Source organism: Psittacula echo, assembly GCF_963264785.1.
Source record: "Psittacula echo genome assembly, chromosome: 6".
NCBI classification, from domain to species: Eukaryota; Metazoa; Chordata; class Aves; order Psittaciformes; family Psittacidae; genus Psittacula; species Psittacula echo.
This window is the reverse complement of record NC_137743.1, coordinates 66,497,773-66,641,951: the sequence shown is the minus strand read 5'-3', so window position 1 is coordinate 66,641,951 and position 144,179 is coordinate 66,497,773. Positions and strand designations below refer to the sequence as shown.

At 42.4% G+C, this 144,179-nt stretch overlaps 3 protein-coding genes across 4 annotated transcripts; 1 reads left to right on the top strand and 2 right to left on the bottom strand.

Moving 5' to 3' along the window:
- Window positions 1–77,975: 77,975 nt before the first annotated feature.
- DLX2 (distal-less homeobox 2) lies at window positions 77,976–79,281 on the top strand (the record flags this gene model as incomplete). Its single annotated transcript, XM_080621805.1, has 3 exons — window positions 77,976–78,297; window positions 78,521–78,708; window positions 78,973–79,281. 3 exons carry the CDS (start codon window positions 77,976–77,978, stop codon window positions 79,279–79,281), a joined length of 819 nt encoding a protein of 272 aa, XP_080477931.1.
- A 7,692-nt stretch (window positions 79,282–86,973) lies between these two features.
- On the bottom strand, window positions 86,974–89,248 carry DLX1 (distal-less homeobox 1; the record flags this gene model as incomplete). Its single annotated transcript, XM_080621691.1, has 3 exons — window positions 86,974–87,856; window positions 88,212–88,411; window positions 88,936–89,248. The coding sequence occupies 3 exons, from the start codon at window positions 89,246–89,248 to the stop codon at window positions 87,602–87,604; spliced, it is 768 nt and encodes a 255-aa protein (XP_080477817.1). The 3' UTR covers window positions 86,974–87,601.
- A 3,943-nt stretch (window positions 89,249–93,191) lies between these two features.
- METAP1D (methionyl aminopeptidase type 1D, mitochondrial) lies at window positions 93,192–142,448 on the bottom strand (the record flags this gene model as incomplete). 2 transcript variants are annotated; one of them, XM_080621391.1, is made up of 10 exons in its annotated part: window positions 93,192–93,270; window positions 93,413–93,491; window positions 94,372–94,419; window positions 95,058–95,155; window positions 103,754–103,917; window positions 107,702–107,744; window positions 108,434–108,582; window positions 112,053–112,202; window positions 114,725–114,891; window positions 142,409–142,448. In XM_080621391.1, the coding sequence occupies 10 exons, from the start codon at window positions 142,446–142,448 to the stop codon at window positions 93,192–93,194; spliced, it is 1,017 nt and encodes a 338-aa protein (XP_080477517.1). The 2 variants fall into 2 exon arrangements, with proteins under 2 accessions (XP_080477517.1, XP_080477516.1); XM_080621390.1 differs by lacking the exon at window positions 142,409–142,448 and adding an exon at window positions 120,139–120,202.
- Between the last annotated feature and the right edge of the window lie 1,731 nt (window positions 142,449–144,179).

Sequence of the window (144,179 nt, the reverse complement as noted above, 5' to 3'; positions counted from 1 at the left end):
TTCCTGGGATCCTGCTCATCTTCCAGCAATGACATCAGTAAAAAGGAGTCAGTTTTCAAGCGACACCAGTTTTCTGAATTCTCCATAGTTTCCATAGCTCAGTTCTACTGCCTTCTCATCTCCTGCTTCATGACGAAAACTTGGGCTACCCCTGTGCACTTACTTGGTTTTGTCTTATTTGGGTAGCACCTCAGAAGAAAAGCACTTCTAAAATATTTCATGAAAAGACATGTATCTCTTCTGTGTTAAAGAAGCTGCACGACTACAGTAAGCCAACACCTAAATATTTGTGTGCCTTGTCTCCACATGCCTTCATTAGAGAGACATAACCTCAGGTGTTATTTGTATGAATGCACATTCAGAGCTATAAAATTCTTGGCTGTTCCATATTATCATACTTATGAACTGTGTAGATGACTGCAGACTCCTGGTTGAGCAATAGCCTTCCAATGGATCAGCCTTTGTCACCACAACAGAAGGGGATTCTCAGCACAAATTGTTAATCTCTACGTAAGTAGACAGGGCTCTATGCTGCTTCTAAGACTAGGCAGCTATTTCCCATGCGCCAGAATGGATGGTACTTAACCACTGAAGTTCCACTGTGTTCTTCTCTAGTCAAGATGCTTCTCATTCTACTCCATAATATCCAATACAGCATCCTCATAATCCATAACATTCAGAAACTGCATCCAACAGAATGAACCTCTACTTTGAGCACCACAGTTCCACTTACTGGCAGCTTACTGCTTTTCCACGTGCTGCATATTTGACCCTTTTTAAACTTTATAATATTCAAAAATACATCATGCAGAATGGGAGTTCATTGTTCAGAGGTATAAAAAATAACTTTATTTTTAAATATGTAGCTCAGAAATTTAGCTTTTAACTGTAGAAAAACTGAGTATTTTCCCCACAAACTACTAGTGGAAATAAATGTGTGTCTAAACCGAGAAGATGCTTATGCTAATGAGGAATAACAAAAAAGATGAGCTGGGACAAAGGCGACAGAAAGTACTTGTAAAAACTTCTCTGTTTTTGTCAATATTGCCTGAAAATAATTTATTTTCCTGAAAATTGCAGTTTTCTAGAGCTTCAAAAAAGAAAAAAATATCCTTTCTTTCTTTCTTTAATGGGAAAATACAACCACCTTGTTTTTCTAAAACCTGGTTCAAGATTTGCATTTGCTGAAGTCAGAAAAGGTACATTTGGAAAGAAACATTAGCAGTGACAGCACTATGGTTATACATTTTTTGATCAGCAGCTAAATTTCCCTCCTTGTCTCTCCCCGCTCCTTTCCTTTTCCTCCTCTATAAAGCAGTAATTGGTATGATTCTTGCTGTAGAACTTAATGTCTTGACTACTTTATTTTTTCTACTCATTCATATTACTCAGATTGAATAATGAGGGAACATCTGGGAAAAGAAGTGAACAATTTAGTGATCAGGGGGGTTGGAACTAGATGATCTTAAGGTCCTTTCCAACCCTAACTATTCTATGATACTATGATTTAAGGCTTATTCTTGAAGAAGCACATATGCTAACTTTATTACATGAGTATTTCCAATACTTGTGAAGGAAGTAATCACTGGAATATAATTAGGCGTATGAATAAATACATGGAAAACAGAGGGCCTAATCAGCTGCTAAATATAGGAATTTATTCACTTTCTTATTTAAAACAAATATGTTCCAAATGATATCTGCAGAGCTCTCAGACAAGGCCCGTGGATGCATAACAATGCCTGACTTCTGGACAACACAGCCCAAAATGCAATTTTCAGAAAAACAGTTTGACAAGCTGAATGATGTGGATGCAAATTCAGCTCCTGCCCAGCATCTGTTTTAGCTTTCGAGCAGGACACACATTAACACAGAAAACATACGGTTGCATCTCCTCTCCCCCCCCTACCCTGCTTTCCTAAAACTCAAGCATCTGGTGGGAAACCATGCAGAGCAGGTGCTCAGAGTCACCACATGTGGACACCTCAGCCAGCACAACACTGCCACTCTGTTGTCTGCTTTTGTGATTCTTGTTGTGTAACTGCCACTCTGCAACTGTGGCACACTGGTGATGAGCAGGAAACCAGGAATTACGGCTTTAAAGCCATTTTCAGTTGGGACTTTGGTTTGTGCCACTATCTTTCTTTCACTCACCCACATATGTATAGTTATCTTTATTTTCTTAATATCCATCATTACTTTTTAGACACAAGTGAAGCTCAGAATGACCTCCTCTGAACAGAGCAGCACACAGGACCTTTGATATTTGAACTATGCAGGCTCTTTTTCCGAGAAGAATGCAGGAACCATATATGCTTATCACCTAAGGAGGAGAGAGGCCCTGGTTCTCCACTGCCCAGTTGCACCTGCATATATTTATGTTTCTGAAAATGTAGTGTAGAAGTTTATTATAGTGACTGCCATTGCAAACATTACAATGAAACTCCCTCAAATGTTCACCTAGTGACGGCACAGTATTTTAGGATTTAAAAAACTTCCTATACATATCCATTATGGAACAAATCCTTGATCAGAATTCAATTCATCCTTCTGCCTAAGTTGATCCTACTTACTTCTGTTGTCTGAGTGTTCTTGGTTTGTTGTTTCCTACCTTTTCTATCCTGGATACACAGAAATACTGTGAACATCTTGAATGCTACTGTAAAATAAGAACCTTTTCAGAAATTACACCTCATCCTTGCTCTTAGTCTGAGGGGCCATGATTTCACCTGCAGCTGGAACTACAGCTGTAACAAATAAAACCTTTTTAGAATTCTGCAAGGCTCAAATTAGAACAAAGTTTTCAAGCGTCATGAAACTGAATTGCAAAGTATAAAGTGGCACACTACTTTGATGCTACGAGTTAGGGCTATATACGATTTCAGCTTTAATATTAGCAAGAGAAATAAGAAATTAGGTTCTTTGTTTCAGGTTTAGAAACATTCAGTTGTAATGAACAATTCCTTAAAAGTGATTTTTGAAGTGATAACATTGTCTTTTTCTAACATATGTTAAAGCTTTATCTTGAAAGCCATTGGCTCTGATCAGCCTGCACATGAGCAATTCCTGCAAAATGTTTAAAATTACATGAAGCTTTTCATCAGAGGTTTGGAAGTCAAAAACTGAGCCTTAGACTGATCTTTCCATATCCTTGAGTTAGCTTTCCATTGAAAGCATGATTTCTCACCTGGAATCCATCCTTGAATCCACGATGAAAGGTCAACCTGTTACACTATTACTTAAAACAAACTCTAACAACCTCTTAAAAATACAAACTTACTAAAATAACTAGAATGTTAATTCAAACTTATTTTAGCCTGTATGACTCAGATCAATATATGACCATTATTTAGCAACGATAAAAATAAGTCTAGTGTTAAGCTATGATAAAATTTTAGTCACACCGGATCAACTTCAATCTGATGCTTGCATATTTCAATGACAAACTGTGGCGGACATTTACCTACACAAATATGTCTCCCCTGCCCACTGCAGGATTGTGTGAGGATATACAGGTTAGGTCAAGAGCTGTGAATGTGTCCATGCAGCATTCTCACTAGCCTAAATACTGTGGAACACCCTGCCCCTCAGCAGGGGTGGTGAGATCGAGACTAGATGGGAACTAAAATAGTTGTACCCAGTGCCCAGTCTAGCACCTCTGATGCAAATGTACCATAACATGCATTAAACACTTAGACACTTCAACTAGGAGATACAGCAGGTAAAAGCTTCTGGGTCACCTTCTTGGTGATGCTGATGGAAACATAGAAGCCATACCCCTCTGCTCCAGCCTTCCTCCAGCAAAGACTGCAACACACTGAGAAAGACTTTTTTGCTTCCCCAAATAACGTGCCCTATCATGAGCTACAGGCACACAACTTAGTCAAAAGAGAAACACAGCCCATTTTGTTTTCTAGCAAGCAGCAGTAGTCTCTTTTTTCTAATGCATTTGACATACAGTGCCTTGTTTATGGCCATATTAAAACTTACAGACAGTTTTGCTTCCACAGTCCTGTCCTTTCTTGAAGGATATGTTTTCTTTTGTATCTTGGCCTCCTTCCCTCTTCACTATTCTGATAACTCAGCTTTTTAGGTGGTAGTTGCAAGTACTTGGCACGTTTTACCATCTTTATGTATAACCTAATATTGCTTTCATCTTCTATTTAACCTTGGACAAGTCTACACAAAAGGATAAAACTAAGGACCCAATTTCAGGGTGATACACACAGCTCTAGTTCTACAATATTTCTGTCTTGTGAGGCTAGCTTTTAGGCACTTCTGTAAGCTTTGAATTTCATATGCAGAGCAGAAACGAATGAACTGTTGTGATGCATCTCATTTCTAAGCCCCATCATGTAATCCATGAGAAGAAGAATAGAAAGAAAGATTTGTTTCAGTATTATTATGAACTCACCCCTATCTCTTTAAAAGAAATAGTGGCAGGTTTTGAATGAAAATATGTGAAGCATGTGCAGTACTCTTGTGATGGATATGGCATCTCAGTGATCTAATTTAGAAAGAAACTGAGTAAATGAAATGTGGAGAAGAGCAAACCTGAAGGAAATTTCACTGAAGCACAATTTGAAAAGGAGAGCTCTACAGTTGACTTGGAAAAGGAATCAATTACGGCACAATTTTCAAACCACTTTCCCTGTAATTTTCAGTTTGAATGAGAAGTTGCTATGCTACAGTATTGTCTGAGAACATACCTATTCTGTGCTAGAAAAGTAAGGAAAAGAAAACTGAAATTAGTTATTGGAGTTTGTCACAGCCCTAAGATCTCAGCAATACACACCAGGAGGTGCCCATGATCCCAGACCCAAAACCCTTTTGTGATTTTCAACAGAACACTTCAGATTTATGTTTAATCACTTATTTCCTGCAATTCCTGGGGCTGAATGGGTGATTTCTTATCTGGCCTCAACAATGGTATGGAGTACACAAAATATTTGGCTGGAAGCATATGACAAAGATCATCACTAGCAAAGAAGCAGGACTGTGCCGTTCCTGAGATAGTACACAGGGACTCTGTTACTGAATGGCTCATGTAGCAGCATGAAGAGGCTTTTTAAAATTGTCCTTAGGACATACAAAGAAAGTCTGGAGTATTTATTTTAATCTTATTCTGCATTCTAATCTCAGCAGTATCCAAGTGGCAGGCCTAGATCCCCTGCTGACAGCACAGGGACTTCCCAGGAAGTTTTAGGTATTTGCTGGCTCAAAATTTTGTTTAAATTATACATCCCCCCACCCTGAGCTAATTTTAATGCACTGGAGCTAATTTCTGTTCTGTTTATTCTTAGACTATGAATATTTAAAACACTGAAAACCACAAATGCAAGTTAAACAAAACACGTCAACAGCCCACCAGTCAGTCTATGAGCAACAAGCAGAGACCACCTCAGACCTTCTCTGGATAAGTATGCTTGAAAAAGGAACACTCTCCAGACTTGGCTAAGAAAGCCTGTGAAATAAATTAAACAGGATGGGTGAAAACACAAGTTATGACACCCACTCAGTGGAGAAGAGAGAGGGGAGATAACTTGCAGCCGCTCCTCCTTTCTGCACTTCTTAGTCAGCATCCATTTACAGCCATCACCCCCTAACTGCAGGCAGTGGGAGGTTCCCACACTGTCTTTTTCTCAGAAGACAACAAGGTTTTCAGTTGTTTTCAACCTCCTATTTACAGCCTCGACCAATCCATGCCTCATCTCACATGGGAAACCTCTTTCCTGCAGATGCTCTTCATCCTCCCACACAAACACCCCTTCCCAAAGGGGACCACCAGCTCTTGCTTTTCCCCTCTTTCACTTTTGTGGTTACTGAGGGGTTTTTCCACTTCTTTCACTAGTGTAATTGAAGATTTCCTCCTTATCTGGGCTTCTCCTGGGTGGCAGACAGGCTGGGGACCCTTCTACAGCTGCTTGACACTTCTTGCCCCTGAGCAGGCTAGACCCTGCAGGGAGGAGAGCAGGGACCAGCTCCACATTGCTGCAGGTACAGAAGTCTCCTGGATAACTGTGCTCCTCAGGTAGCACCACACTTCTCTCAGCACTCACTCCAGCACCATGTACCAAGAGCATGTTGCTGCCCTTTCCCACCTTGTGCCTTTGGGTGAGGGTGCCCAATGCATGCCTTCCCTCCCAAACAAGAGTAATGTGTGTGAAAAACAAAATGCCTGGTGCTCTGCTTTAGTACAGCACAAGACATGGGGCACCTCCAGGGCTGTCAGCACTGTGGCTGTTCACCACATAGCCCTGAGTACTGGAAGGCAGGAGAAGGGCAGTGGGACAGGAACAGGTTCATCATGGCCTATGAAGTCGGGGGTGGGGGAGCAGGGGATAAGGGAAAAGGACAGCAGTGCAGACAAGACTGAACAGCCTTGATGCCTGAAAAATCAAAGCCAATTAAGAGGTGCTGTTTCTCAGTTCTCCCTCCTCATTGCTGGGGCCCTGCCTGTGGCAGTGTCGTCTGAGCAGAGGAACAGCTCCTCTCTGACACATACACTCCCAGCTACACCAGCTGGGAAGGGGAAACCTGCAGGAGTTGGGCGCTACAGACAGTGTCCTGCAGCTGCCACACCAACAGCTGGGAAAGGCATGCAGGCAAACCCTGCCGGCCCTGGGATGCGCAGGCAAACTGCACTGCACAGCACCAGCCAGCTATTAATAAATACAGCAGTCAAACCAAATACCTCTGCTTCAGCTTCTTCAAAAGCCCGCACTCGGCCTCCAAATGTGTCTATTTCTGGCTGCCCATCCAACCCCCAATTCCAGTACCAGGGCTCCCCCATCCAGGTATACAATTCCTGCTGATTTAGCGATGTTACAGCCACAGCAAGACATGGGATTAAGCAGTTTGAGGATTTAACAAAGTGAATTTTGTTGCTGTTCAAGCCATCGTGTAACACATGAAAGGAACTGCACATGTACAGCAGTCCCTTACCCACTAACACACCCCTTACGTTTTTGCATCTCTGTCTGTCCTCCAGTCCTACTCAAAAAGTACAACTTCATATTTGATACTTGCTGATCCCCCTTTCTGCATTATGAAGTCCCTGACCTGTTGACTACAAAGCACAAGACAACAGACCTCCCTGAGTTTGCATGGACCGCCTCCAAGGTTAGGAAAGGTTTGCTGGACATAGCAGTCAGGCTGTGATAACACACACATAACCACAAACATCATATTAGATATGCACTAAACATGCAGCTAAGGCACAAGTCCTTGTAAACCAACAGACAAATAACCAAGCCCCTCAACATCCTAAGGACTTAGGAGAAAAGGCTCTATTGTTTGCAAAACAGAAGAACACCACTCTGGAAGCCAGTGACATTTCCACGTTTTCTGCAGCAGAAGCAGAGTTTCAAGTCTCCTCATGAAACTGCAAAAAAAAAATTCTTTATTATTTTGCCATTTTCTTAGATATGTTGGTGACTGAATTACATGAAATATTCCGCATATTATGTCCTGGTAGCAGATGGGAATTCTATAAAACCCCAGTGCCTTTATAAAAGTCCACTGCAACATGGAGGTAAACTTTCGCAAACCAAATACAATGGTATTACTGGCATGTAGAGGAATCATCATTCCATCTGATACAAGAGAAACTCTTTAAAAGCTTTACAGGGTGAATAATCAGTCTTTGTAGTTGTTTTACTCTTTAGTGGTTTGGAGTAGCCTTGTTTCAAGTGCCCAAAAACTCTACAGGGGAAACAGTTGTTTCCTGCATACCAAAATGCTTTGTCATTTACCCAAAAAAACTGCCTGAAATAGTTGCTAACATTTGTTTTCCTCTCTAAATAAAGATGTAAAGATGAAAAGAAGTTGGTCTATCTTCTCCATCCTCTTATTCACCTCTGACGCAGATTAATCCACTTCTCAGCACTGCCCTGGACAGCAGAAGGGGACATGTCTTGAATTTCCAATTTATATTCCAACTGTGAGGACATTCCCTCCTCCCTCCACTGCGTTTAGCAGGATATGTTTATGAGTCCTCCCAGGACAGCCGCAGAGCCTCTCTAAGGAGAGGCTTAGGCCACAAAGACACAAATGCCACTGGCAGGAAACTTGTGATGCAGGAACCCTGTTGTGGGATCTCCGATGTGGTATCAAGGGGTGACACAATGGGGACATTCAAGAAATGGCCCAGAGAAGTGGGTCAGCTGATCTGTTCTCAGAAACCATTGATCTCCCAGTATGGTGCATTAGCAGATAGGACTGGTTTTGTGGAGATCAAGGATATGATGGAAAATGTCAGTAAAAATTTTCCTTCATTCCCAAAGGCACCTTCTGCACAACCTATCCTCACAGAGGTGAGAGAGGCTGCCTCCCCCCATGGCAGTCCTACACGTTACCACATCTTTATTTTGTCCTTGATACTGGTTTTCACTGTGATACTAGGTGTGCTCACCCCTTCACTCACCTTTGCTACTACCATGTGGCTTGAGGGAAAACCCTGAAGAAACTGCAGCACAAATGGAATAACCTACTGATGTTGTGAAACACCATGAAGCCCCCAGGTGCAGGTCTTCCAGAGACCTGAGATTTCACCTGAAGCGTTCTGCTTTTTATTCCTCTGCTCTCCCTCTATCGTCTCACTGTATGCAATGCTTACCAAGCTGCATCCATCCCTCATGCTAAAATAAAATGAAGAGCCACAGCATCTGACCAGCAGGCAGCCACTTGGCCATGCAAGCATGCAAATCCCTTGGCAGTTCGGATTCAAGCACACAGCTTTAATAGCACAGAAAGGAATTGTAATAATTCTATAAATTGAGATTTTCTAGCAGCTACCAGGAACTGCTGCCTGGCACGTTGGAACAAGGATAAAGACAGCAGCACTTCTTGTGGTAGCCACATACAGCACCATTACGGAGGCTAGGATGACTTCAGCACACTAATACTGGTAATGAGCTTGCGGCAGTGCAGACAGTCACACATGGATGAGCATTCAATTACTCACCCCATGGTTAACAGGCAGTGAAAGCAGACTATAACCATGGAGGCCTCTGAGACTTTCATTTCATCATGCACCATTAAATCTCCATCAAATAATGAGAGCTTTGTCCCACGGGCTGGGGCTGAGCAGGGGGTGGCCCCTCTCCTTTTGCAGAGCCCACAGAAACCCAGATCAGGCCCTTACTAGCTGATGGGGAGCACCACCACCTGCCCCAGGCAGGACCTGAAGTGGTGACTTCAGGATGAAAGTATTCCTACTCCATTTCCTGTCCCAGATAATCTCCCTGCCTTGTCAGCCAGACGCAGTTACTGTAGCTTCCGAAATAACGAAATCCCTCTTCAAGCCCTGAATTATTATTATTATTTTTTTAGAACCTAGTTTGAGGGATTGGGATTTTTACACCTCAGATGTGTAATATTAAGTATAGTTGGCATTGGAAACCTTTTGTAATGGAACAAAAGTATTTGTAGTACTCTTGCCACAACCTGTGAAGCTCCATTTAAAAATCAGTTCAAGGAGACTCACAGTTAAACATATCATCAGCAACAGCTCCACTTCCTTGTGAAGTTGAGTCACTAGAAAAAATGGTATTTTCAAGGATCCTTATGTGTCTAAATAGGCAGATAAGTTCTTTGGAGATTTTCTTTGGGACTGAAATAGGGAAAGAGCTTAATTATCACTGAAAACAAGCTAAACTTAAAATCAATGTTAGATGCCCAAATACTCAGGTAGTTTGTAAAATGCACTTTTTATCTGTCTGCCAATTTAAGCACCTGTATATATGGAATATATTGTAACAGTGTAGAGATATTATAATATACCTGTGGGCTGTATTCTTAAATAAATAAATTCTTACTGTAGCAAAATCATGACTCTGTCCTCACCAAAATGACGATTAATACCAGAAGTTCAAATACTACTAATAAATCATATTAAAAAAATATATTAAAAATAATCTTTTCATTGCTTGAAGAGTAGATTCTTGAAAACAAAACAAAAACAAACCACCAAACAATCCAGAGATAATTCTTCTAGGTCAATTCCTCTTTAGAGTTGGGTGCAAGCCATCCTTTAAGATTCCCTAAGCTTTGGCACTGAAAGTATTTGGGGAGCTAGCAGAAGTATGGCACTCCCAATAACGCTTAACTCCTGGCCTTAACTTCTGCGCCTAAACTGTGCACTAAAATACAAGTGGAAAGAGTTTCTACTCAGTAACTGCAGGTAGGCTGCCCCTGCCCTGCTGTAGAAATGAACCCAGGCACAACCCAGAACTGTGGTTATTTGGAAAGAAACTCTGTCCTTCAGGGCTGTTGCTATTTATAATGCAGAAAAATGCAGTTGTTTATACCAACCCCTGTTTACAACCTTTACAACCAACCATTTCAGCATAGTGTTTGAAAGGGGCAAAAAGGGACATGGCAGAACAAACACACCGCTTCCATCTTGTCTCAGTCACTTCGTTTTACTGCCAGCTCTGCGCAGCTCAGTCCCGGGAACTGTGTGAGGCAAGTGTGGGTGGAGACTTACACTTTGACTCATTAGGGCATCATCTGCATGGGAAAAGATTTTCTAGTGATACACACACAATAGTGACAGACCCTGCTTTCTTTTCCTTCCACTTAAACCCCTTCCCAGATGACAGAAGCTAAATTGATCCTTCTGAAGCTGAGATGCAAGTGCTGACATGCAAGCTCATGTTAAGAGAAGAGTGAAGTCCGGACTGTATTGGGGAAAGGATGTGGATCAGCTGACCTGGGCACTGCCATGCAGAAACTGCCCATGCGTGTCTAAATTGTTAAACTTTAAGATAAAGAGCAAAATGAGCACTGCAACATTAGTTACCTTTGGAGAGTAAGATGGCTGCTATGCTCTGTTTTAGAAACAAGTGATGTAGACCATAAACACAAAATACTGCAACATTTCTAGAGAGCAACTACATGAACTCCAGTTCCCCAGCTGGATCTGGGTACCCTTTTAGAAGCAGGATCTCAGTTTTCTTAGCAATGGAGACAGCATTGTGGTTACTACTATTACAAGAAACAAACCAACAAACAAACAAAAATCTTCCGCTACACAATTAAAATGGGCTCCTCAGGTTTTCCTGGGCTTCTGACTGAGACAATCCCCACATCTGCAGTATCATATGGAAAACCAAAAACAAATGTAAAAGGGACACCAGGAATCATATGCATGACAATCCAAATCAACAGCTTCCCTCCCCCCTCCAAGTTTCAGCATGAAAAGGGAGAAAAAAGAATTAGGCATTTGCATAAATACACTTTGTATTTGCTGATGAATCTTTCAAAGCTTTGCGGATATTTTTAAGTAATAATATTGTCGCAATGGTTGTAGAACAGATTTGTGACTAAACAGATAAAAAACCCTACATGCCTGCAAAGGACCCAGCAGCAACCATTTAGGGAATGGATTCCTTGGAACTCAGCATTCACAATCCAGTGCCTACTGTGCATTCACTCCCTTGAATGGCTATGGTAATTAGGTTGTCTCATGTTATTGTGACCTACAATCTATCTATGGGGACACTCCAGGGGAGCTCTGGGTCCTAAATCTACTAATTTCACATTTAGAAAGACCCGGGCATGACAACAATGCTGAATTGATATGCAGAACATTCAGATAATTTTAAACACTTGAATCATTGTCCGCAGAGTAAAAAGATCAGGGCTTCCTTCAAGCACGCATTGTGCAAATTCACTGGGTGTGTCACGTTACACTGAAAGGATGTTTGCTAAAATGCAACTGGGGCCATGGAAGTAGTAGTTGATTAGGTGGAAAATAAGGAGCCTTGGGCACAATGATCTTTATAAACCATGCACAAAATTTAAACAGATTTATAGCAAACTTTTCTGGTCATTTTTTCTATGCTGATAGAAAATAAGGTAATAAACCAGAGTATATGGTTAGTTTCTTGCATTAGTTACAATCACGTTAGGAAATTTTGCTCAATCATGTCGCTTCTGGCTTTAGCAATATCATATTGCTTGATCCAATCCTAATAAACAGTCCCGACAAAGATACAGTCTACTAATGCCATTATATTAAATAATTCCTCAGTGCCCTAGTATTTGCAGTCCTGGATGACTTAATATAGTCTTACTCTACTCGTACATTATAGCTGCATAGGTAATCATATGCAAACTTTGAGAACAGGTTTCCAGCTTAGGGCAGAGCATCAACATAGATCAGAAAAATAACCTACAGTCTAATTCTGTGTAAGAGATTTTGGGGATCTTCTTAACCATCTCCTTTACTAAAATCTAACCAAATTTCCATTTTTAGAGTCAGATCATTACAAGCAAATAATTCCCTGTGAATGTCTGGACATTGATAAATGAGCTCCAGAGAGCCTTGCAGCAGCTGCTTTTTAGGATGAACATTGCTGACCTGCCTTCCTAGCCCTTCACTGGAAGCTTCAGGCAGCACAGCAGCCTAGGGACTAGAGAAGGGATGCAGAAGTACACATTACCCTTCTGCCCCGCCAGAGAATGGAAGGGAAAAGGAGGGCAGACACCTAGAGAGAGGAATGTCAGACTGTCTCAGCAAGATTTGCCAGATCTTCCAGAGCCCTTATTAATGCAATAAATTAATTTTTGGGAGGGTTAAAAAAAAAATCAAATCACTGCCACAAATGAATGCTTAAAATTACATCCTATGAGTTAGATTGAATACAAAGTATGTACAGGTTCACCACTGAGAAAACTGAATGTATTTATCTTTTTAATTGAATCTAGCCATATAAAATGATCCTGTTAAGTAGATTAGAAATCTTATGTACTGGGCCCCCATGTGGTTTGCCTTTAATATTTGTGCATTCAATTACTGGTTTTGAAAAACAGGAATTACTCATTGCAACCCTAATGCTATATTTATTCAGGATTTAGGGCTATTTTAAGATTAGATCCAACTTAATTGTACCAAACTATCAGCAATGTTGGAGTCAGACTCCTGAAACTCATTATCATATATCTGCCTGATACCTGTGTTCTGCAAATCTGTGAAGAAGAAAAAGAGAATACTTCCTCTTGCTACTGCTGGAATAAAATTAGAGGATGTCTGGGGAGTCTGAAAATCAGTTTTATCCAGATGTTCCAGTAAAATACTTACTTTTGATGGAAAAAAGTTAAAACATGAAAACTGTTCTATAAAAAATATGTATGACAGAGGGAAAAATCTCAGTTATGTCTCCCTACATAATTCACAGGGGAAAATTAACCATAATAGCAAGAAATCATTGCAAGAGTCCACATTATGAACAAGGAGCTCACATCAACTGGTGTGCCCAACATGCATTAGGAAGATGTTCCTCGTCAGTCATGCCTATCTTTTTCTTTGCAAGAGATTCACTAACATCTTGACTATATCTGCAGAAGGAAGGGCTGCACTTCTAGTGCTTAAGGCAGCTCTGCAGAGATCAACCAGACTCTGCCCGTGCCAAGGGCAGAGAACAGCCCTCTCCTCCCACCATGCAACACAGTCCTTGAGCTTCATCAGCAGTTCCTTCCGAACAGCAGTTCTCATCTGAGCTTTTGCAAGACAAAGAGGTAACTTTAAAAGACTAAAGGAAATGTGGTCAAAGGACCTTCAGATTTCTATGACACTATTTTTTGCAGTTATGCTTTACACAAATAAACATCTATCTGCTCTCTTTCTAAATCACTCATTATTAATTTCCTTTGTTTAACAAATAGCTAAGTAAGCATATGTATGGGCACCTACTAACATACTTCCAGCCTGCCTCTTCCTCATTCACATTGCAATTCTTAGGCAGATTCCAATCACAGTCTTCAGAAAAGCCTTCAAAAGCATCATGTTAAATCTCTTGCAGAAATGCTAGCCTTGACCTTGTTCTAGGTGAAAGGTACTGCAGAAGTTCAGCACAGTCGCAAGTGGTTCCAGCTCTGGAGCTTTGTAGGTTGTGTCGTTTGTCTAATGAAGCTGAAGTGTTACTTCAATTTGTCAAAACAGATTAAAGAACAACGACAGCAGCTGCAAGGACGGGAAAAGATACAATTCCTAGGAAAACATTTGCTTTTATCTGTCAGTAAAACAGTGCTGCAAATCTGTGCTATATTTGTCATGGGTGGGGAAAAAAAAGAGTAAGAAGATAGTTACTAAGAGTCTGGTTTTGTTTCCAACATATACAAAATGACCATTACTTTTAAAATCAGTGTTTTGCATAGATAAGAGATGGAAATTAGAAACAGTTGCCATAGTTTGCAATGCAAGGCAATATATGCTTTCATAATACAGAATAAAACCATTTTTCTGAGGAATTGCATAGTGTCCTTGCCCTTCAGTTCTATAAAAGAAACAAGTAGGCATTTTCTCTTTTACAGCATACAGACAGCACTATGCATAGTACCTTAAAAATAAGGCATATAATATATCCTTTTGTCCCTTAATACACAATGCCAAGGAATGTCTCAGTTTAACTACACATATATGGCATTTTTCAGAAAATTTCTGTAATACAGATCAAAGATGCAAATGTTTCTCCTTTTACTTGATTTGAAAAAGAAAAAGAAATAAATCTACTTCAAAGTGTTAATTTCTACCTTACACAGAACAGACGATGCCAAAGAGTGCAGAAACTCTATTACAAGGTGGTTGTTATCAAGAAAGAAGTATCCTAAAAATGTAGAGGTCTCAAATGGTTTGTTTTGATTTTGAAATAGACAATCTGTCCGAAATTCTAGCCAGACACTGAAGTGGAGCTGAAAAAAACCTTGCCTTTAGGATTTATCTTTTATGCAAAAAAATATTTATTATGGAATAGTTCTGTAAGGTATACATGAGTCATTTTTAACCACAGTATTTCCCAGATAAACACAACTGCTGTGTTTATAATGAACATTAATTCAATTATGTAGATTGCTCAGTTCATAAAACATCTGACAGAAGGGAAGAGGTATTTGACAAGCCCTAACTGGTACTTTTTCTCTAATCTTTCAGGTACTCTTTGCTTGTGAAAGGAAAAGCAATGAGAAGTATATGTAGAAAAAGAGTTTGGAAACAAAATCCTTTCCCCAAAAAGTTGGGCGCAGTTGCAGGGATCACTGAGGGAAATCAGGTAGGGAAAACCTGCTTACTCCTGTGATTAAATCACCGTGTAGCTAAGACTGGGCACAGTGGTGCTTACTTTCCTATAAATGACAAACTAATTTTACCCTTGTTTGACAAATTCTTTTTGACACAACAGAGGGTCAAATCACACAGGTGTTCATTTCCAGGTGCTTCTCATATATTGCCATTACCTAATTATTCATTCACCTCATTCAGTGAGGCTCTAGGAGTTGAAGCCAAGCACTCTCATTCTTCTGAGCTTTCTTTAAAACATACCCTGTACTTTCTATGCACAAAGAACAGAATCGCTCGTCTCTGAGAGAACAGTACCTTCTGAGCTTCTCTGTACTCAAAAAGAACACAATGCAGAAACAAGGAAAAGAAACACAATTCGGAATGTGTTCCTATAGTCACTACACTTTAAAAATTAACTGTATTTTTAAGAAGTTTGAAGGAAAAGTGTGTAGCTACAATGTCGATACAAAGCATGGAGCTGCTGCTAATGACCTTGACTGTCTCTTACTGCTTAGTAAGCTAATTATATTAAACAAAACCAGAGCAGGGGAAATTAGAAGGCACATTGATGTTTCTATTCCTTCCAAATCAAAATAGTAGCCAGAATGATGTAGGAAAGCCTCTTTAGAATAAAATACACTGAGAAAGCTATTGTATATAACATTGGAGCAAAGCCAAACAAATGTTCTACATTTATTTGGGGTTTTTTTAATGGCCACATACCTACTGTGGCTGTGCCTTCACACATTACATATGCTCCATAAAGCAGAAATCCACCTTTCATGTCAGACCCCAAAGAATATTATAGCTAAAAAGCAGTTGAAGTGAAGAACAGAAATTAGCCTGGAGTCCAGCATGTTTGATAATCTTGGAACAGGGAATAAAACTCTTCTGCAACACACAATCTTTTAGATGAGTTTTCCAGAAGTCTTTTGAAAAGAGGGATTTTTCTCGCTTTGTATCACACTGGTTAGAAGTAATGGTTTCTGGTAAAAAGTTATTTACAAGTTAATATCCCAAAACTATGACTTCTGGAGCTTTGCAAGAATTATGCAAACTCTGCTGAAACAGTCCTGGGCTTACAAGTACGCCTAAACTGGCAGCTGACATAGCTACTGCTAAACGTTCCCCCAGGGGATAGCGGGGCTCCTGTAAAGCTGGATAGTGTAGCAGGTATAGACAGCACACACCTACCCATCCCTGCTTGTATCCTGGTCCTGTGGTGTGAGCATGGAATCACTCTTCTAACAGGAAAAAAAAAACAACTCCCTCATGGTATTCTAAAGTCTGAGGTAAAAGCTGGAAAATAATCTAGAGAAGACATTAATTTTAAACTAGGAAATATTTAAATTATAAAAGTGTAACCCTTTTGGGATGCAGTAAAAACAGGTGGCCTTTTCAGCCACCAGCTTCATGGCATGATCCCAAACTACTAATCCTAGCTCTTTACTGTACCTCCAGATAAACCTGCATCCTGATGGGGTAAGTATCCTAAAGACCCAGACTCTGCAGTGTGCAGTGACCTGACCAGAGATCCTTATGCATTCAGGGCTATGCCTGCCTGCCACAGCTAATACAATATCATGCTCAATAATTTAATTGCACAAAGACCAGGGAGTTCGGAGAGTGACAGCTCCCATTCTCATGCATAGCGCTTATCTCAGGCACAAAGTGAGCATCAAGGGCTATACGTGCACAAGGAGATTTATTGCTGCAAACCTGTGTATCTGAACATAGCAGTAACACAGCAGCACTCTGTGCTGAACATACAAACACAAACTGCCAGGTATGCAAAACACAATAGAAATATCTCAGTTTCTTGACACAAGCAGAAGAGCAGAGAACAGCATTTCAGCTGCTGTAAATTGCCTTTAGCAGCAGCAACAGGCCAGCTGGAACCTTATCCATGCTTCCAGTTTGCCACACACTGAGACACCCTGTGTCCCATTCCAGGTTTGCTGGACTCTGCAACTGCTTCATGCACTCAAATGAACTTCGGTGCAGCTTGATGAGCAAGCTGTGCAGTACAAAATCCGTGTCCAAGTTTGCCAAAACCAGTGACCCACATTTAAGAGTAAGTAAAAGATCTCAGGAAAAAAAAAAAAGGCTGGGGGGAAGCATGGAATCAAACTTTTTATAATTGTAGGAGATTGATTCTTTCTAACAAATATAGCCCCTGCCAAGTGCTGCACTGCAAGCAGCTGACGTGTAGTAGAAACAAAAACAGTGCAAATGGAGCAGGGACAACACAGATGGGCACACCTAGTTTGCAGGTGTTTTGTTTTATGGTGCTAGTGAAACAGCACTTCAACAAGCAGTTGAAGTTGAAACCATCTGCTGAAACATTGCTGCACTATCTGCTTTGTGAAATGCTGCTCTCCTCCCTTCCCCCATTCCCACAAGCCTTTCTCAGCTCTTGAGGGCTCTATTTGCAATGCTACACAAAAGGATTAGTTGTTTCAACTTTTCTCTTTTCCTATTTCCAAACAGCCTCAATCAAGTCTCTCTTGACTGACCTCAACATTTTACTGGAGAGTCCCCCTGCTTCCTTCCCCAAAAAAAAGTCAACAAGCAATGTGGCTTGACATCAGTACAGAATCAAATCAGAATAGTGGAAATGTGTATTAGTTTTACATGCTGCTTCTGTAGTCCTGCATCTCTGAATGGAACAAGTATTTTCTGCACTCTAACCTTGAGACCCAGCAACAGGAGAATGTGCATTGTGAGCTACGAAACAACAGGTTTTAACCCCATTACTCTTCTTCTAGATTTACCACTGATATATTGTGATCTCAATCAAAGCATTCAGTTCGTACCTCAGCTTTCTTAACTGTAAAACAGGTATAATACATGCTAAAGCACCTTAAAATACCCTAAAAGCTTCAAAATTGAAAAAGACTTTGAAAAGACTGGTTCTAAGTACCAACTGTTATTTTCATAGGACGCAGACTGCACTGTTAAGAGGAAAGATATCTTGGCCATGTAATCACATTTAGGACAGTGGCTTGTATGTGCTAAAGTAGTTTCAAAGGAAATGTCATATTTTTAAACTTCATGTGCTACAACCATATTTAATAGAAAGTTTGCAGATGTCTTTTGGTGCCATGAGTCTTTGTAATAGAAGCATTTGGTTTTGCACAAGGCTATAATGGCTCTGCAAGAGCTGTCAGGATTTATCACATCAAAAATCCATGCACTAAAAAAGGAGTGGTTGGCCAAAGAGGGTTTGGTACTTTAGAGACTTTAGAACCTATTCCGTTAATAACACATATTTGTGCACTTGGCCTTTGTGGCTTAGCTTGATCATATTGCAATATTGCCTGTTCTCCCCAAAATCCTTTTGATGTGGCACTTCAAGAGCAGATCCACAGACAACAACACTAAGTGCTGAGGAGCTGCCAGATGAGAGAGGCTCAGGTGCCAGGAGCTCCATCAAGCCCCAAAGCTGCTGTGACATCCAGCAATGCAGGGATTTACTCATAGCACATCAATGTCTAGATTAATGTTTTGTGTACACCTGATTCAGTAGCAAGTTGAAAGCGTGAAATCATGCAGCACCCCAGGCTGAGAAAAACTGTTAACTGATGACAGGGTTTTCCACTGCGCGGTTGTCTGAGATACTAGCAAAAGACATCTGAGAATTGTTCACTGATCCATGCAGTTCCCACAGATGAGGCCACATGCTAAGGCGTTTGCATCCCAGGAACCAGCAGAGCTTAGTAACTGCTCTTTATGAACACTTATCAGGGCAAGATCTTTCTCCATGACTTTTTAATATCTGGGTTTAATTCTGCACAGCCCTAGTTGAGGAAAAAAAAAAAAAAAAAAAAAATCCTTTAATGTGCTCTATGTGTTTTCTGTAAAATGCCAAGAACCGCAGGATCTTAAGTGACAAACAACTGTCTTGATGAATACTTAAACCATCCTCTACTTCCACCAACTGAAAAACCTCTGTGTGACTGCTTCTGTAAAATAGAAAGCTCTGTTTTACAAAAGGATTTAGGCTTGACAGTCCTTCAGTAGAAGGTTATACTTCAAATAGAAGAAAAACTCAAAACTAAACAAACCACCCAGCAGTTGCAGAGAAGAACAAGATTTCTGCCCTCTGAAGCTATCCAAGAATTGCTAGATACAGCATCATTATGTAAAGAGTTTTATGTAGAACTGTGATCCTATTAATTGCATCAACAGCAAAGACTGTCAACATACTATTCCAAAATATTTCAAAGCAAATTAAGGTGTTGGTAGATCACATTCAACTTGCCACTGTCACATACACACGTGCCTTGAAGTTAGAAACCCAAAACCAAGGAGCTCTACAAGAAAAGTAGTTTGTATAAGAAGGCTAAATGAAGAACGCTTAAGTAACAGCAATGTTCTGAAATAGCAGAAGCACAAATAGCAAAAGACTAAATATGGCTGGCTTTAAGTAGAACACAACAACGTTGAAATCTGTCTAAAGCAGCAAAAGATGGATGGATTTCTGGGGGAGGAACAGAAAGCACATGTTTCTGTTGACGTGCTTCAAACTACACGTGGCATAAATTTTTTTCTAAGCTGTTTGAATCTACAGGACTCTCTGGTATTGCTACCAAGAAGCCATCCTGTCACGTTACAGTATTGGTTTTCTATCCTGTTGTGTATGTTGGCACATACCATTAGCAAGAATTCATAGCAACATCAAACCAAAACCACAGTTTTGTTGAAGACGCACTGTTGCAAGAAACAAGAAGAGGTTTGGTTGTGTGCAGATCTTCCATGTCATGCGTTCCAGGTCATAATATCAAAAGAGGGAGAGAAAGATCGTCTTTCCTTGGTGGTACTCTCAAACAAGAGGCAACATCTTAATGCCCCTGAAAGTCAAGCAAGATTTTTACCATTGATATCAACCAAGTCTCGGTTTCTTACAACTGGTGGTATCTTCTGTGTCCAGAAAAACAATTATACACCTGGTCCTTGCTATATAAAAAGCTGGTTCATACCACTCTGGCCGTGTATACTTCATGCTCACTTACAATGCCACAATCCTGTAATAGTGCATCACCAGAAGAAGAATTAGACCTAAGAGAATGTATTTTTCCAAGAGGGATATCATTTTGACAAAAAATAAAATCTCCTACACTAGAATATTTCAGCTACGCAGCTTTCAGAGTGAACTCTCACTTCTTCGTATGGTAACAAGCTTCTCCTTTTCAGCTAGCTGTGGGTTTTCCTTTCTCATAGGTATCAAATGGTTGTCTCAAAGTTAATTGCCTGCCTCAGATCATCCACAGTCTATTGAAATGCAGGTGTGTTTTGCTGAGTTTGTTTTAAAGCTAACAACCTTTCTAGCACATCTACTTCCCTAAAGCACTAAGGCTGGTGAAAGAAACATCTTTTCCATGGTGGCTTGCAGAAGAAAGGAGAAGTAGGTATCGTATTCAGCTTAGGAAGAATACCACAGACTATATAAACCAGTCTAAAACTATGAGAGGGTCTGGATCCTCAGCTTTGTTGAGCTTTGTGACAGTTCTTAATTATCTGAGTGCTCGGATAATAAAGTCAAACAGCAACAACAGCAAAAACAGTTCCCAAAGTTCAACTAAGTTAATAAAACTTCCCTCAAGGCTTTGGTGCTTTCCCTCTGCCTCTGCCAGTCCTTGGAGAAAAATAAGGAGGGGTGAGAAGGTAGTGTGAAAGAATTTCAAAAGAACTTCAGTCCAAATTTCAGTTCAAGGATTTAGGTCACTGTTTGCTGCTCTCTCAACTGTTCTTTGATTTTAAGTCCTTAGACATTTTAAAATAAGGCCATAAGGCCACTTATCATTTGTGTCTACTGAAAAGATGGGAGTAGCTTGTTCTGCAATTTGTGAAACGGGCTGTGCTGTGAGCAAAGTGCTGCACATCCTGCTATTTATGTCAAGGTTATGCGGAATGCCATCATCAAACACATTACTTGGCCCATGTTTAGTTGAATATTATTTCCCAGTGTGGTACTGAAAGTTTAGTAACAGCACTAGTGGAACAGGGCAAAGGAGAGCCTTAACAGAAGTACTGTACTGTCACCAATTGATGAAATCTGAACTTTTTCCTATGGTATCAATTAATGATACTATATTTTCAATAAAACTAAGGACAAAGCAGCTGCACTGGTTTGGAGGACCAGATCCAGGACAATAATTTCTGGATTTTGTTTGCCTCTCCCCAGCCATGCATTTATTCCTGCATTTGGAGGGGAGGGAGAGTAGACAGGAATGGTGAGAAAATATGTTGCTATCTTTCCACTTGGCTTGGTTTCCAGCTTCAGCGAAGAGAAAATGCCAGCTTTTTGATGTTCATGTAAACATCCAAATAACTTCTAACTCTGAGTGAAATTTCAAATGACAAAATATATGCAAAATGCAATTTCAGAAAAAGAAATTGAGTTTATATCCAAAGCAAGTCCTGGCCCTGCTGAGCCAACAAGTGGCTGGTGAAGAGATTTAGGGGTAGAGCTCTATGTGAGATGAAGCTTGGTAATCAGCCGTGCTGGAAGATGACTCAGCTGAGCAGTGAGTCATCTAAGCAGGAAAAGAGAAAGCTAAAGTACAGATAAAGTTCTTTACCAGAAAAGGCTGGCTGGTGGGAGGTTTTGTCCTTGATTGAAAACCTTGGCAATTTGCTGATCACCAGTTCATAAATACTCTCATGATGATACTTCAGCAAAGGAGAAAAAATTTTGAAGGCAGTTTTTACCTATTGGAAGGGAAAAAGAAAAAATTAACAAGCCAACCCAAAACTTCAGCAACTTCCAAGAAAAACAAAAAAAAACTACATAGAAAAAAGAAAAGTCTTCAGGAAGGTCATAAAATTTGTTTTTTAATACTTTTTATTTTCTATGGGTTTATTTTTACCTCATTTTTAAGTGTGCTTTTGTAGCCAATACCTTGTAACATATAGTATTAGTAACAGAACTTCCTCCAGGTGGTACCAGACAGCACTGGGATGTAGCTTTACTGTTGGTCGACTTTGCTCTCTCCCTTCCCAACTATTCACAAGGTGTCTGCTAATATGATAAATGGTTCGCATTGAATGTGCGCGGTCCAGCCTCCCTGGCCTCAGCTGACAGCCTGTCAGTTTCCCAGACTACTTCTTCACTGTCACTGTACCAAGAAAATGCTTCTGTGAACTTCTGTAAGAAGTCAGAAAAGTGAACTCAGATTACAGTACCTTCATTTATTTCCTTACCTGTGGGTGAGGTCTAACTCAGAGGATGCAGGAGTAGTGGATGTGTATAGAGGCATGATACATAAAGTATGATATAGGCTTAAGCCCAACTGAAGCTGTTCATACAAGTGTACTCAGAGACTTGCGAGCCAGTTGAAACAGATCATCTGTTAGTAAATCCACTGACATCCAGGGCCAGTCAGGCTCTCTGGTATGAATTCCAGGTGAGTGATAATTAAGCAGACAGTGTCCCGATAAAGTGTCTCAGCCATTTAATAAGCATGCTATCACATGCATTTTAGTCTAGCAGTCTCATAGCGCAATTTAAGGGAAGCTTAAACAAGAAAGTAGGTAAGGTTCACAGGCTTGCTTCATGACTCAGATGGTACCCACAGAGAAAAAAAAAAAAAACAAGAATCCAAGTCATAGGAGCAGACTCCGACCTTAGTCCTCAGCTCAAGAGTGCTGACAATACTGAAATAGAGAATTGCACGTGAGTACGGTTTCTTGTAATAACAGATTTTGCAAATGTTTCAAGCTCTGTTCTAAATGCTTCAGCCAACACATATCCCCAGAGGGCTGCATGGTAAGCCAGGACTTCAGAGAGGAAGGGCACAAGGAGGCACAAAGCTAAGGGGGAAAGCGTTGGGCAATCTTGTGACATGCAGCCAGACCATGAAGATCCACTCCAGTCCCATAAGGAATGATGAAGTGGAGCAGGCTCCTTTGAAAGGCTGCTCCTCAAAGATAGGAAAATGGACAAGAGCAGCATTGGGAAGTCTAGGAGCACAGGACAAACCCAGAAATGTACTAATCTAGTATACATCTCTCAAGCTTTATAAGAGCTATGACTGAAAAAATGCCTCTTAAAATGTACAGGCTTTTAAGCCAACCTTGTGATTTGAAAGCCTGAGTCAGGTACTCCATTTGCCAGGAGCTGGCAATGTTTCATGTGTAGGCAACTAAACAAACACAGAAGTCTTGCAGGACTTCTGTACTCTCCAGGTATGAATGATATAAACATCTAAAATAATTAAAAAGGACCTGAGCTGGAGTCTAATTTTCTACAAGCATGTAGAAAAAAACACTGAAATACAATTTGTTTAATGTTACTTACCAGCACGTAATTTCATTTATGTAACACTGATTCATCATTCATTCTTTTTTATGAAGATCAAAGGAAGAAAGAGACTTTGGTCTTACTACCAGAAGCTTCTCCTTGCAAAGATCTATCACTAAGCACCATCCTACAGAATAAGTGATTTTAGTATTTTCAGTTTCATTGCTCCTTGAATGTAAGGAGCAGAATTTAAGAGATTACTCCTTGTTCACAGTGAGCTAAAGCAGAACATACAACATGTTTAGAAATCAAAGTGTGTCCTTTTTCCTTCCTTGAATATACGTATACAAAACTGTGAAGGAAAGAAACACAGAATCATAGAATCATAGAACAGTTACAGTTGAAAAGGACGTTAAGATCATCTATTTCCAACCCCCCTGCCACGGGCAGGAAGGCCTCACCCTAAGCCATGTTGCCCAAGGCTCTGTCCAACCTGGCACTGAACACACATACCTATAGAAAGAACTGTGAAAAAGGATTAATTGTTAACGAGGATAAAATTGAAAAGGCAACACCTGCTCAAAGGGAGTCCTTTGGGAAGACTTACTCCTTCAGAAATATATGATGGGAATAAGTTCAGAGAGACAATGGCTAGTCATGGGATGCATGAAAACCTGATTATATCTTGTTCCCAACCACTGGTTTTCATTACTGACATAAATCAAGGCAAGGCAGCAACTTAGCAAGTCTTGAAAGACAATAAAAACACCCCTAAAAGAAACTGGCAGTTAGAGTTAGCAGAGAATATTGTGTCCAGAAATACCAGATGCCTTTATAAAAATAAGGTATGTTTTGCTAAGCAATGTCTGAAAAGGTTTTGCAGCCAAATGGAGCTTGATCTGTATTTAACAGTTGAGGAACAGAGGTCCTTAGTATTTAATTAAACACTCATTCCAACCAACATTTATTTAAAAAGCCTAAAATGAAGTGATTTTGCTGCAAGGTAAGTAGGTGAATTGGAAAGGGTTTATTCACATAAGGCTAGGAGTCATGAATGAAGCAATGATTTTACCATAAAAAGCATTTGCTGCTAAACAAGGAGTTACTGTGGAGCATGAAGTCCAGACTAGATGGTTTAACAAAATGGCCCTTTGATTTGAAAGCCATTTCTGCACCACACTTATGGAAGGACATTTTGCTCTTGTTTTGATTTGTGGCCACTAGTCCTCACGGCCATGAGGACACCATTCCTCTATCAGGCATAGCACATCTACCGGTAATTCTTAGATAATGGCTGAAAAATAATCTGATCTGATCTGATTTGGTAGGGAAGCCATGGACTTTTCAATTATTCCTTTTATTTATACATTACCCCTCTCTCTATTAAAAATACTGCAACCTCCCCCTTTCCAAACAGTCACGTGCTCTTCATTCAAACACAGAAAACATTTTGCAGATAATGTGACTAAGTAGCTGCCTTTGAAGCCAACAAGCCTATTTCCTCAAGCACAAACACGGTTACTTTTAATGTACAAGCCAAGCCTCAAAATAAGTGCCTCATTTTCTTGAAATCCCTCATGCTGTAGCTGAACCCACCCTCGATCTATACCTCTGAGAGCCAGCCACCTGGCTGGTGCATAAGGAGACAAACCAACTGGGTTAAACTTGTGGAGGGCAAGTAGATGTCTGAAGCAGGTGACTGCAAAGCACCCCTGACACAGGCTAGGGAAGAAGTCTCTATACCTGAGAGACCAGCCTTGCCTACCAGAGCACATGCCAGTGGCTGTGTGCAGCCCTTTCAGCAGGCAGCCATGGCTCCCCTTCAGCTTAGGTGCCCCTTCGATTTCCCACCACACAAACAGGAAGGAGACACCCTCGGGCATTTGCCAGGCAGCAAAGTCCCCTCATCCAGGAGGTCTCCTTGGCCCCATTTCCCCCCAGAGTCTCTGCTGCAGAGCAGGGACACACCAGTCTTTTGGGTGCTCTTGCCCCATGGGGCAGTTGGGCTCTGAACAACCGCAGACATGCAGAAATCAGCACAATTTAATTTGGGCACAAACCAAAGCAAGACTCCATGGATCACCCAAAACAATACCAGATAGAGACTGGTGTGTGTTTTGGAGTCTCTAATGAGCATAATTTCCTTAAGTATGCAAGGCCTCATAAGCACAAGAAGGAAATAACCAGGCATTGCCATAACAGGAAACATAGCAGAGTCCTGCCTAAACTGGAGCTGGCTGGGAAGTAAGCTATTGTCAGAAGCCCAACATTTCGGATGCTCTGACATTGCCAATTACCTTGAGCAAGCATGGCATATTGGTAAAAAGCAAACAAACAAGGAGACTAGTTTGCTTTTTTTCAAGGGAAACAGCTCAGAAGTAGTCTAAATCCTAAACATGCACATCCTACAATATGCTGTTGTTCCACTGGAGAGAAATAGTAACATGTCAAGTTAAAAGATGGCTTCACTTACAAGTATGTATAAACACACAAACACACATCTGTCTCAATGCACCTATTTTCAATCTGACTGGGGACATGCATACCTTGCTGAAGGTATTGTAACTCAATTCACACAGGGTACATCCTTACCTTCATATTTACTTTTTTTATGGCCTTCTGTCAAACAACTACTACATTGCAAAAAGACCACAAATTTACTTTGACATTTGTGGGGAATTTATTTTATTTTATTTTATTTTAGTCTAGAGGATGGAATTGGAGATATCAGTTTGTGTATCAGTTTGGATATCAGTTTGCATACGCATCTACAATTTATGAATGGTTCTGGACTTAGGTTGGTCCTGTCTACAGGTCAAACTAGACTAACTCGTTCTTCATGATTTTCCAAGTGACACTGGTATTTTTCATCTGCCGTGGACATGCTGTGTTCTAAGAAAGCACTTTCCAAAACATTTCCATTCCTGCTAATGTAGTTTCAGTTCCCTGATCCCAGCCATCCTGGAAATTCATGTGTGTCACAGCACGCAGCTCTATCCGGCTTTGATACCTTTGGGCAACCTGCCCACAACAGTCCCTCTTTCCTCTAGCTCCTTGGGAATTGACCTATTTCCTTCACTGGCGTGACATGGCTGAAAGGCTACAGAACTCACAACTGCAACAAATCTGATACCTCCCCGATAGGAAACGTAGATGGCACAGGTAGCATAGCACTAACTAGATACTTGCTCAACCTCCTCTATCATGTACCTTGTAATACCCTGTCCCTGTCTCTTGGCCTTTTTGTTGTATTCTGTATGTTCCTATTCTATGTGTCTTATATTTTGTGTACAGTCCAAGTAAAAAATTGAACACTAATGCACAAACATGCCAGAGCAAATAAAACCATAAAACTATCAATATTTCTCAGTATGAGTCAGTGTGGACATAGGAATTTCTAAGTAGAAACAAAGCAGCAAAAATGAAAACATGCCTCATGAGAGCTGGTATTGCTCACTGGTAGTCAGCAGAAAGGACATCTTTTACCATTTAGAGGTCATGCCGGTTACATCATTTGGATTTGAAAACTTACTGTGCGGACTATTGGACATGCAGGGAAATCCAGATGTAGACAGTTATTTCTTTCATGTTCCCAGTGTGAAATAGCAAGGCTTGGTGTATCAGAGCTGCATACAGAAGGCTTATTATGTAAGTGACAACTATAATATTAAACTGAATAGAATGATAATATAATTCAAGAAATCTAATTGCTACTGTGCAGGAAATTCATTTTCTCACAATACACAGCAAAAGCTGTCTCAATCACTAAACAAAAATCCACCCCCTTATAATTTTCTTTCATTTTCAATTTTATAAAAATGGCCTTAACTCCTCCTACAGACATCAGCACTTAACTAGTCAATCAATCACCAGAATCAATCACACACCTGCTGTCTCCATTGTTATTCCTCAAGTAAAAACAGAAGTGCAGGAAAACATGTACTGACTAGAACCCACAGGAGCACATTAAAAAAAATAAAGTACTCTCGTGACTAAACTTAAATGCCTTTTGAAAACCATCAATGAAAATTAATCTATCAGAGGAGAAAGAAAAGTTGCAAAATTTACAAATAAAACGTGTTAATTCAGTGACAACTAAAAATAATTTGAACGTAATATTTATCTGAAAATAATAACCCAGCCCTCAATAACTCTTTATATTCATTATCATCAAAATGCCTTGCCAAAGAAATCAGTATCATTATTCTTGCATTAGAGATTCTGAAACTGGAAAATCTCAGCAATATCAGAAAGCTGCAGATCAGTAGAAAAGCTGGGAAAGGAACTCATATCACTCATATCCAGTGCAGAGTTTGATTTTAGAACTGACCTTTGAAACAACACAGAACGCATCAAAGACCAATTTCTAAATATTCTATAATAACATCACAAATATTGACTATAGTAGACCTTTATAATCCCAAGTTTAATATATTTTACTATTCTCACCACCTAAAAATCAGACACAGAGAGAAAAATCTTCTAAGACAAAGAGGGGAAATACAGGAGTATTAAATAAATTTTCTACCATGTGCAATTTAGTGCCCTTTTCAGACTCCAACAACATAGGAAAAGAATCATGACAATCATTAATCAGCTGTGCTCCTCTCTTCATCTGTAGGTTTAATATTTCCTATAGATATGTCACCACAGACCAAATTCCACTGAGAAATGTGATAATTAACACACAAATCCCTGACAACACATGGTGGGTTTCTATTTCTTTATGGTAATAAGGCAGAAATCTTCCATGCAGGTGCACCAGCAATTCTCCCAGTGCCACAGAGTTAGGAGTCTGCATCCCATAGCAGCATATCTCCAAATGATCTGAATAGAACATGAAATACAAGTGGAGATGCCCTCCTGTATAGGTGGAATAAAATCTTGCACAGGAAAGAAGGCTGCAGCTCATTTTGGCTTTGCAGGATATGCTTGTCAGACCATATCCAAAACAATCATTGTTTCAGAGCTCACTGTGTGACGTAACTGCATAATTAGTTTTTTGATATGCAATCTTTTACTACAGGGATCTATCCAGCCCTGCAGGAGAGCACACAAAGGCCTGGGTCTCTGTGTCCCAGCAGCAGCACCCAGGGAAGGGGTGTCCCATGCTGCGATAACGTGAGCATTACAGGCTCCCACAGGGACTGTCGTGCAGGTCCCCATGACCTCCCCAGCAGCAGGGACTGATGCAGCCATTATCCAGTAGCATGTGCAACTGAGAATAGCATTTGGCATTTCAACGTCAATGCACTGCACAGCACCTGATAATTATTTCATGGGCATGGCAGAAAACGGTGCAGAGAAACAGCATGCACAGCATTTTTAAAGTCAATGGCACCTCAGTTTCTGAGTCAACACAGATAAAAAAACAGGCTCCTAAACCTGCCCTTTCTTGAAGGAAATCCTGATTGTATAACTACATACAAAATCATCTTTCCAAAACGTAACATGTATTTTTTCCACATCCTGGCAACAAAAAGGGTATTTCCCATCAAAAAATCCAAACTTCCGTATTACAGAATCATGAATGCTTTCCTGCAAGACACAGTCAATGGGATGGAAGAAGAAATGGACAATTCCCCTCCCATGAAAAATGTAGTAAATAAATATCCCAGAAAACATTTCTTCAACCAGCATCAGTTTCATAAGAGCAGCACATATTTCAAATGTGTTCACTTTAGCATTTTAATAATGCAGTAATTTGAGATAAATTTAGCACGTCAGAATTTCTAAATCTTCACTGTATTCACCTCTTTAGGATTTACAGTAGGCAAAAAAATATCCCACTGGTCTGGTGATTTGATACAAGTTATGCAGCATATCTTTTTTAGCCAGAGTCTTGGAAACTGTATTAAACTACTTTATACTTTGCCATAAACATCGCAGCACCAACACTGCAGGTGCTATCTTGAGATATGTTAATGTGAAGGTGTTTAACTCTACACAATTCTTTGGGTCCAGCTACAGTGTGCTATTTCCACCACCAGCTCCATTTCCCCATGACTACTCCATCTCTAATGGTAGCATGTTAGTGCAAAAGATTGCACATAACATTGACTGAAACAGAACAGGTTATGGGAATGCGTCAGTTCCGCTAGAGGATGCACAAAGGCAGTTGTATTTAGACACATTTTCTTTTCATGCCAGTGAAGGCTCTTATTCAAAAGGACACATCCATGTATCACTTCCTGACCTTGCTGCTGGGCAGGGTATCCTGCTACAGGGTGGGGCATTAAATTGTTCTAGAAAAACACTGGCTGGCAGCCAGTGGAAATTTAATGTTTTACGGATCACGCTTCTATTCGATCATGATTCATCACCTTCAGCAGCCACTGGTGATGTGTGTATGTGGCATGTGCCACACGATCTATTTTCTACTACAATAAAATTTGCCGACAAAATATTTTGTCCTTTCTCATGTAGTTAGTCTAGGCTTAGCTAGAGGCAATAGGAGGTTCTAACAGAAGTCTACAGCTATTGCAAAGGCAGTTATGAAGATGATGGAGCTAAATCTTCCCTTAGTAACAAACAGTGTAACATGGAACCTAGGAGAGATTGAATTGTCATCGTCAGAGGTTTTCAGGATGCAGCTAGACAAAACTGGGGCTGGCCTGATGGCAATTGTTATACCTCAAGAGGGATACTGAACTACATGTCCTTTCCATCCAACATCCATGTGACTCCACAATTTTATGTATCCTCAGTCAATGTTTGTGATTACTCTGACTCTCTAGCCTGAATTAGAAAGTAATTCCTGTCTTGGACTGTGTTGAAAATCCAGACAATGCAGGTTTAGACACATCCAAGTGCTACCAAGATACTGCAGTGTGCATCCTCAGAGTACAACGTATTGGTCAATAAATTTAGAATCAGGGTCCCAGGTGTTAATGCGCAAAGTTTCCAAAACCTTGAACCAGATTAATCAAAATAAAGGAGGTGCTGAAATAAAGACGACAGGCAATACTTTGTTCACCTGACATAATGGAAAAAGACACAAGCTTCTACAAGCATCAGCATGGACCTGTGAAATAAATTTCCTTCAACCAACCTTGGAGCCAACCTAGTCATCTTCTGCTCCAGATTAAAAATCGGATTCTGCTTGATTTTCCTAACACACATATGCATTTACAAAGGGAAAAAAATCAACCTCACACTAAAACCTTCCCTTACATGTTCTTCACTGATGAGGAAGCGCAAGAGAAGAAAAAATATGTATGTCACTAGTACAGAGAAGAAGGTATTCTTATACCATAATAATGAACACAACATTAGCACAGGTTTAACACAGGTTCTTTTTTTACTTTCTATTTAAAATTTAGATTATCTCCTCTTTTTTCATGCATTTGTTCATTCTGGGAATGAACAGATTGATGTGGGGTTGGAACCCCAACTAGAGTACACCTAGTTTTGTATTTATGTGCATATGCAACCTCATATTCTTTTCAACCGAGTAATCTTATAACTGTGCCACTGAATGTGCTTTCTACAGCTGAATGAACTTTCTTCTAATGCACAAAGACAGAGAGGTGCTAGCTGCTCTCACTGCAGTTGCCAACTGATTTAATTTGAAGACGGATTAGGACCTCTGTGAAAAGCTGACATATAGAGAACCATGTACTGTAAAAATGTAATCCTTCAGGGGAAAAAAGTAATCTAAAAAATCTTTCAGTGAATAAAGAAAATGCACACTATTGACTTAGGTAATAATTTAACAAGCTTGACAGCTGAAAGTAAATAATTCTTGGACAAAGTTTCTAGGATGAAAGGCTTGACCTGCGCTTGAATCTAAGAGCAGCAAGCTGATTGACCTTATGATACTGTGGTTTCATTTCAGAAGCTGCCCCCCAGCTTTTTTCTGAATTGCATGAATATTTCATGACTAACTGTGCATACCATGGCACACAAAGAGCTAATAGATTAGTAATTTGACCTGCTATTTATTTGAGGTGCCCCAAACATGTAATGAAAGAGACTCTGATTTTTCTTTAGAACAATCATGAAATAGAGCATGGTTGGTTCTAGAAACTTTATCTTTACTTTAGCTGAGCTAATTGCAGTGAGTGAAAGAGGCAAAGTGTATGATAAGAATTCACATCTGGGAATGAGAGGAAATCAGTGAGCAATAGTCAGACATGATACAGCAGTCTATCTTAATCACTGCAGTAAACTTAACTGCATTACCTAGAAACTTTGTTTATACTGCTTCTGCTAAACTTCAGCAAAGGATTAAAAAAACCCAAACCAAACTAAACCACCACACCACAAATGCTGAAAGAATGAGTGATGTCGCATTTATACCATAGCAGTGTAAGAGAGCTCTTCAGCTCCACAATTGTCTTTCCCAGATTATAAATGTCAGTTAAGATTGATGGGGAAACCTCTTAAATCACATGCAGAAGTTGCCTGCAAAGCAGTTCTTGGAAATCATCTCCGAAGATCAAATTATGATCAAGGGATATTGATGGTGAAAAACATGAAGCTGTTAGACAAAGAAAGGCAGGTTTGGATAACTAACTGAGCATAGAATGGAGACATCATTCATCTCATTCTCTCCTGCCCTCAGTACAGGAACCACTAAAGGAAGACTACTGAAATAGTAGACTGGCATAGGAGGAAAACATTTAACTGTGAAGCTATTTTTATGGATTAGAAAGTTACACAAATTCATACGAGTACACTCTGAAACCTGGGTCAGAAGGGAACACTGAACTGAGCCAAAAATTTAAACACAAACCCCAGTGTATTACCCCATTTGTGTAGCTGAAATCCAAGTGTGAAAATTCACTTAGAAGTTCAGACAAGTAGAAATTGACAACAAAAATTGTGGCTGGAAAATGCTGCACTGCAACATTTAGACACCCACTCGTGCATGAGCACAGACCCAGCGCTGATCAGGCACTTTACAGCTTTAGGTACCTATTTTCTGCTCAGAGTGATGTGCTCATTAGGTTATGATAGTTGTACTCCAGCCTGTTAATCGTCCTAACTGCATGCTTTGATTGTTACATTGTAGCATTTCATTTGAGACAGGGATGTGTCAGGCACCCCACATTCAAAATGTATGCAACTGTGGAATGAGTGCATGTACAGATTGAAGTTCTGAATTTGGTGAATCTAGCCCGTACCTACCTTGACAGAATTTATACAATTAATTTTCTGGACATTATTAAAAAAATAGCAATATTTGTCACCTTCATATAATCTTTCTGCAAAAACAGTGATCAGTCTGTGGTATGTATTCTACAGTCCCAGAGAAAATTAAGTTCAGGGCTTGTTCCTCTTTTCCCCTCTCCATCACTTCTGCCCATATTGAGTTTCTTTTGCAAAGGGATATTTACATATTTGCTAAATACACTTTTGGTAACCTGTGCAACACAAGTTCTTTCGTTATCTTCCATTGCTATGGAAGTAATCTCTGAAGTGTCTTTAATCTTAAACCAGAAGCATGGCTTCCTAGATACTGCTGTTGAAGAGGTGAATAGGTTAAGAGTGGGAATGAAATCTAGTGAGAAAGGAAATTGCATTACTAGACTTTGCTCTCAAGCACTTCTGTTAGCCTGCATGAGAAAGCAGCTGAGGGTATTCAGAAGTAGTCATAGCAAGGAACAATCCTGACAGTTTGGCTGGTATTTAAATTGTAGGTAAACAAAGAAAAAAAGGACATGGGAATCCCAAACCACTTTGTTTAGTACAGAATAAAACTTAGCACACAGTCCTGAAACTCTCTTCAAATGTGTATGGGAAAGAAATGGTAAGAGGCAGAGAGAAGAGCTGTCAGAGTGGGAATGTGCTGGCTCTACCATCGATTTCTGAGAATTAAGGAGTTTGTTTTCTGTCTCTTGCCTTACTTATTTCCTGAATGTGGACAAATCATTTCATTTCTCCTTCTCCTCTTCTTTTGTTCTGTAAAACTGGTATTATGCTATCTCTTGTGTATTTCAAAGGCACAGCAGAGTGAAGGAAGGAAGCCAAGGAAAGAAAGAAGTCAGCCTGACCCACTCAGCAGATTTGTAAGATGGGGGAAGGTAAAGCTATTTATTCCTGTGCCAGGCTGGTGTGATCCTGTCACTAGCTGGAGTGGGAGGCGGCCAGCTCACAGGTACTAACATGCTGGATGCCTCACCAAGCCCATCTGAAATTGCAATACCAACATGATTCATGCATATCTCCAACACCATACAAAATAGCTAGGGAAAGTGTAATAAAAAGCAAAATTGAGGAAAAGCCCCATTCTCAAACTGCCACAAAACAAATTTACTACAAAATATATATCTTGGGTGAGAAGGGTGATTTTTCTCCCTTTGAGCTTTAGAGTATTTAGTCAAAACAATACAAGATTTCTTCTGGAGCAAGCTCTCCTGGACATAACAAGATGACAGCGTTGGGGGTCATATTTAGAAAACCTAGAAGATGTCAAGCTCAAAACCAGACCATCCACCCTTTCCCATGGATAAAACCAGCAGCATGATACCCTCAGCAACTCTTGGTGCTCTGTGTGCTATGTGTGGCACAGCTTTCACTGGTGCCATTTCACCTTCGCCCACAAAAGCTACCGTCTTCCACAGTTTCTGTAACGAAATGTGTGACTAAACAGTGAGTTCCTTCTTAGCCCCAAGGTATCTCTCGAGCCTCTCTCTCAAGTTATAACATTTGGCACTTCATCCTTCAAGTGTCTATTTTATACCTGCTGATCTAGTCTGAAGTATAGGAACTCATCATTAAACCAGGCTCATTTTAGCTGTTATAAAAACATGTAAGTGCACGTACATCCAAACTTCCAGAGGACAGTGACCCTCAAAAAAACCCCAGATCAGCTAATCAAACTTAGAGCACATTGCTTCGCTAAGTATTCCTCACTAAAATCCAGGACATCAATGGGTTTGTGCCACAAGAAAGTTTCTACATTGTCTCAATATACCAGCATGTTTAAGCTGCAACTCAAAACTCTATTGACATTGGTATATGTTTAATTATACAAATGAACCTACATCAGATTATAGCCACAACAGTAACACCATGATAAATAGTAATTAATCCAGAAACTTCCACAGTCCTCATCAGCTATCAGCCTCAAAGTATTCTTCAGATGAGAATAATGACCCCTTTCTTTGTAGGGAGGAAAACTGAGGTGCTGCAGCATAATACCATTTGCTCAACAAGGAGCAACTGTAGGTCTTGGACATTTCACTGTTATTCGCTAACTTTCTTATTTTCTCTAATGGGCCATTACTCACTCTACAGACAATTTGGAAGCTGGATGATGCTTCAGTCCTTAGTACCTTCAAAAGCTTCAAAAGATCCGTCATGTACCAAAGAGGCATTCAGTATCTCAGACCTCAGGACTGGCTGAAGCATAACTCCTGCTGATGAGAGGGCTTTAAAGAGGTGTGTAATAAGTCAACCACGTATCAAAGAACAGGCTCTCCTCTTTGGTTCTCAGATGTTGAGCAGTAAATAAAAATTAACGTATAATGGCAAAACACCTTCCGTGGTCATGCTTCCAACTCCTGCTCCAAAGAGCCTGGAAAACTGCTAAGAGCAGCCCAAGTGAAGAGAGTGTCAGGACTACTCCAGCAAAGTGACCCAGCTGTGTGCTTGCCTTTGATCACTCTCAATTCTATTGTTCTAGAAATATGATTGCAGAACAACTTGCCTTTTATCTTCTTCTATTTAATCTGCACTAATGTGTCTGCAACATAGCTGAAGCAAGATCACAGCCTACATGTGGATTCTAGATCACCTTGAAATACTGCTCCCAAAGCATTAGCATTGATTTCCAAAAGCAGATTTTGATAATACAGGCAGGCAGCAATAGATAGACACAGGAGACATTTTCCAAGTGACTAACAAGTTCTGCAGTTCAGTTTCAGTGCAGAGATTTACCAGAAGGCCCCCTAGTACTCATATCCAAGCACTGGTACTACTAATGTTATTAACACCGCATTTAAGTTACTTTCAGGTAAGAGAGTGATGCGTAGAGCAGCACAGCAGAGGAGCAGGGGGAAAACGAACAGTGCTGGAAGTAAAATGAAACACTAAAACTTTTTCTGCAGTTGTAGCAGACACAACCAACAATTCTTTCAGAGCATCTGTACTTCAGGCAGCACCCTTCATCTGTGATAATTCATCTGATTCACATAGGGAAGGGATGGGGCAATGAGGACATACACTAGTGCAAATAAACAAATCCATGAAATTTGTATCAATCTGGAGAGAGGCAGAGCTGCAGTTTGACGCAGACATGCAAAGAAAGTTTTACATTGTTGGGATTTTTCTTTGGGGTTGTAGATCATTGTCAAAATAAACTCAGATTGGGCCACTACCTACTACTCGCCATTGCTCCAGAGCTCAAGAATTCCATAGACAGTTTTGCTCTTCTGGCAAAAGCAACACTACGCAATAGGCTGACTTGGGCAGAAGAAAAAGCTATCTTGAGAATCAGCTGGATTGTGAAATGTCACAAACCACACTGTTTCTTAGATCTTGACCTCTCAGTACAAGTGCATAGCAACATGCACAAGCCTGCCTATACACACAGCTAAAACAATCCCGAATAAATTATTTCATTATACGATTCTCGTTGCAAGAGGACAGTAAGAGCACACAGCAGATATTAGCCATATTATTTCATTTACTTCTGCATGATGAGCAGACACAGCAGTGGTGAACATACATTAAAAGTCTATACAACAGAAGAGAATTTGAGCAAATTATTGTATTTCATAGCACTCAAAATAGCATCCTTTTACACAGATAGCAGTGTTCAACTTCTCCAACAGCTGATCTCCACTTTGATAGTATTAGGAGACAGCATTTTCTTAAGAATCAAAATGTGTATTTTCCACATTCATTATCCACCCAGAGTATATGGTCTGAAAATACCACCCTTTTAAGCAGCACAATGAGATTATTATTTATTTTTTTTAATACATAGAAAAGGCAAAAAGGGACAAGATTGAAATTATATTTCTTGCACATTTATCATATGGTTACATTCACATTGTAGAAATGCTGCCTTAGCATTCAATAGAGGTGCTTAGTATCAAGGAAATGATTATAAAGCTATGTCTGAGCATGTATCACACCCTTGTTCCTTCTAACAAGTCAGAGCATCTTTATGACATCCTTTCAGAAGGGCATCCTCAATTTCCTTCAGTAATTTCCTACCTTACATTTAGAATGTCCATTTCCCGCAAGGACAGTCTGATGCTGAATTTTGAGGACATAATGAAGTCATTATGGTTAGGATATCACTACCTACACTTGCATCAGAAATTCACTGCCTTTCAGATGAATATAATGTCAGTTAAAACTCCACTTCTGTACATGAAAGATGTAGATGAAATATGTACTGATGCTGAAGAACAAAGCACCTCATTAGCTCTCTGAGCACAGTGCACTGCAGTGTGTTATTATCCAATGCATTCCTTGAAAGCCTCTGGGTGGGGAATATGACAATCCTCAAGGCTGCATTGCAGAGAAATATTATCAACATCCAACCAATACCAGAAATAGGGTATTGCTTAAAATTATTTCTCATTGACACCTTCTTCCATATTACAGGTGGAGGGCAAATTGAACAAACAAACAGAAAAGCAGTGGTGAAGTGTAGCAATATTACTTTGGAGTTAATTTATTGATAAAAGCCACTTACGAGCCACCTCTCTGCCTCATCTAGGGCCACAGCCCAATAGATAGCATACTGTAGGATGGATAAATCATGCACCAACATGTTGCAATGTGAATATTTCAATGTTAATACAAAGTTCAAACAAAACAGTAATAGCAAGAGAAAAAAGGTTACTCTTGTAGGTTATAAAGCATTTTAATATGACTTTTGTTCAACTGTGACTGTTCTTGAAGTGGTAAAATTTAATCTGCTGTATAAGAGGGGTTTCTGAAATGAGGTCTATAGAGTCTTTAAGTATGTATGCATATAGCTGCAAAGTGATGTTGATAACTACATCACGGATCAGGACAGTCCTTGATGCTGTGGTAGCAGCAAGATTTCTTGCAGACGAGCTGAGAGTGGATTCAGGAAATGGGCATTCAGGGACTGAAGCTACTAACCTGAGTCCAGAGTCCTGCAGCTGTGTGTGTTGCAGACTCCTCTATTTCTATCTGCTACGGTGAACTGGAATAAATATCCTGTAAAAGGGTTAGTCTAAATGTGCCATGTCACTTCAAAATCTGGAAACTTGCAAAGCTATTCTGCTATATATCAATTGTCTAGGAGCTGGCATATAGAGGAAACCACCAGCACTGCAATAACAGATTAATGCCAGTGCTTTTGCCACAGGAATTCAACAGCTGGACTTCCTAGACAACCTTGAATAATTTACAATTTCCTATCCTTCAGCTGTCATGTGGGATAGCACATCTTCCACTTGTAAGGGTGCCAAGAGGCATTAGTGCTCCTGATACTAAGATACTGACAGCCCCACATGGCCAAGCCCAAATGTCATGGGACAGCACAAATACCACAGAAACACTACAGAATACCCTAGTTCTGCATGACCAACATAGTACTTACTTGTAAACTACCCCTCTCAAATGCTGCTACAATTATTTATCAATCCAGTCTCATCTCTGTCTATTTATTATGCCACTTTATGCTGTGCTCCAGAGGCTTCTATATATAAGCAAGCCAGAAACATGTTTTGCTTTGGTTTAAATTCTGTTTAACAATTGTTTCCTGACTAGCTTTAAACAAAACTAATGTCACATACGCATAGACATGTATACACAAAGAAATCACTGTTAACTCTAACTTTTTTTAAAGGACTGTTCAGTTATTACATATAAGTCAAATCATTGCAAAAGAAACCCAAGCATCACAAGGCACAGAAAAGCAGAAATCATGAGTTTCTGGCACAGAAAATGCCCACCTTTGAACTGTATTTCCTAACAACAGGAGGGTTCAAACAACATCTTTTTCCCTCATGCAGCCTATTTGTGAAATCCTCAGGTGTCTGGAAGCTCTGTAGGTCAAGTGGGAACGACAAGCTAGAGTGAAAGAAGCGTTACACGGTGAGGCAGGCAGGCACAAATAACAACCAAGTCCTGCTTCATGAGAGCCTTGCGCATATACTGTGCCTCGAAGCTGGCAAGGACAGCTCACAGCTCAGCTTGGCAAGAACCGATGCTGAGACCAAGCTGCTTTAGGGCTGGATGCTACTGGTGTCACAGACTGACAGGCAAGCTTGTCAGGGCACAATGCATTCTCCTACATCTTGAACCACTCGCAACACAAAAGGAGGAGGACTGTTTCAGGACACTTCTTTCAAGCATCCCACTGCCACAACAGTTCTTCCCTCTCTGTTTTCTGGGGCTAACAAAATGTCAGTCCCTCTCTTGGGCATTGTAACTAACTCACTCATTGATGGCTGAAGTTAATACCATTTCCATAGACATGTGTGACCCCAAGATTTCTCCCCTTGCTCTTTTGTGACGCTAGGGGCACAGGAAGAGGATTTCCTAACAATGAGTCAGAAAAACAATTACAGACTGAAGCCAAATGGCAAATCAAACTCTGATCTCCTTTCCCCTGCCCATCTTCTGCCTTTTAATTCTTTTTCAATTAGTAAGCACTGCCAAAACAGACCTTTTCCCTGTTTAAATTTTCTTATTTCTTTGTTTCTGACAGAAGAAATACATCCTTCCTGCAGGAGAACCAAGTCCACTCTTCTATAAATAAAATCCATTTGTGTAGATGGAAGTTCCTTTGAAAAGTTTCCTAACACAACTAACTTTAAAAATGAAAGACCAGAAGAGCCAGAAGCAAAACTTTTTTTCTTGCAAAAGTATTGAGGATCAAAGTTTTGGACAAGTTTTCAAAGGAACATTTAGGGAAAATGAAGCCACTACTTCTTTTACCTGGAGCACAGTTGTTGACAAGCATACGGTTAAACCTATTGGCAACTTAGCAAAGAAGAATAAAGATCAATTTGCTAAAGTGCACAGTGAAACACTGTTAACCAAACATTGTTCTTTCCTAAATAAATGCTCACATATAATAACTTATCACCTACTGCTGTGCTATGTAAGCAGGTTTTAATACTGAACAGCCCAGTGATTTACAGATGCCTGGGTTACACAAGAGAAAAAGCACAGATGGCTCTTGTCAGCACTATAGAAGGGCTTGGCAGAAGACTTCAGAAGACAGGGAAACTGCTAAGGATGAGCTAAATATACTGGTAGCCCCTTCATACCATATCTGAGCTGTGAACTACAATTGTGAATTAGTCCAAGTCTATGTAAATTCTTGAATTTTACAGAAAGATTTAGTATCCTACCATTTTAACTTGATCTTAGATTAGTCTTGATTTTAAATTTTGGCTTTGTATTTCATGGCGGGGGGGGGAGAGGGAAAGATAATTGTTAATTTCTGATGATAATTGTTCACAAAAAAGCCCCAACTATATAAATGTCTCTTTCTGCTTTGTATGAAGGATTTGATGTGTGAAATGCAACTGTCCCAAACTCTGATGAGAAAGCACAAACTAGACATCTGCAATCGTACATTACAGAAAGTGAAAAACCCCCCACCAGTGTCGCTCACACGGAATAGTATTCACAGTGAAACAAAAAGAAAATGAATGTCCATCAGTTTATGGACTGATGATAGGTTTGCCATGATTGTTTTTTCCCCCTGGGAGATTATGTCTCTCAGGAGGTGACATCCACTTAAAGGACAATGAACCACTACTTATATAAACGTCCATCAAAGAAACTCTCTAAACAATTGCAAATATTGACCGACATGCAGCAGATTAATTTGGCTTCACTGTCATCAGGATGTATTGTAGACAGCCATTGTGAAATGGCAGATCTTTTACATTCACACTTGACACATCACAGTTGAATGTGGAATTTCCATCAACAACAAAAGAAGCATTTAATAGTCACTTTGCTTCCCTTACAGAGATATATACCTTCCAAATAATGTAAAGACAAGCAGGATTTTTTCTAACAAATGCTAACGGAATTTTTTGTCATAATACTAGACATTACCTATGTAAACAGTACAATCCCATGCTAACAAAAGGTTCCTGCTTTCTCTCCATGAGGAATATCTCCAGCAGATCCCAAAACACAAATCTGTGTTCTGCTACACTTGGTTAAATGTGAAGGGACATCAAGGTCTATAACATACAGAAGCATTTTCTTCAGTTGTAAGAGCTACTTCAATATGGGGTTTGTTTTTATTAATTCAGCAAACCCTTCAATTCAATTGCAAAGCAATTACAACAGTCTCAAAACTAAGTTAAGAAAGTGGCTGATGTCAATCTTTGAAACAGGATAAGACAGCGCTGAGAGCAGCATATTGCATCCCATTGCTGCCTCTGAGCTAAAGATGACAAACTCTTCTCACCTTCACAGCTTTGCATGTGGAACTGTAGCTTTGCAATCCTGGGACACATGGACATTGGTCAGACTCTCTATAAGACATTCATTGCCTTCACACAGGCAGGACAGCAGTATTTGGAATAGGATGCAGCAGAATAACTAACACCTGATTTTCAGGAGCATGAAGTAGGTACAGTTTCTTTGACCTCCATACAGTTTTGGACACTCAACACCTGAAAACAAGACCAAGAAAGGAATTCAGAAAACAAAACCAAATGACCACTTCATCTTGCTCTCACTTAACCACACCTTTTTTGGGTCTAGTAGTTCTAGCATTATGCTCTTAATTGGCATAGTGCTCAAGTTCCCATCTGAGATTTAAAGGAAGAGAGTGTGTATGTGTGTGTACACTAATGTTAAACAGGAGGATGTAGCAGCAGGAAATTGATAATCAAAACATTTCTCTTTCATAATGCATTTTAATTTGTCATCAGGACTTGATTTTGAACAAGTTTGAGATGCAAATCCTTGCTTTATTCTACTTACTGCACCTTTTCAAGCGCTCCAGCAGGGGAGAAGCAAAGTTGTTGTGAAGCAGGATAATTAGGGACTTACACTGTAATTGTTAAGAGCACTGAGCATAAAGGCAATACTAAGACAAGCTGTCTGAAGCTTTTTTGGCCATGGGAAGTGGCGTTACCAAGGTAATCACTTTCAAACTGTCCACAGCAAGACTGCTGGGGAACACTGTATTGAAAGGGATGTGTAAGCCAAAGCGTACTTCCTGAAAAAGAGAACACGGGCATTCACTGATAATTTGTAGGACTTCCATGTTTTGTCTTAAATATGTATTTCTAGCTTGCTGAAAGTTGGAAAGCTGAGCTCATTGTGAACATTTAGATCCTTCCTTATCACATCCTGAATCTTGCAGTGGATTTGAAAATCAGATGGGGATAAAGGAAAGTAACTTCAGAATCACTGAGATGCAAACCAAATTAGACAGAGGCAGGCTGAGTACAGCCTATGTATAAATGATTGAGGGTGAAAGTGCAAGGACCTATACCTCTCCCACACTGCAGATAAATAAATCTGCACTACTTGTGCTTTCCTTTGTTCAACCCCTCCTAGCAGCTCCTTAGGTGTCTGCTATTGTTGTGTGCCTTCAGGAATGCAGCCCATCACTCAGCTGCACTGCCCCTCCATTCGACAAGGAGGTGAGCCTGACAGCTACTGCACTTAACTCTTGAGACTCACACAGAGGCTGTGCTTTTAATTCTGAAGATCCACAGCAAAGCATCTGGTCTCCACCAAGATAGCAGTTGTTACACTGATCTGAGGCCTCACCGTGCTAATTGCTGCACGAACAAGTCACAGTAGACCCAACTCCTGACCCACACTATCTAGCTGTTAGATTATCCCTCTGGGGAAAGTAGATAAAACCACACACATGTCTGCAGATGGAAGGAGGTGACATGAAAGGAAGGGTGACAGCAATAACGAAAGGGCAGATGCAGGTTTCTTGAGCAGTGGCAACAAGTGCTGCAGCAGCCTGATTTTCACACGGTGGCATAGCACAACCCCTGCCTGCTGGAGGACCTGAATCTGAACACTGCAAGGGGGACACCAGAGCCTAGAAGCAAACCTGCTGCACCAGAATCCATATGCCTCAGCTTCCCTGGAAGGAGCAGGAAGGGTTTCAGCACATGGTGTTAATGTGCCTCTTCTTTGCTGAGTTTTCCACTTGCAGATAACCATCACGCTCATTATCCCAAGGTATGATATGAAAACAAAAAAAAACAGCACAGAAAGAAAGAAGATGCAGTCTCATTTCATATGATGCTTAGATTTGTCCATTTTATGTGAATTAAGTCATGTCACAAAATTATCTAGGAGCCAGTTAAAGGGTTTTCAGTTCATTAACAAAAGTTGTCAGAGATTCCATGTGCACAGGGCCTATGGTTACAGTTACATGAAGGTGGAAGGAACTCCAACATTTTTCTTCCTAATGCCCTGTATTCAATGTAGAAGTAACTGTCTTTATGCAAATGCTTTTAACTGTATTTTTACTGTCAGACTGCACAAGACATTTGTCACAGTATGTATTTTCTCAAGCCTATGTATCCTAACCAAATGTGAATGCCCATGAAAGGAGAGAAGCACATTTTAGACCTAAAAAGCCTTTGTTAAGGACATAAGAGTTACCATGACCTGTCTCCTCCTAAATTTATCCAGCTGTGAATTCAGCACCCCAAATTATCTCAGCTGCCACTATATCCAATTCTGCATCAAGGGATACTCCTGCACTTCCAGCATCTTTTTTCCATTTCAGTTCTTTAGAAGCTTACATTTAAAAAACCCTCACTAGAACTGATCAAGTCTTACAGGTATTTAAAAGATGCTTGAATGTCTTCACACATTTAAAAGTCTTCCTTCTTTTGGGGTTTGTTTAGGTTTGGGTTTTTTTGGGGGGAGGGAGGGCATTGTAGGAGTGTGTATTGAATACAGTTCTTTTTCATACTTAAGGGGTCCTCTCTATCAGATTTCAAGCATAGCAGACACAAGACAGGCTGTAAAATTGCAAGCAGTCCTCATTCCTTATTGACATCTTTCTTGAAAAATGGTAATCCTTTAACCTTGCAACATCATTTCTCAGGGGGCTGATTAAATGAGAAGTCTGTTTTGGTCAATGGTAATTATAGCTGCAGACCTCAAGGTAACCTTTAGTGTGTACATTCTGTCTTGCACACAATGCCAATTAAATGGTTGACTGTCATTCTTTAGGTTCATCTAAAATTACATTCTCTTAGAAAATACTGCCGATACAATTTCCAATACATCTCTTCAAACTGTGATACCCAACTAAGATTTATTTCTTCCACATCTAGAAAGGCTGAAAAAAAAATCTAAAATTTAATTTGTAAAATATCTTTAAAATACAGTAAACACAGATTTAAGACATAGGGTGGTTTCAGTTTTTCCCTTCCCTTCATACCGGGGTTGTTTGGGTTAGAGTGGATTTTCTGTCTGTTTGTTGGGGAGGCTGGGTGGGTTTGATTTGGTTTGGTTTTCAGTTTCCTGCTACTTATCTCTCTCTCTCTGTATCTAGCTCTTTCCCTGTTGCTTTTGCTTTAAGCTAAATCTCTCTGCAGTTCAGACAAGCACTGATCTTTCAGATACACAAATAAAGAAAGTCTCAGTATATACAGTCTCCCTCTACCTTGTTATCAATGTTGTTCATATATCAACACTTACAAGAAAAACTAATTCATGAATTTGTGCCAGAGACAAACTCAAGAACTTACCTAATGCAAGGAAGTTGCTGAAGAGTAACCCAGAGTATCAGCTCACAGAGCATCAGTTTACTGACCTCTGACTTCCTACACAGGAAAGCCTAGAAAGATTGTGTCTGTTTTGCTCTTCCCTATTTGTTTTACATCAGTGAAGAAGTGGAGGTTGGTAACACATTTCTTCCAGCTGTTTCTAATAGGAAATGAAAACGAGGCCCACAGTGTTCCTAACAGCTTCACTTGACAGTGATTTGAGTACCAATTTGAAATTTCTCATTGTGTCTGTTCTTTACTATTTAATAACATAATTCTTCAAAGATAAAGCAGACTTTAAGTAGCTTGTAGTTAGTGTTGTTAGGCTCTACTCAATTGTGTGAGTTTTTGAAATCGTTACATTTTTACTCCATTCCCCACTATGCACAAAGAAATACAGTACTTCACAAAAGACAAACTTGTAAGTCAAAATAGGAGTTGGAGCAAAGGCAGCATCATTTCAGAGCACAGCCCTTCTTTCAGTATTTTACCACAAACAAACATATTTGCCAGCCTCATACAATTTTCTGTTGCTTTCAGTCACACTTGCTCCTGCTGTCCTAACATAAAAAAAGTCCTTTCCACATCCCTTTCTAGTAATACCCTTTGCCTAGCTGGTTTTCTGTTACTGTTTCCATTTAGGATAATTACATAGTATGACTTTTGTCAGCCTAAATCAACTTCCATGCAGAATATCTTTATTCATATTCTTTTACCTTCACTTATTGCTATAAACTTATGTTTGAAGAATTTTAAATCCTATTATGTAGCACTATCACATAACCCTGGTTTGGGGGATCATTGCTTAGTGAATGAGAAGTTAATGAAATTTATAGTGATGATCGAAAACAATGGTGTAAAATGTCAAAAAGATTTAAAATGCAAATAGAGAAGATCTAACTGAACAAGACCTTTGGATATTCAACTGTACAATGCTGTTATCCAAATGTCAGCATGATTGTGAACATGAAATCGTCTTTTCTATTGTGGAAAAAAGCAACTGTCAAGGTTATGGCTTCTTCTTAAACCCTATCCCCCAAGCCCCACCGTCAATGCTTCAACACCTTTATTTACCATTAACACAGAAAACAAATGAATCTCCAAAACCTCCTTAAATGCAGAGATGACAACATGCTACACATACTGTTTGTCAACTTTTGTTCATTTGTCTTAGAGAAAGATCAGACACTCACTCATCGTGGATATAAATATAAAGTAGTTCATCATCAAATAATGGGAGGGCACTTTCTGTTCAATTTTACTCTCCTTCAGTCATCAATTTCCATCAATTTCAAGTCTTTGCTAAATGAATTTGAAAATTACAATGTAAAAATTCTGCTAAACAATTCTTTGTTTCACTACATGCTGGTTTTCCCAATAAAGTAATGAGTAAACATAGGCAACTATAGCACTTGTAAAGTCAGATTTTTGGTTTTCATCATATGGCATTTTTCAAACACTCTCAAAGCTCAACTGCGAAAGATACAGCCATATCTATAGAGTGCTACAGGTATCAAAGCTACAGTCTTTCCATTGTAAAAATATTTGAGTCCCATCATTAACAGTATATCCTACTGGTGCCAACATTCTGCAGAAACTGATGGTTTGAATTTTACAATAGTTTGTAGTTTGAAATACATCACTGCATGGCATATGCATGAAAGCAAACCACCTCTCACTCAGGTTAAGTATGTTAATCATCAGTATGTTTAGTCCTGTTCACACATATATATGATAAACATAAAGTGTGTTTTCCAACCTACAACATGACAAGTTATCATAAAATCAACTGCATTTATATTTCATGTAATAAACTTATGCATATTTCAATTGAAATATCATTAATAATCTGCAAGCCAAAGTAAGCTCTTGTTCGCTCCCATACTAGTTTTAAAAGGTATTCAAGGGAGCAATTTCCTGTGTATTTACACAGATATTCCAAAGCGTTTCGTAATAATCTCCTAACTGCCAAGAAAAGCTGACATCAATGGCATCATTTCCTAGATCTCATCTCCGTCATATGACCACAGCAATAAGGATCACCATCAGCTGTGTGATCATTATGAAGCCCCAGGTGAGAGCAGACTAATGAGTACTGTCCCCATAGCAGGGGGCTGCGATGGGGGCAGGAGTCCCCACGGCCTTTGCAGTGAGCATCAGGTTTGTTCTCTCTCTCCAGCACAAGACAGATTCCCAGATTCAACCCACAACAGGAATGGGAACATGCACTACACCAATTTAGGAACAGCACAAACACAGGAACATCACATTGATAATGCATGTTGTCAAAGTGCCACTGAACCAGTGACAGAGGTGCCATTGCTTTGGAAGTCCTCACAGATTCTGGTTCCCTCCCAGTTCTTCAGAGAATTTATAGGTTTATTAGGGGTTCCCCTCCCCCATTCTCTTCATTAAAATAATCTTACCATGACCAATATACTCTTTCATTAAGAAATGTTTACCTGGGTAAACTGAATTACAAAGTGCCACAAAGAGTGGCTACACAGAGAAGTTGTACCAGTGTACTAAAATGCAAAGTGCATTTTCTCAAAAATATGCTGGCCAAAATTTTACACTTTAATTCAAATAAAAATGATATAGCACATATTAAAAGGTACAAAAATGAGATCTTAATAGAAGAACCCACACTCTCAATAAAAAACAAAAAGCAAGTTTGATTGCTAATTTATTGCTAATGGCAATATTTACTGCATTTTCCTCCATTTCACCTTTCCTTTGGCAGCACCTCCACAAAGAGGTGGCAAAAAATTTTAAATATTTCATATCACTTCATGTCTAATAAATCATTTTCTTTTATGAAAAGTGAAATGCACCATGCATAAATCCAGTGATATCACTGCAGCTAGGACACAATGACTGCTCCTCCTCCTTCAAACCACAGCAGGAGCTCCAGCAGTACTTTCAGAGCCTCTCCCATCATGCGGGACTTGACCATGAGGTTCTCAGGATTACACATCTAGAAGCCTTCTAAGCACACATTATTTGGCAAGAGGTAAAATATCACATCTTGATTACTACTAAAGCAACATGTTGTTACATGAGCCACTGGAAATGCGATGCCTGGTTTCCTATAGATGTGTCCTATTTTTCTTAACCCACTCACCCCTGAGCACTCTGTTCAGCCAGACACGTCACATATGGGCCCTGATGTTTTCACAGCTATATGTATGTCATCTGACTGGCCAGTGCAGGATGAGTGTGCTCATTGACCAGCTGGCTGATGCCCAGCAGAGGTGACTGGGAGCCAAGATGCAGCTGCCTTTTCTCAGTGGGGAGCTCTAATCAGGCTGCTCTTCTATGCCCAGCTGCTGATTATTGTTAGATTTGTAGGAACTTAATACATTTGAGACATCTCATCCCGTTAAATTTTGCAGCCAATAGGTTCCAGAGTTACAGTCGACTAAAAGGAAGAAAAGGAGAAATAATCTGATAGACACGCAGTACAAACATGCGTGTTTCTTTGCCATTGCAAACCTGGCTGCATACATACCATGAGGGTTCAACCCCATACCCCTAGCTAATTTTAAGGGGTTTTTTTTCACTTGTACACTTTCTGCTTTCATAAATCAAATGCTACCCATCCTTACTAAATCTTGCCCTGCTATTTTTCCCAGTCTTGAAACTCTCCTTCCTCTGTTTAGAAGCTATGCACAGAGCCAGACTGATGTGGAGTGGATTACCAAAACCATTCTTCACAATACACTTCAAATTCACCAAAATAATACTGGTTTTCACAGGAAGTTTTGTACAACCCTCCCTCCATGACCTGTTGCAGAAACAGAGTGCAGCTGTTTCAGCCTCCAGCTGTAGGTTGTTTGTTTTCTATGATAAAATTGCACACACAGTTTCTTTTAGGCAAAACTGTGAAGCCATATTACACTTGCCAAACCCAGCACATAACTCATATAGATACATACCCCAACCCCAGTGCATAACTTATGTAGATACATGTTTGACAGAAACTCCTCACACTTGTGAGGGAAAAATGTTACCAGACACAGCAGGCAGACCAAAAAAACCCATGAGCCAACAAATCTGTGTCATAAACTCATAAACTGAAATGACTTCAGCCTTGACAACCTATAGAGATCCTTTCAGGAAAGGCAGAGAAGGCCAGGTGCAGTCAGCACTCGCATGGGAGGAGTTCCAACTTTCTGTGCCACCATCTGGGCAAGGCCCACTTCTGCTGCACCACATTCATTACTCACCATGTGATGACTATCACAGCAGCTGTGACGGCTGCACAGCATCCAGGCCAAAAAAGAGGGAGAGGGAGGCGGTAGTACTGCAGTAAGTCATTAGAATTTTATCAACTTTAAAGGATGTATGTGACTCAAAAATGTATCAGCTGTTACACTCCAACTCCTCCTACAATTTACAATGCCTGCTATGCAGCTGGCATCTGTGGAACATAAAATCAAATTTCACCCCGCAACATTTCATCTTCAGAGGACGCAGATTACTTCTGTGTCTTCCTATAACAATTTCAGCTGATGCAGCTTGTAGTCTTCATAGGAAATAAGATCTAGGCTTTGAAATTAGAAGCCAGTTGTTAACATTGCTTTTAGAATACAGGAGGTTATTTGACTCTTATCAAGAATGGTAAGGAAGTTGTTTCCCTACAGGGAAACACAATACTGTAGGGTGTTGGATTTCAGAATCCACTGCAGATAAAGTTCACATTGACTGGGGAGAAATCTAAAAGGTCTTTGTCTTATTTTTAAGATCTCCTGAACCTGCAAAAAAAACATAATTCCTAAAGCGTTTCTAACACCACCAGTTCTGCATGCTAGCTGTAAGATAAGAACCTGCATTTCCCCTTGCTGGTATAGTATCGTTTCATCTTGCAAGGCTGCACTATGGGCACCAACCATGACAAGCTCTAAAGCCCACTGCAGTCATATCTGATTTTGTAGCCCCACAAGACACTGCACTACCTCCTAAATACACTCACAGTATGTTCCAGGACAACTTGTCCATTTGGTCTTGCAATCGTAGGAAGAAATGGTCCCGATCTGCAAAATCCATTTCCTGACAACAGGCTACAACTGAATGGTATAAACTGCTTCATATTAGGGAAATCTAATCCTACCCTCCCTAACTACTAGAACCAAACACTGCTGCTTCTTATGAAGCCAATGCTGCTTCTCCTTGCTTCTGCCCCAACAACCATATAAGGTTGACAAGCCTCAGGTGCTAGGCTGAGGGCAGATACAGCTTGAGCTCGGAGCAACTGAGAGAAGAGACAGAAACAAGCTGTGCTTGTGTGACCATGTCGAAAATGGAAACATAGTGACATGCACTGAGCCCAAAACCTTCAAGTAAGAAAGGACATTTTCATGAGGCTGTACAAAGGGTTTACCTCACATACATTAGCAGTGATCAGAAGAGGACTGATAACGGCTCAGCAACCCTGTGACAATCAACAGCCAATGCTGCCAGAGATCTGTTAGCCATCTGTCCAGAGAGTTAAAGTTTAGGGGTGGCACAGATGTCCTGGATGTTTGCAAGTGCATTAGTGCTGTTTCCACCACCTGTCAATACTGGAAGTGTTCCTGAATTAGCTGCAAGGTTTGAAGAGAGAATTGCATACCCTATGGATGCCATTAACAGGATGTGTACAAGACTCCTATCCCTTCTGTTTCAAGTAGGGCAGTAAGTTCCCTATACAAGCAATGTGAATCACCTCATGTGGAGCTCCCTGCTGCATTTCACTGGATCACGAGATTGCTGGAGAGAAACCTTAGAAGTGGCTTAAAACAATTATTCCAGTCCCCTCCAGTATCTTCCTCAGTTACTTTCTCACATCCACAGAAGTGACATGTGAGGGAGATGGTTTAGCTATTGAGAACTGGGGATCTGACTTCCTCTCTTATTCTACTTACAAACACATGAACTTAAGATTCTCATTAAGAAACTTCTGCTTCTGGCAGTCACAGAAACTGATCCTGCTTATTGCATGCTGCCTTTTGCTAAATCTTGATTTCTTGATGGGAGTCTGACCTTGCTTGTGGGCAGTTTCTTCTGTGTGAGCAGGCACAACTATAGATGACTGCTAGCAATACTTTCTTCTTAATTAAACAACTTTATTAAAAAAATATCTAAAATTTCACATGGATTTAGAACCTACATGTTCACCAAAATCCTGTATTTTGGTGCTCCTATAAAAATATACAGGCTCAGGAAAGGAAAAAGGCAGAAGCAGTGAGCCAGGTACCCATTCCTGCTTCCAGTGCTCAAAGGCTCAGACACCTACCCCAGCCAGTCTGCTGCAGGGAGATCCACCTCTGCAGCAGCAGCATCCTCTACCATCAAGGGCCTCCAAAGTGATGAAGAGAAGTTGCAAAGGTGTAGTATTTTCTGAACTACCATTGTAGTAATAGTACCTAGCTATAAACACAGTATCCGCATTCAGACATTTGGCAGGTGTAAGACAACTCTTTATACCATGCTCAAGGTATAGAAATCAGAACACAATGTTCAAGAATTCCAAGTTCTTATACACTTGATAACTGCATATAAACCACTTATTCTCTCCCATCTATAAGCCAACAGAATATTCCATGTTACACTTCAATGTAAATGCAGTCTTTTAACTATGAATCAATCACCTCCATCGTTTGTTGCAAGTATAACAGCAGTGGGATATACAGAAGTTACTTTCATTATGAAAGTATAATACGAAATCCAGTACAGGACACCTTACTGACAACTACAGATTAATTAATATAACTATGAAAAAGCTCCAGTATGCGTTACCACAAAGAGAGAAATAGAAAATATTTCACTATATCCAAACAATTGTTTCAGGTTTATATACCAGCAAGGACTAATAGTACTGCATAGAACAAAGTGACAATGAAAGCTATTTCTTGTTGGTATTTCTACAGATCCCCAAAAGTGGAACCAGAGAATAATCCTCTATGTTCATTTAGGTTTATTATATCTAATAAAATTACTCAGTTAAAAAAAGTTGATTAGACTGTGGACACAGCCAAAGAAAAGTTACAGTGCAACCTCAGGTAACTCTCTTCGCATCCTGCAAGTCTCTGATTACACTACTGGACCATTGTTTTTCTCCATAATACTTCTTCATTTAGTATTTGAGTGCTCAGTATTTATTTTTGTCCTCTACAGTATATAGCTGATTCCTCTGTCACTCACTCCATGTAAACTACTGAATCCAAGTTACACAGGAAGATTTAAATCTGGTATTTCCTAAACGTTTCACTCTGCATTTAGTGTATGTTCTTTTCAGATGTGTTTTCGTAACTTGTAAACATAACTAAATGAATAAATAGATTCTAGATTCCATTCTGTGTAAGCAACAAAAGCCATATTCAGAAAAACAATTTCCCTAATATTTATGGACTTAACTTTTCACCTTCAGGCACAGATTAAACATAGAAAACATCAGTCCAAAAGGTTAAAATTTGACGAAGTTATAAGCATCTGAAAAGTGATCTTTCGCATAAAAGCACCAGACAACCTTAATTTCAAGCAATACCATCAGCTCTATTATGAACACTTAAGTATAAACACTGCATGTAGTACTTCTGTATTTTGCACACTTTGAAGACTACTACATGAAGTTCTCATGCTTCATGAGCAAAACCAGACACTCAAAAAACCAAAGCATGTGACATAATAAACATCAGTTAACATATGCCTATATCCTATTTGTTGTTAAGAACAAAGTACCTACAAAATTCTTCTGAGAGCTAAAAAGTTCACTTGGTTTTAACCAAGTTTTGACTTAACTTTTAAAAAATAATGCAATTTTCATTTTTTTGTTATTTAAGATTTTTAATTGTTAAGAAATCATGTTATCAGTTTCAAGAAGCGTACCTGCAAACACAAAATTGTGGCTAGTCCACATTTCACAATAGGTCATCTGCCCATAGCAATTTTCATAAGTAGTTTCTGTCATATACTTCATTCTTATAATAATGACATTATAGAAATGTCTAGTGTACAGCTCAAGGCAAACACAAATTCTCTTTGGGCCAATGGAGAGGTAAAAGACATCATTCTCAATCTTCCAAACACGCTAACATTAATAAAACATTAATTAAAATATTTTAAGAATTAAGTCAGCTTAATCGCAAGAAACCTCCCAAAATGTGGGCAGTTTTTCTAAGTTAAACTCTTCTGTTTCAGTTCCACTTCATCCTTCTACATTTAAGCTGAATGTGACACTTTACAAACTCTTAATTATATTGCAACACTTTTCCATTTGCAAGTCTGTCCTTCGCAGAGCCATTGGGTGACATGGTTTAGTGCAAGGTGCCCCTGCCCATGTCAGGGGGATTGGAACTGGATGCCCTTAAAGTCCTTCCCAACCCTAACTATTCTATGATTCTTTGATTCTGATGCAAGGATAACGCCAGCACCGAGATAGCTAATAGTAACATATCACACTAAGGGAAAGAACAAACCACCCTGAGGCTCTGTAGACGCAGCCCAAGAATTTCTATTCATACAGTGAATTGGACCAACAGCAAAATACTGGTTTTCTGAAATGTTGATCTGCATAATCAGTAAAACAATTTAGAATGGATTTGACAGTCTGCGTAATTGATGGGATGAACGTAGAAGGAAAGAGACTAGGAACATGTGTTTGCATGGTGTACCATGACCAAAGAACATTTCTTTTGAGGAACAGCATCTTCTGGGCCTAGGAAGCTGATTCATCATGATGTACGAGAATCAGGTGCCTGTTACAAAGGCATCATGAATCACTCCTGCACTCTGGCTTATATTCAAATTGCACACACAGCACCGGAAAAGCATACTTATGCCATGAGTAAAGCGAGCACTTTCAGCACGCAGCCACTATTACATTTTTATTTTTAAAAAGCCTAAAATAAAAAAAAAAAAATAAAAAAAAAAAAGAGAAGGGAAAATTTCAGACAAGCTCAGCAATTTTGACTCCTTCACATCAAAATAGTGCTAATAATATGATATTTCGCATTAAAAACAGAAGCAGTTTCTCTGCAGGCTGGCTGGTGGTTAGCCAATAACCACTTAACTGTGCTGGCTCAGTGACCCCAGCCTTTGCTCAAATGAGACTACAGTCCCAGCCAAGCAGTGCTATATGGACGCTTTTCGTTATCCAAAAGGCATACCAGAACATTCTCTGTTTCTACAGGACTCATTCAAATATGACAGCATCACTTCCTGGCTACATGAAGGTAAAAGAAATAGGTATTAATATCCTATCAATAAACTATACCACTAAAGTGCAAAACTCAAAGCCATGTATTAAATACTCCCACATTTAATAATGCTCACATCCATCAAGGGGACTCAACATTTTCAATATATTATAGGGGTAGCATTTTCATATATTATATACTATCCTAAGATCCCTACTGTCATATAATTGTTTCATAAAATAAAGCTATTTTCTTTATGCTAACCAGCAAGGAAGGGCAAAGTTCTGGAAGAAATATTGCTAATTCTCCAGATTCAGATGACAAATGCAACAAACAAAACAATATGATCTTCATTAAAAAACAGGTTCTTGTTTCACCCCAGGTGCACTCAAGCTATCTTAAATTTCTACCACATTCACCCAGCATTGCAGCTTTTCAACTTGCACTGCTCTGCCAGCCCAGGTGCCTAACTATGGGATGATACAGAGTCCTGACTCAGAGACAAAAGCCAAAGTGCAGAGGATGTGCTTGTTGACTTCCTGAACATGCCACGGCTAGAAACAGAAAGGAAAAGCACAGCTCTTACATTGCTGCAGAGTAGCAGCCTAGCCCAGCCAAGGACCTTATAACACCCAGAGAAGACGAACTGGCAGGCACAATAGTACTGCTATTCCCAGACTGGGAAGGCTGTTAGTCAAAAAGAGAAAGAAGTCTGACTCAGAAACAAAATAAAACCACAGAGAAATTTGTGGCTGAAGTATAAATCAGAAGAAAAAGCAGCTTAAAGAAAGGATTCCTTAAACTTACTTTGCTGCTGAAAATGTAAGTTTGGCAAGAAATGCAGTTAACAACTACTTGGTGATAGTAGTGTTCTCCCTGAAGAATTATTTTTAAAGTTACATACTAACACCAGATTATGTTATGCCAAACACATCAGATTTCCTTACAGTATGCCTGCTTCTCCTTCAAACCATTCATACTTGGGCTTACCATGCCAGGAGATAGCAGTAGTCATTTCTCTCCTCTGTAGAGATGTTCAAAAGACTTTCTCCTTCGCAGAGCGGAAGAGGTAAGTTGCTAACTAAGAACCTCACAAAATAAATAAGGATGGGCTTCCTCATCTAAATTATTAAGGTGCAAGGTACAGCTTGTAACAAGTCAGGAGTTCTGCATCCCAGCCTGCAGAAAGTGGGTACCAGCAGCTTACTGAGAGTAACAAGCTGTTCAGCGAGTAACCTGCTGCTTTCTTCAAACAAGCGGTATAATTGAGGGATGCAAATTGTTCTGCTTCATGTGAAACAGCCTCCAGAAAAGAAACATTTACAGGGATTCACTTCCATTTTTTATTTTGATTAAGCTGCAAGGGCATATTTCATTCAATGCAGACAGGCTTGTGTCATTTATGAACAATGAGAAAACACTGAAGCAGTTAGCAAGACTTTTCCCCACAAGCTTCCCAATAACTGATGCCATTTCTTCAAAATCCTGTCTTTCCTCCTAAACCAAAACACAGGGCAATGAGACAGTCTGTGCTTTAAGACTTTCTCCCAGAACATGACCACCACTTCCTTCTCTGGACCACACAAGAAGTCCAAGAGCAAATTTTACTTAACCTCAACAAAACTTACTTTTTCTTTAATCTCTTATTAAATAAGAGTGTTGCTCCAGAACTGTTACTAGGGGTTCATGGTATCAAAGCTAAGTCAGGCATTGTATTTTTCAGGAGTAAAAGCAGATGCCTCTGTATCTGAAATATTTTTGTAAATATAGTCCATCCCTGTGCTTATAAGAGTGGATAACTGAAGGAATATTCTGTTTCCATGAGTTTACTGACAAAGAGGCTACAATCATTAAGATGCAAACATTGTGGATCCTTTAGGGTTCTTCACCGTAACAGGTCAAACTATGACTGTCTCATCAGTCCACAACTGTGAAACACAGATAGTAACAGCTGGCATTTTTACGGCTGAGAAAATATAAGGATATATCCTACACACAGGATATGGTGCTATCTCAATAATGCTTACGCTCACCAATAAATAACTGCTTTATAACTGCCTTATGTCAGCCATCCCTTGACCCTTCATCTCTTGCATACAGAAGGCCTTCTGGAGTGAAGTCCAATGGTTGGTACGCTCCAGCAGTTACTTATCATTAATATGTTGTGCACAGAAAGCTAATTTTTTGATCCAGAGTTGAGGCTGTCTTTCCTTAGCCACAGCCATCACTGCCTCTTGTCTTCCAAAGATGACCAAGGGACAAGACAGCAGTCTGTATAAGAGAAGCTGTGTAGGAAATGACTCTTTGGGCTTTCACAAATAGTTTCACTCACCATTGCTGATTCTTATCAGGTAACAGCATTAAAACAAACAAAAAGACTTTTTTCACTTAAAGAATAATTGAATTTCTAAGCTTTTAAGCTTCCATGGTATCCTGTGTCAACAGTACAAAGGCTTTCAAAAAGTGACTAGACATGTTCTTGAAGGGTAAGTCAATCAGTGGCTAGTAAAACTTCGCAGTTCACATGAAACATCTTATCTGGGATCTTTTTCAGCTGCTCAGTGTTTCAGACTGGAGAAAAAAGAAGGGGCAACCTGCAGTTCACCTACTTTATTTTTATATGCATTTCCCAATCTGCCACTAGCAATTGCTGGAGAAAGAAGCTATGTAAGACTTTTCATCCCATGACAATTCCCATGTTAGTCTTCAGCCTTCCTTTCAGTTACTTTTCAGCATCCACAGAAACTTAGAGCTGTTCATGTCTCTATTTCTAGAGGTTACCTAAAGGTCTTCTAAATCTCATAATCCCATATCCACATAGAGTATATGAGAAGTACCCTTTGAGAGCAATTTTAAAAGCCTTCAGTGCCTTTAGCCCAAATAAAACAGACATTAAATTGTTGACTGAGAGAGTATTTCCTTATTAATAGCTGTACCAAGAAATAGGGCCATATTCAGTGCTTGCTCATTCATTTTGCACCCCTGCAATACCGGTACTTCTCCATTCAGATAGTAAGACATGGCATCCCCTGGCCTTCTTCCTCATCAACAGCTAAACACAGCACCTGCACTCTTCAACCACAAAACACTTAATCAGAAACTGCATTGACTGCCTGGGACATGAGTCAATTGGGAATGATGAACCCAAATGCTAATCCAGCCAGTGAGGTGGAGCTGGCTGTGGGTAGCCTGGGCACAATGCATCAGTTGGGACCACCAGACATGCAACACAAAATGAACCAGGAAAAAAGGATCCAAAGATAGCATGTGCAGAAAGAGGTTCTTTTAACCTCTGTAAAGCAGGGTCACACTTTATGGACAGCAGACAGAAGAGAAGAGACATAGAAGATGGGGCTGCCTATAGACATGAGTCTGGCACTTCCCTCAACACTGAACTGGCTGAATCATGAAAACTGCATTAAATATAGAAGGTGAGGAACAAAAGCTGAGCTGCCCAGGAAAAGCAAATTTTTTCCACCAGTCTGGTCCCCAACTTTCTCCTCCAGTCACCATCCCTAATCTGTCTTTTAGATGAAATCAGATTAAGAGGCTGCAAAAATCTGTCACCTTGCACAAGCTGCTTTTTGACCTTAGCATCCACACCAAAATGGTTTCTGATTCGCTCTCATAGCTAAACACTCTCAACTGTACCGGAAAATATGATGATACTCCAACTGACACCAAACTGGACCACCCTCAGCCAAACAGACAAATGGTCTGCATAAGAAAAAGGAAGCCTCCACCACATTTAGCTTTTGGAGATCTGAGGCAAAGAAAAAGGAAGAGGCTTTTTTCTATACTATATACTTGCCTTACTCAGCAGCAAAATGGACAATCACAGTTCATCTACCCAGATCCCACAATGGACTTAGCCACAAAATCATACTACTTATACAATGGAGATTTCTTCCAGTATTCACTGTTCAGTAGGGTGAATCCTATGCTATCACTACTAAATGTAAGTAGGTTAAATATTAGGAACTTCTGCTTATTAGAAGTAAAAACAAACAAAAGCCAGAAAACAAAGAGATGCTTAGCATCATCATAAATCAAAGGTCTTTCAGTTGCACTTCAGAGTGTGGATACTGGGAAATGCAGCTGATGGTCACTGATGGTCAGAACAATGTGCTTGTGTTAGAAACACTTTCATTTTTAAGAAAGCACAAACAAGTAAGAACGCATTACATTAAATGGATTCTGTTAGATATCACAATAAAAAGGTTTGGACAGAGTTCATACCATATAGAGTTTTCTTCCTCTTTCAAAACTTGCTCTGAGTAACCTGATCTAGTTGAGTATGTCCCTGTTTATTGCAGGGAGGTGGGCTGGACTGGATGATTTTTAAAGGTCCCTTCCAACTGAAACTGTTCTATGACTGTTCTGCTCTCTCCTTCTACATCCAAATGTAAATAGACATGAAAACCAAATTTTACTCAACTGGTGGTCTATCACTATTAGTCCTACATTAGTTTCCACCTTAAGCCTGTGCAGCAGCTTTCTTTCAGTCTCAAACTCTGCTTTGTCACTGGTCAGCAATACTGTTCTTTTAATGATTAACTAAATAAATTAGCACCAGTCACAGCTGAACATTATGGAACAAGTCACTATCACAAAGGCTTTATTTTAAACTATAAGAGAAAACAGTTACAGCTTAGGTGAACACTGGTTAAGAGATAAGAGTGCATGCAGTCCTTTTCTTTAAAAAAAATAATAAAAAAGAACAAAACTTAAAAAGCTTTCATCAGCTTTGCTACTTAAAAAGCAGTCTTCCAGGGAAGAGGCAGCAAGAGATTAAAGCATACCTAAAAATAATCCACATTACTCTGAAGGATAATGATCTGCTAATACACACTCCAGCAGCTTCTTAAGGGGAGCTTATTGCTACACACGTCCATCGACATAAATTCTAACCAAGGCCAGCCTGCACCAAAACAAGACCCACCAAACAGCTTTTGAAAACAGAATAAATAGAGCTGGCTGATCAATATGAAACCTCTAATAAACTATTGCTAAAGAAAATAATAAAAATGGTCAATGCAGCTTTGCAAATCTGTTAAAGTAATTGTATTCATCAGTAGCTGTTTATAGATGGCCTGCACCTCCCTGCATCTGCCCAGCACATGACCACAGTCCCTAACTGATTCCTAGGTGTCAGGATAATGCAGGTTTTAAGAATTAAATTATTACAGAGGGAAGCACACTGTCCTTGTTGTGCTCATGCTATGTTTCTGTCTTCGAAACACAAAAAATGAAGCCTTCCTGGAAATACCTGAATTTCATCAGCCAGTTGCTCATAGACAACACAGTAGTTATCTGAGCCTTGTTTCAGCTCATCTCCCATACTGCTGTGTTACACACCACTCTGCTGCTTCTGTTTCTTCTTTTCTAAGTCAGTAAAATGTCAGAGTGTGGATCAAAACTCTAAAACTCTAGACAAGGCAATTCAGCCTTGTTCAACTGGCTGCTAGTTTTGTATGTGTGGAGATGGTACACGTCTGTGCCAATAGCTTGCAGGTTTTTCTGTCTAGGATATGATGAAGACTGTTGAAGAGCAATTTTCCTTCCTACATTTAAGCATGCCCAACCTGCACATCTTGTCTTTCCTTTAATCTTGATGCAGAGCTGGAAGCTGAAGTTCGAAACAAAACTCTGTCACTCATTTCAGGTCTACACACCCCAGGCAGCTTTCAACCACACAGCAAAAGTTACCACTTGGCAGGCATCTCCTGCCTTCACACGCTGGGAGCGCACTATGGCCAGTGCTTCTCATCTCTTTCCCACTCTTCTCATGCTCCAGTCAACCGCTGCTTGGAGTACACAGCCCTGCAGTCACATGCAGCCCAAGTGACACATTTTGGCAGCTAGAGACACTAAACTCTAGTTTAGTGTCCTTTTCGCTCCTCCTAATGAATAGCTCCAAGATGGGGCACTCTCTCTCCTTGCCAATTCTGATGCTGCTGGAGCGAAAAGGTGACAACCTCTCTCCAGACTGATTATCATTGCCTCATACCCAGCTCTGTCATTTGGAATGCTTTACACACTGTCCCCTGATCTGGCAACAGTCCTGAGTACAAGTTAATTTACACCTTCAATATAATGGCTTTTGTGTCTTCTGGTACTCTGGAATGTATTACATGCGACTGAAGCTGAAGTCCAGCAGGCCACTGTCTGCCATCATCTTGTAAAAAGAACAAAAAACAGGGACGAGAAAGAAGATAATTTGAAATTTTACACAGCTGGTTTTGTTTCCAGTCCTTCCTTAGTCCATGACAGTCTCCTTGCTGTTGAATACTTCTTTCCTGCAAGCCTCTGGAAGCAACCCCCAGAAGGGTACAAATACCAGAGCTGCGAGACATGCAGCATTTCAGTTACAGAATACTGCTTCTGAGTATTAGAAAGGTTTTCCTGTTTAGAGTTTGTGCTTGCCTTACTGAAAGCAAAATCCATCCTCAGTTCTGTCACCCCAGAGACACAAAGTGCATGAAGAGTGGGATTTAAAAAGCCTAGTGTTGAAATCCTCAAAAACAACCCTTACAGCTCAATTCTGTGTTCCCAAGTCTCAGGAAAAAGCAGTAGTGGGAAAAAAGCCCAATTCTCCCTTTTTCCCTGCCTCTCCTGCAAAAATTTTGCAACACATTCTCAGATCGAAGTCCTATGCCTCAGGCCTCACAATTGCCTCACTCTGCTTCTTGGACACACCTTGAGGTTTATGTAATCCCATGTGTGCCAACCTCAAACAAAAATGCACGTCTTAAGGGCACCAAGGCTGTTGTTTCACTATTAAGACACAATACTGTATGCAGTTTACCACAAGTACACTTACACCAGCACACGAAGGGGTCATTACAGCAGAGGAGAGAGCAATCGGGGCAGCAGGACCACCTCAGCCAAAATGCCAGTCTCTGCCAGGCTAATGAGACCATGAACCAGTGGTGTCAGTGTGCAAGGACAAACTTGACCAAGAGAGGAATATAAAGCAGCTGGATTATCTAACATCCTCACATGATTTTACTGCCTTTAGGGATTTATTAAAGCTTTCTCAGTATGCCCTGGAGCCCCTAGTACAGCCTTAGGTATCAACAGACTCTCATAGGTCCCAGGGGGAGTTCAGGGTGAAAATAAGACTACAACCAATGTGTGAGAGACCTCAAGTGTCCCAGGGTCTTGCACTTAGCTATACAAGAAGCATGACACAAGGTGGAAATGAGCCATACAAGGCCAGAGGAGCAGATGGGCTAACTGAGGCTGGCTGATACCAAAAAAGTCTGAGCAGCAGTCATGCTGCAAGGGTTTTTGGTCACTACAGACAGCCCAGGCTGAGCACCCAGGCCATGTCCCAGGTCCACCTGCTTTTCCCTACCTCACCCCACCCTGCGCAGGAATGACTCAGAACTGTTCATTACTCATTCAAATGATCAGGATGATTTTATGGTTGGTTGGGCAGGTTTGCCCTTTGTGGCACAAACACAGCACTGCAACGTCTGCAGGATCCCAGCCAGCTTCAGGGTATGCGGAAGTGCCTTTGCACATCTGAGCAGTGGAAAAATAAAAGGGAAGAGGAACACCACCTCCAGTGTCTCCATTGCTCCGACTCCCCACCCACAAAGCAGACTAGCTGGGCTCACTAACGCAAGTTACAGGGCTTTAAGAGCAACAGGCATGCTTCTTCCTGCAAGAGGGAACATTCTGCTGCTCTTGGTTTCCAGGGTCCCTTTTACCGGTTCTGAATGGCACACGCAAGGCATGCAGACTGCAGCTTTTACACACGGAGCTCTAATGAGGAATCTCTGTACCATGACCAGCTTTTAACATTATGCACATGCAAAACCATTCCCAACCAGTAAACACAGCAGATCTTTACTGTACTCAGCCCCATGGGCCTCTTCTATTCCTAAACAAAACTGGCAGTCACTGCAACAGAGCAGCCAGTTTCCACACGATGTTTGATCCCCCTGGGCTGGCTACTTGTTTCCACAAACCCACACAGACCAAACCTAGTGTAGCCAAGGATAATCACGCATAGCTGCACAGCAATGCTGCAGCGAGAAAAGCCAAATTCACAAGTTCCTTACTTTAATAAAGAGCCTTAACTTTTTAATGCCCTGTTGTCAGGCACTGTGATGTGCTGCTTAAGTGATAGTGCTTAAATAACAACAACATCATGAAAAAATAGTTTCACTCCTCAGTCTGAACACAGCAAGATACAGGATGTAAATTAAGTGCTCTGAATGACAGCAGCAAGTTAGTGCTTTGAATTCAAAGATCCAGCTCCTTGAATCCAAAAGGAGGGGTGCCACTAACTGAAAAAAAAAAAAACCAATTACTGAACTTCGTTAGAGGTGTACGACTCCCAGGGCTGTCAGTGACAGCTGGCTCTGGTCAGGGTATCTGTAATATTTAACAAAGATTTTCAGTCATTTCCTGGTAAATACCCTCTGCCTACTGACCATGTAGGAAGATACCAAATCTTAACAGGAAGCCTAGCTGTGCTGTCATACTCCTTTTTTAATAATAGAAAATCACATCATTTCCAAATAGAGAACTCTTTAGCAGCGTGCTCAAAAAAACCCAGAATTTTTATATTCTTTTCTTATTCCTTTAAATGGTGGCATTTTAGACACTATCACCTGATCATAATGTGATTCCCCAACTTCCCTATTGTTATTAATGCCTACACTAGTCCTAGGATTCCTTTTAATTAGTTTACTACACGTTTTGTCTGTTTTATTTGCTAAGTAAGTTGGTAGCTAGGCTGTGTCAGATAGCAATGAAGACAGATGATCTAATGGTTTACTTTGGGTTTTATCCTTACAAACTGGAAAAAAAAAAAAGAGATATAAGGTCACTGAATGAACGGACTGGAACAGATTTCACAACACAGTCCTTCCAGCGCCTGAGACCTTCAAAAGATTTCAGTATTTGGCTCCACAGTTACATCTTTGTTTACAGCACAGACATTCTGGGACTCTCCTCTGTAACCCCATGTGAGTCTGAGTGCTGGTATGTGGGACAAGACAGAGCCTGCTAGTGGTTAAGCCTGAGAGGCAAGAGAGAGCTTGAATGAGGCTGTGCTGGAGTCAGCCCCAACACGCTTGAAGACCCTGCCAGTGCAGCACACACAGCTCCCATTTCCATGACTCAGTGCTTCACTCACTTCTGGGCAGGGTCTCTGAGCAACACAGGGTGGAGGCAACCCATCTAAACTAGATACAGATGAGGACAAAGACAAAGAGGTGCTGCAGCACCAACAAGATGTCTGTGCCAGAGTTGGTAAGCACTAGCACAGCTAACTGGTGGCAAGCAAGAGAGAAACCGCTGTCAGTAGTTTGAAAGCTGTTCTCCTGGGAACTGCTAGTTTACAAGACCCATAGTTCACACCATCAGTGGTGGTGGAGTACAGTAAAAGCAAAACTAAGAAAAACATCAAGCATTTCTGTAGAATTAGGAAGGGGACGACATGTTAGCAAACAGGTAAGAAGCAGCCTCAGGTGATCAGGCAATAGGGGTTTTTGCAAGTCCTTTTTTTTCGTAGCCTAGGGAAAGAGGTTATTACTCTCAGGTTGGCCTTACTCCAGCAACCAGAAAAACCCCAAAGACACTGGGAAAGCCATGGTGTACAATCTGTACATTGTACTCCCAAATCTATAGTGATGTTCCTGAATGGTCAGCGATGCCCCCAAATGGCCAAGAATCTGGCCCATAAAAATCAACCACTAAAGACACAACTACATAACTCACCCATATACCAAGGGAATACTAAAATGTTTCCTAAAAATTAAACATGGGAACCCTTCTTAAGGAATACATACATCCATCGTCTCCCACATTTCTCTCAGAGATACAAGTAATTTCAAGTTAGTCAAGTCTCCATTGTACGGAAGTTATCAACTCTTCTGTTTTCCAGGCATAACATTACTGGGAATTACAGCAAAGGTATCCAAGTTTCATTATACTTGTAACACAGTTCAGCATTGCTGGCCCTGAGTTGTTGTAGTCTCATGTTGCTGCTCCTCATTCTCTCCCAAGAGCTTTGTGCTCCAACAGTTCTGACTTGACAAACAGCCCCCTCCTCTCTGCCTACTGTGTCATTGGGGAGCTTAGATTATCCATCTCTTATCTTGTCTTGAGGTGCATCTTCTGTCCTGCAAAAGAGCTCTGTTTAAACAAAACAATCAGGCTTTATTCACATAATAAAGGCTGTCTTGAGATGAATCTGCATTGTACAATGCAGATTGTTGCATTCTTGCAACATAAGCCACTTCTCTGAGTCTTCTGTGCTGCATCCATATGTGGGATGTTTAGTACAATGGCTTCACTGTAATCACACAACTTTGGCACTTTGTTGGGAAAAAAAATGAAGAGAACCTCCAGAATTGTGGAAAGATCAAAGGTCGAAGCCAGGCGCTAATGACCTAATAGGCAGAGGTCTAAAAGTCAGCAAACCCCCTAACCCTGGAGGACAGCTTTTAGTAGACTTGCTGGTTTTGGATTACTGCTGCACCTTTGTTTCTCCTCAGCTCCCATTCCACATTTTTGTGGATCTACAGATTCCATTATTTTCTTAAAGTGTAAAAATTAGGATCCTTGAGCTCTATTGTTTCTCACTCATTGCTCTTTTGCAATCATGCAGTGACCTCCTCTAAGGCTTGCGGGAACCTTCCAAAAAGCAATGTGAAACTGTGGCAGCTCAGCCAACAGCACCTCACTCAGCCTGGGAAGCAAGCTTATCATCCGCTGAGTACGGCTTCTCAGTTTGAACACTGACTACCAGCAACCAAACAAAACAACAAAGTCTTAGCAGCTAAACAAATAAATGCCAAACAAAGTCTCCTGAACAGTTAAACTGAAGGGCTCATACAGCACAGAACTAAATATAATGCTACCATTATCTATTTTTAAGCTGTACAGGAAATAGCAAGCTGTTATTTTCTGCTGCATAGCTTTTCCTGTACCATTAAGATGTTAATGTTCTCAGTCTAATGTAAAAGGTGCTGATGCTCACTGATAGTAAGAACTGTGAGGTGGAAGATGAAGTTGTCATAGACTCTGTTTGTTCTCAGGGTAGCACTAGAGCATTTGAATGACCTCACCTGTAAGTTTCCTGAATGCTCCAATTTTGCAAAACAGACTCCTGATTTTCCAGACAGAAAAAAAAGAGTTCTGGAGAAATTACTGTTCTAAGTTGTTGTAGCTGAAGTCATTAATTATTTTACTATTGGCTTTAAGTGAAGCCACTGTTTTGCCTAGATATACAGACACATGCTGTAACATCTTTGATTCCATTGCAGTAACTGAGATGTATTTGAAGTAAACATCAATATGCACAAGAAAAAAGGGAAAAGTGAGATATAGATATATAGATATAGATAAAATAGAAAAGAAGCCATTTAATTTTATAAAAGGAACTTTTTGAATTAAAGTATTTGTAAAAACCATCACTCTCAAATAATGATGAAGTATGTTTTGGAGGTATAAATCCAGGTAATCAATGTGTACTAGAGAGCTTGAGGAAGTATCAGCTAAGAAGGATAAAACTTCTAAGGAATTTGGCAAATGTATCCCAAATAGCTAAGAAATAACAAGTTTAGAGAGTTTCTACTCCTTGTTGTGACTGGTGCTTAGTCAAAATTGGCAGTAGCTAAACACAGCAAGTATTAGTGAAAGTACTCAAGCTCAACAGCTAAGACAATATTACATCAAGTAGCACAAGAAAGAAGTTAAACATGCAGCCATCCACTCACACACACATCACTCCCAATCTCTTTGATGATTCAGCCAGTATTTAGCACTTAATCTATGATAAGCAGTGTATAATCTTACTGCACAATGGTGTAGTCTGTTATTTCTATAAGTCTTCTCCTCTCAGAAGTTTTACACAACCATGAAGCAGTGTTGTGGAAAGCGTGCTGGCAGCAATACAAAGATCTCACTGATGTGAAAGCTAAAGCCTTTATTATAAACCGGGTGGTCAGGCTGCCAAGTAATGCTGTTTGTTAATGCTATGCACTACTAAACACTCTTCCTCTATGCATGATCTTTAAAGCTAATATTGTGTCTGATGGAGCAAAATGTAATAATAATATATAATACTTGAACTAAGTAATCCATAAATTGATAGTTATGCTCTGCTATCCTAAGAAGTGATTCTACTCAAATGCAAGTCCCAATTTACAATAGTCAGCGCTAGGGATACAAAACAAGTAGAACTGTTAGCACCTATCAAATCAAAACAATTTTCAAATCAGGTGGGGTCCAGTTCTTTGCCTGGGAACGCATCATAGAGATCACACTAGAGATCTGTGATAGTGCACTGCTCTTGGTTTAATTTTCTTGTACCTCGGAAGAAGTCATAGTATTATGAGGCTTCTTGGGATCAGCTACATCTCACACAATGCAGTACATTTTGCAGAAAACCAACAAGGGGGAGGAAAAGCCTGTACAACCATCACAAAAACAGGTCTCTTCACCTCCTTTCACCCATCCTTAATGTCCCCATAGTGCACAAGTCCCACTGGCTTTGCTCCACTTGTCCCTGTAGGCCCTGCCAGGATGGACATTGGAGCAGCTAGCCCCACTAGGGAGCAGGCAGTGCGGTGCAGAGCCCCCCTCTGCAGCTGTTTTGGTGGGGTGGGAGGCTCTCCCGTGGCTCCTGCCCAGCCTATGCATGCACACAGAGCCAGAGGCAGCCTCCAGTTCGGGAGGTGAGTGCCAGCGGGATGGGGTGCCGGTCCCTGTGTCTGTACTCAGCTCACAATACTCCCTTACCCTAATTCCATAGCTGAAAAAGTATCTTTGCCAAAAACTATGATGAACATGACACACAGACAGACCAACAAAACCATTTAAGGTCACATCTGCTGTATTCAACATGTTATACAAGAGCAGATTCAAAAATGTGGCAGAGGATGTAAGCTGTAGACCCTTACGCTATGTTCAGGATGATTTTCCAAAGTCTGATTCTCACAAAAGACCTGATGCTGGAACATTGGAAACATCTCAAGAAATTAAAAGTTTTTCAAGCTCAGGTACAGTACTAATTTAGGAAACAAGCCAGGAGAGGAAGATTTTTAAAGTAACATTTATAAATCCACAGTGCATCCAAGTGGACACAGATAGAAAGCACTTATCCCTTAATTATCTTCTCACAACAGTGATGTTTGTGCAAGAGATGCTGCCATGCTCCAGTGACACAAAGAAAATATGAGCACTCCAGACCCATCTGGTAACAACATTGTTTTGCAGTTTCAGTTTCATGCAGAAGAAAGCTCAAGGATTGCTCTTCTCCTTGTAAGAGTGCAAATACCTGATGGAAACAGGAAATCCGCTGGGGGTGTTTCTCTTGATGAATGCTGTGTGCAGATTAAAGCCAAACACTATCTTCAGGCAACCTCCTGAAGGAATGCATTAGGTCTTCAAACGGTTGCTTTTCCATCTGCAGATTCTGCAGAGGATCACCTGAGGTTTACTGATACTACTCTTAAGCATAGTTTAAAGCTGCTTGGCAAAACTGTTAAAACTATTTTTCACATTTTTCATGAAGATTGTTGTTGGTTTTCAGTCATCCATTTTCAGTAGTGCATAATGGGAGGGAGGGAGGAAGGATGCAAAAGTATAGCCACTGTTAATGCAAAAGATATTTTTCTGCCAGGTTTCATAAGCATACAGCTGTAGTTTTCATCTTCAAATACCATCACCAGGGAGAAAGACCAAGTTTCCAGAACCTCCTGTTAAAACTGTCAATGGAAACCTCATATTTGTATATGTGGATGAACTGCGTATTGTTATATATCATTGTGCAATTAAGCAACAGATATGATGTATTTTTGTTTTCAAAATGTCATGTTACGTTTAACTGCTTCCTCAGCAATTTCTATGAGAATGTGGCCTACCCTTACAGTAAAAAAAAGTAACAGTGTAAGAAAGAATGAATAGGGGAATAGGGCAATGAGATTCTAAGATTAACAGAATTTCAAGAGATGATGCATCACTGAATTCCTGGCTTAACAACAGACACTAGACTTGTGTTATAGACAGTATATCAACTTCGTCAAGTGAGATGCTGCCAAAAAGGAAATGCATGAGAAGCAACAAGAAAACAGCTAGCTGTCAGACATGTCGCCTGAAAAAACGAAGGTCCAATTTATGTACTGCCCTATAGTATGCTTAAGTAACTGGCAGGCAGCACATCAGGCAATCAGGACAGAAGCTGGCACAGCAGCTTATTCACTTCTCTTCACTAGCAGTTCATTGAGGAAATCATACCAGTAATACATTTGTTGAAGCTTGGTATTTTTTTGAAGAACTGCTAATTACAATGGAAGGTTATTATTAAGTCTGTGCAGAGCTCCAAGAAACTTAACGAGTTAACTAGGTCATGCAAACTAAGGATCAAGGAGAACACATTTTCATCTTAGAGACAGATACTCAGAACTTGCTAAATTATCCAATCCCTCCCAGAACAGTGAAGATGCTTTTAGAATTCAAAAATATTCAGTGTCTTCTACACACCTAACAAAAATGAAGTTCAATAATAGCAACACAAGCTCTGGTTTAACTTAACAGTGTTTCTGCTTTATGTTTTATGCAACTAAAAGCAAAACACATTGTTTCCCCACCCTGCTCGAGTGACAGTAGTGCTGTCTCCTTCCCATTCCCCCTCCAGAGTAAGGTAAGTTTCATGGTCAACAGTATTCCCTTCTCCCCTCCTCAGCTCCCCAACCATTGTTATAACAACAGAATTTGACATTTATAGGTATGCTAGATAGCATCACAGCTAGTTAGCAGTTAGAGGAATGCTTCCTATCCTACCTATTTTACCTTTCCAGAGCTTGCCAGGAAGGACTGACTTCATTGCTGAACGAATGACGGGTGAAACACAGAATTCCCTTGTCCGCCAGGGGCTGGATTGTTCCTGCCAACACAGCTGTTTTGGCACAAACCCAGTGGAAATGTGCCACCTCCTGGAAGAAAGCTTTTTTCCTGACACCTTCCTATCCGTTTCTGCTCCTGGATTTTGTCAAGATTGGACCAGCTAACACAGAGCTGAGAACCTGGACAGGCAATGTTCCCCACCCTGTTTTTCTTTCCTCAAGTCAAGTTGGATGATGATATGGCACACATCTCTTCTGGACAGAGGTGACAACATCCAAATACCTATTCCCACAGCAAGCTGGGTGCTGCTACATCCTGATAACAGCATCATTGCATTCCTGTGTTACACAAACACGGAATCAGAAGACCCCAATGCCATACTGTAGGTAAAGGCCCTGGGCTCAAATTTCTTATTGCTGCCTTTTCCTAACTATTTACAGGGCGAGATACACAAATGAGATGTAGTAAGTAACCTGGACCCAATGAGGCAGGAATGCCCTCTCCTGCCTCATTCCCACCAGGGAATGAGGAAAAGAGAAAATTTATAACTTCTGGGCAGCTGGCACTCTCACAAAAAAACTGCACTAATTAATACCCATTCCAGAAGGGTATGTGTATGCAGGAAGATAAAAGTAAGGCAGCAGCCAAGGGTATATAAAAAGTATTATGAAGCAAGCATACAACCCCACATACTATATGTCTGAAGGGCAATTATTCTTCCAATATGTGCAACCTCACATTGTTCAAGAGCAACTGTTCACAGTTCTTCAATTAAAGCACAAAATCCCCTGCTGGTAAAGTAGCCTTTTCCTGTGCTGCAGTGCACTTAGTGATGCAGTTACTCTTCTAGCACTAAGACTCATTCAACAGGTTTCTTAATTAGCAGCACTGCAGGATGTCCTGGGTTCAGCAGTAGCAGTCATTTTTCTCCTTCTTAGTAGCTGGTGCAGTGCTGTGGTTTTGACTTTTGGCCTGGGAACAGCACTGATAGCACCGATGTTTTTAGTTACTGCTCAAATGTTTAGTCTGACCAAGGACTTTCTGAGCCTCATGCTCTGCCAGGGAGGAGGGGAAGCCGGGAGGAAGCAGAGACAGGACACCTGACCCAAACTAGCCAAAGAGGTATTCTGTACCACAGCACGTCATGCCCAGGATGTAACTGAGAGTTACCCAGAAGGGCTGGTTCACTGCTGGGTGGGGGGGAGGTATCGGTCGGCGGGTCGTAAGGTGTTGTATTCTCTTCCCTTGTTATTTCCCTTATCATTATTATTATTGGTGGTAGCAGTAGTGGTTTGTGTTATACCTTAGTTACTGAACTGCTCTTATCTCAACCCGAGGGAGTTACATTCTTTCGATTCTCCTCCCATCCCTCCAGGAGCAGGGGGAAGAAAAGGGGGGGAGTGAGAGAGAGACTGAGTGGCTGATTTATGGCTGACTGGGTTTAAACCATGACACAGGATCCTTACAAAACCTGACTACTCCAAGTTCAAAGCCCAGCTGCCCATTCACCACACTCCCAGTTCAGAGGTAGCTTGCACACACTGTACTGCAACTCCAGCCTTTCAGCTCCAGAAGCACTGTAAAAACGCTATGTACTTGGTGATCAGCTTTCATCAGTGGATCCCTTCACATCAGCCAACATTAGAGTTGAAAGCCTAGGTCAGAGTCAAGATTTGCAGTCTCTGGATACATAAGGGTCCCATTGTTTTGAACAGTGCTAGCCCCACTAACAATTCCATCACAGTTTTGTCTTTCATTCAAAGCTACTTCTGATGTCAGTGAACCAACTGACTAAGCAGGCAGTGATAACAGTAGTATGAATCTTGCATACACTAGAGTGGATGATGGCATATGCCTCCTTTATAAAAATCCTTTCACACTGGTCATGAAAAACACAGATACAAAAAAGCTAACTTGCATTTCTACATAAAACACCCAGAAGGCATAGCTTGCTGGAAAAGAGAAAGAATGTGTCTTCCCCCAAGCAATTTCAATAATAAAAGCATATACAATCGTATAGATTTGGGTAGTATGCCCTCATGGACAAGAACAAACACAGCTTATATGTTAATTCACTGCTGCACTCCAAGCTTACTTCTTGAGCAGCTCTTAAGAAAGTTCACATTCACCAGTCCCCAAGGAAACACCTCTAGGTGAAAAGGCAGTCATCTGTTGTTTGCAACGTAATTACTGTAGTTGTTTAGACAAGTCTGGTCTACAGAGCTATTTAAAATAGGAGACAATCCAAGCCTGGAAGCTACCAGATAAACAGCACTGCAGAATGCTGCTGGTATTGCAGCATTCAATTCAGTAAGAAAAGGCAAGTGTGCCACTGATATAAAAATGTAATTCACAGCTCCTGCACTGCAGAAGGGACAGTGAGAAGCAATAAGTTCCTTGGGAATGTAGAGTTTCCTTCTCAGGCTTTCCCAGAGGGCTAAATGGCCGCATACATATAAAAAAAGTACAAATGGGAACATATGTCTGTTTGTACCCAGCATACAAAGCCTCACTGCATGGATTTCCAGGCTCAACATGCTACCCAAAATGTTATTTTTCCTCATCTCCGATACTATCTGACTTCAAAACATAGGCTGTGATTTTCAGAGGTGCTGAAAACCTGACACAACTGAATATAGTTGCTATAGCTATAAAGAATTCCTAAGGAAAACATCGCTGCCCTAGCCTATGTGTAACAGCATGGTCTTGGAATCAGGGATGTTTTATGTTTTCACATGAAGTCCCAGCACTAAAGTATTGTTCCTTATGCCCTACACTTTTCCCTGCATATATCCTTCTGCAGCATCAGCCACAGTCTGGTCCATCACACAGGTCCATACAGAGTTTTGAGACGCATGTTTTAGGAAGCCAGGGTCTATGTTTTGTCATCGTAGCTATATTCTGCACCTGCTTCCTTCATTTATTTCACAGAATGCCTCCTTCTGTTTAAATTAAACCACTTCCACAGCAGGTTACCCTAACAGCCCAAAAACATTATTATTACTTTTATTTTCACACTTTAGTTTATGCGATGCCACCACCAGTTTCAAGCCCCTAGATAAAGATTTTTTAATTTGCTTTCTTAGTCAACATGCAAAGCAACTGTAGCAGACTTCTAAAAGTGGGTCAAAAATTAACTTTCTGAATAAATTCTCAGTCTAATTTGAGCAACCAAATTGCATTCACATAGAATGAATAATTGACTTAAAACCAAAAAATCTAGTCTTGTCTGTTTCCAATCTTTGGAAGTTGAGAGAACTCGAACCTAAAGCAAACAAGCCAAGCAAAGCATTACTCATTTCCTTTCTTCATCAGACCAGATGCTAATTGGTTGCCCTGTCAGTTAATAAGCATTGGGAATATGAATATGAATGCTAAACCTCCAACTTGTAAAATATCCCACTTAAGAAATGTATCAAGCTTTGCACTATAGAATAAATGGTTTATCAGGATGCATCAGCATGGAACAGTGGGGACATCCTGTGGCCACTTAGATGCTTTACATTTGGATGCTCCCGTTATTATTTTTAATCCATTTGTTCAATTACTTCTGCAAATTAGATGCCAAGTCACTTAATAATGTAAGAGGGCCTGAAAGCAATAGAATTTGCTTAGCTAACTTCCCACCTACCACTTTATGTAATTCCTTCCCAGCAGTTTCTCTGCTATACCTCAGTTTTCAGTATCTTCACCCAGGCTATACAGTTTCCAAGTTAAAAAGAGGTCAGAAGCTTGAGGTGGTCTATGTGGCAACACTAATCCCTGATAGCCATGCATACAAATCAAAAGAAACACTCAAATGTACTTTATTTAGATGTAGAGCAATGTTCATAAAAGGCATGTGATCCTCAGATGTAGGCATTCTGCCAACTGGAAATATACTATTAGATGAAATACATGTGTAAAGCACCTGCCAATATTGTAAGCTAAGCACAGGAAAACAAAAGGCCAGTAACTTGTGAATCTGAACACAGTTCCTTTCATCCCCTTTCCTCTAAGGAACTAACAATTTCAGGACAGATATGTGTGCAGACTATGAGGTTGAGTGCTCCTCAGGCAACTCACTGCCCAAAACCGCCTCTGTTTTCATATTTATGTGATGGACTTCAGCCATGTAGCTTGAGTAAAAGGTACCCAGCCAGCTTATGGGACAGCTGTGACTTCACAAGTCAAGATCATCTCAACTCACTTATGATCACATTGATTTCACCACTTTTAAAAAGAAAAAGTAGATTAACTTCAAGGACAATTCTTTCTTTTTTTTTTTTTTTTTTTTTGTGTGTGGTTTGTATGTGTGTATTTTCTTACTATGGGAAAGAAGATTTTCTTTTAAATTTACATTTTCAATCAATTCACTGTCTGTATTTAAGCTTCCTACGAGGGCTGGGGGTAGCAGTGCCAAATCCTAGAGCATATATGCAAGTGTTCCCATGAAGAGGCTCTGCAGTTTGCACAGCCCACAATTTAAGTCAATTTACTGTGGCATTCCAGATGGAAATGCAGCCATCTAGGACTTGCCTCAAGTGTGTTGCAGCTGTATAATCCACTTAGGAGGTCTGTTCTTGAGCATATCTTCTATAAAGGAAAACAAACATCCCATCCTTTTAAGCAAGACATTCATGTTTTCCAGCAGGAACAGACCTTGTTATTTGCCAGTCAGAGGAGGTGTCAGCTCAAGCAACATGCTGCAGGAGAAACTGCACTCCATGCCTCAGGCAGTTCACTGGCATTACAAATTAAAACTCATCCAACCACACTGAGGTGAAACAGCATTGTCCACTAAACTAAATCCAAACCCAAACCTTTAAACTAAAACCAAAGCAGTCTAGGTTAGTCTGGTCTCCATGTTGAACAGTTTGCTTAAACTGTGTTTAGACTGCACAGGTAAAGGCTATATAGATCTTACAATCAAAGCAAGAAAAAATCTGTTCTCCACTACCTGTGCAAAACAAGAACTCATAATGACACAAATGATCAACTCAGCCTGAATATGCTCCCACAAAATACGCCTCTCAGCTTCTCTCACACTTGTCATCTACAGCAGCATTAGAAATTACCTAATGATTCATCTTGAAAGTATTTTTCATGCATGCTCTTACTAAAGATTCTTTCCATCTAAATATTCATACACAAGACACTTTCCACAGAGATTTACTTATGGGCTGAACCCAAGTTTGCTCAAATCCACTATGAAATGGGCTCAAAACCAGCTGCTCTGGAGTGTACGTGTACCTGCAGCCACCAGTGGCTGGTTTACAATCCCGTATAACACTCTTCAAAAGCTTACTTTCTAGCTGTTCTACTAATCCCCTTCTCTAGAGAAAGGATATAGCCTTTGTCAGTACTGTTAAACAAAAAACAAAAAAAAGATCCTGGAAATGCAAGAGGTGGTCAGAACAGCCTGAAGTGCCCTACTTAAGCACTAGTTGGGATTTCACATCCATAAAGGAGGCGAGAGGGACTGTTTGGGCGTGCTCTGGTTTATTCCCAAAACCCATGTGCCACACATGGAGGATTGCTGCTCTACTGCCTTCACATTCTGCATACAAACCTTCCTTCCCCCTTCTCCCCACATCTGTCACAACTAGACCCAAGAATGTGCTGCTAACAGACACTCACCCCAATGCATCAGGCTATGCACTTCCTCAGTGTTGTAGAAGGAAACAAATGAGAAACACCTGGGCTAAATAACCGCGGACTAATCCACTATTAAAAGTCACAGTTTGTGCTCTTGTCTGTAAAGGTTTCTACTGGAGATTCCTTTCCAGCTCAGCACCTTTCTTCACTGAGAAAGATAATCTGAGGCCAAGTCATCTTAATAAACAACTCTGAAAGGATTTTACACGGCCCATGTCTCCTATCATGCTTGTCTAAGCTCTTCACAACAAGGGGCTAAGAAAGGAAACCCTGGAGAGCCACACACAGGGGCATATTCTTCCCAGAAGAGTTTTGTGGGTTTTGGAATGAAGTAATCTGATGCACAGATGGATGAGACAATAAACAGTTTTAGAGAGGAAAATGATAATGCTGGATTCTAAAACTAAGCGCAGCAGGTAGCAAGCGTCTGGATGGGCGTTGAAAAGACTCATACAGTTCTCTAAAAGCTGATATGCTTAATCCCTCAGAAAAGGAAGATTTAACTGTTAACATTACTCTGGAGTATAATACCAGATCTCATAGGTACAATGCAAGCATAAACCCTTCTCATGGCTTCATCTGGCACGTGATTTAAACAACCCTTCTATTTTGAAGACAAATGTTCAGGACTATACCACTCATTGTATCACCATAAATCCACTGGAAACCATTTCCCACAGCCATGAAAAGAAATCTGTACTTCTTAACATGCCACTGCAGTAGAGACTACTGTCCAAGCACATGGTTGCAACATTGTCAGAAATAATGGGCCCATTTCCCAAGATTCACCACATTCCCACTGAAATAAGCAACATGGTTCAGGCTGATGTGGATCATAATGGACAAAATAGTATTAACTACAGTAGATTAAAAATGAATCTTTTAATGCTGAGTGTGGTTCTCTTCAAGTCAAACTTGAAATAAAACATCATGGAACAGCCTGCTCTGTTGATCCCTAGGTTAATATATAGACTGAGGATGCCATCATTTAACTGCTTTCACATTTTTGTCGGATGAAATCTGTTTTAGGAAGAAAATAATAGAAATAATAGTTAATAAAAAAAATGAAACATACTGAGCAGAAGTTACTGTTGCCATTTCTATGGGCCATATGCAAGTGGCCTGTTAAAAAAACAACAAAATAACTAATACAAACTGGTCAACTGGATAGCCAGACCATCTTGAAGGCTGATGGTCCTTTCTTGTGTTCATACACACTGTATTTAGTATACTCGATAAACAAAATACATCCACAGTCCTAGCAGCATGAAGATGCTTCTAAGACAAAAGTCAGCAACAACAGAGCCAGCTCATTGTTTTGCAGCCTCTGGCAATAAGTGCTGTACATTTATAAAAACCTCAATACAAAACTTTTGAACGCTGAGCCGCTCTGCCATGAGAAGGCAAGCATCTATCTCCCACGTGCAGCTGAATGACTATGGTCCGTAACATAAATATTTTGCATCACCCAAACATGCCTTCTCACTGGACATAAATAATAACACATGATCTATTACACCAAAAACAAGCGAGACTGCCAGATAGCGATAGCAGGTACACAAAACACTCCTCCTCTCCTCTGAGCTTTACCTCATGCTCCAGTCTCCATGGGTCCTTTCTAATTACCCATCATATGGACAACATTCGTAATTCCCAAAACAGACAAAAGAAGTGGAATTGAAATTGTTAACCCAACATGAGGACACAAAATCATACGAACACAGGGCAGCCTAATGCCATTATTCTTTTAAACTCCTCACTAATACCAAGACTGATTCAGAGGAGTGTGTTTTAAAATATCCATGGTAATCGAGTTTTCTCTTACGTAGTACAACCCTTCAAACCTTCCATCCTGCTGCCTGATGCCCTCCTTCCCTGCCCCATAACCTGTTCAAGGCACAGCCTGGAGAGTCGTGCCCTTACTTACACACGTTGGTGTTTCAAACCACCACCTTCCTCACAAGCAAAGTCCAAACAAATAATAATAAAATCAGATCTACAAGATCAACCATGTCAATGCGTGCGTAAGTAACTCCTCAGTGATCATTCCAGCAGAGCCTGCAACTCCACACAGGCAAAACAACTGCAAGAACAAAGCAGCTACCATGTGACAGTTCATTTAAATTCGTGCGCCCTGCTCTAACTTATGAGAAACAACTTGCATGCAAAAGATTATTGATATAAGCTGAAGTAAACAAAACTATGCCCTTTGCTTTTTGTGTAAATCACCATGCACATGCGCAGGGCTGTACAGCACTAAAATAGTTATTCTAATTAAGAAGAAAACACAACAAAACGAAAAACAACCAAACAAACAAAAAACACAAACACCTTTGCCATATAGCGAAACAAATTTCAAAGAAAGTCATTTGTATTAAGTCCTCAAAACGAGATAACGTAAGATAACATGTCCTTTCTCCTTTGTATTTTGCATGCTTCAAAAAGTGACTGATGAAGAGCAGCCGACTGCCCTGATTTCTGCTGCCCACAACTACATTCTGTCTGCCCTTTCCTTCACCCCCGTGCCAGTCAGGGCAGAAACGGTCGTACAAAGACCTAACCTGGGGAAGCAGTTAAGCTCGGACTGTGGATTTTACAAACCAGCTTTCTTCTGCATTGAACACTATCGATGTCTGAGAAAGGCAGCAGCACAAGAGCCCACAGGTACAGGCGCCCTGCCCTCTCCTTATCCTCTGTGCGCTTTCCCAGCCAGGCCTCAGGACCTCGCGGGCTCCGCTTGTCCCGGCAGGGCCAGGCGCCAGGTACCGGCGCCAGGTACTGCCGGTGTCCCCCGGGTTCTCGGCACGTCGCCTCTTGCGGAGGCTGTTCCCGGGCTTAATGCCGAGCGCACCGCCTCCCGCCGCCCCGCTCCCGGGACCACCTGCCACCGCCGGCGTCTCGGGGGCCCGGCCCGCTCACCTTCGTCTGGCGCCCTCCGCAGCGCCACCGCCCCGCCGGGCACAGACCGACAGGCTCCAGCCGCGCTCCGCTTCAAAGCGACCGCAGCGGGGCCGCGGCCGGGACGAGGCCGCCCCGCGGCAGGGGCGGGACACGCGGTACCGGCACCTGCGGCGGGAGGGAACGGCCCACACAAACACAGCCGTGGAGAGAGGCCGCGAGCGCGAGGAGGGCTTCTGAGGGGGCACGCGCCGGGGGCTCGCGAGGCGGGAGCACGCGCCGGATAAGCGCGCCTTTAGGCATTCCCCCTCCCCCCGAGTGCGGGGGCACGGGCGGGCGCGAGAAACAGAGTGTGAGACCCCGAATCAGCCCGGGGGCCGCTTGCCATGGCCCTGGAACACCGCCCGGCTGCCCAAGGTGCCCCGAGGGGCTGCCCCCGGCAGAGGGCAGCGCCGCCGCGCCCGCCCGACACCCGCCCCGTCGGCCGGCGCCGCTCTTGGTGCAGCCGCCCGCCAGCCGGGACGGGCGGGTGCAGGGGGGTGCCTGGCACAGCCGGTCCCACAACAATGCGCCGTTAGCGGCTGCCGCGTGGAGGGACGCCCCATGGGTGCCACTGCCAGCAGCTGCTATGTGAAATACACACGCGTGTGTACCCCACGGAGTGTCGCCTCTCCGCGTTTAAGAGCGCGGACGTTTCGCAGGAAAGCGCTGCCACCCTATCATGTAGAGGGGTCCTGCTCTCTCGCGATGTGGCCGCTCCCTCAGGCCCAGGACAGCCGTGAGGAACCCCCAGACAGGGCTCCCCCATCTCCGCTTGTCTCTTGCCGTCGTACCGGCGCCCACCGCGCCAGCTCGGAAATGCCGCTTACGGCGGGACGTAAGCCGCTGGCCTACGGGCGGAGGCACACATCGGGCAGAGAGCTGACCGAGCGCTCCCCGGCAAGGGTCGAACCGCCCCATCGGACCACGCCGGCCAGCGGTGGAGAGGAAACGTGGTTTGAGCCATAAGACAGGGACAGGGCTGGTGCCGGTCCGTGGCACCGCGCTGCCCGGCTCAGGGAGCGACTCCGCTGCTGTTCATGCACCCGTCACCGCTCCCGTCCCGCGCCCTGCGAACCCGCGGGGATACGGCGCGGCCGGGCACCCCATTGGCTGTTGCTAGGTGACGTGCGCCGCGCCACGTGACCGGTGTTAAATGCCGTCCCGGCGACGCGCGGCGCCGCAGAGCCCGTCCCGCTGGCGGCGGCGGGAGCGCTGCTGCCCGCCCCGGCCTGGCCCCGCGGGTGCGGAAAGCAGCGCAGCGCAGCACAACGCAACGCGGCGAACATGGTGGCGCGGCCGTGACCGCCTCTCCCCGGTGGGGACGGCCGCGGGACGGCGGCGGCCTGTGCCCCGGTGAGAGGGGGAGAGGGATGACTGGGGTGCTGGAGAGCCTGGTGCCGGACATGCACGCCAGCCAGATCTCTGCCAGCAGCTACCAGCACGGTGGCCTGCACAAGCCGCAGGAGTCCCCAACGCTGCCCGTCTCCACGGCCACCGACAGCAGCTACTACACCAACCAGCAGCACGGGGCTGCGGGCGGGCCGCCCTACGGCCCGGTGGGCCCCTACCCCTACGCGGGCGGCGGCACCGCCCCTTACTCCGCCAAGGCCGGCTACGACCTGGGCTACGCGGGAGCCTATGGCTCTTACGGGCCCTACGGCAGCAGGACCTCTCCGGCCAACAACGACTCTGGTACGTCCAAGACCTGGGGTGCAGCTCTGGGGAGCTCTCTGGAGCCAGGCGGCCACTCCAGGGCCGGCTATGAGGCGGTCGGTGCTCGGGACACGGGGTGGACCGGAAGGGCGCTCGTCCCCGGCGGGCCACCTCGACGGGGTGGGCGGTGATGCCGCGTTTCGGACAGGGCTCGAGGTGGCGGGAGCGCCTCTCCTCACAGGGGCCGACGTTTCTGCCGTAGCAGAGAAGGAAGACTGCGAGCCAGAAATCAGGATCGTGAACGGGAAGCCGAAGAAAGTGAGGAAGCCCCGAACCATCTACTCCAGCTTCCAGCTGGCAGCTCTGCAGCGGCGCTTCCAGAAAACCCAGTACCTCGCCCTGCCCGAAAGAGCGGAGCTGGCGGCCTCCCTCGGCCTCACACAGACCCAGGTAGGGCTCTCCCGCCGCGGGATGCCCCGGCACTCGTCCTTCGCGGGATCGGATGGGGCCGGTTGGGGGGGGGGGGTGTGGATGTGGTCCGCGGCGCCTCGACAGGCCCGGAATGCCAGTGCAGGGGAAGCGTCCGAGCCGACGAGGCAGCGCCGGGACTGCCCGGGGCTGCGAAAGCTGCTCCTCCCTGCCCCGCCGCGGGCGGCCCCGGCGCCGGGGCGCCCTGGCAAGGCTGCGGCCGCCTGACTCCCCTCTTTCCTGCAGGTGAAGATCTGGTTTCAGAACCGCCGCTCCAAGTTCAAGAAAATGTGGAAGAGCGGCGAGATCCCGGCGGAGCCTCCCCAACGCCGCAGCTCCTCGCCACCGCCCCCCACCTCGCCCCCCACCTGGGACTTCTCTCCGCACCCGCGCACGGCGGGCGGCACCGCCAGCCCCAGCCCCGCCGCAGCTTTTCTCGGGAGCTACTCGTGGTACCCGCCGGCGCCCGGCGGCCCGGGGCACCTGCCGCCGGCAGCCCCTCTCCCGCAGGCGACGCAGCCTCCGCACCACCACGGCGGCAGCGGCATTTTCTAGGCGCCGCAAAGACTTTAGCCCGAGGGGCTACCGAGGTGCAGCACTGGTGTTTTGGTGAAGCCTGGCTCCGGCCGTCCTGGAGGAGAGGAACCGGGTGTCCGCGCCCTATCCATTGCGCTGCCGGCGGCGGACCCCGTGTGCGCTCGGCCTCGGGGGATCAGCCCTCCTGCCGCCAAAATAACCATGCTGCAGAACAAGTACCCAGCTCCCCTCCTGCCGTCCTCCTTCCTCCTCCCCGGCTTCTCCATCCAACCACCGGTGCAGAACTTTGGTTAACTTTATTTTTTATTTTTTTAAAGTCGCTAGGTGCCTTTGCGGAAAACCTCACGTTGATGCTGGGGATTAAAGAATAAAATGTTAAAAAAGAGAAATAATTTTATATGTAGATTTAAGACAAGAGCCTCCCGTGGATAAGTTACCCTTTTTAGCCGTGATCGAAACCGTCCGGTGAGGGGGCCCTGTCGCAGGCGGCGGTTGAGGGGGGATTTCCTCCCGCGCGGTGCCTCCGGGCAGGTTTCGTGACCCGATGGGGCCTCCCCGGGGAGGGCGCCGAGCCCATCCCTCCCCTCATTCCCCCATCATCGGCAACCCAGGCACTGGCCTTGCCCCTGTGCCGTTTGATGTATAGAGTCGTGGGAAAAAAAAGGGGAAAAGGAAAAAAAAGAAGGGGGGTATTTTTGGTTATTTATTATGGAGAACTTACACACTCTTTTATGTTTCTTTTACAATAAGCAGAGATTATTTAAATAAATTATTGTTTCCATGGTGCCCGCGCTGAGTTTCTTTGGGAATAGGGGAGATTGGGGTGTCGATCTGGACCCCGGCGCTCACTGGGGGGAGTGAAAAGCTGCGAACCCTCCCCATCGCAACTGTTGCCGCAAGCCGGCGACCTCCAACCTTCTTCCTCCCCTCTCCTTCCCGTCTACAACAAAATAGCGCCTCTGACAGTCTTCTCGGCGAGGCCATGAATCACTCAGCGCTCCCGGCAGCAGCCCAGAGCCGCCCCCCCGCCTGCTGGCGCCAGCCACATTTCGCCCAGGACTGGCTCCTGCCGCCTCCCAGGCGGGCCGGAGGGGTTTGGGGCAGGGCAGTGTCCGGGGACCGGAGTGCTCCTGCAGCCGATTCCCGGCCGCAGCCCTGCCCCGGGGAAATTTCGTCTCCCCCTCGCCGTCGGTAGCACCCAGGCCGGGAGCCCGCGTGGGAGCTTTGCTTGGGCCGGAGCTGGTGGGTGCCACCGAGCCCCTCTTTTGGCCCTTCGAGTGCTGGAGGCACCGGTTGGGCTCACTTCGGGATGTGCTCCAGAAGGGCTGGACCCTCCAGTACGTACTCCTCTGGGATGTAGCCCTCCAGTCTTTGCCCTTCATAGCTGAACCGCTCTGGATGTACCCCCCGACGGCTGGATCCCTCCGGGCTGCACCCCCTCCAAGTTGCGCCTCTCCGGGACGGAGAGGGCTGACATCCCCGGAACGTAGCCCTCTAGGGGACCCCATAACCCTCCCTGCACCCCTCCAGGCTGAGCCCCTTTCTAGACTGCTCTCCTCGTGAAATGCCCTCCCTCCCCAACCTGTAACCCTGAGGGTGTAAACCTCTGGGCTGCACCCCTGGAGGTCCCGGTGTCTGAAAGAAGAGTGCTGGGAGGGGATCCTCTGCCCCTCGTCGCACCGAGGGTCCCGCCAGCCTGGGACGGGGCGGGGGGAGAGGGGTCGGTGCGGAGGATCCCGCTGCAGACAAGATGATGAAGTGGCCCAGGCCAGCTCGCCCGGGGTAGGGAATGCGCAGCCCGGCCAGGATTCTGCCGCCAGGCTTCGGCATGAGGAGCCCGGACAGGGCCGGGGAAGGTGCGGGGAGGGCACAGGGGACACGCCGGAGCTGAGGGCCGGGAGGGTGGATTGCTCCTGAAAGCTTGGGAAAAGCTGGGGAACGAGGGGAGGGGAGGCAGAGGAGCGAAGGAGGAGTGAGGGAAAGAGAGGAAGAGGGGGGTGGAGGACGAAAGAGGCGGCCGCAAATGAGGCAAGAGGAGGGAGCGGGAGAGACAAAGAGGGAAGCGGCAGCTGCCCGCCAGCTCCGGCACTGCCCCGGCGGCGCGGACGGGGAGGACACCCCGTCCCTCACCTCTTCCCTCCGCCACTCCCGCCTCGGCGACCGCGGGGATACACCGCTGCAGCGGCCTCGGCCGCTCGGTCAGGCCGGGGGAAAAGAGCGGCGGGCGGCGAAGCGTGGGAAGCAGCGGGCACGGCTGGGGCGGTGGGCACGGAGCGGGCTGGGCGGGGAAAGGAATCGGGGCTGCCTCCAGAGACAGGGGCACGCGTGGCGAGGAGCCCACAGCCCCCGGACTGACAAGGGCTGTGCTCCGTGGCCCCGGGAGGGGCGTGTGTGCGTGTAGGGTGTCTGGGACCCCCCTCTACCAAATGACAAGTTTTGCTAAACCGCTCGTCCGGGATGCAAGAGAAAACCGTGGGCCCGGGGCACGACCGGGACGGGGACAGCCAAACCTCCCCCCCACCCTGCCACCCCGCCCCATCGTTTCTACAGGCGCTTCCCGCTGCTAAATGAACACACACACCCCAAACACCTGCCCCTCATCCCGCCGTCACCTCTACACCGTCCCTCCTCGCCCATGGACTCCGTCCCGGTGCAGCGGTGAGGTGCGGAGAGTGGCGCGGTCCCGTGGAGTCGGGCAGGATGCCGACAGCGGCGGAGGGGTCCCGGTGAGGGGGACGTATATCAGTGGTCCGGGAGCGCAGCAACCCCCTCGGGACGGGGAAGACGGCGGCCCTCCCCTGTTGCCCCCCACGCCTTCCTTCTCCTGTTTGGTTATTTATTACTTTATTACTTATTTATTCGTATTTATTTGCTGCCCGCTATCAGCGGCTCTCCCTGGGCTACCCGCACCTGGTGTTTATGTGCGTGAGGCTTTTTGAGCTTCACCCCACAGCATCCTTGCAGCTTCCGCAGCCCTTCCAGGCTCTTCATTTCTCCCGCCGCTCGCAGGGGCTCGGGATGCTGGTCACAGCATGCGGAGGGGATGCACACCAGCTCGTCGCACCTCCAGGTGCACACGCATAGATTTGTGCGTGTTTGCAATCTGCTTTCGCATGCTCTCTTTTCCTGTCCGGTAGGACGGGGCGGGCACCGCTCTTAACCAAGTGCCCCCGCTCAAGGCGGCAGCTATGGGGGCTCGGCCGCCCGGGGCCGGGACGAGCAGTCGCGGGGAGAGAGCACATCCCCAGCACTCCACGAAGGGTTGAGGGTTGGTGGGACTGGGCCGATTCCTCCCCAAGTCCCAGCGCCACCGCCTTCTTCTCCCCCCGCGTCGGGCCCGGCCCCAGACACGGGCGGCTGAGGGGGCCGGTCACAGGGAGCGACCGGGGTAATCGGGGGGCTTCGCAAGCAGCCCGGGCGGGGGGGTGCCGGGCCGGCAGCCACTGGGCGAGGGGCACCCGGTGCCTCCCGTCTCACGGGCGGGGCCGGCCGGGCTTGTGCCTTGGGTAGGCAATTTATTCATTTGCCCGGTGAAAAGAAAAAGCACGAGAAATTAAATTAAAGCGGCTCTGGCAAAAGGAGTTATTTGAGGCATGAATGTCTCCCCTAAAGCTGCAGCAATCATGTGGCATTAGACACTTCCGGAATCCTATAGCCAACTTGAAAAATCCCAGACCCCTTTTTTCCCTAATTTTTGCTCTGATCTGTAATTTTATCCACATTTGCACTAGTTTGAGCATTCTGGCTCTCCCATCTGAAAGCCTGCAATTACTATATAATTCTTCGCAATTTCACATGTCCTAATATGGACTGTAATTTTTGCGCAAGACAATTTCCTGCTATTTCAAGCATCAACATTGTCAAAGTTGTATGTACATAATAAATGGGAATATCAATGCATAGTTTTTAGCATAACATCTTGACTCCTCGATAATTATATCCGTTCGGAGCCTACGCAGAATTAGCCTGAATTGCATGGTAACTGCTGCTGCTTTAAAATTTTTAAAAATTACTCATAATTTTCCCAAAGATTACCAAGATCTCGAGTGCACAATGTCATCAGCGTAATGAAGAGTAAACATTTATGCTAATAATCTGCAATTTTTTTCATCAGCTATAAAGACAGAGGCTATATAGCAGAAAATTTCAGTCATATTCTGCAAGAGCAGAGCTGCAAAAAGGCTGCTGCGCTCGCTCAGAGGCATGTGCATCTCTGGGGGATCTCGATCCACATTTGCACTCTCAGGATATTATTATTGTGATCGGCTTCTTCTTCCTTTCTTTTTTTTTTTTTTTTTTTTTCCCCTTTCTTTTCCTTTCTCTCCCCTTTCTTTCTCCCTCCCCGATCCTCTCCCCCTGTCTTGCTCACACTCTCTCGCTCCTGTAACTTTCGTAGCAAAAAGCCGCGTCCGGTCCTTTGGTGTGTTGTAAAGCAAAGACTTGTGCCCAGAGCCTCAGGGACTGAGGCGGCAGGTAAGGGGGGCGACACAGGGGGTACGCGAGGGAGCGCACGGGGCGCGACGTGGACGGGTGCCCGGCGCGGGCCGCGGAAGCGGGGGGAAAGCAACTGGCACCGGCTCCGCCGGCCCTGGGTCCCGCAAAACTTCCCGCCTGCGGCGCCGGGGCGAGGGGCGGGAACGGGGCGCCGGGCCGGGCAGGGGAGATGCCGCGCCGGGAGCCGCTCCGAGCCGCAGAGCGCTGCGCAGGCACAGCGGCGCCGGGACGGAGCGGGGGCACTCGCCACCCGGGGCTTCAGCGGGGCCGGGGACTGCCGCCGCCCCGGCGCGATCGTTCTCGGTGGTGGTTCCGCGGTGTGCGTTTGGCCGTTCCTCGCGAAGGGGAGCGTTACTGCCCGGTTCCCAGGCAGGAGCTGGGCGGTGGGCAGGGAAGGGGGGACACTGGCGCCGGGGGGGGAGACACATGGCACTTTTTCACCGCCGGGAGCGGGGCAGGCGGGTGGCGGAGGGGGAGCTGAGCGGAGCGGCAATTTCTTGTCCCTCTCTGTCAAAAGAAGGGAGCATATTCCGAACGCAGTCGGGCTCGGGCTCTGATATTTGATTTCCCCCCCCCTCTAGTTTCAGGGGCCGCTCTGTGTTCTGCAATTAGATTGACACATGTACAAAATCCCCAGCCATTCAAGGGGGTTCGCAGGGACACTCCAAGGGGATTTTTTTTTTTTTTTCCTTTTTCTTTTTGGGTGGAAGATATTAAAGAGGTATCTGTTGTTTGGCAATTTTGCTAAGTCTGTCTTCATTACTTCAACATTGTGCATTTGCTAATTTGGAAGCCCCTTCCTATTGACAGCTCTGCTCCATACACCTGCAAGCAATTTGCAGAGCTCCAATATAGGAGAATTGCAGAGATGGCAGCTCGTACCTATTTTATGGTGGGGTTTTTTTTCCCTTCGCTTTTCTCAATGCACAGCAAATTTGGCTTTCAGTGCGTTATCTCTTTTGTTAATGCAAAAAGATTCCCTGGGCGAAAAAATTGCTCATAATTACCAGAGAGATGGGGAAACTGCATTAGAATAAATAAACCTGAAATTACTGTAATTATGTTGTGTTTGATGGGCTCGGCTTGTAATCAAGAAGAGAATACAGTGAAATGATGCTGACCCTCTTGGGTTTGCAGCTGTACGCGCACTTTGGGGTCTTTTTTTGCAAAAAAAGAGTCATTTTGATCATCATTAAGCTGTGTGTAACCTATTTCAGAAGTGTTTGAAAATGAGGGGCACTTTTTTATTTTTTTTCTCCCCAACAAGGAAAAAATATATCCCAAAATTACATTTTGCCATTTACAGGCTCATCCACCGGGTTTTGTTTGCGGGGTAACAATTGTTAAAGGTATAATATTCGAAATCAGGATTTAAACATTGTAATGAGGTATTGTTTCAATATAAGCACCTTTGGATTATTCATAGTTTAATTAATATCCTCATTATGAAAATCTTCGAATCAGGTATTTGATGAACTACTTGTCAGCAACAAGGCAGAATTAATTAGGCCTGTATTGAGATTCACATTTTCAAATGTACAATTATAATAGCCTCTAACTCAAGACCGCCTCGCTGAGAGAAAACTAATAATTTCTCTATTTGAACTGTTAGCAAGACTTTATTGAATTAGGGGAAGCCAATATATCTTTAAAGCGCTCGGAGCTGCTTGACCACCCCATTTCTGTCCGGTCAAAGCAGTCTGATCTTTGGCTGCAGGCGCCGCAGAACCTGCGCGGGTCCCCGTGCGCTTCGCTCGGGTCTGCGCCGTGCTCGGGACAGGGCTGGGGCCGTGAGGCAGAGAGAAATGCAGCTCCCGGGAAGTGTTTTCGGGGCCGAACCGCCGTGGGCCGCCGCGCCGCATTTGCGCGCCCGGGGGGATGCTGCGCTGCCGTGCCTCTGCCGAGCGCAGGCCCCGCGCTCTGGGCAGTGGGTGCACGATTCGGGGAGGGTGTGGGTTGCCCTCCGGGTTGCACACGCCGGGGAACTTCCGCACCTGACCGCGCCCGGCTCCGCTCCGCTCCGCAGCGCTTCACTCCCAGTAGAGCGGGGAGCGGGAACGGCTGAGCCCGGCGCTGGGGTACACGCTGCGGCTCCGGGACGGCTCCGCCGTCGAGAAGATGCGTGGCCCGGCTGCCAGGGCCAGCGCCGTGGCGGTACCGTCCCGCCCGCAGCCGCCTCCCGGCCAAGGTGCTGTTCCCGGCCTCTCCGCGAAGGGTCCCGTGGCCCATCGCGACGACCGCCGTCCGGCTGGGTCTGGCCGGACATACCCGGGGACCGGCTGCTCGGCCAGGGGCGGCCGTCCCCTTCCCCCGCTTCGCCTCCCGGTTACGGCCACCGCCGCCCCGCCGCGGAGGCTGGCCCAGGCCACGAGACAGGGAGCACGCGTCTCTGTTTTTCCAAACCATAATTTTACTGTCTCAAAGAAACTTTATAACTTATGTACAAAGATTTGTGTGGTTTTCGGTTTTGTTTTTGTTTTTCTTTCCTTCCTCAGATACAAAGCAATAAGTTAACATTCTCAATATAAAACTAAACTTTGACATATAGAACACTAAACACAGCCGAGCTCAGTTTATCACATCTTCCGAGGTTCACAAGTAAAATGTCAAGATCTCAGTACACAAAGCATCATGTTTTACAGCCACACGAAACGGAAATTATAATAAAAATTAAAAAAGGCTAAATTTGTGCAACATGTTTACATAATAATAACATTAATAATAATAATAATAATGAATAAAATATGTACAGCGAGTAGCTCCTGCACGTCGGTTTGTGCATTTAGACTTCGGGCCATCTTTGCGCGGAGAAGCCTGGCCGGGGCTGCGCGGAGCTGCGCGGGTGCTCCTGCCCGCCCGACGGGACACCCCCCCCGCCGTCGCTGCCCTCGGGGCTCTCTTTCCGTTCTCCGCGCCTTGCTTCACCTCGGCACCGCGCTCGGCAGCTGCTGCGGCTCCACTTCCGAGCACCAAACACGCACGTATTCCCTTTGTTAAATACGCCAGAGATGCAAACCGTTGAGCGCCAACCCCTCCACAGCAGCGAAGTAGAAAAGTTCTTGTAAAAGTTAAAAATCGCGCCTTCTTTCGAGGTGGTTTATTGGGGGGAGGGTGAGCCGCGGGCCGAGTGTGGTTTTGTTTGAAGTAAACGGTGCGTCCGTCCGAGCAGTGCACTCAGCGAGCTGAGTTTGTTTCTGGCGCTCTCATAGTGGTAATTTAAATCAATAAATAAAACCCCTGTCTTCCCCTTTTAACAACAACAAAAAATATACAGATGGAGAGCGAAAGGTACAGAAAACGTCGAGGGAAAGAAGCTCTGGACATTGTACAGCTTCCTCCCCCCTTGCAATTGAAGAGACCGTCAGATCGGAGTAGCAAATAAACGACCTACATTTCAACAGACACAGACAGACAGACAGGACAGAGGAGAGGGCTTCCCCCCTCCCAAACAACTTTTTCCGATTGTCCCACAAAGCCGCGGCCGCCGCTCGCGGTCCTCTCGGTCTGGTGCGCGGTCGGTGCCCGGGGCCGCCCGGCAGCTGTCAGCGCTGGGAACCGGCCGCATCGCAGCTGTGCGCTCCCGCACCGGGCTGCGGGGCAGCGTCCCGGCGGCTGGACGGGCAAGAGACCTCCTGCTTGGTTGTCCGCTTGGGTTTCCTTTGTGTTTTTGTCCTCTCTCTCTTTCCCCCTGTTATTATTTTTTTTTCCCCTCATTTTCCCCTTTCCTTTTATTTTATTCTTAATTTCTCTCTTTTTTAAATTTTTTAAAAATTATTTTTTCCATTATGATTTCGAATCTTTTCGGGACCGATGGTGCTTGCGGTAGGGGAAAACGCGTTTATAATCACATCAGCTGCGGCTGCTGCATAGCTTCTTGGTGGGCCGAAGGATACCACGACGTGTAGCTGGGGATGTAGGTGCCCGGGGTGCCCGACGAGGCCTTACCGGAAGCGGAGGTGGTATTCCACACCGGGGGCACCGGTGGCGAGCCGCCGGAGAGAGCCCTGCCGTTGGTCAAGGCGCTGCTCTCCAAGGCAGCCCCTCCTTGCTTCATCAGCTTCTTGAATTTGGAGCGCTTGTTCTGAAACCAAATCTTCACCTGCGAATGGGAACGGGCCAGGGCTCAGCATCCCCCAGTACGGTCCAGCATCCCTCCCCCCCACACCTTCCCCGCCGGGGTCCAATGGACCCTGCACCCGGCGGCCCCCCGGATTCTCCTCATCTCCCAGTGGTTGCTGTGCCCGTTGCCATTTCGTGATGCTAAAGCAGCCGGCAAGACCCTCCCGCCCGCCCCGTCGCGGAGGAGCAGCCGGTGCCGGGGAGGCCCCTCGGGGGCCTTTGCGGCACCGGCTGCTCCTCCGCGTCGGGACGGGCGTCGCGTCGGGCCCTGTCTGCATCACGAGTGGGGACAGGGAGAGGACAAGGAAGAGGGGTCGTCACTATCGGAGCTATACCTGGGTCTGGGTGAGTCCCAGAGATGCTGCGAGCTCGGCTCTTTCGGGGAGAGCCAGGTACTGAGTTTGCTGGAACCTCCTGTTCAAAGCCTGTAGCTGCAAACTGGAATAAATAGTCCTGGGTTTGCGGATTTTTTTCCCTTTCCCATTAAAGCGAACTTCCCCTCCTTCCACCACAGTGCTTTTCTCGGATTCGGCCCCTACAAACAACAAGCGATGCAGAATAAATAACAATAATAATAATGGCAGCAATAGTAATAACAGGAGTAGCAGCAGCAGCAATAGTAACAATAACAGCAGCAACATCAACAATAACAATAATGAGAAGGAAGAAAAGTGAAGCTCGACTAACGCTAACAAAGGCTCCGGGCTATTATGGCAGCCCAGGCTTCTTCCCAGAGAAAGTTTGCTATTTTTACAGGCTGCAGTTTAGGTTTAATTACCCTTAATTGCATACATTGTTTATAGCGCTACGCAATAAATAATTACGAAGACTAATACGTGCACATCTGGGTTGATTTCTTTTCCATCCAGGCATTGTGTGCTCTGTGTACTGCTCCCCTGTGATCCTCAGCCTCTCCTCACTCATATTTTGTAATTTAATTTCATTCCCCCCCCCCTCCATAGATTCTGTTGGTTTTTTTTTTTTTAATATACGAGCACCCTCCCTCCTTCTTTGCCTTCCCTCCCCTTCCCCCCCCTCCCCAAAGCCGAGTGCACCTACCTGTCTCCTCTAACCGGGTCTGAGTCAGGCTGGAGCTGTTGGGGTAGGACTGCACTGAACTGATGTAGGGGTTGCTGGAGTGGCTGCTGACCGAGTTCACATAGGGGTAGCCCAGCGGTCGGGAGAAGGACGAAGCTGTGCTGTACGAGCTGTCAGGCTGAGAGTGGCCCGCGGAGTGTAAACAGTGCATGGAATAGTGTCCGTGGGACATGGGAGAAGGAGACATTTGCTGGCTGGGCGGCCCAAACTCCATAAAGACAGCCTTCCCTGAGACGGGGCTATTTAGACTCTCTGGCATGGTAGTCATGGTCATTTCTTGTCGCTTGGTCTGTGTGTGTGTTCTCTCTTCAGCTTGCCTTTTTGGGGTCTGTTGTGTTTCTCAGGACAGGAAAGAACCCAATTTAAGCGGAACAGGGTTTTTCACTTTCCATTCATAAGAAAATGGAGTTTGTCTCTTTGAAAAGTCTAAGCATGATGCTGTAGATCTACACAAACTCGCCTAAAAGCTTTGACTCAGCCAAGCCTATGAATATTCATGAGCTGGCGGAGCTGATTGGTCCGCCGTCTTGCATAATCGCTTTGGATTGGTCCAAGGCGCTCGGGGCTCGTCCGGACCCCGGTGAGCGCGGAGAGCCGGGCTGCCAGCGCCGCGCGTCCCCGCGCGCCGGCCGCACGCCTCGACGGCACCGCCGGCTCGGCTCTGCGGCCTCTGCTACGCCGGCTCCCCGGCACGGCTCCGTAGCCGGAGCAGTGACCGGAGCCGCTTGGGCTCCCTGCTTCCATAGCGGGCGGCCCGCTCCCGCCGGAGGCGGCTGAGGGCGCCCAGCCGGAGCTCGGCAGGAGGCAGCACCCAGCTCTCCGCCCTTCTCCTCCGCCCCTCGCCGCGCAGGAGACGCGGAGAGGACGGCAGCCGCGCTCCACCAGCCCCGGCGGGCTGAGGGCCCACCTTGCGAGACCAGCAGACAAAGCGGTGGGCCCTTTGCGTGCCCGGCCGCGCAGGCTCCGCGGGCACGCAGGGGCTCTCCGCCCCGGCTCAGGGCCGCCCGGTTGTTGCCGTATTGTCCTTAAAGAGAAAAAGGAACAATTCCAAGGAGACAAAACTCGCCCTGATCGGCCAAACGGAGCATATGAGCTTAAAATGAAAACTTCCGCGTGCGTTAGCAGTAAATGAGGTGGGACTTAGGAGATCCTCCCCAGAAAGCCCACGATGAATCCCAAATTACTTTGTTAGATAATTAGAAAGTGTTGATAATTATTTCTTTCATAATTCAGCGGTGTGACTGTAACAGGAAAATGATCTTGTGAAAGTTCACACGTGCAGATGTATTAGTTACTGATTCATTTGATTAAATGCTAGTCTCAAGTGCTCTGATCCACAGCTGAAGGCGGCCCCATTAGCATAACACTGATGTTTAATTTTCATACGCATAATTAGCCATATATTTAACACTAATAGCAACATGCAGCCTTCCAGCATTAAACAGCCTGGGATTTGATCTGGCCTGGGCTGAACTTTCCCGGTTACACCTAGGCTGTCTAGGGTGCACAGTTACCACGGCACCGCATCTATGTAATCAAGCGCGTTTTGGCAAAGGGGGAACACCAAAAAAAGGAAACATTCAAAACAAATCGCGGCGCTGATGCCGCTGGAGGTGGCAGTCCCGGACTGCCTTCCACCGCCACCGGGGCTGGGGCACCCCGGCAGCGCCCTCATACCGGGCTCGGGGCTCCACCGGGCAGCGCCGGTCCTTGAAGCAACCGTCTCAGGGCTGCGCAAAACCTGACAAGACCCCACCGCTCCTGTTCACACACACCCCCCCTTTCATTAGCGCTCTGTCGGTTTAATTGCCCATTTCCTAACGCCTCTTTTACTTCCTCTCCCCCTCCTTTTGTTTCCCTTTCTTTTTTTTTGCTCGCGATGCAAAGTTCATTCTCACGAAGCGGCCGCGGCTGTGCGCGGGAAGGGGCGGTAGCGGTGTGTCCCCACACGGACCCCTCCGGCAGCGGACTATGGCCCCCGGCCATGTAAGTGACCACCCGCTGCGTGTCTGCGCGTTCTCCGAGCGGGGACGGGGCGCCCCGACAGCTCCGGCGCCTCCGCCGGCCTCGGGTCCGGCGGCTGCGGAGAGGGGAAGCTGCTCTGTGCGCGCCGGTTCCGCCGCCACCTCCCCCGGTTGTTCGGGCGCTGGCAGGTCCCGGGGCGAACCGTAATCCTGTCGGCTCCTCCAAAACCCCGCGGACCGGACGGCGCGGCACTGCTCACACCCGTCCTCCGTGCAACGCCGGCCCTGGGCAGCACGCCTTAGGCGGGCACAGAGAGGCCGCGGAACACCCCGACCCCTCGGGGGCGACCGCCCCGTCGGGGCTCCTACCGTGCTTGCCCGCAAGGATTCCCGTGTGAAGGGCTTGTGCGGGCTGTCCCCGTGTAGCCGAGACATCCCTTCAGTCTCATTCATAATTAGGATTACAAACGTGCGCCATCAATGCCAGCGCCTGGCTGCCACCGCTCCGCCGCGGTCCGTAAAAGAAGCAATCCCATCAGTTACTGAGGGATTCAGAGCAAACAAGGACTTCCAGGAGCTGCCAGCAGCCTCAACACCGGGATGGGGGTGGGGGGGTGTCCTTGGCCCCAGCTGCCCCGATCCCGCCTCACCCCAAGCCGCGGCAGGGGACTGGGGAAGCTCAGCACCTGCGGTGCCATCCAGGGGCTCTCGGAGCGGCCACCCGCCGGAAGGTACCCCTGGTGTGTCGCCAGGACGCACAGGACCCCCAGCTGCTCCCAGCGCCTCAGGGTCTCCGAAAGTAAAATACTCCCTTCCCCGTCCGTCGGGCAGTGCTGCGGGTCCCTCGCCTCCCGCGGCTCAGCGCGCTGTTTAACCTCTGTGTATTCGTAAACTTGTTGGCTGCATCGTTTGTTTTTACAGGTTTTAAGGCCTTCCAAGCTCCTCTCGGGGAGGACGGAGCTGAGCGGCTGCCCCGCGGTGTTAGCTGTGTTCTGGTGGGGTCCTGCTTTTTGAAAAGATGCTGTTAGGAACTATTAGAGCTGACAGCTCGCTGTACTCGAGTGAAAACAAACAGCAGTGTAATGCTGTAAGAAAGGGGCTTACTTCTGCCCTGAACCACCGAGGGAGCCGGTGCAGAGCAACCCCGGTCGCCTGCATGTGGCAATCTCGGCACAGGACAGCATCTGACTACAATTAAGGGCAAGTTATTCGTACCAAAACTGCACCGCTGCTGCCGCGGATCTGGGGCATTTCTCAATGTCCCTTACTGATCTCCAAAGCTACCCCGCATTTCACAGGACAGGGTCCTGTTCCAGTAGCTTCACAAAACCAAGGCCAGAGCCGTCCGGCCCGGTGAGGCGGTCAATAACCGGCTAATTGCAAGCGACCCCCCCCACCGCCCGCAAGCCCGGGGCAGCACCGCAGGGAGTGCGGGGCCGAGTGGGACCCACAGCTCATGAGGAGCATCAGCTCCAAACTCCATCCAGGAGCCGGGGCACTCTTCAGACCGCAAACTCCTCTGTTTCTGTTAGACACTTTCACTGCGGAGTGCCTCTCCCTTAACTAACATGGGCACCGCAGAGCAGTGATTACCCCAAAAAGGCTAATTCTTCAAGCAGGGCAATTATTGATCTCCAGAGAAGCACGCTTCGCATCTCATTTTTAATCACTTTTTTCTTTGTGCTGTGCAAAGAGAAATTAGCCGAGGCAGGAAGGAGGGGAGGGGGCTGCTGTTGGGAAGACTGTGGGAGAAGAGGCGGCTGCCACTCCTGCCACCCTTGGGAAACTTTTTTCCACCCTAGTAGAAGTTACAGCCTGGGAAACAGCACTGTGCCAATCACTGTGTAGACAAATTGAACCCGTATCTTAGCTATAAAGGGAAAATCCTATGTTCCCCTGTCCTCTCAGCTGCACAGAGACCGTGTCATCTGATACCAGTTTGTCCCACACAGGATTTGGAAGAGAGGGGACCCGCTCTCTGCCCCTCACCCCAAATAACCCAAACCCTTTGCACTCGCAGGCTGTGCATGGCTGCTTCCAGGGTCACAAACAAGCCAAGGGACTTTATTAAATCCTCACCAGCTAACACACGGAAAGGTCTATGTCCAGAGCCAAACCTCTCCAGCTGCTTTTTCTGTCCTCTGCTGTGAGTTCTGCAGCACTCATTCTCCATAGAAACTACAGAAATCCTCCTCTCTTCCGAGTGAAACTGGAAATCCCAGAAGCAGAATCCCTCCACTCCTTGCTCCATCTTTAGGCTTCTTCCACCAGTTTAGATAGTATTTCTGCTCCCTCTGAGGTAATCACAATGGTATGTTCAAACTGTGCTGATCTGAAATGCACATTTAGCAGTTATTAGGGGACAAATGTGTCTACCATGCCCGTAACACTCACCCGGTTTTGGTGGGGTTTTTTTGGCTGTCAGTAATCAGTTCTATAGCTTTAGGAAAGATCAAAAAAATTAAATCAGGCACCTTTTATTGTCTACAGAAACTGCAGTCCATTTATCCTTCAGAATCTTAAATTCGGGGGATCCTTCCATTATTATTGGCTCTGCAGCAAGAAAAACAAGATGTATTCTAAAGTTAGTTGTGTGGAGTGTGAAGCAAGAAAGAAAGGGGGGGCCCCAGCAGGTAGCTCCCCTTCTGCACAGGTCCTGCTCCCCTGGGCTGGCGCTCCCTTGCAACACTAAAATGGGAACTAAAGAGTAAGACATCAAGGTAGGAAGTTGCCCATTCCTCTTTTGTAAAAGCAGGGAATTTTAATCAAGCTTTAATTAAGACCCTGTGGATAATAACCAAAGCACCAACCACACTTATAAACAGCAGATAGTTTTAAATATGTGAATTTTTTAAACAGGCTTAAAATGTTCATTAAATCAGCAAAACAACAATTTTCTTATTTCCCTCTAATTGCCATTTAGCCACACGGTGCGAGAGAGGGCTTTTCCCCGGCGGCTCTCCGTGATTGGTACCTTGCTGGCTCAGCCCACGGCCCCAGAGCCCAGCCGCAGCCCCGTCGGGCAGCGGGCAAGTACGAGCCACCCCGGGCTGATGGTCTCCGGTACACCGCTGCTGCGGGGACACGGACGCATCCTACCCATCCTTCCCACCCTTCCCATCCCCCACAGCCCAAGCGGGGCGGCAGGGCCTCTGCCTTGCCAAAAATACGCTTCCAAAATGTCATTTACTAGGATTTATAATAACCATTTAATTTTCTAAATCTTGTAATTTGGAAGCTATTTCACCCAATCGGTTCCTTAATATAGTAAAAAAAAAAAAAGATATTTTAATCTTCTGCCTCCTAAGGGGTCAGTGTCGCCGACATGTCCCTATCTGCACGGGTATTTCGATATGCCAATAAAGAAACGGTCCAGATCTGGGCTGCTCTGTGTGTGCTTTTTTAAAGAAACCTGTAGCAGAGAGTTACTAACCTATTGTGAACGCCATTCCCTCTTCCATTAGCAAATCGCTGTCATTGGCTACCAAAGAAAATAAAAACGCAGTTATCACTGTTGGGTTTTTGGTTGTTGTTTTTTTTTCCTTTTTAATAAACGCAAACAGCACTTGGCTTAACCCCCTTTTTTGGCTCGCAGGTACCGCGCACGTCAGTCCCCACTACGAACCGCAGCATCCGCCAAAAGTGATTCCACCTCGGCGGCAGCGGGACCGCCCGAAGGCGGCTCTGTCCAGGCCGGGTCCGGGGGCTTTAGCTTTTGGCCGAGATTTTTCTTTACCCCGTAACAAACTTTGCCGGCATGGTTCGGGCGCGGGGGGGGATGCAGGGGTAAGGAGGGCGGTGCAAGTGTATAGGGGTGCGGGGACACGAGACACGGCGGATGCCGCCTGGTGTGGGGGTGAGAGGCGGTCCGCGGGGCTCTGCTGCCCCGATTACTTCGTTCAAGGAGCGATTTGTCCTCAAAAATACCCGTGCGACTCTCAGAAAAGGAGGCCGGGTCTGCCCGCCAGTACCCAGCGTGGAACGCCCCCCCCGGGGAGCCCCGCCGGGACTGGCAGCGTGCCTGGGTGAGGAGGGGGGCTCTGCTCATTTTACCCCCTCTCCTGGAGCTGTTCCATCACCGGCAGCAGAGCGAGCGCGGGGGGCAGTGGGGCCGCTTACCGTGGTGCCACACCTCGGGGTGCCCATGGAAGTACGACCCGATGCCGTGGCCGACGAAGAACGGGCAGACCTGGAAGCCGCCTTGCAGTGCCACGGAGCTGCGGGGACGAAGAGGACACCGTGAGGGAGTGTGGCCCAACCACCACCTCTGCCAGCCCTGGGTCTTGCCATCACACTGGTATCGGCAGCAGCATCACCCAGCTCCCATCCCCAGCACTGGGTCACCACTTTGTGCCTGCTCGAAAAGACAGCAGCCATCGGAGCTAGCACCAGTGAGCCATTGCTAGGTTTCAGAGTGAACATGCCTGCCAGCAGAGGCTGATAGCTTCTGTGTCAGCCCTGCTGTCTATGCAAGGCGGCAGCATATCATGCTCTTATCTGGTGCTGGGTAACCTTTTCCACAAGCACATTGGGAACTCATTTTAATCTGGGACAGCTAAATGGCAGCAAGCCACGCAGCTGAGGCTCCAGCACACCACCAAACTGCAGTCTCTGTTTCAGCCAACCCCTTCCTGTGTGCAGAGTCCATACAGGGTTGTGTACTCACTGTCTGCACTGGGTTTTCTGCAGGAAAAGAGGTTCTTGCTGCCAATACAGAGAGTTAAGAGCCCTACTGCTTCCTTTTTGGAATACTGCAAATATTCTGTACCCAAATGTATTGAAACTCTAGCAAATCTATTCCTGATAATGAATCCATCACCAAACCCATCAGCAGCAAAACGAAAGAGTCATAGTTCATCAGTTCTGCCCAGGAGATCTGTCTTGTCCTCCGGGGCCTGCCTCAGGGAGGAACATCTCTGAGAGCTGCCTGCAGGAACACAGTCAGGTACTGATCCCTGCCCATGTCAGGAAAGCAAATTCTTATCCTGATCCCTAAAAAAGGTATGTGGGATGTTCTCTGGCTGCTGGGCTACCCCATGTCTGCAGGTTTCACTCTCGGACTCTGCCCTTACTCAGGCAGTGGTGCATGGGGTGACCTAAGGGCTCAGCCAGGAAGGCTGCCACATTCAAAACAGAAACGTGCAGAGGTCTGGGGGGGCCTGGAGGTGTATTAGAAGTGACAAGGAGGCTAGCTCTGTCCCTGTATATGATCCCCATACTATTTCTAAAATCAAACAGGAAGGCACTTGGCCTGAAAGATTTCACCTACAACATTAAAAGCTTAATTTGATTGTTTTAAATCAAACTTGAAGTTTTAAAAACTTCAGGTTTGCCTATATTTAACCCTAACATGCTTCCTCAGAGTTTGAATACAGGTGGAAAAGCAGAAAAGTTAAGAAACTCAAACAAAAGTGTAAGCTGTCAGGAAATTAAAGCATGTTAAAACCTACAGAGAGGCTCTCACTCAGGTGCAAAGTGGCCTCAACATGTTGTATGCCAATCCCTTTGCACATCAGGCTTCACAGACCCTGCAGTGCTGGCTCCAGTGCCTGTGAGTCACCATCCCAGACTTTAATGCCACTGCAATTGAGGGACATGGTGCTCCACCACAGCAAAATGGCAATGAGAGAGGAGTCGGGTCAATGGTTAATAATGCTGCAGCGTTCAGACCTTAAAAGCACATTCTAACAGGATTTGTATAGTAGCTTTTACCCACCCATTGCTCTGATACAAAGACCCATCATATTTCATTCATTAACTCTAGAGAAAATGGAATGTCAATTTTAGCTGCCTCCAAACTCCTAAGTATTGGCAAAGAGGGTTACCAATAAGGCTAGAAGTTTGGCTTCATTTGGTTGTACACAAAGCCATCTCTATGGAAAAAAAGTAATGAAGGTTTATGCAGCAAAAAGTCCTACTTAGACATGGAAAACTTTCTCCCCTTCCGTTCTAACACATTGCCCACATCTGGGTCAGAGACTTGGCCTGCTGGCTATGACAATACTGAAGGCCAAGGAAGAAGCACAGGGAATGGAGTCAGAAAGCCAGATTACTCAGAAACATATACAAAATGAAACGGATGGTCTCCAGTGACCAAGCCCAGAGCAATGCAGATAATGAGTCCCATATGAGTGAAGCAATTCTCTAAAAAGATGGGAGAAGCCATCCATGCAACATGTGATAAGCTTTTCTTTCACCTTCTTCTGCAAGCCTTTTTGCAAGAGGACAAACAATCCCACTGACTATTCAGCTTTGCCTATGTCCTTACATGGCATTCCTGACCACTGAAAAAGCACGGTTGGTTTATGAGATGTTTTGTATTATTACAGGATTTTCCCCCCAGAAATACCCATCTTCTATAGCAAGGCAGAAAGCTCTTTTCTGTGCAGCTATTCTTCCAAGCACCATGGCCACATACTCTCTGTGGGCAGGGGAAGCTCTCGCCCCAGCACTCAGCTGCTGCTGAGAAGGGTGGCAGTGGCAGCAGCAGCTGCGTGCTGAGCACCGGGTGCAAGAGCGCAGAGGTACACAGAAGGCAGTATTAAGACAGCATCCTGTCCTCAGATGGTGAAAGAAGTGGTTCTAGTGCATTTCAACAGCAAATTCTGCCACTTTCCTGCCAAACAGCTTGAAAAGAACTCTGTTGGCACCAATACTTCAGTGGTTGCTGTCTGTGATCAAAATAAGGGATCTTGGAGCTCACAGGGCTTTGACATCGGCGCTGACGGACGTCCGTGCCCCTCCTCCTTCCCACTTAATAACGTCTACATAGAGAGCTTGGGTATTCTTTACATAAAATGCAACGTGGTCAATGAACCTGAAGTGACACACAGAAAACCTGTGGAGAAAATAAGCTGCAGGTATGAAACTCAGCCATGTTCAATCTGGCTTTAGCATTTGCATGCGCTTCAGAAGCACCTTATAGGGAATTTCACTCCACAACTACTAGCTTTACTTTGGAGTATTTAAAAATCCTAGTGAGCTCATTCATCCTTGTGGAGTTACAGTAAAACACGCAGCTTTCATAAAAACCCAAAGCTACTAACCCCAGCTACAACTTGCAAAAGTAATCCCGCATTTGGCTCTAAGTGCTGTCAGGAGGACTGTGAAACAGCTCTGAGAAGAGTGAATTGAACTGTTAATCTTGGTCAGCCTCTCCAGCCTCCAGGATTCCCAGGCTGTGGAATCTGATTAAAAATCAAGATGCCATGAAGTGGATAATTTTTGCACAAGTTCTGCCATTTGCTGCTGACAACAGCTCAACATTTCGGTTTCACTGTTTCACTGATCAGTTCAGGACCTGTCAGTGTTGGCATTTCTTTCCAGCTCTCCCTGGAAGGCAGCCTTACAAGATCGCAGCCCCAGCTCCATGTGCTGCACCTAGCAGACAAGCAGCATAAAATCAGGCATCCAGAGGAGTCCTGACTGCAAGTAGGAAAGCAGTGAAGGTGGAGGCAGCAGTTGGCACGGCTGAGCTGGGCTACCTGGCATCTGCCGTGGGAAAGGAGAGCTGCACCGCTGGGTGGATGCGCCAGTCTGCCAGTTCCCCTTGGCTGCTGAATCACTTCCAGAGCAAAGGCTGGGCAGCAGAGCCACGCTACACCGACAGCATCAAGGGGGAAAAAAGGTTCTTCAAAATAACTATTGTCAAAAATATCCATTGACACATTTACCATCACACAGTTTATTCTTTGAGCCATGTTGCACACCTGGGCAGAGGTGAATTGGGCAGGATTAAAAGCATAATCATTTAATGAGCCCAGTATTTGATTTTATGTTTTGCTGCCATGTGTTCCAGCCCAGTGGCTGCAGAGTCAAGAGTACCTGCAGTGCTGCTCCCCTTCTGCTGATGGCAAAGCCAGGCAAAGTATCTGGCATTGGGATGGACTGGCAGCAGTCAAGCTGGTAAAGGAACATCACTGAGGGCCAGGCTGTCCACCTAAACCCATAGGCAGAGCTTTCGTATGGTGGTATCATGCTTCTGAGAATGGACAGAGACAAAAGACTTGGGTGCCAGTTCCCTCCTGAGTATCCTCTTCCCATGTTGCCAGACAACAGTTAATTCTCCAAAAGGAGGGATGAGTCTAGAGACGTGCCCTGCCAGCAGTCCAACAGGGAAATTGCCACAAAGCCACAACAGGCAGGACTGACTCTTACAAAGCTCTCCTTGATACTCTGCAGCCTCCTCTGAAAGGAGCTCTTGGGTTATAAATCCCTCCTGCTAAGAAGCTGAAAAGCAGGTTGAAAGAATTTCCTTAGGGGGCTGGCCCTGTACAGATAGCCTCTAGGAGCATCTACAGGATAACAGGCAACCCAGTTCCAGAGGAAAAAAACATACATTCAGTCTTAGGACTGAAAGCCCCATTTTTTTTGGGGGTGGGAGAAAACCAACCCAAACTTGCAATTTCTTTCCTTTTTACCAAATATTGTGATTTTCCTCAAGGCAAGTCTGGTACAGTATTCTAAGCCCTCACAGGAAACAAATTGAAACAAATCCTCTTTTTATCATTGACAGAAACCACTTTGGGCTCTTTGATGGCATAAGGGAAGAATTTTGCTGATCAGACAAGATGGCACAGACGGCTTTGCTACTCGGGCTGAACATCCTGGTGAACTGATTCTCAGCTAGGGATGCCTGCCCTACAGTGCCAGCTTCTCTCCCCAGGGATAAAACAGTCTTGCAGAGAGAACAGCATGACATGAGTGGCTGAAGTTGCTAAACCTGTCTTACACTTTTGGGCACTTGGGAACACACTTGGGAAACACTGAATGAGATGAGACCTATGATAATTGTTTTCTTATCTAGGTATTTTATTTTTTTTAATTAGAAGTAACTGTGTTTTTCTTAGCTATATTGTTAGCAAAATGACCACCGAATGGCATATTTGCCTTTTTTTTTTTCTTAATGCTTGAAAACAGAATCAGCCTAAATGAGATTTCCTCCTGATAAAAATACCCATTTTGAATAGTACCATATTATCCAATTTAAGAAACTACAAAATTCTACTGGGAAAATATTAAAGTATTTTTTTCTTAAACAATTATATTAGACTGAGGGAATGCACAAGTTCAGGGATTCCCTATAATGACAATAAATGTTGAGGTATAATTAGTAATATTTTTGAGAGCCAACAATTGTTTTTTGAAAGAAAGGTACATTTTAGTTTCAAACCGGAACACAAATTACTGTATTTTTCTTACAATAGTGCTGAACTTTTATTTGAGGTTCTCTGTTTCTGAAAGCAGACATGATGGATTGAAATAAAAGATAATTTATTGCAATGCTTACTTTCAAGTGCAGAGAGAAGCAGTGTAATTGTAATTTACAGTAGCTGTCAAGGAAAATCTATCACAGATGACATTAAAATGACTTATTTTGCCTGAGCCACTTATTGTTTAAATGTGCATAATCTGATAGAAACAGATTTTTTTTTTAAAATCTGCTTTATATTGTTCTAAATTAATATCAAAACATATACTTACAAGTTAAACATTTTAAACCATTTATTAACACTTTCATTACTACTATTTTTTTTCTAGGAGTTGGAAATTGGTTTCTTTAATAATCTCACATTTATATTTTTAGCTCTCTACACTCACACAACGCTTCCACGTACCTAAGCTCACTGTCTAACAAGTAAATTTCAAACTAGACTTGTTTCTGTCGGAAAGAGAAATGTCAGAAATGGTAGAAGAAAATGGAACACAGGGCCCAATTCTGTTTCCACTGGAGCTGACCAACAGCTTTGCCACCACTTTCAGTAAGAACAGGTCAGCAAAGAGTCAGATTTTTCTAAGCAAACTAATTTGTGAATCCATGCAATCTTTTATTTGCAACTTGTAGGTGATGGGAGAAGGAATCCATGAAACACTGAGTGTCAGCTATCGAGCTTCCATAACAAAGACTATGTTACAATACTGAATGCAAACTCATCTCTGCAATATAATTACTTGGAAATCTACTGTAGAAAGGAAATATTCTGATTATTTGTGTGTAAGATATGTTCTGCATATCACTTGAGCACCTATCTAGAAATACTGATGAAAGAAACCAAGATACATTTGCATTCTGATGGGCCTAAATGTTTTCAGCTTGTAGGTAGGTGCCTATTCTCGGGTATTTATGGTATCTAACTCTTTCAAAGCCTCAGATTTGTATGTATGTATGCATTATATATGTCTGTCTGCATGCAAATACCAAATCACAAATAACTGGAAACACACAGCTTCAGCAAACCAAGGCGATCTTTCAGCAGAGGCAGTGTTAAAGTATTTCTAAACAAATCAGCACATTTAAATTGCCAACATGATAAATTCCTGAGAAATAAAGTTAATGACCTGCTATTTCATATGTAGTTTTGAACAGCTCCTAGCTTTGATTAATCTGCTTTTCAAAGGGGGCGCTGACTATATATATTTACACTTTGCACGTAAACTGACCTGTGTACCAACACAGCAAAAATCCAATGTCACATTCAATTCTGTTCTTTTTTCTTCTTCCTCCTTTTTTTTTTCTTTCTTTTTTTTTCTTTTTTTTTTTCTTTTTTTTTTAATACAGCTAGAATTAATGTAGTGAATCTGTAATGAAATGCATTATCCTGCATGGAGATTTATCAGATTTTCCAATTGAATGCCATGCTTTGCTAGCACTAGCTGGAGTTCACCTGCATGTTGGTGTGGCGTGTGGCTCTTTTTTGTAAAGAGTTAAGTTGAACACAAAAAAAGGGAACAAAGGTCAGCACCCAGCCGCCACTTGAATGTGAGATTTTTCTTTTTATTCCCCTTGATGTATACTAGGCTCTGTGTTATTAGTCTTAATGATGGAAAATTGTAGTGTTGATACAAATCTTTTTTTCAAAGTAGTAGGCGGGAGCTCCATTTGTTAGTAAGTTTTTTTGTGACTAAAAGCCACGGACAGTACATTTATGTAGCAGTAAAAGGCCTAGATGCTCTTTCCATAGCAGAGCTAATTATTCCTACTGTGACCTTACTGATCTACCCTGTTCCTAGTACATCTCATCTGCACGCCTGTTCCTCTGTGTAGATGGTGTCAGAGAATATGAAAAACCCTATAATGAAACCATTTTCATGATGGAGAAAGGCTACTGGAGTTGCACTTGCTACAAAGAGGCTCAATTATATGAGTAATTGTGATAATTTTCTACATTCATAGCCTTCAATGGGGAAAAAAGAATGAGAGCCACAAAGGAAAATTACTTTAACAAGAAAGTACAGAGAGTAAAAATGGAAGAAGAGACAAAAAAGGGGAAAAAAATAACCAGAAAAAAAGTTTAAAAAATAGATCTGGAGGGAGGAATAGCAAGACAGGGAGAACAACAGAAATGCTCAAAAAGCCTATGTGCAGCTGTGTTGCACAATTAAATTGAATTTTTTTTCTGCAGTTGATGAATGTGACTACTGCAAATGTGCCTCTGTAGTTAGCTATCATTTGTTGTTCCGTGACAGGAAAAGGATAATTACCTCTCAGAGAGAATCAAAGGCTGACATGCCCTTTAGACACAGCCATGAATGCAGAGCTCGATAGAATGCTTGAATAAGAATCCAGTGTTCTGTGCCCCCTTCTACTCAAGAATAAATTTTGTTAAAATGCAAGAGCACCACCAGTAAATTTGTTGAACCCTAGGTGTTCAAAAATATGAGGTGCATCTATCGACTCATCCCATTTGCAAAAATAAAACTACATTTTGAATTCACTTCTATTATATTCATGGACAGTAAGATAGTGAGATATGCATTAAATTTCTTTTCCCAGTAGGGGTCTGATTCAACATTTCCTATGAAAGAACAGAAAGACACTATCCTTTTTCTCCAGGCTAGTTAGCCTATAATTTAAAACTGTCAAAAACACAATTTTATACAAAGTCTTCAATAAAAGCTTCTCAGATATAACCCAAAGAGGTTTTACTAAAGTTTGATTCAGACTCTGTTACAATATTTTTAAAGCTATAAATATATCTAACTGATATTTTGCCGTTCTCTTTTTTCCTCAAAGTATTTGAAGATTTACAAAATAAAAAAAAGCAGCATCCTTTCAAGGTGACTAAGCCTTGCAGCTTTGAAGTAATCAGAATGTATTCAACAGCATGTTGGGACCATTAATAGTCCAGAGAAGTATTGCTTAATGAAATGTATGTGATATATGTCTATGCTTTTTTTGGCAAACATTTTAAAATAATTCATAGTTACCTTCAAGAAACTAAGCCGTATTTTTATTCAAAGCTGCCAGCAGAAGAGGCATGATGGCGTTTATGTGAAGGCTAGAGTAGATGCAAAATAGGGAAAAATCTCTGAATGTGAGCTCTTTTTTCCCCTGTGACGTTAGCACGCACTGCTCTTTGTAAGATCAAAAGCTCTTGAGTTAAATATTTTTGTACTTTTTAAACAAAGAGACTTATTTATGTTGACTAATTCCTTTGTAACATTCCTTATTGCTTTACAACGAAAACAATGCTTTCTAACCTCCTTACATGGTGAGACAGATGTGGTGTAGTTTCACAGACAAATACAAAATAAACAAAACCCCACCGCAAATTACATCTGTTAATTTAAATCTATCTTGAGAACATCTTTGACTCTTTCTGCAGTTATCTTTGCTGACCCCAGTGTAATTCACTTAAAAAAAAAAAAAAGTCTCTTACCCAAGGACCAACATTACAGCTTGGCAGTTCACATACTGATATCAGACTAAAATGATGGTTTTGAATCATAAAACATGTCATCAGCTTTATACCAAACCACCAATAACCTTTGTCCCACTTGCCAGCCCTCCTTTTACTTGTCAATATAAGGCTTACCTGATTGTGTTTCCAATTACAGAGAAGGGAGCCCCTGGTCTGCAAGCTGCAATTGCTTCATCTCTACATTTCCTGGCAACCTCCACTAACTTTTCACCAGATTTATCCACACTGCCCACCAAAAAGGTTTCAGAAGTGTCACCATGGTAGCCATTGTAATACACCTAAACATATACAGAAACGTAAAGACATTTTCTCATTTTGCATCCAGAAACAGATTGTCTCCCTAATTAAATCCATTCTTTCTAGGAACTAGCTATGTATTGTAACAGCTAGACCATGGGTAAGCTGTATTTGTGAGAATGAGACCAGCAAAGCAAAACATTGCAGAGGAGAAAAAAACCAACAAAACAAAAGGCACAGAAGACTGCAAGGTGTGTAAGGATTGCCAATTAAAAATTCAAGAAAAGCAAAAGTTGTGCATTACTGCCCAGCAGGACACTAAACAATGCCACCGCTCAGCTACAGGACACGAGGCTAACTGGGCTGTATGTTAGAAGATGGATGGAGGCTGTGCACGGGCTGAAGGCGGTTCTTGGGGTCCACTGAGAGCCTACCCACCCAGGACACCTGCTCCTGGGGATGAAGACCTGCTTGCACACTACAGGGTTGGCTGCTGAGTTCCGGTGTCGGGTGTGGGCACTGGAAGACCCAGCAGCTCTAGCAGGGAGACCCACACCTCCGCAGCCAGCAATCCCTGCTGGGGTTTTGAGTGATACTGTGCACAGCCGGGTGAGAGGGGTACCCTGCTACCAACATCCACAGGAAGCCCCATGGAATGTATGGGCCAAATCTACAGCCAGCCTCTGCGTGTTTGCATTAGTCTCAATTTTAAACTACAGTGGGGCATTAACATTGGATTTTACTTCTGGTATCCAGAGCTGAATTTTGAAAGGCAATAAATGTACCATTCTGACAGTGCAAAGTTTCATGTGCTGAAAACATGGCACCCTGCTGAATAAGAACATTTTTGTTTTTTCAGACATTTCATAGGCTTTAAACATCAGCTCTCCAGAAGTTCTCTGCTGGGCACAGGAAGCCCTGGCTATGCACTATGGAGCTCTGCAACGCGCCATTACAATGGGGTTTACAGCTCTGAGGTATGGCAGGCAGGTGCATAACTGTAAAACCAAGCCAAATTACCCTAAGGAAAGACAAATTATAATGGTGCACAGTTTTGATCTTCTAAAACATTTTTTCTCCTCCTGAACAGTGGGCAACTATCTATCTAGGACTGATAACTCACTAAGCTCAAAGCACTGAACTTTTGCCACTGGTGAGCTATTTGTGAAAGACAGGCTCACATTCCATTTGGCCAATTCCAAACTAGAAAAAAATAAAAAAAGTAAAAAATTGGCTACAGACAGTTTATGCCAGGGCCAGGTTTGTGTTCAGGGTGAGATGGGAACAAAATGCAGGCAGTTAGAGGTGTTTAAAAGGTGAGTGCCAGCAAGCATCCAACTGTGTTGCCACCACTCTGGTGGAGAGCGGCTGTGACCTCCTCCTGCTCTACACCTTTCTCTGCCATTCCAGACCGCCAATAAATCTTTTATCTTTCTTTTTTTCTATTATTAATTTAATGCACATTGGGCAGATTATAATCTAGCTAGATCATATTTAAACTAAACTGGTTCATTTTTAGTGCTAGCAAGTACAACACACAAAACCCCAGCATTAAACATCATCATCCTCCTGAAAAAAACCCCACAGATTTAAAACATAGGAGAGCTTAAAATTAATAGCAATATTTACAGCAGCCCATCAACTGCAATTACAGATTTCTGACGTTAATAAGCTACAACCACAGCAACTGTAACATGCTAATTCCTTAGAAGTCAATGAAAGAATGAAGTTGTAAGAAACATTAACCTGGTAACGGCAGGCTGAAAATTGCACTATGCTGAGGACTCAGTGATGGATAATGCTATTGTTTCTACACTAAAATACATTTTAAAGGCCACATGATACAAGCCAATAAAATTTGTATTTCATGTATGAAATTTTACTACCTTAATTGTGCAAAAATGGATTTTTTTCTTCAAATAATTTGTACATAGCGTGAAGTTTTTACACTCAATAACCAGAACATTATTTAGTCATTTTATAAAGCCTGTACACAATTATAAACAATTTGTTGTGCAGTATTTACTTTGATTTTTATTCTGTCCACCTGTCAAACGTTCCAGATTTGCTCATTAAAAATAAGCTAAAAGATCAGTTAGCACTGAAAAGCAATCTTTTTTTCTTCAGCTATTTTGGGACTGAGCAATTATCAAACACAGCACAGTTCAGTTTTGAATGGCAAAAAGATCTTACAAAGATAATCAGAAATTCCCACCCTTGCAGGAGTCTTCACATTCACAGAAGCTTCAAGATTTATTAAATTTTACAAGGCTAAACAGAAAACAAATAAAAATGTGCAATCAAAAAGATCACTAACATTTAGTCAGACATTATTTGTAAAGCAGAGTGGGCAGGATATGCACTAATATAAAAATATTTCATTTAGTTTATCATGGAAAGTGTCTGCTATATGAATCTATACATATATATATATATGGCATCATTATTATCCTAAAAGATAAAAAAAATAAAATTAGCCTTAATGAGATACAAAGAAATCAGCTGTTATACCCTTAGCTGTTGCAAACTGATTTAGACTAATAAAATGAGCCAAGGTACACCAGTTCACCAAAGTAAAATTGTAGGCCAATAATACACTTTCAAAATGATAAATCACACTGTGCAAACCTCATACAGTCAGAATTCCACAATTAGAATGTATGGAGATGGGAAAGAATTTAGAAAGATCAAAAAAACAACCAAAGCAAACCCATGCAGATACCATGGGAAAAAGGTCACTGACCCTAATTTTAATAGAAAAAATATTTTAGAAAGCTTGGATCTCATGCTCAGAGGTAGGTCTGCTGCAGATTTCTTCCACTTCTGCCAGTATGAAATTTGGACCCATGGAAAATAGCATCAAGTTACAAAAAGTTCCCTTAATGATTAAAAATGCTCGTTTTTATGAGATGTTACTCCCTTCTATGTGACATATTACTGCAAAGCAACAGTGGGATTCAAAAGACATCTGTGTTCATATTAGAAATAAATAGCACTTTGGGAAAATAAAAACATGCACAGTAAAAAGAAAAAAAGCTTCTGCAAGAGACAGTTTTTATTTTTTTCATATATATATATAAATGAAATGAGAATTAGGCTTCCAGTTTCCATACTTTCTTGCTCCTAAGAAAATCCAGCCAGTGTTTATTTCAATAGCTATAATTGACCATTCTCTGGAAATATTAAGTCATAGTTATATCACACTATTTCTGTTTCTGTGCAAAAGGTTCAGGGCTTTTATACCAGAAATGGAACACAATGCTACCTTCAGGGATTTTAATAAATGTAGGGAACACTGCTAGCAAAAGAGTTGCTGTCCAAATAGACTGACATACACAGGCCAATGTAGCCTCTAATGACAGAGTAAGATAATGTCAGGCCCCACTCAAAATCAGCAGGAAGAGGAAGATCAATCTTGGCAGAGTGAAGGAAAAATGCTGGCTTTCTTCATGTTAGCTCATCTCATACATATCTATCTTCAGCTGCTGCCCAGTACTGTGGTGCTCTGCATTAACTACACAGTGGATCAATAACAATTACACCTTCTCAAAAACATGACACATAGCAGGATTGGGTTGACATTTCACTTAGGCCAACATTGATCTCAGTGCATCTGATTCCAGTCCTAAATTCAAGTCAGGCCTAGGTCTAGCTGGAATAAACACACAGTTAAAAACAAAAAAGGAAACCAGCTGCTTGTGCCTTGGCTCAGAAGTAAACAGCACATCCATCTGTGCATCCCCCATCTACAATCCACTATTCTTCCTGTTGCTACTAGTGATTCTAAAGTTGATCAAAGACTATTTTTTTATATGAATTACTCACCGTGACATCAATGTTGATAATATCTCCATCCTGAAGAGGTCGACTGAAACATAAACAGAAAAAAAAAAATACAGTGACAGACGGTTCCCAACAAAGGGAATATAAGAATAAACACCTAATGACACATACATAAAAAATCAGGGGGTAGATATTTTGTGATGGAGGAAGGCCAAGGCAAAAAGAATAACCATTTTTAATGTTCAGCTCTCACTACTTAGAGAACAAGCATAGCTGAATATAAAATAATGAGAAACGACTACCAGAAAAACATATCAACACCTCAAAAATCTGCCATTATATTTATTCTTTTTCTCTCACTAGGGTTCATGTTTTACTTTCCGAGTAGCAGAATGTGTTGCAAAGAATAATAAAAAACACCCAACAACAACACATAAATTCAAATACATTTATTCCTTCCCCTATACTTATTTTGCTGTAGGGAAAGAAAATAAATCAGACTGTTCTTGGTTTTTTGTCCATACACTAAATTCAAAGGCATTATGCCTTTTTTTTTTTTTTTGTAAGTTTCTTGACAAACAGGATATTTTTTCCTATTTCACATTAATTTCTATAACATCTATCAGCATCATGTGGTAACATGATATGCATCTGCAATACATTTGTATATGACATTTAGTTAAGCTGAAATATGTTCAATGTTAAACATAATTTATTAATTTCAGTTTAACATTTTCATTCCCGGTGGTAGAATGTATATTATTGGGGAAATACCTGTCAGGAATACCATGACATACCACGTTGTTTACAGAAGTACAAACAGATTTTGGAAACCCTCCATAGCCCAGAGGTGACGGATAGGCATTCTGTCTGATTATTTCATGATGAACAATGGAATCTATTTCTTCAGTTGTCATGCCAACCTAAAATATCAAACATAACATCCTGTTAAAAAAGCAAAGATAGTTTCTCATATTTACAGAATGTGATTGCAGCCAAGTGTTTCAATGAAATCTCGGATGCTTCAAATACACTGCTTTGGTACAAAACACTAAACAGCCTGATATACTTTATTGATATGTTGAACCTTCTTTTTTAAAATAGAAAAAGGTTTTATACAAAGCATACAGTAAAAGCAAGTACTTAAAGGTTCCTAGAAAACCTAAAACACTGTCTACTTCCTTTCCATTCTTTTTTCCACATCCGATTTCTCAAAGACACCAATTTTCCATGGCACCTTGTTTCAGTAGCTGCTGAAATGTCTTCATTGTTTCAATGGTTTTTTTTTTTTCATGGTTTCAATGCTTTCACTCATTTAAAACAAATCATTACTTTCCCTTTGATTTGTAAAAGAAAGGACCTTAACTCTTGTAACTGCCCAGGACATTCATCATAATGCATTCGTGCTTTTTATGAAACTGCTTTCCAAGTATGCCGTAATTTTAAAAAAGATTTAAATATTTGGCTTCATATCTTGAGGATATTTTATTTAAAGTCACCATAGCCTGGATGATCACAGTAAATCTACAGGCACTTATCCATCATTTTTAGAAATATTCATTTTTATGCTTGACGTTTTCTAGATTCACCTTTTTCTCACAATTTTACATATTTAAAAAAAACCCTCTCATAAATCATTCAGCCATTTTCTGAGTATCCATGGAGTGGAAAATGCAAACACTTAAAATAACATTCTTCTCGCTTTTCTTTTGGATCAACTCTGTCTCTGGAATGGTTAGAGCTAAAATTTGAAATTTGGTAGGGAAACCTCCCTCACTGAGAAGTGCTTTTGAGAGTTCCTTTGCAAATTGATTTTGATTTGAATGAGTTTTGAAAATCATACTTCGCACACATATGAAGATCAATCTTGGCGGAGGAAAAGAAAAATCACAGTGGCTGTGATTTTGGAGGCCTTTTTAGTGACACAAGGAATATAGGTAGGCTGTGGTGCAGGAGGCATACTTATCCATATATTGAAATATTCAGTCATCATGCACAATGAATACAGAGGAGTGCGCTTGTGTGCTGTGCTGAGGATAAAACCAGGCCGATTTTGCTCAGCTTGCATCTTGTTCAGCACAAAAACATGGCTGGGCAGATACGGAGCAATGATCACACTCAAGACCAGGATGTGGGGTTACTGTGCAACCCCCTGCTTTGCGGTAGCCATTGCAGCCTCTGTGCTGGGATGGCAGCCGCAGCCCCAGCCTGCTGTCTGCATTGGATACTGCAGCCATCGGTTCTGGATAAATACAGGTTTTTTGCTCCTACCTTCACTCACCCATCTACCATTTTCAGCCCACAGACAAACTGAACCGCGATGTACCAGACTGCGCGCTGTCTGCTGCTGCTCTGCTCAAGGAATTTGATGTGGCTTTTGGACACTCAGCAGACACATCTGTGCACTCGGCATGGCAGGCTTACACACTGTGAAAAGTTCTGCTTTTAACAGTATCTCTTTTACTTTTAAAAGAGCTTTTGCTAGCTGGGCAAGGCTGGGGAAGCATGTACTGCACACCTCACCCTTTATCTGGGACTGGGCAATATTATGGTATCTAACAAAATACTTCCATTTCATAGAATTTGCTGTTTTATTTCAAAATCATTAACTCAAACCTAGGAAATACTGTCATATATAATACCACATTGTATTTTTAAGTCCCACAGGCAGTGAATGGTAGTACCAAAACACCACTCAGCCTAAACTTCGTCTTTCTGCATCCATGCATTATAATGCACTTTTGTTATATTGGGGAACGTTACTGCCACTAACTAAAGCTGGTTTGGAGGGCTGCATTCAAGGTGGGTTCAATAAGACAACAGGAACAGGTGGAGGGACGGGGCTCTTCAAATAAAATAGCAATGCAGAGTTTACCTCATGAGAACAGCCTAAAAGAGCTTGGTTTGTTTAGCTGAGTGCACTGAAAGCTGTAATAGCTCTATTACTATGCGAAGGGGACAGACTCAAGGAAAGGGAGGAAGCTGTTTAAATTAAAGAGTGGAGTTGGCACAAGAACAAATGGGTGTAAACTGGCCATGTGCAACATCAGGCTGGAAAGTAGAAGACGCTTGCTGTCATAGTGAGGGAGGGTCCTGGCCAAACACTTACTGGTGTAAAACAGTGCTCACCACCTGTCTCCAGCTGACCTGGGCAGTGGTCTTGTCACCACAACTCCTAATGCCACCTCCCTCCCAGTCCACAGCTCCTGGTCATGTAATTCTTACCTTATATAAACCTTCTTGCTCCAAAATGTTCATTATATGTATGCAGTATTTTGCTATTATGTATGATTTGGCACATACTATGAATTGCATCATAAGGTATACTGTGCTGCATACATACGTATTTTACACATGATAACAACCAAAGAGTATTAACGAAAAACTGCTCTCATTCAAAACCCACATTGCATATACATGATCCTTCAGAAACATTTATATGCTCTTAACTTTACATGAGTAAGTTTACTGCACTGGGAAACAATTGCATATAAAGAAGCTAAGCAAACATAAGCCTATGTAAGATTAAAGCTGTAGGCAGTTTTATTATTGGCCACCCCAGGTCCAGAATTAACCTTCTTGGAAAGTGTGATGACAGCTGAAAGAAAAAATGCATAGTAAAACTGATATTTTTTTCCCCTCCTTTTAGTCAATGGCATTAACCTGCAGTCCCCATCTATCTCTGCATCTCGTAGCTACTCAACCCATTTTACCCTATCCAGTATGCTATTACCTGAAATAACAAGGCAAGGCGAAAAAAGCACTCCTTCATCTGCAAAACCTGGTAATAGACTCCTCCCAGTACATTTTAACTTGGGAGGTATCCCAAAAAGCATACTGTAGAAACATTTCTGGAAACCATGAGGCTTTATTACCAATGCACTCCAGAAAACTACGTAGAATTTGGCAGCTGTTTTTTCCAATGGCAGCTCTAGGAGTCACACCAGATCCCACAGGAAAGTGAGGAGCCAAAGGATGGATGGGAACAGAGGAGGCAACCCAGCCCTTCAAACTTGCATACATGAAAATCTGGAAAGCATGATGTATGAGGAAGATGGGCCATGAAATGAAAGGAAAAAATGTACCGAGGGACTTATGAGAAACTCACATGATTTGGCACCATCCTAATGGAGGGAGATTACAAACTGAGAGACATTACACCTGAGCCAGCAACTCACTGTAAGTACTACACAGGTCCAAAATACAGAAATAATTAAAAAGTCATATTATGGACAGAATCAAAAGTTAATAAATCCTTTATTTTTATCACAATCTAACTTAAAAGGTGGATGCACATTAAAGGAAAGTTAAAAAAGAAAAGGTAGAAAAAAACCCCAAATAAGTGAAAGCATAAAATATATTCAAGCTGTTATGGGACTTCTGTAATTGTTACCTTCAAGCCCTTTCCAGCCAGAAGCAGGACATGACGGGCCAATTGACAAGCTTGACGAAGCCCTTGAATCTGATCTTCATTTTTAATTTCTATGTTGTCTCCCCAGTCTGGTACAATGCCTGTCGTCACATAGTCTGGCTTCTTTATGTGCTTGGAGAAAAAGGATTGAAAATGAAGATCAGAAAACTGAGCATGACAATGGGATCATTTTCTCAGATACTGCCTCCTGCTTCATGGCAGCTTGCCCTTTCTGTCGTAGTATCGACCTTCCTAAGCTATCAGGGCAAACCCTCAAGGCTGCCTCAGTATTTCTTCCACTGCCCTTTTGAACTTAACATTGCCTGTTACTGCTGACTTGTACAGTCTGTTAGCCTTCCAGTGCTGAAACCCCAGATACTGCAGCTGACTTGCAGCACAGACAGTTGCAAGTTGTGAAACTGTGAGAAAGACTTTAAAACTCTTCATTTTCTTTTGCAAAGAAAGAAGCACATTTTCTAGAAAAGGCATCTAAACATTGGGACCGATGGGACAAACATACAGAATTAGGCTCAAAAATAAAACTGATCAAATCCTTAGTTTCTCATTCAGACAAAACTCTGATTAACTTTCACAAGACTGCTTTTTGACTAAGAACCTTAGGATTTAACTTATTTTAATTTTGAAGTTTTTACTTCTTAATCTAGATCATATGTTATGCCAAAATTTGTCCATCTACAACATTATGATGTGTCAAGGAAAATGCAATAAACTCCATTTTTTCCCACACATAAAGTTCTGAAAATTCATTTCTGATTTTCTAAAATCCACAACAGTTTCATGGCATGTGTATAAATACAACAAACTAACAATAACGGCAACAGAGATGTTAAACGCACAGAGATGCATCTTGCACAGAGATGGAAAAACACTTTCTCCTGGAGGCTCCTGGGCTGTTTCACTGGCTGGGGAAGAGTCCCTTTGCCCATCACAGCCAGGCTGATTCTCTACCATGCCAGCCACAGGGTGAGTTTTGCACTGAGTTCACAGAACATAGAATCAAGTTCACAGAATACAGAATCAAATAGCAGAAATCAAAGCTGGCATGTGGGCTGTACACAAGAAGACCATAAACTGGCAGGGTGTAGGGGTAAAGAGTGGTACAGCCAATTAGCTCTAGATGGGCTTTAAATAGGACTACTGTTACTCCTACAGGTATTTAATTTGTACTCTGATAAAAAGTGAAACTATCTTTACTGGATTTAGGTCAACAGAATTTCAGATTTCCATTTTGTTCACATTAACAGCATATCAACCCTAACAACATCCTATTGCAGTGGGCTGGGACTTAATTTAGTAAAAAACCCCTCCATTTCCTGGATTAGCAACTCCATTACCATAGCACGGTCGCTTTCCCCTTGGAGGGCACATATCTAGAAACTGTTGAGACCTGACCCTCCTGACCTGTAAGATCTGTTAAGGTAGAAGCCCAAAGCAACATAGATACAAATGTCTATGAATACAGTTTCACACTAACATCTTGAAAACAACCATGTTATTTCGGTTTGATTTCTAGTGTACTCTGTACGAGGCAGTAACTTTGCCCTCAAGTTTTTAGAGTTAAAGAATTGGACTGATTTTTAGACAATCTGAGAACTCTGATCCGTGAAGACAATTTTTCATTATGACAATATATTTCTCCCTCTTTGTCCTAAAAGAAACATTTAAATACAGGAAAAAAAAAGTTCCATCATTTTTAAACTTTTGAAAATATCTAAAGCATATAACTCTATGTTCTCCCCTTACACAGAACTTCCACAGCCCCTTAGGTGTAAGAGCCCTACATCCTTATTTGCTTTCCTATCTAACAACTTTTAAGTATTTCTGGCCCATGGAAATACTCTGTATTTTGAATAAGAAATCTATAGTAAGATGAAAAGTAAAATTTAAAAAAGTACTAATACAGATCCTGAAGCACTGTTTAGGAAAGGTATTCTGGTTTTCTTTTACCTGAAGGAAAGATACTGTATGCTGTAAATAAATGGCAGAGAGGAGGGAAAGGGAATCAAAAAAAAGGAAAAAAAAAGAAAACCAGAAGTTGGACACACTTTAAAATTGCATGAAAAAAAGCTCCTTTTGGCTCTAAAGTATATAAAAGTATATGTTGCAAGTAAAAAAAAACTACTCAGGCACAGTGAAGACAAGTTTAGAACGTGCAGCGTGGTTGCATGGCAGCTACCAGCGGGTATTGTATGTTCTCTTCCTAAATCTGACGTAACCAATTAACAAAACCTTCAGCAAAATATAAATGTTTTTATAACTAGATGCTGGAGGTTTATACAGAAAAGGGCTCAGATGATCATTAACGATTCCTACTGACTCCTGGTAGGACCATCTACAATTGTCCAAAACAAGAATCTGGACCCAGAAGTGTAAAGCGCTGACAGATTATTAATATATTCCACATTTATACTACCCTAAGTGAACAAGCCCCAAATTTAAACTCCCTAATAACTGTGTTTAACATGGTAGGCAGCTGAAAACTTCTCTCACCAACGCTCCTATTTCAAATACCGGATCAAGCAACAGGACAGTGACTCAAACTCCCAGCTGTTGGACAATGAATACACTTGATCACAACTGCAGCTGAACTCTACATGACTGAAGAACACACTAGATAATAGAAATTGCAGTACCTTAGGAACTGGGTGAGCTGAAGAAACCGTGGCTGGCCAAACTATACTGTAAGCAGTATTTCTTCGTCCCTGAAAGATGCAGCATCTTTGCTGTTGATTGCTTGACTGTCTGTGCAGGTAGATACGATTGCACAAAGAAAAGAATACATGGCAGCCAGTCACAGAACCTGTTAACAGATAAGTTAAAAATGGTTTTGTTTTCTACTACCATGTTACAAACTGGAAAGGGCAAAAAGAAGGACATCAAGTAAAATAAAACACAGAACTCATGCACTGGCCAAGGGTTGTTCAAATTGTTGAAGTCTTTTACTGTTAAAGACAGAGCATTAACACCGAGAAGTAATAAGAACAAAAAAATTCCCCAAAGAATACTTTGAAGCTTTACAAAATGCCAGTTATGTTCTGGCTCAATGCATTAAAAAGTAGTGTGGGTAAATTCCCCCAAGCTTGCAGTCAGGAGTGATGCTCCAACTGGCCCCTGCAAGGCAAGAAGCTGTCCTGTTCAAGGTTTGGTGAAACGGTAAATAAGGGACAATAGCAAGAAAAGAGGAGGGAAAAAAAAAAGATTTAATATTGATTTCAGACAGTATTTTCAGCTGTATTTTTTCAGAATTGGTCATGGATTCAAGCATGACCAAGTTAATGTTGCCCTTGTCATTTCCACCAAGACACAAGGAATGGGGTTCAATTTGTCCTGCCTAGGAAGGCAACAGAAAAAGCTTTTTATTAAAAATAAAAGTTATTTTTAATTTTGGCCAAAGGCAATTGAATAGACTAAAATTTGTAAATTGAATGAGATTTCCATTTAATTCACATGGGAATTCGGGATGACAGTTCAGCAGAGTGTTCATTGCTCAAACTTAGCTGTTGGGCCATGAAATATTTTGCCCCCTCAAAAAAAAAAAACCAACCAAAAACCAAACAAGAGAGAAAAAAGAAAAAGGGGGGGAAAGTGCATTGAGGCCCAAAGGTTGGCAGAGACATCAAATCCAAAACAATGCATCACAAAAGATGACGCTAGTATCGAAACTGGGAAACATGATAAATTCAAAAGGATTATTGACACTGCCAATTAAACTACAATTACACATAGGCATATTTCCATTACTCAAACATTCTACAAGCTAAACAGAGGGTTTTTCTGAAATAAAAGTTTCACATAATAGTTAAACTTCTGAAAAATGTCATCTGTACATACAAACACAAGAGCAATCCTTCATGGGAAGTGACCCATAGGAATAATTACTCTTCAGTAAAACATGTTTTCTTTTAAACAGAAGTAACTAAACATTTTTATATCACAGAGATTAAGAAATTAATTTACTACATATTTTGTACTATGTACGAATAATTTTTTTCTTTTTTAGAAGAAATTTCTCCCATATCTTGTATGTTTTTATGTTGTTATACCTTCCTTCCTTTCTTTTGGATGCATTTATCATGTTCAGATGTAGAAATCACCCTTCCGCATGCACTTTACAGCATACCACGTTATATAGGAGATTCAAGTTATACACCTTTTTTGGAGCCCCAAAACACAGAATGAATGAAATAACAGTTGCATGAAGATTGCTTTAGAAGTGTTCCCGACTGTCTCTTTGCACACTGATCATGCCACGTTTAGTTACCAGTATCTGAAAGGTTGTAAATCCTTTTACTCAATACAAGGAAATTTTTACAGGTTTGTTTCTGTTTGTTTGGGGTTTTTTTAATTGTTGATAAGTAACAAGGCAGAGTTGGAGAATGAGGCTCAAGATCAAGCTCTCAGTGTAACCTGGGTACCCCAATGGAAGTTGCCTGCTTCAAAAGGGAAGAGTGTGTCTCCATGGAAGTAGAGCTGCTCAGTTAACAGAGGGCTGGACTGGTTTGGTGGTGTTTTAAACATAGTTTAATTACAACTTCACCTACTGCTTTCCCTAGTGTCTCCTTTACAGGAAGAAAAAATATTGTCCAATTAAATACAAAAAAAGAAAAGCATGTGGGCTATCTAACCTGCACAACATATAAGTGCATCCAAAGAGCTCAAAGCATCGTTCAAACTCCCTGGCTGGTCTGCACCCATTTCTGAAAGCTGGAAGCACAGAATCTGCTAAGGCAGCAACTTTTAGGTCCTCAGATGTAGCAATCAGTTTGCTAGCCTAAGCTAAGGTAGGTCTTTTAGAGAGTGAAGAGGAAGTACCTTGCTCTTACCACAGCTGAAGGTATTATAAATATATTGAAAACCCACGCTCACTGATGCAGGCAGCTGAAGTCCACGTGGACATGAATATGGGAACATGAATGCTCTCCTTGACACATAGCATGCTGCCTGGGCACCTTGTCTGCTGTGTAAAAGTTAAATTGTGGAAGAAAAGGTGCAGGCATGCTTGTCAACTGTTCAACAGTAAAGCTCCAGATGTCCCAAATACATGTTCTTAAGTACACTGAACCACTTTATATTCATGGGTGTGTGCCTATCGGCTGTCCCACATTTGGAAGACATAGCTTTTTATTTGGAATTAAATTTTTGCCTCTGTTCTCCCATAGAGACACTGTAAGTGTTGTCACAAGATAACAGGATAATAAGACACTGTAGTCTGTTGTTATTCTAACTAGTCATTATAAACCAGATGAATACAAGAATATCTACTACTAGAACAGGTGAAATGCGACAATAAAATAAATATCACTGTAGTATAACATGACTCCTAAAATACATCACAAGAATTATAACCACAGGACGACTAAACCTTTATTTGAAATATAAAAAATTATAGCAGAAAACATTTTCCTTCAAAGTAAAAATAAAAGGAAATAAAGTGGCATTAAAATATAATGAAGTTATTGTTTTATAATGAAAATCTGGACTCCATCCACAGACTTCCTTCCTTAAGAAGGCCTTCCTAATGCCTCCACAGCTCCTTTTATTTTTTAAGCTCCCATATTCACAGCTAATTTGATATAGCAACATCATCAATCATTGGAGACAGGAACAACTGGCTGTATTCTCCAAGTCTGGCTCAGATATTTCCTCCTCCCCATCCTTTACACCTACCAAAGCTTTTCTCAGTGCCTTATTTACTTCTGCAACTCTAGCACTCAAGCACATCCTTTTTGCTAAGCTTTCTGTGTATATTAATTACTGTAAGATAGCTCATAAACACAGGATTTATACAGCTTCCAGTGGAAACTGCACTCATTGGAGAGAGCCCGGAGTTTGAAGCCAGGTAGCCTGGTAACACATGACCAAAGCCAGGATGCAAAGTTGACCCTTTTACACATTTTTCCTCTCTCCCAACAGAAAGACTATGTCACCTGCCACAAGTAACAGAGTATTTACTAGCAGCTGCAATAAGAAGAATCATTACCAGCATTACTGAATCACATCAGCAGATAGGATGTACCGAGCACAGAAAATTACAGACAACTGCTCCTCTGACTTGACAGTGAATCACACTGTGCAATCTGTATGCACGCATGTCCTGCCAGAGCCTCTGGATTCCTCAGCATTCCTTACAGACCTGAATTTGTATTAATAATATAAATATGTGCTGTGAGTTTTGTGAATTACCAGATGAATTTATCTTCCGAGGAAATGACATTTTCTTTTTCTTTTAAATGAGTCAGCCAAAGGGGCTGAATACAGAATTCAAGTATGATGATGGGTGGGAGCATTTTTAAGTGACTGATTTTGTAGCACAATGTGCCCTATATTTATTAGCCTTTTACTCTAGGTCTATTTTGTTATCTGTTCATGCATACTATACTATATAATGAAATGCTCCCATGTCACTCACAGAGTGGAGAGTTTTTTATGTGTATCTCTATTAATGACCCTTAATTAAGTTGATTTTAGTCATTTAAATGTGATTTTCCTCTGGTCAAGAAGTATTTTTAACAGGAGATGTTGGAAATGAACTCTCACATAAGCCCTTTTCTAATGCTTCTTGTTTAACATCTGCAGCAATTTATCAGCTGTGTTTTCAATGAATGAGGTGTGGGGTAGCCATGCAAAAACCAGCTCATCTACATGATTCATCAAACGTGATTGTTAGAAATCATTTTTTTTGAGTATTTATTTATGAAAGAGTTCAAATTTCCAAGCAATTAACAAAAATGTTAGCAAAGGATAAACTTCAGGACAGTTCTAAGCTACAATAAATACAAGGGTACATCTTAAAAGAGCCAAGAAATAAAATTACCATTTTAAAAAATTATTTAGTCATAGTATCAACAGAAGCAGAGTACCAAAGTTATTTAGGATTACGAGAATTAACATCTAGACCATTTAGGAAATAAAATCAACTTGCTCTTGATAAAGTGAATTTTAGTGTATATGAACAACTAACAACGTCAAATGCATTGTTCTGATAACTATTTTCAAAAGATGTGAATTTTTTTTTTTACTGAAAAAAGAATGACTGTGGAGATTTTCTTAGGATACATGCATTTGACAGTAAAACACTAGCAATTTTAATTTGCCTTGTCAGGTCATTTCAATATTATAATTTTACTTCTTGTGCAAATATTATTTTTGCTGAAACTTCAGAAGACTAAAGTTTAAAGTGAGTTATTAAAAATCACTATGGGTGAATCACTATGGGTATGTGGAATCCAGCCAATGCAACTAGGTAAGAATATATAGCTTTTTACTGTCAATTACCAAATGTTCCACTCCAAAATAATGGTTGTGATTTGAAAGATCATTTACTTGTAATTGTAATTCTAACTGTCTTTTAAAACACTGACTTTGTAATCCCCGTGTTGCAACAGTACGTCCAAGCTTCAGAAATTGGATGGGAAAGATTAAAGGTTCTCTCCAACCCTGTGTAACCTGTGTAGCAAAAGAGCAGCTCACATTTCACAAGCAATAACCTGTGCATTTGCTAAAACAAAAACAAAAACAAAAACAAAAAAAAAAAAAAAGAAAGGAAAAGGGGGATAAAAAAAAAGAACAACATAGGGAAATGCCTGAGGCAGAAGCTGAAACTGATTGGGCAAAGTAGAAGGACAAGAGCCCTTGAAATTAAACAAAAGCAAATTCATTCTGTTGCAGATGTTGATTACATCAAAGCCACGAAAGAACTTTTTTTCCTTTTCTCTTTTTTTTCTTTTTTGCAACTAATACCTCCATGCTTTCTGTACATTAAGGATGTAGCATCCAGCACAGCCCAACACATATTAATTTTTAAATTTGGTAAAAGTATATTGGAACGAGGTCTTAACGACAGGCTGCTCCAAACAAGAGTGTATTCACATGGTCATGTCTGCATACCCGTGCTGGTCATGCTATCATCAGCCCCTTACTTCCAGGGGTTAACTGCTCTGGCAGCCAAATAAAATACAGAGAGCGCTGTGTAATTATGGAGACAGTCAAAGGGCAGACTCTATTTTGAAATCTATTTGCACAGACAAGGTCTTCCAATTTCGCTTACAGGAAACAAGCTGGTAAAGGGGGTCTCCTCCTCTCCAGATGCTTGCCACACGTTTTTCCCACATCAGGAAATCGTGGACATGGACACCATGCAGCACTGTTTCCTGGACTGCAGGACTGTGTCATTACAAGGAGAAGAGCAAGCCCATGCTCGTGAGAAATATTTCCTCCTAATTGCTCATATTAGGGAAAAACAAAACCCACAAGGACTACTGAAAAAGGGACTAGCAGCAATTTGTAAACAGGACACAGCCACAGCTGTCATGATGGTACTGGAGAAGAGAACACAGAAATGAAAGGGTAAAACCACTATGGTTTTAATAACATGATTGGGGAAATGAAATATTCATCAGGATAGATATGACTTCAATTACAACAGCAACACATTTGTAAAAACCTCAACAACAGCATGCTTATGACTGTACAAACTGAAACATGGGCCAGTATCTCACAAACATTATATTCTAATTTGGCATTGGTTTATTTAATAATTGAAATTAACTGGAAATTAACAACTGAAGTTGTTTAGTTAATAAAGGTGTTAACAGAACTGCTGTTCTCATTACCCTCATAAGAGGCAATAAAGCAAAGCAATGGACGGACACCCACTGATTCCAAGGGAGCAGAAGCAGCCCCTCTGCCAATACCACTGGACTCTTCAATGACACGGAAAAAGTTAAGTTTGGCCCTCAGGACCAGTTATGCCCCTGTTAATTACAGTTTTGACCTTATTTCATGCACAGTGGAACCAGAAAATTTGTATTTGCTGTACGCCAATATAAATGAGTTTTTTAATTGGGTGCAAATTTATAAACTATATGGAAGTACATTCTTGTTTGGCTTTACTTATTATTATTATTATTATTATGCCGTAGTCTAGACCAGCACACTAAAATGATGAATCAGTGCCTTCTGGAATAGTGCCGGTCTTCTAACTCATTATTCACTCAAATTTAGGGCCAACAAAATAGCTGTTCTACAAGTTGGTAAACTGGGAAACCATAGAGAATCAGAACCTCTTCTATTTACAGGAAGGATGACAGCCTAAGGGTACTTCATCTCAATAATAACAACATTCAAGTAATGGTGCCCAGGTCATGACAAGCCCTGACCCTCCCCACAGCTCCTTCAGGAAGCTGGCTCAGTGCCACCTTTTATCAGCAGCAACCAAGAGTGCAACTTTAACAAACAAGAAAAAAAAGAAATTAATTTTATATCCTTAAAAACCCCTTCAACCAGTTAAGCAGTTGTGTGTATATACACACACACACACACACACACATAGAGTCACACCAAGGCAATCTAAGAAATTGACTGAGTAAAATTCTGATATCATTAAACAGCAATTTCCCATTTTATTGTATGATTTAAAAAATACTATATCTGAATTGTATTCATTCATATACGAAAGCAAATTAATTGTCAATTACAGAAGTGGGACTGGGTTGCACAGGCTTAACTTTGGGAACAGGACATTGCAGTTCTCCAATTGAGCCTTCCATCCTAGTGTTATTTCTACTACATTTTCTTCATTATATTTCTACATTTTCATTCTCTTTCATTTTTACATTTTCTTTCTACTTACATTTTCTTTATTTATCCAATAGAATAACACAAGTAGAAAATAAAAAGAAAGTGTTGCCTACAGCAGTATCAGAGCAAAATGAAACAAGTCAGGTACAAAAGCTGGACAAAGCAATATTAAGAGTTTCATGCACAGCTAATATCAGGGGAATTTAGGCTCCAGATTACGGCATCTGGCAAGTTTCAAGTTTTGCGACTAGCAGGAGAAACATTCCTCTTATGTTACTGCATTCCTATATTGAGTAAATTAATCTATCATAAAGAGAATAAATTGGAATGAGAAACATATCTGCTCACATTTACATATTTGAAAACATCTTTCAATCATTATCTATCTACCTTTAGGTTTTTAAAAAGATTGGAGAAACTACTTTCACATGAAAGATTGGTTACTGTATTAATTATCTCGATTTTGTATGGAAGTAAGAACTGTTGGAACAAGTTAATTTTAAAAATAGCAGTTGTTTCGGATTAAAATAATAAGCTATTCAAGTAGTTCTTACACACATACACACAATACTGAGTCTTGCTGTTTATATGCACCCACCCACAGCTCTAACATTCACTGAATCCTACTGGGATAAAATCTTTTCAGGTGTGCTGTGAAACAATTGTTTTTCAACTGGCATGTTTATGTCCTATATACAAGCCTGATACAGCATTACACGTTAAAAATAAATCCTACTTTAAACTCCTAAATTTCTACCTGAAATGGAAAAAATGTGTGAATCACCACAAAAAAACATTTCCCACAGACACCCTTTCAAAGCTGCTGAAATAAGAGTAATTTTTGCTCAGAAAATTTAGGAGTGCTCCTGAACATTGTATCAGGATTTTCTGCATAGCTTGAGACACAGGAAGATAATAGGCAGTCAGGAGTCTTTTCCCTGCACAGAACATAAGATCAATTGCAATAATTATTTTCAATATACCTGCAGACGAATCTGTAAGGATACAAGATGATTTCTGAATGGTAAGCCAGTCTTCTCGCAAAAATAATAATAACAATAATAAAAAAGTGTATGTTGCTAGCAATTTTGTGATGAATACCTTAATCAATTAAGATTACATTACTTTTCATCTGGTAAAAATTACAGCTAATGGTGTTTCTTGCCTTGTATTAAATGTTAATTACTTGTATTGTCCTGTTTTCACATGGAAACACAAGTTACATTAGGACAGTGAGTCTTTACTGAGAAAACATGTATCCTTCACTAGAGTGAAGAGTGTAATATTGGGGAATTCATCCTATAACCTGGACTTCAAAATACATGAGCAGAGAGGTGTAAGAGTTTACAGCTGTTTCTACTAAACTATTGTGGTGGTGGTGATGGAAATTAACTCTTTCCCCATTCTGCCCCCCAAAGATGCTGTGCACAAGGAAGATGTTCCAATTAAGAGCTTGCTGCGGATAACTTGTAGCATCATGATTAAAACATTTATTTTTAAACCTGTCAGTCATTAGTATGTGCTATTAATGTGTAACTTGGAAGCTTATTCATAAATACATGGCATTTGGGTCTCTGAATAAATTATAATGATAAGAGTATGGATAGAATTTGGAAGAGTATGGTATAATGTTTAGGAGCTGGTTTATTTTTATTTTTTTTTTACTTATCTCCTTGTGTAACATTTACAAAGACCTCTTTCTTATCACAGAAGTCCCTGTTTATCAAACAGTGATACAGGAAGAAGTTGTTTACATTTTCAGAAATACCAACATACATCACTTATGACAAAAAAACCCAGGCACTCCATAAGAAATGCTCAATCACTGTCAATCATATGGACTAAAATATACATAAACCAAAGCATGTGGTGTGAACTATATTAGATTCAAACTGAACACAGAATTACAACTATAACAAACAAAACCAAATAATTACAAGTGACTCATAGGCCTATTTACACATCTCACCAAACTGCTGGAAAGGTAGGTAACCATAGAAACCTGACAGCCTAAATTCAGTACTTTAAACTTTGTATTTAGTTTAAAATGCTGAAAATGATGTTTCTATTTAACAAAATCAATATTTTCAAAGGTTTCATTTTTACTCTGGTACTTAAATAAACGCTTAAAATGATTTAATCTCTCAGTTACTAATAATTTGCCTTTTAAATTTTATTTTATCCAAGTAAAGATTACAATTTATACTTTGTAATATAAATTGTTAATACTTTTAATACTGCAAATTAATATTTCTAACATTTCTTTAATGACTGAAATTAAATAATGATGTAAACCAAACACTCCTGCACTTACTATTAAGCGCTTTGCACATAGACTTTTCAAAGCTGCACACTAGCAAAAAAAAAATACTCATATTAACTGTTAAAGCTGAAATGTTAATAGCCTTTTCAACTTATAGTTCTTTTTCACTGACAATTACAATTTGCATGGTTTAAAATTTAGTACTATGATTAGTACTAACGTCCTATATTTTACTTCATAATCTAAATGAGTAAAATATTATTTTTGTAGTTCAGTGGCTCTTATACTTAGGCTGTAATGTTCAGTGTGTATTTCATTATGCAGATGAGCAATGGATGTTGTCTAACATGATTTAAATGGGTCAACAGTATTTTCCTATTCACATTAATTATACAGACAGCCACAAAAAAAACCAACAAAACCAAGCCTTGAAAACTAACCTAGGAAATATCTGTATCATCGACTCTTCCCACTGGTTAAACAACAGCAAACACATGCTACAGGGGATGGGACCCTCACAAACCGTGGAGCCGAGGCTGGGCGCTGCTCCTCTCGCTGGTGCTGGCAGTAGGCAGCGCTCCCTGGGCTGCCTGCGGCCCCGTGCCAAGAATAATTCTTGTCCCACAAAGTTCAATGGGAGCTGTGTGTTGACAAACTGAGCAAATCTGAATCAGCAAAATTCGTTCTTGGCACGGGGACATGCAACAGGGCTGAATGCAAAGGCATGATGCCCGCTGACGCGGTGCTGGCAGACGGGCTGCTCTTGTGTAAATATGCTTGTTGGAAAACTCCCACTAAAGTCAAAGGACACAAGATCAGATCATTTATTGCCAACTGTTTATAAAACACATCAAAATGAAGGGCTCTACTCTCAAGCCATGTAGCCATACTCTACGGCCCATTTCATACATGCTATATTGCAAATAAAAAGGCAATTTGTAAGTAACATAGCACTTCTGTGGAAAAGTAAGCTGTTCTAATAAATGATAAAAGGCAAGAACATAAGTATAAACACACAGAAAGTAACAGGATTATCAAGTACCAAACATTCAGACCCATTTATATCTATTATTAGGGTTAAAAAAACCCCAAAGTGACCAAGATTGTCTGAAACACAGGAGTTCTGCCATGGCACAAAATCTCTACAAAGGCAGAGATTTCATGTTTAATTATATTACAGTGTAACAGGGCTGGAAAAGCTGGCCTGGGAAACCCCACGCCATGGTTCATACCATTGGGCTGATCCTGCCAGACAATGCAAGAAAATTCCAAGCTTCTTGGGGACAGGATGCATGGGCTGTGAGGCAATGGGCAGGTGGGTAATGGGACTCCTTACCTCCTCCCTTATCAGGGCTGGACAGCCAGCAATGGATGGTTAAGCTTTACCAGTGTCTGCTCTCCACATCCATCCTTATAAAGTCACATTGATATCAGCACAGCCAGCGATATTTCAGTTTATTTTCCAGTAACAAATTTAAACCCTTGAAACTGGTTTTGGTTACCATTGAAAGTAGCTGTTATTTGGTAAACAGGTATCAGTAATACAGCGCAAAATACATCTCTTCTCCATTAGCCATACAGGCCACTCACTTGCCAACACAATCCCAAATTACTGATTCTGAGATATGAAATCTGAAAACATGGCTTGGGCACAGGCCACAAGCTTCCTCTGACAGCCTTCACCATGCTTCTTCTTCCAGTCTGCAGACATAAGTTTGAAGGAGGGTAAGAACTAAGTTTCATCTTTTAAAGTAAACTAATCAACATATGACAAAGTAGGATGTTGCCAACTATTCAGGTATCATAAGACTTCATTTGCAACACTCATGCCCTGGACAAGTGTTTGCACCTGCTGGGTACAGCAGATACCTCAACTGGAGGCAGTAACTGTGCAGTGCACAGGGCTAAGGCATCAGTGGGCACTGAGCTGGTGGCTGATTTACAGTAAACTGAACAATAACTACCACTATTGTAATTAAGGTAAAGTCTTTGCCGTGACCTTTTCTAGGTGTTGGGAACATGGAAGAAAGGTCAGCATATTCCATGGTGCGACAACTCATGTACAAGTCAATATCTGGCACATGCATTTCCCCCACACCGTGTCCCATCGAATGCACATCATGAGGAGTTAAGACAACAGACATTCCACATCTGCAGGTTTCTAAAGCACGTATTTGGACTGGCTCCAGCCCTGCCCATCTGGCTTTTTGCTTTCCAGTGAGAAAATCACATTTGGATCCCAAGAGTTAGATGGGAGCCCTGAGTGGTAAGGAAGGACCTCTGGGTTTCTCCATGGCCTCATATCCCGTGGTCAACACCCCAGCTACTGCTGTGGGAGATTTCCTGGAGGAACTGCAAGCAGCATTCATCTTGTTGAAACGAAGATGATAAATCACAAATTACAGCAGTGTGTAACTCCTAGAGAGAGGATCATGCATCTAGCTGTACTTTAGGCAGTATCTCTCTTGACCTTGCAGGTCTTGACCTTTGCAGGTAGTACCAAATCTTGACCTTGCTCCCAGTCACTTCTCCTGATGCACACCTTGCAGGTATCAGTCACCCACATAACACCTCCCTACTGTATACGGCGTTCCAAAGACAGGTACAGCAAGGCTCATGACAGCCACTCCCCACACAGGCTGACTTAAAAAAGCAGAATACTTCATTTCTAAACTATCTTCACCACCCTATTCACTCACTTTGTACAGTTTATCGGATTACTCCACCATCTGATAGAGCAAAGGGTCTTCACAAGAAATTATGTCTCCAGCTCTTTTTTCTAGACTGAAAAGAGTTTACACAGCTCTTTTCTGCACAGATAGCAAATCTGCAAGAAGCAATAAATGTTGTGCTTTCAACAAAATGAAGATAATCTAACTTGCCACCTAAATATGGCAGGCATTTCTTCAGACCAGGCTTAGCTACCTTGTCTGCAAAGCTGGGCAGTAATCCATGAAATTCTCCATGGGACATCCCACTTAACTTATTACTGATTTGTAAACTCCACTCTGAACTTTCAGATGGTCTTGTGTGATTTGTCAAACATCCACACCAACTCTCTTTTTTTGCTGCTGTTGTTACAGGTTTGTGCTTTAAATATACAGATTTGCATAGTAATGTGCACTGGAGAAACAGTCCGGTATGGGCAGCAATCTGAGCCCACAGCTGGATCTCCCAGTTGCCCTGACAGGAGCCAGGCTCTTGCAAGTGAGAAAAGTTTCAACCATAACACAACTCACTTTTGTGTTTATTTATCTGGGGCTTTGGTTAGATAGAAACAGCTTTGGAGGCAGAAATGGCACAAGAAACAAACAAAAGATACTAATTGTATAAAAAGAAAAAAAACTGTAAAGGCTTCCCATTCAATCTGATACAAAAAAAAAAAAAAAAAAAAAAAAAGGCATTTATTACCTCTAAATAAAATGTAGCATGACTGGAAAAAAGGCTGCATAGCTTTCCATGTGTCACACAAGATACAGGCACATATTGGGGGATTAGGAAAATGTGAAGTCCATTTCAATCCATTCACATGGCCTACTGCCATGGTGTGACTGTGAGTTCAAATTTTATGGCCCTGGCCACAACCTTATAAACATTGGGACTCCCAATTCGCACTCACTGAGCAAACAGCTGTAGCGACGTTGATTCAAATGTGGCTGCTCCCCCTGCAATGGCACAGCCAGCAGAAGCTGTGCTGCTCATGGTGCAGTGGTTGACAATCCATCATCACCACTTGTCACACCAGAGGGGACAGGAGAGAATCAATGTCTCTAGCTCAGCCACCTCAGCAGATAATTTTCAGCTGGCCGAACTTCCAGCTGCCAACCTTCCACCAACTCGTTTTGCAACCTCCTGCTGGTTCCCACAGCTGAGGATACTTGCACCGAAAGCTGCTGAAATTTGTCTACCACCTTCCTATTCTATACGAAATTTTGTGAAACAGTTTTACAAAGGAGCTATTAGTACAGAACAGACCCTAAATGAACAAAAGCAAGACTGTCTTTATAAAGCTGGTTTTAAAAACAGATACTTCTCCTGCATTCTTTGGGTTGCTCTGCAATTAAAGTTTTCCCAGAAAGCATGTTAAGCAAAGTACTCTACAACCCAAAACTCTTAGACAACATAACAATCCTACTCAGAAAAGCACTGGGACAGAGCTATAGCACCAAGTAATTCTTGCTGGTATAACCTGACCTTTATGAGGAATCAATTTAAGCTTTCCCAGAAGACAACTCTTCTCATGAGCTGAGCTTCTGCCGAATTAGCAGGGTGTGCCAGACCATGAATAAATCTTTATAAACCTGGACAAGTCACACTATTTATTCCTTTAAAGAACACCAATTTCCTTTAGGTCTCTGTCATAAGCCATAAGAAGTATGTTAACAATAATCAGTGCAGAACAATCAGAAAGAGGTCGCAAAGGTGAGACCTTCCCAGTCACCTCACAGGTGCTACTTCAGAATGCACATGTCAATGAAACTAAGCTTTATCAGACCTACCATGATGGAACAGTGTGAATCGATTCTCAGACCAACACAGTGTTCGACCAGGACATCTTTGTAAGATGACTACTCACTTTGTCCAGTAGAGAATGACCTCAACTCAACAACTCCAGTTTACAAGCACATTGAAGAGCTACCAACCCAAGCAGCATATAAGTAGATCTGCAGTGACTGCAGCATTTATTACATAAGGCATATCATTTCTACAACTTGTGGAAAGAGGTTAGGACCTCACTGTTGCTTTTTCCAACTCTTCTCATTACCTGTGTCTATAAGAAAATCTGAGACTGAATAGCTGGAATTGATGTGAGAAACAGACTATTTCTTCACCATTTTCGTTCAATGTTATGCCACCTCTGTTGACTTTCATAATTAAAAAAATACGTAAGGTAAGACCTAATTTAAGTTTATGTACATCTAAACATGAAAACAGACAATGTATGTGCACATGCTCCTTTAAAGAACATCTGATATGCCATAAGTATTAATATATAAACTCAGATCGTGTTCATTACTGCAATACTCCATGGTTCAAAATGAGCTTGATCTGAAATTGAAACATAGCTTTAAAAAAGCATTTTAACCATGAATACCTGAAAATAAACATCTTTAAAGTGTAAAAAAGTTGGAGACTATACAGCTGGCTGGAGTGGCTGATTATTTATCATCTGAACTCGAAAGAGAACAGTGCGACTTTCAAAAACACTCATGAAAGTTTTCTCAGGCTGCATGCTATAAAGTATGCCTGCCAAAAGACCTCTGAAGAGCCCTTTATTCCCCTTTTCTAAGGCTTCCATGCAGCCAGGCAGTTTGTTGAACACTTGGTTTCCAACATTTTCCTCTTTGTTCAGAAATTAAGTAAAGGGAAAAACATCTACTGAGGCTCTAAAATAAGAACTCCCCAGGGAATAAGTCATTTAATTAAATAAACAAACAAACTTTCCATACCTCGTTTCTAGGTCATAGAAAATTTCCAGATTGTTTACCAGTCAAATGTTTTTAATATGAGTGATCTTAAAGGAATTAAAAAAAAAAATAAAAAATACAGCTTCCTTTGCCCAGGGACATATGTAATAACCACTTCCAAGGAGCAGTCAGTTATCACACGGATAAAGCCCTTTGCCAATAAACTTGTAAATATTATCTTAAATAATTTCTCCAAGATCCTTTCAAAAACATGGCACAATAATGCAGTAACTAAAACAAAATAGTGAATTCTGACACTTCTTATCATACCAAACATAGCCACATACTGTATTTTCCTGCCTGAACTGCGTATGATAAACTACAAGACCTTAACTCTGTGGTATATGAATTTTCAAACCTACTCTCTCACATTTTACTCCTACAGTTAAAACATGAATTCTTTGATTATGTGACATACCTTATAAAGTGAAAGGAACTGCACTGAATAAATTATATATGAGTGTGAATCTATTTAAGATGGGGCGCTTGTTTCTTTCACATCTCTAACCTGATGTTGCAGACCACAATACTTGGGGCCAAAGTATTTTATTATCCAAGCTGGACAGACTGTATGGTGCTGATACATAGAATGGTTAGGGTTGGAAACAATAAACAACATGCAGTTGTTTCAACTTGTAATTTCAGGAAACCTGGGAATTTTTTTTCAGAAAGCAAGTTCATTATCAATTTGTTTAAAAGCCCTACATGGGAGTCCACATTGCCACTGGAGAATGCTTAGAAAAACCCAAGCTCAAACAGCTTGAAGATCAGTGAACCAACAGGTCACAGACAGGGAGGTCTGCTCTCAAACACAGAGCAGTGTTGCTGCTTTTGTGGCTGTTTTTGCCAGCTCGACAGGCAGTTCACTCTGGCATTTATTGGGAAGCAACCTGAATAAAAGCACCATATCATGCAGCACTGGCAGCAAGCGACCAGAGCAGGAGACTCCTTGGGGCAGTAGAGCAGGGGAAGCCTGGGTGCAGGAATGACCAAAGTGAGGGATGGGCAGATGAAGGCCTGAGGAAACCTGTGCAACATGGCAAGACTCACCAAGCAGAAGGAGCACAAAGAACAGGAGCTTTGGTGATAACTGCAGAGACAGTCAGAAAGGTCAGGCAGAGAAAAGTTATAGCAGTTCAGACAGAAGCATAAGAATGGACAGAAGAAGCATTTGGCAAAACAGAAGAAGGTAGAAGACCTGGGAATTTGGCAAACAGAATCCAAGACATATAAAGAGTAAGAAATGACCAATTAAGAAGAAACCCTTATAACAGCAACACAATTTTAAAGTTTTGAAATGGTTCCTTTTAAAAAATCTTGTTGTCTGTTTTCATTCTAGATAATACTGAAGACCAGTGGTGTGACATGAGTGACTTTTCTTAAATGGAAACTAGAACTTGCCTTCATACAGTGCCTTTCATACTTAGTGTGTGACAAATTGCTTTAAATACTGGCAGGCAAACAGCCATTATGCACTCAAGAGCTCATACATAATAATACTTAGCATTTTTATAGTGCTTTTCATCCTCGAAGTGCTTTACAAACAACTCATTAATCTCAACCAATGCACCTGCAAGGTAGATAAATATCTGCATTGTAGGTGGAGAAAGACACAGAATGTTCAGTGGCTTACCCAAGTCCATGCATATCATCAGCCCCAAAATCCCCAGCTCCTGGCTCTTAGTCCCATGAGGGACATGAGCCCTGCTCTGTGTTGATCTCATGCCCTCTCTTCAGCCATGCAGCTGCAGAACTTTTACTGTGAGGACCACATGAGACTAGCAGGAGAGGCTCCCATTTCTGAAGAAGGCGAGTTCTCAAGGACAGCTCTTACCAGGACTACCAAGCCCAGGAAGTGGGAAGTCCACAAGACACTAAGGTAAGATGATGCAAGAAACTGATTTGCAACTGAGCAGTGAGCTGAGAAAGCCTCTGTGCTGGCAAAAGCCTCTCTCCCTTATTTATTTTGCAAACTTCTGTACAGTGTCCAGGGCAGGAGATTCTACATTTTAGACAACAGAAACCTGATGCCTGTGGCCTCCAAGTACCGGTAGGATGCAAACAAACAACTTCAGCTTCACTCCTCAGGCATTCTTTAACAATCAAAAACTTGGAATGAACTTTGTCTAGCAAAAGCAGTAACTTTCCCTTGCTAGTGACTGGAAAAAAAAAAACCTTAATGCAATTATACCACATGATTGTACTTTTACCTTTTTGAGGCCTAAAAAGATCTGACAAGATTCTTTCTCATGCTTTTTTTTTTTTTGTAACAAACAAGCAAACAAAAAAAAAATTCCCCCAAACTTACTCAGAAATACTAGGATGGTCAAACTTGAGCAGACAAGAAGTCTGAAAGAAGTGAACAATACCTGTACTGCACTATAGCCGATCTTGTATTTCCTTATAAGATGAAAAAAAATAATCAATTGTTACTAATGGCATCTTTATTTCAGATGTTTATTAGTCACTAGATTTAAATAAGTAAATCTGAGCATCCTTATCTGCTCAGTCTTCACATTCATGAACCCAGAGCTTTACAAGTTCTCCAGCCACTGTAGTTCCTTCCAGGGTAAACATTTATTTTTCTAAACCTGAGCTAAGTCAGACAAACTGTTACAATAACAGAAAAACAAACAATAGTTGAAGGCAAATTCTTCCTCATGTTTTCTTAAGGAAGCAAGGAAAAAAGTCTCTCTACAAGTAATGGTATAACACGTTAGTTGGGTAAACATGAGCAGTAAAAGATAAATGAAGAACAGCAAAGATGTATGCAGCTAAAAAGAGTAACTAACATGTTCCGCTTGCCTCTCCGGTTGACCTGGACATAAAAGCTGCAATAGGAAGGAAGAAGCAGCTTTTAATTACTCCTCTCCATCTTATTTTTTTAAGTTTACAAAAGGAAAAAACCTATGTAATACAAACCAAAACCACATGAAGAAATAGCTCTTGAGCATTAAGCAGAAACTATATGTTCCCCACATTTACAAGAATTAGAAGACAATGATTTCAATGCTTTAAAGTGGAATTGTGTCTGACTGCCAACTCGATGCTTTTAAAAACAAAAAAGTCAAACTTACAATTCCTGATGAAAATAAAGGCATATCAGAGCAAACTAAAACGTACAGGAAATGCCATTAAATTTAATTACACTGAACACAAACATTCACTCTGCAATCATAAAAAAATTCTAAAAACATTTTTAGATTAAAAATCCACCTGATAATATTCTGCAGCTAAAATAATAGACAATGTTTATATAGCACAGCTTTTCCAACAGAATGAAGCAGATTAAAGGAAAACATGCAAGAACAGTTGTAAAATATGCAACTGTATCCACTAAACTCTGGGAGCATGAAAATGACAGTGTAGTAAAAAACCCCAACAATATAACACTAGTGCTGCAACACTTTTTGCTATTTTGTTTAATAACTTGTCACTTTATTTGTAAGCAGTAATCAAGAGATGTCATAGTAACTTCTGTTGCTACCTGTGCTCTTGCTTGTCACTGCTTCTGTTTGCAGTCTAGGATAAAAAGAATCTTTTATCCTAATTATCATCAAGCTAATACCAGATTTTACTTGTGGTGAGGTACCCTACCCATCAGTACAAGGCGATACTATATTAAAAACAACAAAGATACTTCAGAAAGCAGGAGGCTAGGCTTGAACACAGTTTTCTTTCAATTCCCTTGGGAATTGTGGTACTACATGTCTTGGATTCCTGGGCCGAGAGAATCATGTTCATCAGTTACAGAAGCTCCTCTGGGCCTAAGTCCAGGTAGACTGCTTGTCTAAACTTGATGAAATATAGGCACCATCAGGTAGCAGCAGTGGTCAGGGAGACTGCAGAAATGTGTAACTGAAAATTAAAACATGAAATTAAAACACTGCTGTAGCCACACAGACTCTGTCTACAGGATGCAGTAACTGTAAGGCAGAGAGTGTACAATGTACGGACTGCTGCCTGCATATGTTCTCTTGCTTTTTCACATCTCTAACATGAAAGTTAGACCAGACACACAAGTATATCTTAACAAACACTGATTTCAAATAGAAAGACTTCAGAAAGAGACCACAGTGACAAATGACATGGTTCGAACCGGCACAACACCAAAAAAATAATTAAAGCAATTGCTTTGTAACCCCCCTCCCGCCCCTTTAATTACTTAAAAACATTTTCAAATTAAATTTTAATGCTAATAAATATTGCTAGATCAACAGCACTGGGATGTGGTGTCTAGAAGCACTGCAAGCTATCCAGGATTGGCATATCATCACATCAAACTATCAAAGAAAAAGGCAGCAAGTCTTTCTCACCAGATGCGCATTTCCAAATGCTACAGGAATGTGCTCATTTAGGAGTGGGGGAGAAGGAAGGCCAAATCAAAAAAAAAAAAGAGGGAAAATGATACAATCCTGAATGGAGAAGATCATTGTAACTAGGGGTTCTACAGGTGGTTTTAGCACAATAAAGGCCTTTTAAGGACTGCATACATGACCAAGCACTATAGAATATTTTTTTGGTAGCCTCAACCTTACACTCTAACTCTAGCTATACACACAAAAACACACAAGAAATGAGGGAAAGTATGCCAGGCTTCCCAAACTTCAGTTTGGTTTCTCTAGAACAGAGAGAGAACACCCACAACACACAATTCCCAAACTCTACAGACATGTGATGCACTGTTTTTACATATGCCTCAAATCCAGCTTCTCATCTAAGTTGGGTAATTCATTGCAAAAACTTGGGTAAAAGGAATACAGGATCTAAATCTAGAAAGCCATTTCACATATGTCCACTGTTAAACTCTGTGTTAGCCTAGCAGCAAGCATTAAGGCAGCTGCAGGCCCCATTTCATCCTGTTGATGCCATGCTGCCATAAGACCCTCCACAAATTATCCTGTCAGCACTACAGTTTCTCCATCCATCAGCTCATGCTCATGATTTCAGTCTCTTGTCTGCCATAGCTACCTGTGCTGCAAACTCTCAGGGGCAGAAAGTGTTATACTATGTGCTCATAAGGCATCTGATCCTGTGATTTTAGATAGTGAAGCTATCTGCTCTAAAAAAAAATATAATTCACAATTTGAGGTCCAGAATCTATTTAGGGATGATTTAACTCTCCATTCTTTCTCTTCAAATACTATATATTACACTAAAGAAGCTTGAAGACAACCAGAGACCTGTGATACACTCTTACCACTATCCCTGATGTTTTAAACAATAGAATACGCAAGGACCAAGAAGCCAAAGATTTCCCTTGCAGTTTGATCCTGTACATGGGCTCAACAGGGTCATCTTCTGGTGTAGATTTTAAGAGCCTGTACTTTTTTCTTTTTTTTTTTTTTTTAATTTAATCCCAGAGATTGTGAATTGGTATTCTTTATTTCATTGATTTGCCATACAAGTATAGAAGAGGTTAAATCAGACATCTGATTCTCTGCAGAGCAACACTAAGATTTGCATGTTGGTATACACTGTGTTCGTGAGCTTGAAGAGACCCACCCCCCTTCAGTAAGTGACAAAGTTTGCCTTTTGTGCTGCCCAAAGCCAGCACTGAACTGCACCTCTGGAATTAAAATCACAGATGTGATTTTCTCTCTCAGACTTTCCACCCTATCATGGTATTATGTTGAGCTTTTGCTTTTATACCTGAAGCCAGGTAAGGAATCACCAGATGAGGACAACAGCCTCTGGCAGGCAACGCAGAAGTTGCGCATGCAAACAGGGAACACTCCTTGTTCACGGACATCCCCACATTTAACTCCGAAGACAGAGAGAACACTGTAAAACCCACTTTGGAAACACAGCTGCAAGCAAAACCCTAAGACAGGGCATTCCACTTTTTTGGTAGAGGCTTTCCCAGAGCTTTCTGGTATTTTCCTTCAGGATCAATAGCCTACACAAGCAGCTGGATACCAGCCCTTGCAGCAAATTACCATACCAGGGCAGTGAGCTGCTTGCAGGTGATGGAAAATTATCAGAGCTCTGTGACGGGAATGGAAAGAGAAAGCAGCTCCTTTCTGCCCAGGGAAAGGTCTGGATGAGCTTTAAGAAAAACTCTGCAAAATTAAGTGATAACATGTAAAATACATGTTCAATTTTGCTTGAAGGATTACAGCTAGGCTTACCTCACTTAACTTCTGGTATCTAAAATTGTACCTGTCCAATATATTTATCGGACTAAGCACTGGCAGATATAGGACATTGCCTGGGACTTCACCACCACAGAGCAGAGAAAGCATTCACAAAAGGCTGAAACTAAGTACTCTTCAGGAACCTGTCATGAATTTTGTCTCGGCACGGATTTTAGTTGTAACTGCAATGGTGATGCTCCAGCACCAGGTCAACAGGCACCTTCCTACAATGAAGAAAGGATTTTTTATTTACTGGAACGAATGCCTATGTGAGTAGATATGGGTCAGTAAAGCTGTTGATCTGGCAGAAAACACTAGCAAATAATTAAGAACACTCAGGTAATGCCTAATGTCACTTACACAATCACTTAGATGCAACCACACATGAAAATGCTGCTGCTTTATAAGCCACCCTCCCTCCTGCATCAAACCTAACCGGGGAGCTGCTGACCTAACACAGCCTCCATCGTGGTGGCTGGTTTTCAGGTAGATCAACAAGTTGATCCAATTCACACCATGTCTGCTAATGACTTTCCTTCTTTTACAGGTAATCTTAGCTAATGCTGATTGAGAAACCTAAACTCAGGGAGAAACCACACCCTACAAATCCACCCACAGTCAGAAGTGATAGATCTTGTCAGAACAAAGGCACTGTGTGCTGCCAACAATACATTACCTCTCAACTGAAAGAAGAGAACAATTAAACACTTTATTGAAAAGGGAATATTTTTTCTCTCGTGCCTCAAACCATGAAAGTGCATGTCTCCCACAGAATTACTCATTGATGCACTGTTGAAATGGGAATAATTCCTTGTCTGCCCGATTATTTTCAAGACAGGGATAAAACTACCTTAGGATGAGGATTAGGGAGACATTCAAAACCCGCCTGATAATTTGAAAAATGTTAAAAGTGTACTACGACCAAATGGTTTGAACTTCCACCGTGCATCATTTGCAGCTGATAATGCTAATGTTAAATTCTGGAGACATGAGTCTGTCTACAAATTAATGGAAAATATGAATTAATATTTTCTTCCAGCTAATTGCTCATATATTGCACAGTGTAGCCAAGCATCACTTGATCTTGAAAACTCTCTCATCAAAGTTTTCAATCATTTTTTCTATTTGCCAAAAACCCTCAGGATTACAGGACATATGTTATTATCAGTCTAGAATACCAGGAAATGTTAAGCCAGGTCTCCCCAAAACTGTTACCTGTATATGCTATGGTTAATTTTTTAAAAACATCAGCTTAGAATTATTGGAAGTTACCATAAGTAAGGATTATTTTTTTTTTAGTTGTATGTGTCTAAGTTTCTTTTTAATGGTGATGAAGATACGAAGAGATAGTTTCAGCATTTGAATATTAATAGTGCTATGAAGATTTTTATGATTAATTTGTAACATGAGAATAATCTATGTTGATGTTTATGGTTATACACTTATCAAAGGGCAAGCTACAACACATTTTAACAAATAAATGTAACTCCTAATTCAAAACGCATCATCAAAAAGGGGGAAACAGACTGATTCAGTGGCATGAATCAATCTGTTAAAAAATCTGGCATGCACGCTTTGATTCCAGCAAAAGATCTACCATATTTGAAGCCCTCTGTTAAAGTCTTCTTAAAAATTTTGAAAAGTTTGCATTTTATGATACCATGAGCATTATCAAGGGCTTCAGACTAACAAAATGCAAGATACAGACCATGTGTACCAGAAACACTGTTTAGTAAAAGCTTCGGTAAAGTTTTTATGGATGACTCAAGAAACAGGACTCTCGTATTAGACAGTTCATCTGTCTAATGCTCTATCTTCAAACCCAAATTCACTCAATTTCTTAAGTTGGGTTGAATGTTTCATTTCAACTCCAATTCCAATGCAGGTTCCCGTTTTGGCAGAATGCACAAACTGGCTAAATATTGATAACAATAAAGACTGCCTGCAAATTACAGTTCAGGTAATGGAAATTAAATGTCCCTAAAATACAGTTTGGTACCTTATTTTTCACAGGGGTGTCCCCTGCTTCCACAAGGACCAGTCGGCACCCTCAGCTCCGTTCATGAAACATTTGATGAATTCTGGATAATGAGTAAGTATTTAATGAATAAAAGTAAAATACAAAAATAAAGGAAACTAAGCACATTGGGGGAAAGATGCCTCAACTCAGTTGTGATACTGATTTTGCTGACTATTCAGAAAGATGCCAGACTCCCTGTAGCAGACTGTGTGAGTGGGGTGACACGTCAGCAAGTACAGGTTCCTGCCTACGGAAGAAGTGGGTTAGCAACAGTAACAGGATATCAGAAACTGCTGCAAATAAAGATTCCAGAGAATTAAGACAGCCCTCTCCCCTTGCAGAAGAGGACTTGGTGGAAATAGCAACAGTTTTGGATAGGTATTATTCATTAAGGTAACTGATTTGATCTTGACCATGCTTTTGGAAATCAAAAGGCCAAATATCCTGGGTTCAGCAGTAGCAGTCACTTTTTCTCCCTCTTAGTAGCTGGTGCAGCACTGTGTTTTTGACTTTTGGCCTGGGGACAGTACTGATAAAACCAACGTTTTCAGTTGCTGGTCAGAATGTTTAGTCTGACCAAGGACTTTGTGAGCCTCATGCTCTGCCAGGGAGGAGGGGAAGCCGGGAGGAAGCAGAGACAGGACACCTGACCCAAACTAGCCAAAGAGGTATTCTGTACCACAGCACGTCATGCCCAGGATGTCCAAAGGGCTAGTTCACTGCTCGGTGGGGGCGAGGTATCGGACGGGTCGTGAGGTGTTGTATTCTGTTCCCTTGTTATTTCCCTTCTCATTATTATTATTGGTGGTAGCAGTAGTGATTTGTGTTAGTTACTAAACTGTTCTTATCTCAACCTGTGGGAGTTACATTCTTTCAATTCTCCTTCCCATCTCTCCGGCAGTGGGAGGAGGAAGGGGGGGAGTGAGTGAATGAGCTGCCTGGTGGGGTTTAGACCACAACAAGAGATTTGAAGAGACTTACAGCAGGCACTTTATCTATTATTTAACCACCTCCCAGGTGAAGACTCCATAGCACGTTTCTGTACATTAACATGAGAGTTCAACACAAACGGTAATTTAAAAACTGCCTACCAGTTTTACCATCTTAAATGGCAAAGCCATGTCTGACCACAAAGAAAAGAACAACATTAAACTATATGTACACAATCTAGCTAAAGGATGTAAACTATATCACTTCATATTGCCTCAGTCATTTGTCTCAGTCATATTCCTTCAGCTATTAGTCCACTCTCTGCAGGGTCCAAACTACTATTTCCAACTTCTGTTATGCTTCAGAATAGTTTGATGATTTTCATACAAATACCCCACTGGAGAAGAGTTTATTATTCCTTTGAAATACCCAATTTTGCTGAAGACTATGAAGGATAGACAACACATGACCATGCATTACTGACAAGACCAGTGACCAGACTTGTGATCTACATGGTCCAAGTAAGAATTTATTTTAATTAAAAAAAAAAAAAAAAAAAAAGAAGACTGATTTCTAACAAGATTCAGCACTTGCAGGCAAACTTGGAATTGTGAGACTTTGAGGTTCTATTGCAACAAAATAAAACTTTGGTGATGTGCCCCTGCTTTTTTTCTTTAAAAGGTTTAAAATCACATTTATGTCTCTCTTCTTTATTTTATTAACAGAGGGGGAAAGAATAACATACTCAGAAAAACTTTGAAAACATTCATTCTTAAAAGGCTCTGCATCCACAGAAGTACTCCACAACATCTTACATACTGTGGTGTTGGAGACAGCTATAGCTTCTACCTGAGAACAAGTTTCCAGGTTTACTGGTACCTGTTTAGGAGCCTGTGTATGAATTCCCAGGTCTGCAAGGGGCTTAACAAGGCAGTGTACAAGCAAACGGACAGTCTGGGAACACTGACTGTGTATTTAAGAGGTGTATCACACAGTCCACAGGGACTTAACTATTAAAGTCTGGCCAATAACAGGTCAGATAGATTATTACAGAATACTTATTCATTGTTAGAGACAGGGAAGCAAGATCAGAAATCAGTTATATCAGTATTTAACAGAGTAAGTAACTAATTTTACAAGGCACGTCTTCTCATCAGTTATTTCCCTGTGGCTCAAAGCCCTGAAACTTCATTACAAGAAATTAGGGGCTTCTACTCTACAGTAATTTTCCTGCCTAAAATGAATAAATCAGTCAGAGACTACTGTGCCTTAAATCATCAAAGCTGCATTTGTAGACATGTAGTTCTTTGATGCCTTCTACTTTATTTTATTACCAATGAAGTATCACAGATGCAATTATTGTAATACTTGTCATAATATGTAATTACACCATTTACAAGCCAGTGTATCACCATATAACCCCTACTATTTCTAAGTACAAATGGTAACCTGACACACTGTGACATGATACACCGACGCGATGCATCTGTGCTCTGGATGTTTCTTAGTTTTCTTTTATAAAATGGTGAACGCAATTCACGCTTCTATGCATCACCTGTACAACTCTTTCAAACACTCTTCAAGAAAGGGCGGCAGCCAAAATGCAGCTTGACCCATGGCAAAGCCATTCTGAAATACAGTGTTTGAGCATACAGAGTTTCATAAAAGGCCACTCACACTCTTACAAAGCTGTGTACCTTCACCACGGGTTGATAGTGTCGCAATTCTGACACTAGTAAGGCAGACACTATTCAAATAAATTCCTGATACACCTACCAAAAAGGCACAAACTGTCTTTTTAGCTTCCTACCATCTTTAATTCAACTTATTTTTCAAATATAATAAACTTTTTAGGCTAGCCTAAGTCCTGATACGTGGAGTACGTATTTAACCAGTATACAAACTTCCAAGAGCTCTGCTGTTCAGATGCACTTATCTAGGCACAGTTCCATAATAAAGCAAGCTTTCCTTTCATGACTTGTAAAAACAAAACATGAGAAATATGAAAAAAATACCACAAAAGAGCCTATAAAAAAGTAATTTTCATTCACTTTAGGTAGAACAGATTCCCTTAGGTGAACAGAAATCTAATTTAAATTACTTCTTTTAGTATTTGCAAATTAAATTATACTGAAATGTCCAATACAGGGAAAATTTGATTTAGTTTAATCAGTCTTGTCTGAACCATGAGTTTTGCTTTTTCAGCTTCTGGAAATGCATATCCACTAGAGGAGCTGAATAAGGTTTGATGCCTGAAGGGAAGGTATGAAGGGTTACCAAATTTAAATGGCTTGGTTCTTTTAACTGGTTGACAGACATTGGTTTTCTAGGTGTGGATGGGGCTGGAGGTGGTGGTAGGGCATGGACACATGACCAAAACAATATTTGGAACAAAAAGGTTGCAGACACACAAATGCTGAAGCAAATAATGAACAGTATGAAGAAGCTGCACACTAAATTTTGATTCATTTGAGATTCAAACAAAAAAGTAATAATTTGTGTGGTACTATATATGGAAAAAATGTGATTGGAACTAGATGATCTTAAGGTCCTTTCCAACCCTAACTATTTTATGATTCCAAGATCCCATTACACACACGTGAAAGAGTGAAGGTTTTTGACAACTGTTAGAAATGAAGCACATAGGAGATTCGGAAGGCCAAATGGTGCAGAATTCAGCTGATGCTCAGATTCCAAGAGTCCAGTTAGATTAAAATTTCCTTATGGATATGAGCCTTCACCACTGAAAAAAACATTAATGTGGCACTTCTGCCCTGCAACATTCAAGACTATGAAGAAAACGCCTTTTACGTTTCCCAGTGTTTTTTCAAGACTGTTGGATAGAATAAAAAATAAAAGTGCAGTGGAAGATCAGAATCAGTAACATGAAAAAACAGACTGAAATTTTGTTATGCCAGCTGCAATACTGTGCTTTAGCTGAAAGCACACAACATTCAGTCTAATGTTTAAGTTAATGCTAATCTGGGATCACTCTTTCCTGCATTACTACACTAAGTATTTAACAGTCTTAAAATAAATAAATAAATAATCATGCATCTTTCATCGAGATCATTGTGAGGCATTTCCTTCTGTTCACACATTTAAGATTTTACAATGGGAACTAAAAAGAAACACTCACAGAATGGCAAGGCCCAAAGAGCTTCCAATCTTATTTAACATGGGACAATAAAACTCTGAGGGAAGGGCTGAGGTAAGTAACATTGCACCAATAAGATAACACATTTTTCAGCCAAGTACAACATCTTGTACAACTGTTCTTGTGCATTATTAAGTCAATAAGACACATGGCAGTGACTGGCTTGTGGAAAGTTAGGTGATAGAAAAGGTGCTTTTAGGAGGACCTCAGAGTACAAGGGATAATGGCACCTGGAAAAGCCATTCCGTAACACTGACATGCCAACACGTAAGTTCTGCAGTAGAGTGTGTTGGGAGAAGAAACCTGTGGTGTATTTACGTCCGATTACTTTTCCTGTCAAATATTTAAGTTGCAAGTGCAACGATTACCGCCACAGAACGAGATCAAAACACTCTTGCAGGCTGCCCGCGGTGCGCGGCCTCGGGCCGTGCCTCACCACGACCGGACAGCAACTGCTGCCCTGCTCGAGCCCCCAAGAGGGCCAGACCGGCCTCAGCGCCAAGCGAAAGCGAGGCTGCGCAGCTGCGGCTCCCCAGGCCACGCATCCGTCCCTTTCCGAGACACCCCGCGCTGCCTCCGACAGGCGCGGCGGTCTCCCCAGCCCCTCTATTCCAAAGCAAGCCCCGTCTCCACAGCGGCACCGCGGCACCACGGCGCCAGGCGGGAAGGGCGGGAAGAGGGGAGGGCAAAGCAAAGCGGCGAGCCGGGCCCGCGCCTTCCCACGCACACACCTCCCGCGGGGGCAGCGGCGGTGCGCACTCACCTCCGCCCCTCAGCACGCTGGCAGCTCTGGGCGCCGCCATCTTGCCCACGTGAGGCCAGGTCACATGGCAGCGGCAAGCCGGGCCGGCGGGCGGGAGCCCCGGGTCTCTCTGGAGGAGTCGGGGTGCGGCGAGGACTGCGCCTTCGAGCCGGCGGGGGCCGTTTGCACTCAGCCCTGTCACGCTGCCCTCGCAGCTCGGCGGGCTCGGGGCCCGGCCCGGCCGCTCCTCGGCTGTGGCGGCGGGGCGGGAGCGCCCTCTTCCCGCCCTTCCGCGGAGGGTTGCTGCGGGACTCTGAGCGGAGCGCGGCAGACGGGGGTCGCGGGTGACTGCCTGCAGCTGCCGTTAGCGGTAGGGTACTGGTTGCCCTCAGGATATCGTTCACCTCGAGTGATGCTGAAATGCCCGTGGATGTGGTCCACATCCCGCCCTCGGCTCTGTAACACGGCTGGCAGGCTTGGAGACGGTCCTGCCACCCGCGAGGGACACGGCTGTGACAGCGCTTCCCGCAGCGGGACTCGGTCTCAGAGGAGTTGCAGCCATGCTAGTCCACAAGGGCTGGAGCCAGCCCACCATTTATTTCCCCTAAAAAAAAAAAAAATCCAAACCCCCAAAAAGACTAAACCAAAGCTTTTTTTTTTTTGTACTTCTGTGAATGAAAAGATGAACTGCGCTTAACGAACTGTTTGCTGTTGTATTTTGCCTAGGCAGAATCTGAAGGTTAAAGCTAGAACCTCCGAACTCCAATATTTTTCCAGCTAAATTCATTGTTTCACCTGCACAGCCAGACCTCATGCATTTAGAAAAGATCTAAAAGAGCAAAACTTTAAGCCACAGCAGCACCTTTCCAACCTTTTTCAGTATAGGCATTACCTTACCTTAAAGAAATACCGCAAGACCATCTTACAGGGTGGTAGTGTGGTGGTAGGTTTCATTTGCAGTCCAATAAAAAGCAAACTAAGCTTCCAGTGTCCATTTACCATTTTTATTTCCCACCATTTTGTTTCCTTGCCTGCATTTGACTTGCCTGTATGAACAACTGAACAGTCTGAAATTATGTTCTTATCAATTCTGACTGGTCAGAGGTTGAGAAACACTGTTACAGGACATAAATCCAGCAGCTGGCAGTAAAACAAGTAGTGTAATTTCCTGCATCCTCACACACGTGTAATGATTTTTGTGTCCTTACACACCTGCAGGTGCACACACCTGTGATATAAGTCCTTAAATTCTCAAATGGGAACAGAGGCTGACTGTTTATCTCCAGATTTATTTATCTCCTGGCACAGCCATTAGTAGTTTTTAACTTCACATGTACAGATATTCTAATTTAGTTAACAAGAATAGACTCAAAGCCCATGTGGATGGGAAGGCTGGTGTTATTTACCCTCTGTACTCTGGAAAAAACTCCAGAAGTGTATGAACTTGGAAGTTACACAGCAAGTATTTCTGCCTTTAAGGAGCAAATTCCAAGAGCTCTCTGACTGAAAAAACATTCTGTGATCCTCTCTGTGGTCCTATACAGACATCGCTAGTGACAGCACATTACTTTATCAGCTGCCACAGCATGGTAGGCAGCCTATCATACAGCTTATATCCAGACCACGTAGCAATTTAAAGATCAGTACTTTGCACTGCCTTAGAAAAAAAGAAAACAGTCCACACCTAACAGCTGCATTCTGCACCAACTGACATGCTGCATCATCGTTATCCAGTGAGGGGAGAAAAACAGGATTTTAGCAGAAGAAAAAATAGAGTTAGAAGTAAATGAAG